The sequence below is a fragment of the Capra hircus genome, chromosome 16 (genome assembly GCF_001704415.2).
Source record: "Capra hircus breed San Clemente chromosome 16, ASM170441v1, whole genome shotgun sequence".
In the NCBI taxonomy this organism is placed as follows: Eukaryota; Metazoa; Chordata; class Mammalia; order Artiodactyla; family Bovidae; genus Capra; species Capra hircus.
In genome coordinates, this window is record NC_030823.1 from 48814455 (window position 1) to 48926104 (window position 111650).

Here is a 111650-nt window from a genome sequence, read left to right on the forward strand (position 1 = left end):
CAGACATCACCACAAGTGAAAGAGATCAGGGATGCTTGGATGGGGCTGGGGCCTGCCTGGAAAGGGGGCGGGGCTAGTGGTGAGGGCTGCCGTGGCAATGTACCTGAGTCTCAGGGTTTCAACAAGAAAAAATCATTTCTCACAGGTCTGGAGGCTGGAGATCTGAGATCAAGGTGTCCAGGGTCGGCCTGAGGCCTCCCTCCTTGGCTCGCAGATGGCTGCCTTCTTGCCACATTCTCACCCACATCCCCCATGTCTCTCTTCTTAGGAGCACACCAGTCCCCTGGGACCAGCGCCCTTCCCTTCTACCCACCTCCTGAGAGCCGTCTCCAGATGCAGCCACGCTGGAGGTCAGCACTTCAACACATGAATCCAGAGTAGACGGGACACAGGGCAAACAGACACAGAGCAGAATGCAATCCCCGAGGGCCACGAACTTTCTCCCTCGATTCAGTGCTGTCTGTGTCCCCAGCACCTGGCACCGAACAGAGACTCAGAACAAACCCGATGGGTAACAGTGAGGCCGAGGATAGCTGCTTGCCCGCCTGGCTGCTCTCCCAGTGAACAGAACAACAGCACAGCACAGCCAATGCCCGCAAAGACACGTCGACCAGGTCTGACTGCAGACGGAACACAATCGCAGTCGGGCCACAGAAGTGACCCTGCTGATGCAGCGACTGCTGCTGCTTCCTGCCTCAGCCTCAGCTCCAGCCTCGCTCCACCCACTCAGCGGGATGAACTGAGATGCTCCATCATCGACTTGCCTTGTCCCTGACAGTGAAACCTATCAGAGCCTCTGGGGCTCCCAGGCACAGAAGCCTTTCTGTGTGCACCATTTCTTGTTTGTAAGGAATAGACTCCAGCCTCTATGACCTTCCCTGAGTTTCAAAGAGCAGATTCAGACAGTTGCTAATCAGGGAAGGAAGGGGACAATGGAGGACAGTAACTGAGGCCCTGCCCGCACCCTGATCCTTATTAGCAATCCCACCCCTGAACCACTGCTGTAAAACTCCTCATCAAATCCCCCTGGGTGGGGACACCGTTTTTCAGGGAAGGCACCCACCATGGGCCCCTTTGCCTGATAAAGCTTCTGGATCTGGGGATGGGGGATGGAGGGATGGGAGTATGGGGGAGGGGGAAGGGCTGACACAGACAACCTCCACTTTCTTCTCTATCCTCTTCTACAGGCTGTGAGTTTGGGGAACTGCATGTTTCACTTTTACAAGAAAAAGGCTGATGAGGACATGGATTAACATTCACTGCTGGTCAAGGCCAGGTGACCAGGACAGCCCTGGGAGCCCCATACTGTCCCCAGAAGGAAGCCTTGTCAGGTATTCCTCGCCTGCTGCACCCCTGACTCCCCACCCTCCACAATGGGCCCCCACTCCTCAGCCCTGGACTGTGGGATTCAGAAATGAATCAGGTCTAGTCCTGCCTCCAGGGGCCTGTCCAGCACTCTGTACACTCACGTGGCACAGCAGAGTTAGTCACCAAAAGGTGGAAAACACTGGGAGTCCAGCAACAGAGGAGTGGCACCCCCATACAAGGGAGAGTTATTCATCCAGAAGAAGGGATAGAGCTCTGGCACCTGCCACAGTGTGGATGAACCTTGAGGACATGATGCTACGTGACAAGCTGACGTCAAGGGACAAGCACTGAATGACTCCAGTCACGTGAGTGTCTAGAGCAGCCAAGTCCACAGAGATAGCAGGTGAAGGGGGGAAGGGGAGTGAGTGCTCAATGGGGACAGAGTTTCTATGGAGATGATGAAAAAGTTCTGGAGACAGATAGTGCTGATGGCTGCACAACCATATTTATATCCTTAAGATAGCAGAATTACACACTTAGAAATGGCTAAGGTGGTAACTTAAAGTATGTATGTATGTTTTATCACAATCTGAAATTAATGATTCAATAACGTTTTGTTTGCAAAGAAAGCAGGGGTGATCCTCGCGGTTTTGGAATGTTCTGCATCTGGACCCAATCAGCACCCCTAATCTGATCCCTGGGGGTTGGTCCTCCCACCCCCAACCGTGCCATGCAGCATGCGAGACCAGGGGTCAAACCCACAACCCCTCACCCCTGCAATGAAAGCATGGATTCTTATCCACTGGCCGGCCAGGGAAGTCCCTCTGCACTATCGTTTTGTGAGGTGTTACTGATGGTGAAGGGTGCATGAGCTCCTTCTGTGTTGTTTCGCACAATTCCCTGTGAATTATCTCCAAACAAAACATCAACTAAAAGAATATGAATAAAAAGGAAGCATGTGAACTAAAGGTCTGCACACTACGTGCAGGAAGAGATGGCCAGTGTCCAGGCTCCTGGGCCATGGACCCTACACCTTTGAGGTGCCACCCCGGGGTGTTGCTCCAGCTTCCTTCCTTGGCCAGAAAAAGGAACCACTGCCTCCAGGAGGTGACGCTGGAGGGTGGGGCCCCGGGGCCTGGGAGCTGGTGTTGTCCACCTTCAAGAGCATGGTTTCCTTTTTAAATGTGAACCATGATCATGTCCTTCCCCCAAACTGTTATCAGGACATTTAAAAGATGCTCACCCCGGCCTGTCTCCTTTGTTTCAATGTGGTCATGGGCTTCATTTCACAAAGAAAACCTGGGACATGAGGGGAATCTTGTGTGGCCACAGCCTGGTGAGAGTCTCCCCACACCCAACTCATGTGTTCCTGCCCTTTTGAACAGCACTTGTGAGGCAGCCCTGAGTCTCCACCACCTGTGACATGGACGTGGTCAACCTATCCCCCACGCTCTGCTGCTGAGATATCTGACACATGACAGATTGGCTCCCTAGATTCGCCAGCCAGCCACAATAACCAACTGCCCAATTGACCCAGAAGCAGAGGACCGTGTCCACGGCCCCAGCCCCGCCCCAGGACCAAGGTCCCCAGATAAGCTGGCGGGGAGGGGGGCCCTCCAGGGCCCAGGGACCAGGCGGTCACCCGCTCCACAGCTGAGGGTCTCTGCCCGCCTCTGATAAGAAAATTGGAGGGCTCTGAGCCAGTGGGCCTTACCCTGAGTCCAGGCTCCTCAGGTCTCCAGGAAGCCAAGCTCTGTGTAACCCACATTTATTAAACACCTACTGGATGCTGGGGAATGGGGCAGAGGGGTGGCCCATTGGTGGCTGCCCCTCCCCCAGAGGAGTAAGGGGAGTAACTGGAGCCTGAGTGTGGAGCAGGGGCTCAGAGGTGGGAACCTGCATTGGAGTGGGAGATGGCGCACAACCCCATCTGGAGCCACTCCAGGCACAGAGGCAGCCACGCCATCCACGAGGCTGCTGCCTGCTGCTGTGGCCACCACCTCTGCCCGCTGACCACCTTCTCTAACTTCCGCTTGCTCTCCACATAGTTTACCCCTTTTCCAGAGCTTGACTGAAGCCCCGCCCAGGCGGGGGCAGCCCCTGGCTCTGTCTGCACCTGGCCTGGGGCGGACTTGGGCCCAGGGATCCTCCACCTCCACTTCTGCTGAGAAGCGAGGGAACTCAGAGTCCCTTCCCTTCTGGGAGCCACCAGGCGGCAGGACCAGGCCAGGAGACGCCAGGGGGCAGCAAACCCCGGATCTATGCCCTGATCTCTCCTGGATGGGCTTTAGACAAGGAGCAGGGGAGGGGCGGATCGGGGGAAGGAGCCTGGGGCCACACTCCCTTTAAGATTGTGACCCCGGTCCCCTCCCATACCAGTTCAGTGAGGGACACGGGCTGGGCCCAGGACCCGTGACTTCTCAGCCTTGCCGCCAAGGGAGGAGGGGGTCTAATCGTGGAGAACAGATGGGGGCAAGATTTAGGGGTCCACGAAGACGTACCTGGGGGAGCCCCAGTCCTTGCTCTACTCAGTAATGTTGGGCGGCCACCACAGGGGCAGAAAGGGAGCGAGAGAGGTTAGGGCCAGCCTCCACTGCTGAGAGGCGCCAGCCCACCCCCACCCAATTCCCGGTGTGTCCTTTGCAGGGTCAGCAGGGTCACACTAGGGACGATCTGCCGTGAACTGGGGACAAGGTCGCTCTGGCTCAGAACCCACATCGAGGGCACCATAGGGAGCTCCCAGAGACAGGAGGCTCCCCCTAGGAGGCCTGGCTCAGGGCGGCCCCAGAAGACAGAGGGTCTTCTTTGTCCTTAGAGGCTGAGGGAGTAGACTGGGCAATGACCACAGTTCCAGGGAAGAGGTCAGCAGGGCAGGGATCCAGCCCAGGACACCCTGGCACAATGCCCCACCCCTGGAGGCCCAGACCCCTCCCCATGCCCTGGGCAGGGACCCCAAATCTCAGGGGTGGTGGTCCACTTGAGGGTGGGGCAGAGACCCAGGTGGAGTCTGCAGACCAGGACCTTTATTCAAGCTCCACGTGATCCAGTTCTGAGACACACATGGTATGAACCCTGCACCTCTGCAATGCATACCCCTGTATCCCACGGGGATGGCATGCGCCCCTTAGCCCACTGATGTCCAGCAGGTGGGCAAGCCCTTCAAGGGCACAGCACGCCACCACCTCACTCCCGCTCTAACATAAAGCATCTAGTCCTCTCCCAGCCTGAAAGAAGGAGAGGTGGAGCTGCAGGGCCCGGCTGGGATGACCAGGCACGCCCGCCCCGACCCCACCCCACTCCCTGCCATGGACAAACTTGATCATTTACCGCCTTTGTAATATACAAAACCCTTGTCCCCAGCACTCCTCTTCAAGGCCTGGGCACAGCCCACAGCGGACAGTGGCAGGCCGGGCTGCTCAGCCTTGGCGGGAAAAGGAGGGGAACCACATTGCCTTCTTCGGGAGGAGCACTGCAGCTGGCCATCACCGCTAAGCCCCGACCTGGGACCCTAGTGGGAGGGGACCCTAGTGGGAGGGGACCCTAGTGGGAGGGGACCCTAGTGGGAGGGGAGCGCGTGCGCCTGCGGCTCTGGGGCGGCGGGGGCAGGGGTTCTTCCTCAAGGCGCTCTGCCGCTCGACCTAGGTCTCCATCCACAGTTGGTGCAGGGAGAAGTCCGGAAGGCTTCTCGGAGGCCGCAGGCCACGCTTTCCCTGGATCCATCCGCAGTGTGAACAGTGTCAGGGAGAGTGAGCCCAGCTGGGGACTGCGTGGGGGGGAGGAGCGAGGGCTGTCTGGGGCCTGACCTCCGGGTTTGGGTGACACCCCTTCGCGACCGTCGCCAGGACGGACTCAAAGCGTACCAGGGATGGTACCACCGCCATCTCCAGCTCGTCCCTTCCCCGGCTCCGACCTGACCGAGCGCCGCGCAAACTGCTCGAACAGGAGGAAGAGCAGAGCGGTAGCGAGGTGTCCGCTGGACCCTGCAGGGACCCCCGGGGACGCCCTGCGCTGCAGTCTCACCAGACTCGGATCAGGATTCACTCTGGGGGTACTCACGGGGTCACGCCAAGGGCTGGGGCGCCTGGTGCAGGAGGGCGGCAGGAAGGCGGTAGTAGCGGTGCTTTTATGGGACCGGACTGGGACTAGGGTAGGGGGCCCAAGGGCAGGCACGCTTCCCCACCTCCCCAGGCTCACTCAGCAGCCAATCGGAGGCCAGAGCTGGATGAAGCTCGGACGCCAGAGGCCGCTGGCTGGGATAAGGAAGTGCCTCCGCCCCCAGCAGGTGGGGGTGTGGGCGGGGCGCTGGGGGACACGTGGGCGCAAGCTGAATATCTCTGCTCCTGATACCAGTCCTCAAAGCCCCATGGCCCGGGCCCCCAGCGGCCAGCAGCCTTGCAGGACTCAGGACCAGAGAAAGTGTCCCTCCCCGGGGTCTTGGCGTACGGATCAGTTCCTTCCCGGACACTGAGGACAGGCGTCCCCACTGGCCACGTTCTGGTCGCTGTCTGTCCACCAGTGACACATTTGGTCCCTCCTATGAACCTCTCCAGTGGCTCACACCTGACCCGGAGCTCTCCTAGACAGGGGACCTTCTGGAAAAGGCCATCCTCACTGGGCGACAATTGGTGCAGGGTCCCCAGAATGTGGAGCCCCATGGAGACACGGCCTGAATCAGAAAAGGGTCCTACCAGCTGGGCTGCATCGAGAGGCCATTGCCTCTGCCCCGGAGAGTTCCCACACTCCCCCCTGCTTTTGAGAAGCCAGCCTCCAGCTGCCACCTCCTCTGGGAAGCTCCCCTGGCCTCCCCAGGCTGGTCCTTGTCTGATGTGCACTGGGTAGTTAATTCCTGAGGCCAGGTACCCTGCCTCCCCTCCTCCCTTACCCCACACCCTGCTTCCTCCAGGACTTGGTATTTTGAAACATCTGAATTTAGGGGGCTCTTACAGCAGCCCAGGGAAGTGGCAGTGCTGTCCCACATCTCAGATGAGGAAGCTGAGGTCAAGATGGAGGCTGTGCCCAGCCTTCTGCCTTCGCCATGTCTCCCTCTTGTCACCTGCATGGTGTGGCAGAATGGGGTTGGGGCAGGTGGGGGTGTCTAAGTAAAAAGGAGGTGAGAGCAGCAAGGCTGTGTGCCAGCGGGTGATGGTGATCTGAGGCCAGTGGGGGAGTGGGAGAGGGCAGGCTGGTGGTGAGGCAGGCATAGCAGCGGGAGTGTGCCGGTCCAAGGGAGAAGGCCAAGGATGAGTGACAGGTCTGAGAACCATGCCAGCTTCCAGCAGAGGGAGGGGAGGGGCGGGTGGCTGGCCTGGGTGGCCCCATAGGGCTCTCCCAAGTGCCCAGCCCCAGGGACCTCCCAGCCCCCAGTGGTCAGTGGGCAGGCGCCGCCTCCATGGTTGTGAGCTCTGCCTGGGGGTGGCCAGGTAGGCTGCACTGCGCCTCTGCTCACCCCACCCGCCACCGGGCCCTGAAAGGCTGGGAGCCTTTTGTGGGAGAGCAGCTGGCGGCCGGCCTTTATGTGGGGCTGTGGGAAAGTCCGCGGCCAGCCTCTCACAGCCTCTCAAAGGCAGGGATTATCTTGGGGCCTGCAGGACACCCTCTCAAGGACATCCCTCCCGGCGGGGGTGGGGGCAGGGCGCCTCTGCAGAGGTCCTGTCCGCCAAGCCCTGGCCCCACAGCCCCTTGGACAGGAAGGATCCCTGAGCGGGGGAAACCCTGACGCCCCGCTCCCTGCCCCCAGCCGTCCAGCTGCCAGGCTCAGAACTGCCTGCCACATGAGGTGGGGTTTTCAGGGAGCCCCCCCACCCTGCCCCTCAGGGCTCTCCCCTCGGATTGTCCAGGTCCCTGGCCCTTCAGGGGCTGGTCAGCAGAAGGGTATGCTTGGGGCTGTGCCCACCCTGGGCTGACTCAGGGCAGGCCCAGGGTGGAGGTCAGGGGGCCTGAATGGGGAGAGTGGGGCACACTTACTTAGCGCCTACGGCATGCAGACTAAGTAGGACATGCGGCCTCTCCCTGGAATTGCTTGGAATCCTGAGAGGGAGGCAGGCCCACCTGTGCTCTACTGGACAGAGGATAGACCAGCCCCGCCACTGCTGAGGTCACATCGTCCTGGGTGCTCCTTGGCCCTGCACCCAGCCTTTTCCTGTTCCATCAGGTGGCTTTTACGCGGCCCACATGTGGGCAGGGATCCCCAACCCAAGAAATGGAACCAAGTGGGGTGGGTAGAAACAAAAGCATTAGTGCCAGCCGCGCCTGCATGGCCACCTGAATACTCTGCCTTTATCCCCTCCCTTCGTCCTCAGCATGGTCTTGCGATGGACTGTTAGCCCCATTTTACAGATGAAGAAACTGAGGTCTACTACTAAGTGGTAGTAGTAGTCACAGTGCCTGGGTTTGAGTCCTGAGCCCACAGCCCTGTCCTGAGGCCATGCTGCCCCCAGAGGCTCTCTGATGGGTGCATCCAAGAGGTAGCAATCCTAAGGGCTGGGGAGGGGAGGCAGGCATCCCCCTTGTCCCCTTGTCATCCTAGCAGTGCCAGGCTGGGGCATGCATGGGACACCCTGGGGGCTGTGAGACAGGAAGGTGATGCCAGGCCAGATGTGTGGCCTTCCAGCTACTGCTGCTTCCTCAACCTTCAAAGGCAGCCCCGGGCCCCGCCCTGCGGGGACGACTGCTCCCCAGATGGCCTCTGGGTCCGCAGCCCCGCACACAAAGCCCGGCGGCCCGTGTGAATGAGTTTGTCGCCGGGCACGCGCCTTTTGTGCCGGATGAATGTCCCCAGCAGGGGGCGGGGTGTGGGAAGCCACCCGGAGCGGGCCTCCCGCCCAAATTCCCGCGGACTGGGGGTGGGCAGGGCTGCGGGGCTGCTGCTCAGAAAAAGCCCCAGAGCCAAGAGCCGGCATCAGCCTTGGGCAGCACAGGCTCCCTGTCCACAGGCCCCCCGGCTTTCTCAAGTAGCATCTGACGAAGGGGGTCCACAGGGCTGGCGAGACCACTGGGGTTCCCCTGTCTTGTTCCACACGCAGGGAAACCAAGGAGCTACTGGGTGAACCCAGGGGGTCGCCTGCTGGACACCTGTGGTTGAGACCAGGAGCCGTCTGAATCCCAGAGGCTAGAAGTGGGACACCGAAGGTGGGGTCACTGCCAGACCTGGGCAAACCAGAGAAGGGAGCCCTAACCTCTACCTTAGTGGAGACCCCATGGCCAGGCTCTGGGCACTCTGCCTGGCATTTAGCCACCACTTTAAGTAGCTGGGGGTGGGCAGGCTTGATCTTGCCCCCTCCCCTAAGCTTTTGGCTGGCTGGGAGCCCAAGACTGGTTTGGCTACACTTGCCTTCACCTGTGAACCAGGCATCATGTCCCCTGCCCCACTGAGTGGGTCCAAGGAGACTCCCCAGCCCAGTGGCTCAGGGAGCACCAAGTGTGCCCTGGGCCACTGCTGAGTCTCACTGAGGGGTCCCCTCAATGGGCTGGAAGCCTAGAGCCCCTGGCATTGGGCTCTGACTGCCAGTTATAACATGGGGTCTGCAGGAGGTGGGAGCCAGCAGGTACCCAGAAGGAATGCTGATGAAGAAGTTTGGCATCAGGGCAGGGATCCTGTGGGGGGATTGGGAAGGAACTGAGGGTCCAGGGATCAGGGAGGAATGACCAAGAAGGATGTGGAGCCTCACATCTGTGATCCCCATATTACCTGAGAGCAGAGGGTCCCAGCTGGGACAGTACCTGCAGAGCTGGATTCTTTTCTCCTTTCAGCCATCATAGGATAGGGGGATGGGGCTGAGTGAGGCAAAGAGAAAGGATTTCGAAACTCAGTGCCCCAGAACTGCAGGTCTCCTTGGCATTCCTCCATAATTGATCCAACAGCAGGCAGGCCCCAGAGGGCCTGCCTAAAGCCCCCTTCCTCTGAGCTGTTGCCCCCTATATTTCCCATCCCTCAAGCCCCCAGTGACCTAAGCACAAGGCAGGGGAGCACCTTACAGATCAGCAAGACCAATCCAACCATCAGTGGGGACACCAAGGCCCAGAGCTGGACTGCTGGTGGGTGGAGGAAGGGGTTGGACAAGGCAGCCTAGGGCCCCCAGTGAGTCCTTGGGGGCAGCCATGTGAGAATTAACTTTAGCCGGGGAAGGCGGGGGTGGGCAGAGCTGGGTGCTTTTAGCACAAAACGGATCTTCTCTGTGGTACACAACAGCACCTGTGCTTGGGCATGGACTCCTCCCAATGAGTGTGAAGGGGAAGATTCCCCCCTCCCCCACCCGGCAGTGGAAGACATGCAAGTGGGGTCTAGGAGCTGAGTGACTGCCGTGGTGCTTTCTGCTGCCCCATCTGCCGTAACCCAGTATCCAGTCGGGTCTCAGCTACAAACTGGGCCTCAGTTTGCTTACCCGTACAATGGGCATGAGGGCTTCCCAGGTGGCACTAGTGGTAAAGAATCCGCCTGCCAATGCAGAAGATTTAAGAGACTGGAATTCGATCCCTGGGGTGATCCCTGAATCAAGAAGATCCCCTGGAGGAGGGCATGGCAACCCATCCTAGTATTCTTGCCTGGAGAATCCCATGGACAGAGGAAGCTGGCACACACAGTGGCCATGAAAACCCTCACCAGCAAGGTGCCCCTCTGAGTGGGGCTCCCACACCAGCCCCAGAAGCAAGAGGGATGCAGTGGGGGGCAAGACCTATTCCTGAGCTGGGGGTGGGAGGTTGGTAAGGATAGCAGTGCAGTTAACACAGCGACGATGTGGTGGGTGCCGTTCCTGACTGCAGGTGACCAAACCTGCCCTACAGTAAATATGTCAGGGTTTAGAGGCCTGCGGTTCACCCACTCTGGTCTGCCTCCATCCAGGAGAACAGCACTCCTTATAGTAATAGCAGAGGGATCGTCTGGCTGTGGTCCAGTAATATTTTATTTCTGGATGCTGAAATTTGAATTCCATCTCATTTTCACGTGTCTCAAAATATTTTTCTTCTTTGGATGTTTCTTTCAAGGATTTAAACATGTAACAGCGCTCTTCTCGGAAGGCATGAAAATGGCGGAGGGCCGCGGCCCGCCCCTATCCAGCACTGCAAAACCTAGTAGGTGGGCGCAGGCATCCTCCCTGCTTTACAGATGAGGAGACCGAGGCACGGTAGGGTTCAGGCTACCCGGTGAGGGCCGCCAGGAGTCCTCCCGCTCCGCCCGGCCCGCGAGCTCTCCACGAACGCGGGCAGTCCCGCGGGAGCTCCGTGCGTGCCCATCAGTGACCCTCCCCGCGGGCGGGCTGTGGGTTCCCACTGCCCGGCGGTTCCCACACTGCGCGGCGGCGGCGGAAGCGTGCCTGCTCCCCCGCCCCCAGCCTCCCGGCGGCATTAGCGCCGGGGTCTGCCCCTGAATGAATGAGGGCGGCCGCGGGGGGCGAGGGGGGGCAACTCCCAAAAGACCATCTGGCTCAGCCTTATAATAGAGCAATAAAGGGCTTGTCTGCCTTTCAGAGGTTGGGAACGAGCTGCTCTCTGACACCGCGGGGTTTTTAACCAGCTGGGGACAGCGACCTGGCCCTGCCCTGGCCTCGAGGGGCGGGGGCGGGGCGCGGCCACGTGGGCCCGCGCGGCCCCTAATCCCGAGGCGCCGTGAGACGCACGGCTCCCGCGCTTTCCCACCGCCCACCTCCGCGCGTCCCTGTGGCCACCCCCCTGCGCCCACCTCCCCACCACCACCTTACACCTGGAAAACTGAAGCCCAGGAAGTAGGGGCTGATGGAGCCCGGGATCTGTGCCCCTGTCTGCCAAGTCTGCCGCGCAGCTCTTTTGGGAACCTGGGGCCTGTTTGGTCCGCAAAATCCGGGGGTGGTCCCCAAGTCTACAGTCCCTGGCTGACCCCCCACCCCCTCATGAAATGCAGGGGTCCCTCAGATCTATGGACACCTTGCTTCAACCCCAGGATTGAGCATAACCTTGATGAGATGAAAGAAAGGGGTAAGGGGTGGGGGAGGCCAGGCAGCCATCCAAAGGCAAATTTTGGGGAGGGTCCAAGCTCCGGGATCCCAGAATATGATCCAGTTATCAGGTTTATGACCTGACCCAGCCCTTTTGGCCACCCTCAGTTAGCTCCAGCAACCTGGAGCCAGTCCCCTGCTTCAGGTGGTCTTGGCAGAGAAAGCCCATCCTACACAGGTAAATCAAGGCACAGAAGGCAAGAGCAGAGCCCAGCCTCGGCCTGGACACACCCTGTGCCCATCCTGCCCAATCCCTCCTCCCCCAAAACCAGCTCCCCCTAGTGTACTACTGAAATGCCAAAGGGAAGGAGACCATCTTCTGGGTGGGGGGGTACACAGGCAGGGGCAGTACAGACCCCAGAAACTGGGAGCTGGCTGCAGAGTTGCACCCCCACAGGATGGGCAACTTGGTCCCACCCAGCACCCGGGGTGAGGGCCGAGAATGGCCTTGTCTGTGCCCCCAGCAGTGCCCCTAGAAACCACCCCACTTTGGATAGGGGTTTCAGTGGGTCTCTGGGCACCCAGCCTGGAGAACTTTGAGCCTGGGGAGAAACTGCAAGGCACTGGCTGAGAGCCTGACCCCCAGAAGCAGGCTTGGGCAGGGGCTCTGTGGCCTTAGGGCGTGGGAGCAAAGGGTGGGTAGAGAGGGGTGCAGAAGACAAAGCCGCCAGCCCCTGCTTCAGCCCCTGGAGCTGCCACCTCCTCTGACCTGCGGGCAGGAGGAGCTGCAGGGCCCCGGCTGTCTGGCTCAGTCTGCGGCCTTGGGCCAGACCCCTCCTCTTTTGAAGCCTCAGTTTCCTCATCTGTGCAATGGACATGATAATAATCATCCTTGGATCCCAGAGTCAGACACCAAGCCTTTCCTCTGGGGCTTGGCGTGGGGTGGGCGCTCAGGAAATGCTGGCTTTACTTTAGTGCCCTGTGAGCTGGAGTGGCCCGGCCTCCAGGTTGACTGGAGGAGGAGGTGTGGAGAGAGTATGGCAGACCACCCCTCTTCCCGGATCACCCCCTGCAGCCTGCTTTCTGTCCTGGAGCAGAAGGGGGTAACCCCTGGAATCCCCACCCAGCAGCACCCGGAATTGGCCAAGAAGCTTTCTGTGGAACCCCAATTGCCCTGAGGAGAGGGCTGGGGACCCCCTTTCTGCAACCTGGCCTCTATTATGGGGGCTCCAGGCTGAGGGACAAGAGGAGGCATCTGTGCGCCCCCTCCACCCTGGGCCTCAGGTTTCCTGCTGTTTGAAAGCATCCCCTCACCGGCCATCCCAGACTTCCAGTCCACCTCCCGGGTCCAGCATAACCCAGGAGCGCTGGTCCTGAGCTCTGAGTGTCGTGCTTGGGGAGAGGCCCCTCTCCAGACACACTGAACCCTCAGCCCCTTCTGAGCTCGGGGGGCTGACTGACCCACCATGTGGCCCGGTACCACGGCCCAGTCCCAGGTAGGATCGTGGTGGACCATGGCACTCTCAACACCTCAGTTTCCCCTGTGAGATCGGGATAATCTTTCCTGCCTCTAAATGTTGCTGGAGGCCTGGCTGAGCTGTGGTGCCGCCCTGGGGAGGGCACTGACTCCCAGACAGTGAGGATGGGGGCTGCTAAGAGACAAGGTCTTCCCACACCCACCCGGGGCCCCGAGTTCACCTACTTCAGGAGGGGGCACCCAGAGTAGCATCCAGCCCAACTCAGGTCCTCCTCCAGTTGGGGCCCCTAATGCCAGGCTGCAGGAGGGAGGAGAGGATGCCTGAGGTGCGTACACATGCTGACCTACCAAGGGAAGCAAGCCAAGCTGAGAGGCTGGGGGCAGTGCCAGGCCCTTTACCTCCAGAGCCCAGGCATGCGTGCACATCCATGGGTGTACATGCCAGGGCACACATGCATGGCACACACATGGGAAAGCCTGCTCCAGCCAGACCTGGAGACTTCCCATCCCTGCCTTGCTCACCCCCAAGTCTGTATCCCCCCAATCTCTTTACCTGGATAAAGCTTCTCAGAATTCCTTACCAGGTACACAGCTAGTCTCCCTTCAAGGACCTCCTTGGGCACTGCCTCCTCCAGGAAGTCCTGCCTTGGTATCCCCACCTTTCTCTTCAGCCCTCTAAATCCAGGGCTCTTCTGAAAAATGTCAGTGTCTCAAGCTTTCCCCAAGACTCCCCATGCTCCCTGGGGCCCTGAGTGAGCCTAAATGTGCCCATTTAGAAATTATACAAGCAGCTGATGCTCCTTCCAGAAAATCTGAAGAAAGCAGACAGAAGAAAAACTAAGTTTCTGGCCCCAAACTGTCAGCATTTGGGAAGTTTCCCCTGCCTCTCTGCTAATGTCAGGTGGACATTCTTTCTTCCCTGTAACTCCACGGTAGGCTAACTACTCCCTCAAAGTGACCTCCTACGTGTAAGGTCTCCCAGCCCCAATTTTAGCCCCACTCCAGCCCCAGCACAGGGGCCAGGCCTCAGTCCCCTCGCAGGCCAGGTGCATCATCCAGGTGTCTCCTCCCAGGGAAGGAAAGGGAAGCATCCACAGTGGGAAGAGGGGAGAAGAGCCCCCTCTCACATCCAGTTCTCTGGTCTGGTTCTGGGAGTGCGGGGAGCTAGGGTGGAAGAGAGCAGACAGTGGAGGAGCGGGTGCTCCCGCGCCCCAGAGCACTCCTCCCCCAGAGCGCCTCCACCGCAGTGCGGCCACGCAGCCAGAGGTTCCCACACTCCGGACCCTCTGCTTTCAAGCCACAAAGGCAGCCCGCGTGCCTCACAGCCTGCCTGGGAGCTGCGCCCGCCCTTTGTCCAGAGTCCTGGCCACCCGCCATCTGGAGTGTGGCTCCAGCCAGGGGATCCAGGGAGCAATCATGTGCCCCTTCGCACACACCCGGGGGTAATGGAGGGGGAAGTATGTTGCCTCTCCCCAGTCCCATCTCCACAGCAGGCTCCACTCACGTCTGTGCCCCAGGCCCCCAGCCTTGACTCTGTACTCCTTCCCCTCCGCAACCCCACCTCCTCAGGTCCAAGTCTCAGCTCCCACCCTCACCCTCCGTGTGGCCTCAGCAACCTCTCGATGTGCCTATGGGCTCTCCCTGCCTTGTACCTAGTAATAAATGCTCAGAAACGTGGACTCACCACTGTCACCATCATGTCAGCTGTCCCTGAGTTCATGGGACCACGGGCAAAATTTAACCTCTAAGACCCCCTGGCTGCTGCCTGTCAAACAGGGAAGGGACAGTCCCCTCCCTGGGCAGTCCTAAGAAGGCAAATTCTTGTTCCTTGTGTGGTGCTTAGTAGATGCTGAAAAACTGAAACTGTTATCCCCATTGAGCACTGCTTGGATCCCCACAGAGAGACCCCAGTGCCCTCCCCACCCCTAGACAGACTCAGCAGCTTGCAGACCCTGGCCATCCACGGCCCCCAGGGGCCTGCCTGGCTGGGGGTGACTCTGAGTGGCAGCCTTGTCCCTTCACACCTGGGGAGATGAGCCAGGCACCTCCCTGCTGTCCTGGGTGCTCTCTCAGGGATCACAGCAGGTGGTCCAGGTGGTGATGGAGGGCTGGCCGGGGACTCGCTGGAAGCCACTAGACAGTAGGAGGCGGCACAGCACTTGCTGTGTTTGGATGGGCCCAGGGCGAGGGCCATGGGACAGAACAACCCCGGTGGCACCCATCTCTGCCCTGTGCACAGCCTGGGGTCCTTGTGGTGGCCCTGGATGTGGGGGCACCACTGTGGATGGTGGAATCCCTGCTTTCCCAGAAGGCCAGCCTTGCTCTTCACCTGCCCCAGCCTGCCCACTCCCCACATGCCAAGGAGGAAACCCTCCAGTACCTGAGACACTGGGGCTTCATACAGCCCTGTGGACGGCACAACCTGTTAGGGAGTCTGGCCCCAGGCAGGGTAGAGGGGCAGTCTGGAGCTGGGCAGACGCCAGTGGGTATGGCAGTGTCCCCTCCAGACCAGTCCTGCCTGCAGGGCACTGGGAGGTCCAGGGCAGAGTCGCCTGGGGCCAAATACAAGGCTGGGCCAGAGTGAATGTGTGGCTCTTCTTCAAGGAGTCGTCCTTGTTCATATATATTTTTAAACTGTGATAAAATACACATAACACTAGAGTACCGTCTCAACCATTTTTAAGTGCACAGCTCAGCAGCATTGAGCACATTCCCGTTGTTGTGCAGCCGTCCCCATGTCTCCAGAAATGGTCTCACCTTCCCAAATCAAAGCTCCATCCTCATCAAACTCTCACTCCCCACACCTTCCCCCACCCCCGGCCCCCACACTCCTACTTTGTGTCTCTGTGTCTTTGACTCCTCCAAGGACCTCAGAGACGTGGAATCACATAGGATGTGTCCTCCTGTGTCTGGTTTATTTCACTCAGCTTCATGTCCTAAGGTCCATCCACACTGGAACAGGTGTCAGGACCTCCTCCCTGTTTAAGGCTGGACCATATTCTGTCATGTAGATGAACTATATTTTGCTTATCCATTCATCCACCGATGGACACAGGTCATTTCTACCTCTTGGTAATTGTGAATATGCTGCTGTGAACGTGTTTCAAAGGGCTTCCTTGAGACCCTGCTTTCTACTATTTTGGGTACAGAGCACGAGCGGAATTGAGGGGTCACGTGGTGATTCTGTGTAACTTTGGAGGAACTGCCACACTATTTTCCACACCACTTGCACCATTTGCCTTCCCAACGAGAAGACCTCCCTTGACACAGGGAGCAAATGCCCCTGGAGCACACCCCCCCCCCACCCCATGGTGCCCTTGGCTTTGCAGTCAGCCTGGGAGGGGTGGACTTGGGGTGTGGGTTACTTAGAAATGGGCTGTAGTCCTAGATTACCGCATTCTAACATAATCATACCCAGCTAGTGTGTTTGGCCTGAGCCCCCACATCCACAGCAAGGTGCCTCAGTGGTTGTTCCAGACATCCCATACCAGACTTAGTGAGCTCTCCAGGATGGCAGCAAGACAAGCTCCCCTCTCTCCTCCTCAGCTGCTGGGGGCCACCGAGGTGAAGGATCTGACCCCCTCCACACCCTGGGCTGCCTCTGCGGTAAGACTGCCAGCCAGGAGCAGCCCTGGGTTCTCCCCCTGCCCCCAAACCCTCCCTCCTCGGCAGCCCCCCCAGGCTTCTGGGCCACTCACCTCGGACGTGTGAGCCGGGAGCCCAGCGACTTTCCCACACTTTGGCCCCATTCACAGTGTTAAGCGGCCCACAAAGGCCAGGCGTGTGCCTCGGAGGCCGCACTGCCATCTGGCCCACACGCGGGGAGGGAGCCAGCAAGCCTTTCATCCGGCCAGGCTGAGATTTAACACCATTCATTTCATATTTCCCACAACTCAAAATTGGATCAAAGCTACTCCTGTCAGGGGGAGGGGGTGGAGGGAGGGAGGAGGCAGCTCCCCCACAGACCACCCGCTACCCTCACCTCCACCCCGGCCCACTGCAGGTGGGCATACAGTCGGGGTGGTGGGGGCTGGACCACTTCTGCTGGCACGTGTCTCCTCTGGGCCAAAAGCTGGCTTGAGGGAGGCAGCCAGGGCAGGGCACACCCCCCCAGACAACTGCCCCTCCGAAGCCAGGAGGCAGGGGACGGGTCCCAGCTTGGGTGCTGCTCTCAGTTCTGGGCAGGACTCTGGGGCGCCACTGCCAGCAGCTGGACAGTCAGGCATACGTGGGCTCAGGTGGGGGCTGCAGCCAGGACCCACCGCTTACTCCTGCGTTCCCTTTTCCTGGCCAAGCTCCTCCTTGGCACAGGGTACTGGGCTGGCAGGGTGTGGGAATGGGGACATGGGAGACTCAGCCACTCTGCTCTCCATCCACAGCCTGGCCCCCAGGGTGTCCATAAGCAGGCCAGCCGCCCAGCACAAGCCCTACTTTGGCTGAGCGTCACCAGGTCCCCCTTGAAGCCTGTGGGAGCTGCCAGATGGGCTGTGGAGCAAAGTACAGAGCACATGTCCTCCACACACCCACCCTCATTTTGCCCAGGTACCCTCTGCCCTTTGGCATCAACCAGATATGGCCAGATATTTGTGGCAGGGGTCCCCCTGCTTAAAGAGGAGCCCAGGCCCAAGGCGGGAACCTCAGGGTCACCTGCCTCCTACAGCTAACCTGGGCCTGTGTCCCCTTAAGGAGAGGTGCTTCACGGGGGAGAAGCAGGTGCCAAAGGGTGAAGTTGGGCTGCCTTCTATCTCGATCCAAAGTCACCTGACATTTCCACCCCCAGAGCCCCTCACCTAATCCATCCGAGGGGTGACCAGGGGCTCTCAGGGCTGTCTTGGGCTGACTCCAAGCCAAGCTTGCCCACTATCTTCCTGCTTCCTGGATAGGCCCCTCTCTGAGTCACCAAAGGCTTCCTGTGCTATGGACTTCTTGAGCAGGTCCACCAAGCAGGCCACTCCAAGCTGCGAGTCCCTGCCAAGACCTTTGTTAGGGCCCTGCGATTCCCAGCCGCACTCAGAGGTGGCTGCTGTCCAGGGAACTGTGCTCCTGGACTTGAACTCCAGCTAATGCGCCCTGATGCCAACTGCTGGCTCCCAGGGCTGAAGCCCTGCTCCCCCTTGGACCTTCCTGAATCCTGCCCTGCCCTTAGAAGGCAGCCCCAGCCCCACTCCCTCGCTCAGTCCCTACAGAATGGGATTCCTGGCTGCAGAGAATCAGAGGACAGTGACTGTTCTGGGTGGAGGGGTGCTCCAAGCAGCCACTCCCCTAGGGACCCAGGGTGGGGCTGGCCCCCAAGTCATCACTGGCCCTCAGCTGGGCTGACCAGAATCAGCGGTTCCGCTAGTGGGGCTGAGCTGGTACAGCATTCGTGTGCGCTCCAGGCAGGGGCCTCATGTCTGCCTCCTGGCACCCCTTCCCCACCACTGGGAGAATGCTTAAGGACAGCAGACCTTACAGGTGCCCATAGGGCTGAAATAGGACAGCATGTGGCTGAGGCTTTCCCCCCTGTCCCATGGGAGCAGTGACCACACACCTGTAAGGAGCATGCCTGGAGCCACTGTGACGGCCAGCCAGATGGGGGTGGGGTGGGGCCATGGCGGCCACCTGTTGGTTCAGAGCACCCCAGATGCTACAGCCTGATAAGCTTTAGCTTCCCAGAGGAGGGGGCGCAGAAGCTCTTGGAAGGCATCTCAGGGACTCTGGCTCCCTGAAGCTACCCAAAGCCCAGCCTAGGAGGCGCAGCAGCCCATTTTCCAGCTCTTGAGTCATATGTCCCAGGTGACAACCTGGGGACTTGCCACATACGCCAGTAGGTCTGATAATGAGAGCCCCTCTTCCACCTGAGCAGAGGGAGGTGGCTGTGTCTGCTTCCTCCGTTCCCCCTCCCCTGAGGGCAGCAAGTCCCTGCTTGGGAGGGTGTCCAGCCCTCTGGAAGCTGCCGCACTTGTACATTCTAGAGCTCTCTCCCTATCCACGCTCCTGTCCTCTGCAAGCCAGCAGCGGAGTCGCTGGGGAGGGGGCAGTAGGGAGAGAAGGAGGCTGTGGAGGCGAGGGGCGGGGAGGGCGCCGCTCCTTCCTGCCCCCCGCCCTCGTCCCTGCGGCCTGGGAAAAGGCAGCATATTGAGGCGCGGGGCTCCCAGCATCAGGCCCCGGGATGCTAATGAGGGCGAGCGCGTTCCCACAGCCCGGACATTGTGCCGCGCGGCCCACCTGCTCCTCGGGGAGCGCCCATTGTGCCCGCGCCAATTCACAGGCAATTTAGCGTGCGCTAATGGGCCGGCGCCTTTGTGCGGCCCGCGCCGTCATTGGCCGCGGAGTGTGGGAACGGCCGCGGCACCCGGGCCCCAGGCGCCAGCCCGCCGCCCGTGCCTATATAGGGGCCGGGGTCCGCGCCAGCCCGGGACGCGCCAGCTCCGCTCCCTGCCGCCTTGCCGCCTCGCCTCTCCCAGCGCCAGGCATGGCTCCCAGCACCGTGGCCGTGGAGCTGCTCAGCCCCAAAGAGAAAAACCGAGTAAGTGCGCGGCCGGTCTGGCGCGCGGTCCCCGCGGCCCCTGCGCCGGCGGGGCCCGAGCCCGGCTGACGCCCCCTCCTCCCGCCTGCAGCTGCGGAAACCGGTGGTGGAGAAGATGCGCCGCGACCGCATCAACAGCAGCATCGAGCAGTTGAAGCTGCTGCTGGAGCAGGAGTTCGCGCGCCACCAGCCCAACTCCAAGCTGGAGAAGGCCGACATCCTGGAGATGGCCGTCAGTTACCTGAAACACAGCAAAGGTGAGCCGCCCTGCGTCCAGGAGTCCGGCCGCGCGACCGGCTCACCGCCGCCCCGCGCCCCCTGACCCTGTTCACCCGCGCCCCGCTCACCGCTGCCCCCTCCCTGCGCCCCTGCCCCGTTGCCCGCTACCCCCGCTCCCCGCGCCCCGGCTCACCGCGGTCCCTGCTCACGGCGGTCCCCGGGCCTCGGCCCCCGCTCACCGCGGTCCCCGCTCCCCGCAGCCTTCGCCGCCGCCGCCGCCGGCCCCAAGAGCTTGCACCAGGACTACAGCGAAGGCTACTCGTGGTGCCTGCAGGAGGCCGTGCAGTTCCTGACGCTGCACGCGGCCAGCGACACGCAGATGAAGCTGCTGTACCATTTCCAGCGACCCCCGGCCGCAACCGCCGCGCCCGCCAAGGAGCCCAAGGCGCCCAGCCCTGCGCCCGCGCCTGCCCCGGCCAAGGCCGCCGCTGTTGCCGTTGCGCGACAGCCCGCCTGTGGCCTCTGGCGGCCTTGGTGACCGGCGAGACCCGCAGGCGGCCGCCCAGCCCCCAGGACAAGAGTGCCGGGGCGTTCCTCTGGCGGGGGAAGAGCCTTCCCATCGGCTGTGCGGCCTCAGGCTTGGATGCACCTTCTCCGGAAGGCTCTCTCTCTCTCCAGGCTGGCCGGCCAGCAGGAGAGTCATTCTCAGAGAATGTGTGCAGAGTCCTTGTCATTTAGGACAATCGGGCCCGTCTTCTGCCAAATGTCTGACCCTATGGGGTTATTCTATGTTTGCATTTCAGCAAGTGACTTCTGGGAAGTCCCCACTGCCGGGGGTTCTATGATATTTGTAGATGGCGGGGCTCGGCCAGCCGGCGCCCAAGCTGTGCGTAGAGGGCTTTCTCAGATCCGGTGCTGCCGGGCCGCATTTGCCTTTTGTGAAGGCGGAACTCAAGGTGTATCCTCATAGGAAGGAGAGCGTCAGCCAGGATGGGTGTGGGGCTGGGCAGAGCCAGGCCAAAAGGCCCTACATCTGCTTGGTTGTCTGGTCGGGGCTCACAGTGGGCTGCGTGGGGCGGGTGGGGGTCTCCGCCATGATCCTTAAAGGATTTCCATGTGGGTGGGTGCACGTGGGCATGACTTTGTACTCAGAATTTGAACTCTTGGTCATGTGGGAATCACAGGACTGCTCTGAAAACTGATAATAAAATCTGACTGTTCAGCCCCCTCGCGATCTGTCTCTGTGCCTCACACATGTCCTTGGCAGCCACCAGGCAGGCGGGTTGGCAGGGATGAAGGGGAGCAGGCACTATTGTGATATATGCAGCCACAGGTGGGCGCTGTCCTTGCTAATGACCCTCTGGACATCTGAAGAAGGGCTGGGCTCCAGCTGAGGAGGAAGGGAGGAGGGGAAGCAGAGGAGAAGCAGGGGTGCTAGGAAGCAGGGTTGACCAGCAGGGAGGGAAGAGAAGCTGGGAATGAGGAGTGAGGGGACAAGTAGGTGGGGCAGGAAGTGACTGAGAGGCAGGGAAGCAAGGGAAAGGCAGGCTGGAGGGGAGAGGGTCTCTGAACACCTTGGGTCCCCTTGTGCAGTAAGGGGGGCGTGGGGGGGGCACCTGGGTTCCTGCCTTAGACCTCTCACTAGTTCCCTGCAGGTGGGGGTGGGAGTGGAGTGCTAAGAGGGACCCCCCAGCCTGCAGCACTCTCGCTGCAAAGGGGTTTAGTTGTGCCAAAAACAAGAGACATTCCCCTCCACGATCCTCCCCGCACACCTGGAGCCCCTTTCCCTGGACCAGCCCCTGGGGCACCTTCCTGGCCAACCCAGAGGTGGCCGGCCTGCCTCCCTGCAGGTTGACCGCTCACCAGGGCTGAGACAGGCAGTGCTGGCAACAGGAGGGCCAGCCCTCACCTCAGAAAGGGCAGCCGTCTATTTTTAGGCAGGCACGGGGTATCGGTTGAGTCTGCAGAGACCCAGAAGCACTGAAGCCAGCCGGCCCTCCTTTCTCCTCAGCACCTCTCTTGGCCCCGCCTTCCAGCCCTTTCTGTCCACTCTGGAGGGGAGGTCCACAGCACCCCTTCCAGACGAGCACAGTGCTGCTCTGCCCTTGGGTCCCTGCTGAGCCCTGGGAGCAGCCCCTCCCACACTCACACATTTATTGTGTGCCAGACACATGGTTGAACCGTCCCCATGGTTGTGCTTCCAGGCCAGCCTGCAAGGCTGCCTCCCTCTCCTGAATCCCTGCCTGAATCACCCTGGAGCTCTGAGTCTGTGCTGCTCACAGGTCTGTGTTCCAATGGGCCTTGCCAGGCAGCCAGTGGTATGCTCAGACAGAGGCTGAGGTCGAAATCCAAAGTAACTGGCCCAGGAGTTTGGCACCTAGGAGGCAGGTGCCAAAGGGACCTGGCACACTGTCTGCTTCCAACACTGGGCTCTTTCGCAAAGCTGCCACTGCCTTTACAGGTACACTTCCCTTAAGAGTCTCCAAGCCTTCCAGAGTTTCCAGAGATGGGCCCTGAAGTCTGTCCCCAACACCATCTGGGAGCTTTCTCAGCTTGTTCCCTGCAAACTCCCACAGACTCCATCTTTCACGAGGAAGATGCTTTCCCCTGCACTCTGAGGATCTCGCCATCAAAACACACTTGCCCAGCTGCAAGGGTATCTCCCACCCCGGTGGGGTGGGGGAGGGGCTCCCAGAGAGCAAGGTACCAAACTCTCCCCGTTTGCATGGGATTTTTGGCAGAGACGGGCCTGTGCTCCTAGGGAACCAGTCTGGTGGGGTCACAAGCGCCTTCGCGTGCAGGAGTTGGTCTCTCTGGTGGTCTGCAAGTCCCAGGTGCCCTCTTTGCACTAGTTCATACCACACGAGGTGAGCAGCCGGCTAGCTCAGTGAAAGAACGAAGACGACGACAGCCCAGAGGTTCTGCGTTCAGTTGCCTCGCTGTCTTCGCTCTTAAGACCCGCGCCCGCCCGCCTGTGTCCTCCCTCCAGCCTTCACTTCGGCGGCAGCGGCGGAAGGGGCGGGGCCGGCGAGGACGCTCATTAGCATAATCTATGCGCGGGTGGCGTTTAGCAGTCAAATATATGCGCATATATCTCCATGGCTGATGAGGCTGGCCGGGCACTTTCAAAATGGCGGAGTGTGGAGCGAGCGGCAGCGGGAGCAGCGGGGACAGCCTGGACAAGAGCATCACGCTCCCCCCCGACGAGATCTTCCGCAACCTGGAGAACGCCAAGCGCTTCGCCATAGACATAGGTCGCCGCGGGCTGGCACAGGGAGCAGGGCGGCGTGGGCAGGCGTGGGCGCGGGCGGCTGGGCCGGCAGGCCGGGGTGGCGGCACGGACGAAGGGCGGGGCGCTGGCCGCTGGTGCCGCACGGCCTGTCGGGCCTTGTGGTCTGCGGCGGCCGGCGCGTACAGCCTATCGGTCCTTGTAGTCTGTGGGCTGCCAGCGCGCGCGCGCTTGCCGCCGCGACCGGACTGCAGCTCCCAGCAGGCGCCGAGTGGCCGGAGCAGGGCATGCCGGGGCTCGCAGTTCTGAGGGAGAAGCAGCCGGGCGGCCGCTCTGGCACTCTGCCTCGGACACGGGGTGGGGTGGGGTTCGGCCGCCTCGCGGGGCGTCTCCCCGCTGGCGGGAGATCTGGGACCCAGTATCTGGGGCCAGGGTTTTGGAGGACCCGCCCCCACGGGGCCCTCTTCCCTCCCCAACTCGCTGACGCCTGCCGACGACCGATTTCTTAGATATGGTCGCTGAGGCGCGGAGACTCGGCTGGTCAGTGGCCAGTCCGAGCTTCAGCCTGAGCGCCCGGGACCCCCACGCGCCTGGCCAGGCATGGCCGCGCTGTAAACGCTGGGACGGACTTTGCGATTCTCCCCGGAGGGGTTCGGTCGCCCCGCCCCCCGTCTTTGGGAGTCCCTGGAATCAGGGGCTTGGGTGGGGGGCGTCCAGGGAAGTGGGGAGCGCCTTGAGTCCCAACCTGCAAAGCGCGAGGCCGGGCGGAGCCTGCCAGAGGGCGGGCATGGGCAGCTCTGTGAGCGGGAGCTCGTCCTCCTTGGGGGAGACTTGCCAGAACGGTGCCCTGCTGGACGTTGGGCTGGAAGACGGTGAGCGGAGGCACAGCCTGGGGGCTCGAGTGAGCCCTACCGCTGTCCTCTGAACCCTTCTCACTCCGGAGGTGACCCCAATCCACTGGCCCTGTGCTCTGAGCTTCTAGACTTGGTGCTGCTGCCCCAGCTCTGGGAGTTCTGCTCCAGCCAGTCTGCACCTAACTGGTTTCTGAAATGCTCCCAAAAAGTTCCTGGCCACAAGTCTTACCTCGATTGTTTGGTGTGGCCCCAGCTTGTCTCTGTGAAGGGAGGAGTGCCTGCCTGTCCTCCCTAATCAAGGTTCCTTGGCAGACCCAAAGGGATGTTTCCAGTGTTTGTATTTATTTCCTCTCTGAAATCCGCCATTCCCGCCCCCCTGCCTCCGGTCCGGGCCCTCTTTGTCTGGAAAGGACATGTTTGTTGCTAGTAAGGACTGACTTTTACTAGTGCAGCTAGCTGGTGAAGGACCACTTGGGCAGTGGTCCTCAACCAGGAATCTGCAAAGCCAGAGTGCTTGTCAGTGTTCGGTTTACAAGCAGGCTCTCCCTTTTGTCTCCCCTCCCCAAGCCTCTCCGTCCAGGAGGGCTCAGCTGCAGGGTCCTCAGAGAGCCCCTTCCTCTCTGGTGGGGCACCCCCATCTGCTGGTGGAGTCCCTGCTTCAAAAGGCTCAGGGAGGCTTTATCAACACATACTTGAAGCTGATTTGAAGCCATGTTTTTGTTTTGTTTTTAGTTTTGGCTGCACTCAGTCTGTGTTGCACGGACTTTCTCTAGTTGCAGGCATGGTGACTTTCCTTGTTCCAGAGCATGGGCTCTGGGGTGCTCAGGCTTCAGTAGTTAGTTGCAGCTCACTGCAGAGGGCCAGCTCAGTCATGGTGGCTCACGGGCTGAGTTGCTCTTTGGCACATGGGGTCTTCCCAGACCAGGGACCGAACCTGTGTCTCCTAGACGTGGATTCTTATCCACTGTGCCACCAGGGAAGCTCTGACTCCAGGTTTCTCCTGGGCAGGGGGAGGGTTCCTTGGGTGAAGTGGAAGGGGCCGCAGGGTGGGAATGTGCACAGCAGTGTCCTGCACCCCTGGATGCCTAGAGAGGAGGGACTGCCGCACGCCAGGCCCCCAGGGATCTGGATGAACAGGTCTTGGCTCAGGTTCCTCTCATCAGTCAGGATGCTATGGGCCCCAAGGGCGGGGGGCGGGAGGCCTGGAGAGCCCACGGTGTCCACCAGAGAGCACAGTGCTGTGTGGGTGTACCTGGTCACTGCCCTTGTCTGGTGTGGCGTGTGGAGCCGGGGGGAGGACAGTTGACGTGCACTCTAACCCCAGGGGACCTGAGAGCAGACAGGATCTGGTCCCCGCAGGCTCCTGCATGCTGCCCTGTCTGGGCTCAGACAGAGCAAAGGCTGCGCCCACACTGCTGACCCCTTCTGCTGCTCAGCGGGGCTGGGTGACAAGTCTGGGCAGGGCCAGGCTTCTCCCACTTGGTGCACATGATGTGCAGTGCACAGAACCCAGCTCACCAAGCCCCAGGGCCCTCCACAAACCATCACAGTCATGGTCGTGATTTGTAGCTGACCTGGAGAACACACCATCTGCAGTTGGATTTCTGTGACCAGAGTGTTTGTTCATAGTAACTTCTGATGAGCTTGTCAAATAGATCTTCATCCCTTTGCGTTTGCTGGTGTGTGTGGGGTTTTTTTGGCCACGCCACACGGCATGTAGTATCTTAGTTCCCCAATCAGGAATCGACTGAACCAGGTTGGAGCAGTCTTAACCACTGGACCTCCAGGGAGGTCCTGTATTGCCTCTTTTTAGGAAAGGATTTGTTCACAGAGGTGAATCCGGCAACAGGCATTTCAGTGAAAGGTGCTGCAGGCCAAGCTGGGATTGGGGGCAGGCAAAAAGGGATAAGGAGGCTTAAAGCCAAGTTCTGTCTTAAGCTCATGGCCTCGGGATGGGAGCAAGCCCAGGACAGTGGATTCAGTAACTGGATGTGGGCCCCTCCGTGCCTGATGAGGCTGGCTCACAGGATGTCTCTGGAGGCCCTGTCCCCGCTGCCATGCGAGCAGCTCGGACCAGGACAGTGTGCTTGGTCTCAGAAATGGGGCTTTGACTTTTATTACCTGGGAGAGCCGTGGCCCTCGGGTACAGAGGCGTTTCCAGATGCGTGTTGTGACTTGAGTGTTTCCTGTATGCTCCCTTGGTGTTGTGTCACAAAACAATGGTTGTTGATGATTTTAACCTTCCTCTCACGATGAGGGCTTCCTCCTCATTTTTGTCGGGGCTTCTGAGAAGCAGTTTGTTCCGGAGTCGCTTTGCAGAGCTGAGCCTTTGCCTCTCTCTACTCTGTGTGTGGTTGGCTGCTCTCACAGCCCTGCATCACCTGGAGCCTCCCTGATGCCTCCTCTCTGACTCTGGAAAGGACCACTCTGGGCATCTCTTTAACGTGCCCAAAGGCCTCATCTGCTTCCTGATGCTGCGTTGTCGGTTACGTGCTGGGGTGTGCGAGCCCTGCTGCCGATCTCCCCAGGAGCCCAGGCCTCCGGCCGTTGTTCCCGGGACCCTTCCTTCCGTGCTCCTGGTGAAAACAGCTCCTCCCCCACCTGGCTACCCTGAGAAATGCTCCTTTTAGCGCCTCCTCCACCGCTTCTCCCTGGACTGTCAAGTGTGCCGAATTTTCCTAAACCACCAGCAGTCACCGAGGTCACCCAGAAGCAGCCCTGTCTCTTTGCTCCTCGAGGAGAGACAGACAGTTTCCACTAAAGCTGGGCTCCGAGGAAGAACAGACCTTTCTTTTCAAGGAAGGCAAAGGATTGGGGTCTCACAGTTCACTCCCTTCCTCTGTTTGGTGCCCTGCAGGCTTTTCAAGTTCAAGTAGCACCAAACACCTCGTGGGCAGGACCCGGGTCTGGCAGAGGAGGGCCTGTGGAGGGGCAGCCTCAGGTCCCTTCCAGCCGCTCCTGAATCTGCCACGTCCGTGTCTCCCCCGCAGGCGGGTCACTGACCAAGCTGGCCTACTACTCCACCGTGCAGCACAAAGTCGCCAAGGTGCGGTCCTTCGACCACTCGGGCAAGGTGAGCTCTGGGAGAGGCCTGGGCAGGCCCTTGCACTGCTGAATGCTGACACCCTTCTGTGCCTCCTAGCTTAGCTCCCCTTCTGCCCCCGCTCATGCCCCTGGCTCCCACCTGCGTTGGCACTGCTGTGGGTGCTTGGGGCTGGGTCTCAGCGTTGCCCCCTCCCCAAGGCAGTGCACACACACGGTCCCCCAACTTCTCCCCAGGACACAGAGCAGGACCACGAGCCACCCTATGAGATCTCCGTCCAAGAGGAGGTAACCGCCAGGCTGCACTTTGTAAAGTTCGAAAACACCTACATAGAAGCCTGCCTGGACTTCATTAAAGACCACCTCGTCAACACTGAGACCAAGGTCATCCAGGCGACTGGGGGTGGGGCATACAAGTTCAAAGACCTCATCGAAGAAAAGCTACAGTTGAAGTAAGTGTGGACCTTGGGATGGGGTGCAATGAGAGCTCAGAGGCTGGTTGGCCTCGGCTCACGGGTTGGGCTCTGAAGTAGTGACCGCAGTGGCCCAGCTGCTATACACCCCCTCCTCCCTGCTCTGGGGATTCCTGAGGCCCCATAACCACAGTGAGATTTTGGGGAGCTACCAGGGGGCCATGGGTCTGAGCTCAGGCTCTGGGCCAGCTGCAGCGGGATTTGGGTGGCCAAACGTCAGGAAGGGAACTGCACGGGGCGGGGCGAGGGCTGAAAGGAAGAGAGGGGAACCCTGAGACCGAGTCTGCCTGCTCCAGTGGTGACATGAGGCTCCCTGGCCCACTGGATGGAGGCTCTGCGGTCCATGGGCACACCAGCTCCAGTGAGCGGGCCCTTCGTTCTCAGGGTTGACAAGGAGGATGTGATGACCTGCCTGATCAAGGGCTGCAACTTTGTGCTGAAGAACATCCCACACGAAGCCTTCGTGTACCAGAAAGACTCCGACCCTGAGTTCCGGTTTCAGACGAACCACCCCAACATCTTCCCATATCTCCTGGTCAACATCGGCTCAGGGGTCTCTATCGTGAAGGTTTGGCCTGGCTTGTGGAAGAGGGTGGGGCTTCCACAGTGGCATGTCGAGCCCTGGCTGTGTGTCAGAGCTGTGCTGGGCACAGGGACACGGGCATACTTGGGCCTGGCTCTGGTATTCATGGGCCACAGGCAGAGTGCTGGACACTGGCTGGCTGTGGGGAGGTGGCAGCTCTGCTTCCACCACGAGCACCTGCCAAGCATCCCTAGAGTTGGCCTCCAAGAGGGCTGTCACCTGGGTAGGGGATACCCTGAGTCGCCACGTCCACTGGCCTCAGGACCTGCTGGCCAGTGGCTGGGGGCCTGCTTGCTGACGCGCCTGCCCTTGTTCTGCACCAGGTGGAGACGGAGGACAGGTTCGAGTGGATTGGCGGCAGCTCCATAGGGGGCGGCACCTTCTGGGGGCTTGGGGCTCTGCTCACCAAGACGAAGGTATTTCGGCTACTGGGGTTGGATGCTTCTGGCTCCAGTTCCCTCCGGAGAGGGCTGAGGCTGTGGGGTTAGGGCCTGTGCTTGGTGAGGGTTGTGTGCAAGTGGCTCTCCCCTTAGTCTCTTCCTGTTACTTAGTCTCAGGAGGATGGGCATCTGAGTGGCCACAGCATCACCCGGCTGGGTGCTCCAAAGAGGATGCCCACCTCCCCCTGCCCTGCCCCCCCAGGGCCATGTCTTGAGATGGCCCCGGTTGGCGGCTGGCATCTTTCATATGCTGTGGGGCTGGCAGGGGAGCTCCCCCAGCTTGCGGTCCCTGACAGCCCCATCTGCTCTGTCCCCCAGAAGTTTGATGAGTTGCTACAGCTGGCCTCCAGAGGCCAGCACACGAATGTGGACATGCTGGTTCAGGACATCTATGGAGGGGCCCACGAGACCCTGGGGCTAAGCGGCAACCTCATCGCCAGCAGCTTCGGGAAGTCTGCCACCGCGGACCAAGGTACTGGCCCCGCGCCTGCTCTCACTCACCGTGGCGCACAGCGCCCGCCCGGCTGCCTGCCCAGCGCGCTGCTTCCGTCCCCCAGAGTTCTCCAAGGAGGACATGGCCAAGAGCCTGCTGCACATGATCAGCAATGACATCGGGCAGCTCGCCTGCCTCTACGCCAGGCTCCACTGCCTGGACCGTGTGTACTTCGGCGGCTTTTTCATCCGCGGTCATCCAGTCACCATGCGCACCATCACCTACAGCATCAACTTCTTCTCCAAGGTAACAGGCTCCGCTGCCTTCCCGGCTCTGCCCACCCTCAGCCCAGCCTCCCCTCTATCGTGTCTAAAACTAGCAGGCCTGAGGGGAGGGGGCAGCGAGGCAGGACTAGAAACTGAGTGCCCCAAACCCTGGCCCCCAGCCCCTTCCCACCCTCTAGCTTTGGGCGTCCTGTGCTTGGGACACCGTGGCTGCCTCAGTTTGGCGTGTTGCTAAGGGTGAGGTCCAGGGACTGCCTCTCACTGAGAGCTCTGGGTGAGCTTTGAGGCTGGGGCACTATGGGGGCACGGCATACCTGGTGAGCACAGGAAACTGGGTGGCTGTCTGTTTTTGTGGAAGATGCTCCACACGCTCTAGGTGGTGGGCTTTTAAATTCCATGTGTGCGTACAGTCCTGGGGGCCAGTGCACTGTGGGTAGCCTTCACCGTGTTGGGAGGGAGGCCTCCTGCCTCAGGTGGATGTATGTTCTTGGGCCAAGTGCTGCATGTGCGAGGCTGGCTTCAGGGGTGTTTCTATGGCAGGGGGAGGTCCAGGCGCTGTTCCTGAGGCACGAAGGCTACCTGGGCGCCATCGGAGCCTTTCTCAAAGGAGCCGAGCAAGACAGTGAGTGCAGCCCAGCTATGGGTCCTGGCCCGTGTCCGGCAATGCCAGAAGGGGAGGTTTTGGGGAGGCTGTAAGTGGGATGTGGGGGCTTCATGGGCCCCTCCCAGTAGTGGCAGGAACCTTTCCTGTGATCGCTGAGGAGCCAGTGGAAACCAACTCACGTGGATGCCATGTAATCAGCCCACAGGGTCCTCGTGCATGGCGGGCTTCATGCAGAGGCTCCACACACCTGACGTTGGCCCTCCTGCACCCTTTGGCCCCTTGCCACCATCTCTCCAGCTGTTGAGATGTGCTTCCGGTCTGTCCTTTTTGAAGGACACGTGAAGGAATCGCAGGTGTGATTCTGTCCCCAGAAGCGCAGGGTAGGCTTCTTTGGGATCAGCGCCAATCAGAGTGGCATGGGCTGACCCTCACTGTGTCCTTGAGTCCAGTTTCTTATGTGAAATAAGATAACCAGGGAGACCTTTCAGAAGCTTGGAAAGGTCTCAGTGATTATCTTGCCAGGTCTCTGAGCCCATGAGAAATAGCACAACAGAACAGCCTGGTGCCAGGGAGACCTTCAGTGGCTGGTCCTCCCAGCTGTGGCCCAGCCACCCCCGGCTTGTAGCTTGCTGAGCTGCTCACCCCCTGATGCTGGGTCTCTTGTCCTGCAGACCCAAACCAGTACAGCTGGGGAGAAAACTACGCCGGCAGCTCTGGGCTCATGAGCTCATCGCCCGAGCTCTGCCCCACCCAGCGGGCAAGGAGCGGCACTGTGAGTACGGAGTCAGGGGCCTTGGGTCCCACATGCACCACCTCTGTGGACTCTCGGTGGTCCCCCAAGAGAGGCCCTGTGTTGCTGCAGCCAGGCTCAATCCTGCCCCTTCCTAGTGCAAGCCGGTCTCAAACCACATACTCTGGGGGTTGAAGAGTGATGTTTGTACCTGTAGCTGACTTTCCTCCTTCCTTCTATAACGTCTCAGCTTTTTCAGACATTTAGCTGGAGCTCCAGAGCCATGCAGTCCATCCCGTGTTTGCAGAGCAAAGATAAAGTTTAGGGAGGCTGGGGATCTCTCCCCAGAGCTCTGGCCCGTTTACAGCACAATCAAGTGAAAACCCAGCGGGGCCCCTTCTCTTAGGTCATATTCTCTGCATGACAGTTCCACGGCAGTCCCGGGTGTGCAGAGCTTGCTGTCCTTGGGAAATACTGCCTGTCGCTCAGTCTTCCCTTGGGCTGAGGCCTATGGAGCTGATGTGGAGTGGGGCTTCCAGGTGGGACTGGGTGGTCCCACATGGCCCACCCGGGCCCAGGGCACTGTTTGAACGCTGTTGCTGGCTTGTTGACAGCACATCCCAAATAGCCCAGGAGCGGTTGTGAGAACCACGTGGGGCAGGAGGACAGGTCAAGCCTGCAGGAGCCGGGTCTGGGCACATGGGTCGGGGCGCCCCCTTCAGGTCAAGCCTGTGGGCTGTTTGGAGGGAAGATTGCTTTTCAGTTGTGGATGCAGTTTCTAAAAAGTTGGCATAAACGTGGTGAGAATGTGCTCATCCACGTCCCTCTCCTGGGGGAACCCCCACACGCGGCAGCCCCGGTTCCCAGGCAAGGCCTGTGCTCCACACTGCGTCCTTCACACCCAGCCCAGCCATGCAGGGTAGCTGGGTCCTTTCTGAGCTCAGGTGCCTTGGGCAGGGGTGGTGAGGCCCAGGCCTGGTCAGAGCTGTGACTGATTTTCAGAGGAAGGCCCAACATCCTCCAGGCCCCGTTTCTGATTCTCGGAGGGCGGGCAGTGCAGATCCCAGCTCTCCAGGTTGCAAAACTAAATGGGCAGGTGGGAAGGCTAGAAACCCTTCAGCCAGCCCTGACATGCACACAGTCACCCTCCAGGACCTGCGCCCATCTGGTGTGCTGGGCTCCCTGCAGCCTTGCGGGTGGGAGTGGGTATCCCCACTGTGTCCTGGAGCCGCTTCTCTGAGTATCCGTAGCCTAGATGAGGTCCAGCTCAGATCTGAGCTCCCACCCATCAGGGAGGTGGGGGTGCCCTTGCAGGCCGGCCCAGCTGGAGGCCACCACCTTTAATCCCCTTGGGAACACAGCAGCTTTTACTCTGCTGGTGTTCAGGGGCATCCTCGAAACCAGTCCTTCCCTCATGGGGTGACTCTTCTCATCCCGACTGTCCCTGGCTCCAAGCGCACCTGCTGCCGCAACCCACTAGTGGGCCGGTCAGAAGCGCTCCTCGGGGGCAGCTCCCTGGAGGGTTGTGGGAGCACCTGGCGGGGGAGCCTGAGCTCTTGTGGCCTCCGAATGGCTGCCCGCCCCAGTTCTCATCTGAGGTCAGGGCCGAGTACATGGAACCCTTTATTCCCATGACACTGGCCTCAGCCTCAAGTGTCCAGGCCCTCTCAGAGCATGGTGGGAGCAGTGGCTTGGCACTGGGGCCTCGGGAGGGGGCAGTGTGTCCTTGCTGGAGAACTGGCTCTAGGCAGGAGCTGCAGGACGGGCCCCCTGGGCAGGGAGTGGGGACGGTGGCAGTGGCACCCCCAGTAGGAGAGGTGAGGACGAGACAGGTGGCTGTGTGCACAGGGTCCTGAACTTAGAGCACAGCACATGGGGTGCAGCAGGAAGACAGAGGGTGTCCAGGAGGTCAGGGTGTCAGGCTCAGGCCCGACAAGTGGAGGGGACACCCACCTGAGAGAGGACATGAGGGGCCCAGAGATGGGGGGAACGGGGCTGTCCACTTACCACGGGACAGCTTCCCTTTGTGCAGAGAAGCCGGTTCTTGAACTTGCAGGAGCGGGGTTTGATTTTTCTGAAAAGACACGGCTGATGGACCTACCTGCTTCTCATCCTTCCAGTTCGACTTGCTGGAAATGGACCGGTTGGAGAGGCCACTGGTCAACCTGCCTCTCCTTCTGGACCCATCCTCCTATGTGCCCGACACGGTCGACCTCACGGACGATGCCCTGGCCCGCAAGTACTGGCTCACCTGCTTCGAGGAGGCCCTGGATGGGGTGAGGACCAGAGCAGGTAGGGTGGGGGTGGGATGAGGGATAGGGACGGAGCTGAACATCCCCCCAGGAGTAAGACATCCAACCATCAGGAAAGGTGACTGTGGGCCTTTGAACATGGCCATCTCTGAATACCTCGGGTTCCCAAGGGGTCACGAGAGGCAAGGTGAAGGACAGAGACTTTTCCAGGAGCCATTTATTTGCGGCATTGTTTATAGTTCAAAAACGTGGCTCTGCGTTGTATCTGGTTGGGACACGGTGTCAGCGAAGTTCATCCTCTTGGGCTCGTCTGGCAGCCCATGTTTCCTGAGAAGGCAGGCAGGTTGCAGAGGCACAGGAGCAGCAAGGGCTGGACCCAGGACCTAGGCTAGTCACATCTCAAGGCCACAGAGCCCCTCTAGGAGCACTTCTTTCTCCATGGAGCCCCTGAGAGAGGCCCATGGGATCTGTCCTCAGAGTGAGGGTCCCACCCTGCCCACACAGACTCTGAAGATGGTCCAGAATTGCCTATCCCCTTGGCCAGATGGGAGCTGGTGGCTGGTGGGCCCCGGGGATCGTATCGGAGGACATGAACATGAGCTTTGGGTCAGGGCAGTGGCAACCCCGTTTCCAAATGGCAGGGGAAGCCCCCAGTGGCTGCCATGGCAGGCCGGTGAGCCTGCCATCCATGGGCTTGGGGCTACCCTAAGCACCACTGGCCACCCTGTCCTTGATAGGTCGTAAAACGTGCTGTGGCAAGCCAACCAGGCTCTGTGGACGCAGCCGAGAGGGCCGAGAAGTTCCGGCAGAAGTACTGGAACAAGCTGCAGACACTGCGGCACCAGCCCTTGTGAGTGGCCCCTGCACCCGCCCAGGCCAGGTTCCGGAAGCTGGGTGCCCTTCCCCCACGCTTGGGGGCCCTAAGCATAGCCCGGTGCCTACTCAGCCTCACCACCCACTGGCTTCCTGGGCTTCTCCTATTGTCATCTGACACCTTGAGGATGTCTCTGAGGGTGGAGGGCATGATGGGCAGGTACTTGGCTGTCCAGCCCACTCAGCCACCTTCCACCTGGCTCTGTCCCCAGTGCTTATGGGACCCTGACTGTGCGCAGCCTCCTGGACACAAGAGAGCACTGTCTGAATGAGTTTAACTTCCCAGACCCCTATTCCAAGGTAAGCACTCCCTTCTCGTGGGTGAGTGGGTACATGCTTGTGGGGAGGTGCGGAGTCCTGGCAACAGGCTGCACCCTAGAGTCGCCCTGGTAAGGCCTCATCCCCTAGAAGCCCTGGGTGGCCTGTCAGCAGCATCAGCTGTGGATTGATCACAGGCAGCATGGTGACCGCCTAAGCAGAGCAGAGTTGTAGGTCTGACAAGCAGCTGGTATGGGTGTGGGCGATGGTGCCTCCTGAGGTCAGTCCGGACGCTCAGAGTTGGTTCCTGAGGATGTCTGTCCTGCTGACAAGCCTCCCAGGGCCTGGCGGGCGACCTGGAGGCCTCCTTGGGCTCTTTGACCAGGAGGCCACATGCCCAGGAGCAGTGGGCGGCCCCAGAGCAGTGGGAGGGGTCAAGGGCCAGCATGACACACCGGCTTCTGCCCCCCACCCCTCCCCAGCGCACGGGTCTGGGACAGGATCTAGGTGCTGAGGGTTTCATGGTCAGATCAGCAGTGCCCATGAGGATCTGGGCCCCCGCCCTGGCTCTTCTCTGCTCTGCCCTGCCCTTGGCCATGGCACGGTCACCCCTGGGCCTCAGCCCTCAGGGTGCAGTTGAAACCTGCACCAACACCAGCGCCCCTGGCTCTTCTCACCCCCATTGTTGTGAGTCAGTGCCATTTTTAAACTAACATGGCCTGGGTTTGTTTGGTCTCCTGTCCTCTAGGGCAGGCCCACGGTTGGTGGTATTCCTGCAGGTCCCAGCAAGGTGCAGGGGGCTGGGAGAGGCTGGCCCGTGTCTTCACGCGCGTCTCCCCGCAGGTGAAGCAGAAGGACAATGGTGTGGCGCTGAAGTGTTTCCAGAGGGTGGTCAGTGCCCTGGACGCATTGGACTGGGAGGAAAGGCAGCTGGCCTTGGTGAAGGGGCTGCTGGCTGGCAACGTCTTTGACTGGGGCGCAAAAGCTGTCTCTGAGTAGGTGCCTCCCCCCCCGGCCTGTCCCGCCCCCTCTTTCCAGCTCAGGCTCAGAGCCGTAGTCCCTCAGCACCATGTGGCCCTGGGTGGCCCCAACCCCTGCCTCAGCTGGCTCAGCTTGGTCCACCAGCAGTGGGTCTCAGCAGATGGGGTACAGCTCAAGCCCTGCTGGACACCTGTGGCCTCAGGAGTGGACGGGACAGGCACGGGGGTCAGCCTTCCCATCCATAGGAGAGCAGGCGTGGGGGTTTTTTCAGTGGGAAACTCCACATTTGCAGTGGCCATGTAGAGTAGGTGGAGGTGGTACGGAGTGTGTGGAGGAAGCACGTCCCTCACCAAGTTCAGCAGCCCTGGGTCACGGGGTGTGCCTCCCAGGACCCCCATCCCCCATTCACTGCCTTCCCTGGGCTCACCTCCATCTCTGCAGAAGTGTCACTGCCATGCAGGGGCCTCACCCGGTCCAACCGTGGGTGCTGCTGGACCCGGGCTCCTTGGAGAGCTGCTGCCTCCCTCCGTGCCCACATCCCTGCCACCCCTTGGGTGACGCTGGTGGCCGGCACTGCTCAGGGCCTGGTCTACGGCCACAGCACGGAGGTTCCTGTACCACCTCCCTCTCCCCAGCAGACGCGGCAGCAGTGATGGTGACCGTGCGCTCATCCAGCTCGGGGCCACGGGCAGCCAGGGCTGAGGTCGGGGCTAAAATCAGGAAGCTGAGGTCGGGGGCCTGACGTCAGGGAGCTGAGGTCTGGGGCCTAAGGTCAGGGAGGCTGAGGTTGGGGGTCTGAGGGCCAGGGCTGAGTTCTGGGTCTAAGATCAGGAAGCTGAGGTCTGGGGCCTAAGGTCAGGAAGCTGAGGTCTGGGCTAAGATCAGGGAGGCTGAGGTCAGGGGCTAAGATCAGGGAGGAGCTGAGGTCAGAGGCTACAGTCAGGGAGCTGAGATTGGGGGCTGAGGTCAGGGCTAAGCTAAGGTCTGGACTTTGGGTGACTGTGTCTTCCTCCCTGTGCAGTGTCCTTGAGTCTGACCCGCAGTTTGGGTTCGAGGAGGCAAAAAAGAAGCTGCAAGGTAGGGGCACCTGGGACTCGCCTCTGGTCCGGGGACTCGGGTGAGAGTAGCGGGGGCCACGCGTCCCAACCAAGCCAGGGGCAGGTGAGAAACGGGCAGTGGGTGACCTCGTCCCTGTTCCCACAGAGCGGCCCTGGCTCGTGGACTCCTATGGCAAATGGCTGCAGAGACTGAAGGTACACGGAGCTGCCACACCTCTGTCCTGTGCCCTCGGGGCCTGGGGGCAGGGGGCTGAGCAGGGTTCACAGGACGGGAGGCAGTGCAGGGGATGGGCATAGAGCTGCCCAGGGTGGGGACCCGGGGTAAGCCAAGGGCTCCCTAGAGTCTCCCCCAACCCCCAAGCTGGGAGTACAAGGTGACTTCCCTGCTCCAAGCCTGACTCCCACAGGACAGACATCAGGTCGCTGGCCTCAGCTCAGAGGTCCTTCAGGCCAGCTGTTCTAGAAGAGGCTGGGGCTGCCCCATGCCCCCGGCGCTGGCAGACCTGGCAGCCCTTGCCCGGCCGTGGGGAGTGGACTGTGGAGGTGTCTGGAACGCTTGGACGCGCCTGTTCCCAACTGAACGTCCTGGTTTTGTCTTACAGGGGCCCCCTCACAAATGTGCCTTAATTTTCGCAGATAACAGTGGAGTAGACGTCATTTTGGGAGTCTTCCCCTTTGTCAGGGAGCTTCTCTCTAGAGGGACGGAGGTGAGTGTAGGGGCCACGCGGCAGGACCCTTGCCCTGCGCGCCTGCGCCCGGTGGGGTTGGCGTTGCCCTGGGCTCCTCCGTGCGCAGGTAGGTGCCAGGGAGGCGGCGGCATGGCGGGAGGAGAGGAAGAGACCCCATGTGTCGGGTTCCAGGGCTTATGTCAGCCTGACCTTGGTCAGCCTGACCTGAGAGCTGTCCAGGCCGTGAGAGGTCACCAGAAGCCATGCTCTTGGCCAGCAGCACCCCCGGGGTGGGGGGTGCGGGACGGGCAGGTGAGCCCAGGCTGGCCCGGCACCATCATGGTTGCTAAAGAGCTGGGCGTCCTGCCACAGGTCATCCTGGCGTGCAACTCGGGACCCGCCTTGAACGACGTGACCTACAGCGAGTCCCTCATTGTGGCTGAGCGCATTGCAGCCATGGACCCCGTCATCCAGTAAGCTGGGTGGGAGGCTGGGCCCGGCACCCCGAGGGGGCAGAGGCAGGGGTGCAGTGGGGCAGCTTCCTGGGGCGTCACCTCACAGTGCCAACCCCTATGCTCGGCAGCTCGGCGCTCAGAGAAGAGAGGCTCCTGCTGGTGCAGACAGGCTCCAGCTCCCCATGCCTGGACCTCAGGTAGGTGGCCCTCCACTCCCAGGCCCCCTGGGCTCGGCAGAAGTCAGCAGGGCCAGCCACAGCCCGGTGGCAGGGGACCTGGGAGGGTGGGCGGAGAGGGCAGGGGCCCTTTGTCCCCCTGTAAGTGGCGGGGCCGTCTCCCCACCGGGGGTAGTCACCCTCGGATAATCAGTTCATGGCTGTAGGGCTCTCCCTCCAGGGCTCCTAGAAGGTGGCACCACCCATGTAAAGGTGACATGTCTGGGCTCTGGGTGTCAGCCTCTCCGTCTCTTCTTGTGACGCCTCTCAAGTGTCGACTTCATCCCTCCCTGGGTGGGGGGAACAATAAAACCCTATGTAAATAGAACAGCATCACGAGGGCCCAGTTTTCAGGACAAGCCACCTTGTAGAAATGAAAGTGCAGCTGCCGCGGGTCCCTGAAGCCTTGATCCCCAGGTCTTGGGAGGGTGGCTGCCTGGCTGGTTGTCTGGGGAGCAGTCTGGACTCAGGGCCCACAAAGTTGGTGGGCTCAGGGTCACTGCCTTTGGCAGGAGGCGGGGTGTGACTCAGTGCAGGGCTCGAGGCCCCTGCCTTCACCTCACTCACTGCCTCCTTCCTCCCCAAAGCCGCCTGGACAAGGGGCTGGCCGTGCTGGTACGGGAGCGTGGTGCCGACCTGGTGGTCATCGAGGGCATGGGCCGTGCTGTCCACACCAACTACCACGCGGCGCTGTGTTGCGAGAGCCTCAAGCTGGCTGTCATCAAGAACTCCTGGCTGGCCGAGCGGCTGGGCGGCCAGCTCTTCAGCGTCATCTTCAAGTATGAGGTCCCAGCTGAGTGAGGCGCAGCCCCTGGGCTGCTCTGCTGGTCACGCGTCAGGAATGTATTTCGACTGCAACAGGGAACCGTGTTCAAATCAAAATATTTATATTGTGCTTCAGTGACTCGGAGCTGGGTGCGCCGGGGTGGGCCCAGTGCACATGGCCTTGGGCTCAGTGTTCCTTTAATGCTGCCGTGTTCGTGGTGGAAGACACAACTTTTGTCCCATGAGACATTCGTATTGGAATCTATTTAACTGTTAAATAATCTTTTATATATATATACATATATATATATAAATATATATACATATCCGCCTCTGACAGGATGCCAAGGTCGGGGCACAGCAAATAGAGTTTCCAGAGTGAGAACGGAGCGCCTCTGCCTTTGCTGTTTCCTGTGACAGGGGCCCATCTACCCTCCTAGGAAGCCTGGCAATGGGGTCTCTCCCTAGGTGGCCTCTAGAGTGTCTGGAGAAGACCTCCCCCCACGCCTGCCCTCCATGGCTCCAGGGACAGACTGGGCTCTGAGCAGCTCTCCTGACTCAAGAGCCTGCTGAGAGGAGGCCCTGGCTTCGAGGACCCTCGAGGGCCCTTGGGCTTGGTGATGGGTCCGTTCTCCTGCTCAGAGCACCTCTGACCACGTGGGCATCCGGGCTCAGAGCCCTGCCCAGCTCTGAGGGGTACTCCTCTCCCTCCGGACCCATCCCTCAGGCTGCGCCAGACATGAGCTGCAGATGGGTCGCTGCAGAAGTGGGTGTGGAGGGGCTGCGAGGCTGCCTGCCTGTGCCAGGGTCTCAGGAGTGAAGAGTTACGTGAGGCCCTGCTGCCAAGGCTCCGGCCTCAGAACAACCCTCTGCACTGGGAAGGACCAACTGCCCAGCACCCAGGGTGGCTGGAGAACCCAGCAACATGAAGACAGGTGGGATGAGGAAGGCCAGGGAGGCTGTCCCTGCAGGGACCAGATCCCGGTCCTCTTTCCCCGAGACCCCCTCACACCTTTGCTGCTGGGCCTGGGGAGCCGGGGCGCTGTGCCCCATTCCAGGAGCCTCAGCTCTGTGGTCTGGGACCTACACCGAACCCCAAGGTGTGTGACGTGTCTTACACCTCAGCAGCCACCCCGGGTGACCTGAGTCTGGCCCTGCCTCTGGGTGCTCCTCAGAGCTCTTAACTGGGTCAGCAGAGAAGGGCCAGCTTTCCTGTGAGTGGCCGCCAGGGGGAGCAGAGCGCCCAGCCAGGCCTGCCCACTGTGTGGTCCCTGAGAGGCCCTTTCCTCCAGGGCTCCCCCACCTCCACCCCAACACTCCCCTCAACCCCTGGCACGGCTCAGCTTCTTGTGGCTACCTTTGTGAGGTCTGCCCTGGCCCCTCTTCTGCCCAGGCCACTCCTTGTCTTCCCCTTCTCCCTGGTGGGAGGGCAGCACTGTCCTAGCTGGTCTGGGGCTCCCTGTGCAGAGGGCACCCAGCCCAGACACCCAGCAGGGCTCCAGGAGTCTGATCAGAGCCCCATTTGGCCCGGGTCATGACCCCTCACAGGTCTTTCCACCTGTCCAGCTGGGCCCCGGAGCATCACTGGACAGGCCAGGGCAGCCTGAGGGGCTGCACAGTGAGGGCTTCAGGGCTCTGAGCACCTGCCCCGCCCATTGCTCCTCCTGCGACCCCCATTCCCTTTCTCAGCTGGAGCAGAAGGCCCTGGGCCTTCGAGAGCCCAGGGCAGCCTCTGGAAGTTAACTGGCCACAGAGGCAGCACCCACTTGGGGCTGAACAAGCCCCACAGATTGCCCAAGCTATGTCCCTCATGTCCACACCACCACTGTTCCAGAGACCCTGGGAGCCCAGATGCCCTGCCTTGGAGCCCCCTGCCTCCCGAGGCTGGGCTCCAGCTCCACAGGCTGAGTCCCTCTGACCAACCAGAGGATGGAGGCAGCCTTGCCAGTTCCCCAGGGGCCTGGTAGGGCCTGGGGGGAGGAAAGTGGAGCCAGTACAGCTGCCCACCCCCAGGCCTTTGCTGAATGTGGGCAAGTGACCAGCACAGGTTCTTGGGGCCTACGGAGGGACATGGCAAGAGAACACCCACCCCAGGTCATCCACACCCACCAGCACCCAGCCTTTCAGACATTGTTCCTGGCACTCATGGCCTCCAGGGCCTCAGCCCAGACCACAGAGCTGGTCCTGGTGCGGGCCCGTGGCCTCCTGAAGCTGAGCCTGGGCGGGGCCGCCCCAGTACCCCAGGAGCACTGTCCCTTGCAGAGGGGCTTAGAGTGGCCCCTAACACCTCAGCTGGCTCCTGTGCCAGCCAGATTCTCAGCAGGAAGAGTGGACAGACGTCCTTAGGACCCTGCTAGCTCCCCAGCTTCTCCAGGGAGGGGCAGTCCTGGAAGCGTGTGCTCAGAACTTCTCTGGGGGCCTCAGTCCGGGGTCCCCGGCAGAGCCAGCGTCTGCCCCCGAGAAGACAAGCAGGGCTTGGGTGGGGGGGCAGGCTACAGGGTAGTTGGGGTTGTGGCCCTGGCCCTGGGCAAAGTCCAGCCAAACCATCCATGGACAGAGGTAAGGGAACAGGAACACTGGGTATGTGGCCAGAGAGGGAGTGAGCCAGGAGCCCACGTGGGCAAGCACGGATGTGTTTATTGGAGCTGTGTTCAGGAGTTTACAAGCGTATACAACGTCCCGTACAGAGCAGGGTTTGTGCAGAGCCAGCCAGCAGTCTGTGGGGACGGCCATGCTCTGGTCACCCTGGGTGCCTGACAAGCACACCAGGCCTGGCACAGCAGGACCCGGCAGACGCGTGCCCGCACACGCCACACGGCTGAGTCTGGGAACAGTGGGGACACGGCACCATTTTCATATTGTAGAAGCTTTTGTCTCTAAAAAATTTAAATATCCCTCTATATGTACGTAAATCTTAAAAGGTCATAGAACCTTTACCTGGTCCTGGGACAGGGGTCCCTTCCTCCCTGGGAGGAGGGGCGGGGGCTAAAGGGCACAGCCACACCAGGGACAGGCGGGCAGCCTCCCATCCTGAGCAAACACTGGCCTGCCAAGGCCCGGACTGCAGTGGGGGGGTGCCGGTGGGCACCCGGGCTGGTCAGAATCGGAGCAGAAGGCCGGTGGCGGCAGCACCTAAGGGCTGGTGGGTGGCGCCCTTGGAAGGGGCCAGCACATCCCCACAACCCTCTTGGCCCACAGAGCAGGCACCCTCAGGGGTGCCCCGCTCCTCCTCCGGGGGCCCCTGTGGACCCCGCAGCCTCTGCTGCCGCTCCTGAGCTTGGCGAGCCCGGCTGGCGATGGCGCGCACACGGCTCTGGCTGCGGGAGGAGGAGCGCCGCAGGAAGGCCGGGGCGCCCGCCACCCCGTCCCCAGTGGGGCCCAGGCTGGTAGGCGACGTGATGTCCCCAGCCTGCTGGAACCCCGTGAGCCAGCGCAGCTGCTCCGTCAGGGCATCCGGCCGCGCCCTCTGCCTGGCCGGCCTCTCTCCAGCCAGGCCCAGGCCACAGCTCAGGCTTTCCACGCGGGGAGCGAAGTCGTCCGCAGTCAGGTCTCCGAGGCTCTTAGACTTGGCAGCCACAGTGCAGTCCGGGAGGCCTGCCAAGTGGAGGCGGTGCCAGGGTGGCCCCAGGGCCAGGGGCAGGGGCTGCAGCCCATCCAGCCCCACAGGCAGCTGGCCAGCAGTCCGCAGGTTGGGGTTGGATTTGCTCTTGGTCACAGCAGGTGGGTCCAGGCAGGCAACTGGGGCCAAGCAGGGCCGCAGGGGCAGACGTCCTGCCAGGGTCCCTGGGAGGTTGTCGCAGCCCAGCCCCAGGCCCAGGCCCGGCAGGGCGAGCTCGATGACCGTGTCACTGGACGACAGGCTGGAGGATGAGGACACGCTGCCGCGGTGGCTGCCTGGCTCCAGCCGCTGCCATAGCCGGTCCCCGCCAGTGGCGTCCAATGACACGGCGGGGCAGGGCCTGGCCAGGGGCCACTGTCCACCCAGAGACTCCAAGGGCACCTGCCCCTCGCTCTTGGCCCTTCTGGGCACGTGGCCCAGAGCCCGGGGGTGGCCCTTGCCTTCTATATGGCCGCTGGGGGCCCCTTTGCAGGCCCCAGCAGGGCCCCCAGTGCTGCATGCCCACTGCCTGCTTCCCGGGGCTGGCTCAGCACTCGCTTGGCTCCCTGTCCGGAGCTGGAAGGGCCTGGGAGCGTCCAGAGCCACCCTTGGGGGGCTCGCCGAGTGGGCGCCGGGCCCTGCAGAGCACTGGGGCCCTCCAGGGGCATGGCTGGGGGGAGTTGCCCCTGGCCGTAGGGGCCCGGGACCCAGGGCTGGCTCCTCGGCAATGGTTTCCAGGCTGCACAGCGAGGAGACCGACCTCTGCATGGAGAAGGGGCGGGGCTCTGTGGGGGAGAGGGAGAGGCCTGTGTTGGGGGTGGCCCGGGGCTGCATGCCCACAGGATGCCCGCACTCAGGCCCCTCCACATGCATACAGCTGCCCCCACGCCCCCCTCCCTCCAGCCCACCCTCTGGTTCTACTGCTGCTGGGGAAGGAACTGGGTTCTATGCCCATAGGCAGGGGCCTCCCAAGGCCAGGGCAGCAGGGCACACTGGGGCCGGGCCCTGTTACCTGGCACTCAGCTGCTCTCAGTTCCTAACTAGGGAGGCAGCGTGGGGACAGAAAGAACAGGGTGGTCAGCAGGTGTGGGGCTGGCCATGGACACAGGAGGGGAGGCTGGGCAAGTGCAGGAGGGAGGCTCAGCTTCTAACACACCCTCCCCAGGTTGGGTCCACTCCCTGTGACCAGGGGCCACAAACAGGTCTGTCATGACCACCCCTGAGGGCAGGGGCAAGGGGAAGGTCCAAAGCAGAGCTGCTCACACATGTGTCCCCGTCCCCAGGGCTGAGGGTCACCTGCAATCTTCTCCCCTCATATTTTGCAAGCTGAAGCCCTGGTGTCAAGGCTCCAAGCCCCTTCCAGGAGCCCAGGCCAGTCTTCCCAGAGGACTGCAGTGCAGGCCAGGGCTGGGGAGAGGCAGGAGAAAGGCCTGGAAACTGCCCCTGGGTCCTGGCAGTCAGGCCAAGGAGGGAGGCTCGGCCTGGCACTGGAGCTAGTCTCCAGAGGCCATGCTTGGGCCTCCAGGTCTCGGCAAGCAGGGCCCAGCTCAGACTCCCCAGTCCCCACCCTGGGGTCACTTCCCAACCTCAGAGGTGTCAGGCCCACAGGGCACATCGTAGGCACACAGGGAGCTGGGGGCAGCGGGGCCCACGGGACCAGCTGATGCAGCACAGAGAGCACACGAAGGCCACAGTTCTGGACATGGAAGCACAGCGGGACGCTGGCCAGGCCATGCGGGACGGGGCGGGGCCAGCACGGGGACGCTGCCAAGGAGCATCCGGTCTTACCGGTGGAGAACACGGGGGATTTACTTCTAATCTCCTCCAGCTTTTGAATGAACAAGGCGTTCATCTCCCTCTGCAGGGCCCCAGCCTGCCTGCGGGCACCCTCGGGACAGCGGGTGGCCCCCTCGGGGCTGCCCGGGCTGCTGGAGTCCGAGGACACGGAGCCGCTGCCGCCCGGCCCAGGCTGCCAGGCCCTGGAGCCCTTGGGGGCCCCTCTGCTTCTCCCAGGGGCAGCGTGGGGAGCCCCCAGTGAGTCCTCCCAGGCACGGGGCTGCTGGCTGATGGCCGAGTGCCCACCCTCTGGCCCCGGGCTGGGCAGCCACCCCCTGCGCAGGCCCTCGGTATCCTCACCGGCACAGGAGCCCACCACACACTTCATGCAGGTGGCAGCCATCCCGGCAGGCCCGGGGCCTGCGGGCACCCGCGGGGGCCGCTCCTGCTCTGGACTCCTCTCTGCCGGCGCCTTACCTCGGGGGCTGCGGCTGCCTGGCTCCTCCCGGGTTGGGGCCTCCGGGGTGGGGCCAGGGCTGGAAGGTGCCACATCGCCAGCCTCCCCCTCAGAGCCCGTGTCCTGCAGGCCCAGGACCAGCTCTGGGAAGGCCTTGCGGCCTGGCTTCTGACTCTTGGTCGGGGCACTGGCTGTGCGCCGCAGGAGCCGCTGGCTAACGGAGGGCCGGGGCAGGGGCCGCCCAGCAGCATGACTGTCCAGGGAGCCGGGCTTTGGGCCTCGGAGGAACAGGCCTTTTAGGCCCAGAGCCTGCTTGACCTGCAAGAGAAGGAGACACATAGGGGAGAGCCAGACACTGGGGGCTGGAGACTGCCCAGCCCCGTCCAGCTGAGCTCCACAGGGTGCAGCCCGAGGAACCAGCTCGTTTTGGGGCACCACTCGGGGCCGAGCCTAAGGAGGAGGATCTCAAGGGCGTCTCTACCAGGGTCAGCGGCGGCTGCATCTGTGGCCTCAACCCAGCCTGCACAGGGTGGAGTGAGTGGAAGCTGGCGGAGGGGCTGCAGGTCTCAGGGCAAGTGTCCCAGGAAGGGCTGGAGGGTCTCCTAAGCAGAGACCTGGGCTCCAGCCTTGTGCCCACTGCACATTGCACCCCTCCAGCCCTTGGCCCCCAGCTCTGAGGGCAGGCTGGCACAGGGCTGGTGCAGAGAGTGCAGCGGAGTGAGAACCCAATGGAGCAGCCCCGGTCCCATTCACCCACCCCAAGCATTGTGGCCGAGGCAGCAAGCACAGCCAGGTGCAGCCCCGTGCTCTCGCCCAGTCCCCTGCCCAGCCCACTGCCTGGAGGTGCTGCCTCTTCCAGAAGGCCTTTCCGGGATCCTACCAGGCCATGCTTCCAGCCTTAGCCTGCTCTCTGGTCACGGGGCCTCAGGAGCAGGGCCCACACTCGTTTGGTGCCCCATGAACCAATGCTGGCCCAGGGCCCTCTCGGGTAGCCGAGCCCAGGAAGTCCCTGCAAGGCCTCTCCCCGTAGCTCCCTGCCTGGAGAGGGCAGCCAGGGTCCCCAGGACCAGCTGGCAAGTGTCTCAGTCAACACCAGAGAGGCCGACTGGGTCCTCGCATGCAGAGACCCTGCAAACAGTCACGGTGCCCACGACACAGGGCACTTCAGGGTGGACGTGTTAGTGGCCAGCACTTGAATCAGCTGCCTGATTCAAGATCCCAAATCCAGAGCAATTTGGTCAGAGTTGGCGAGAAAGTCATTTAGAGGAAGGTCCAGAATTCAAGCTCAGAGCTCCTGGTCCCTGGGGCCTCTCCCCTCCTCCCTGCCCCCAGCACGGGGCATCGAGGCACAGAGAGATCACAGGGGCACACAGGCAGTGGGGGGGGGGGGGGCGGCGGGGGGAGGGCGGTGCACACAGAAGGAGGGGGAGGGAAGAGCACAGGCGCCAGGAGGGCCAGCAGCTAGAGGACCTAGGGAGGGGCAGGAAGAGATGGGCCGGACCTTGGGGCAGACACACGGGAGGCCTGGCTGAAGTCCTGGACCTACCTCGTAAATGCTGCTCTGTGCCTGAGGATGGCCCAGGGGACCCAGAACCACATCCCAACCCACATCACATGAGCTGACAGTCTGCAAAATGCTATCAGGAATCACAGATGCTAACGGGGTGGCCTGAACATGCAGGTGGGGGCGGGCAGGCCACGCCGCCCCCGCGCTGGGGTACCTTCGAGCTCCTAACAGAGCTGTGCTTCTAAAAGTAGACTTTGGACACACAGAAGCCCACTGCAAGACCAAAGAGACAGAGTGAGGCCGTGAGACACCAACAGCAGGCGTGCAGCGAGGAGACGGAGACACAGGACAGACAGGGCGACCATGGGTGCACGATGGAGCTGCGAGGCCTGCGGGGCCCCCGCCAGCACCCGGGGCCGAGGAGCGAGGCAGGAGAGAGATGGTTAGTGCTGGGAGACGCGCGGACCCCCATGTGTGCCTGACAGACCACCTCCTACAGCCCCGCTGGGCCCTGGACACAGAACCGAGGACCCCTGGGCTCTGCACATTGGGGAAGTGGGAGCAGACCCTCTCCTGGGGTAAATGTGCTGGGGTGAGGGGAAGACAGGGGGCAAAGCCAGGCAGACGCCTTCAAGGACGGACAGAGAACCAGGGGCCCCAAGCAGTAGAGGAGGACTCAGGGAAGATGGGAGGGACCAAGGGTGCCTGGGAAGGACCACGTGTGTCTCGGAGGTAGGGCTGGCGGAGGTGCATCAGGAGCCCCGCCAACCCCTTCCTGGATGGAGGCACAGGCCCATCAAGATATCCACCAGGGACAGGGATGGAGGGGGTAGGGTGGGGCTGGTATGCCCCTTACGACAAGTGACCTTGTAGGTGGCACTCACCTTACCACTGATGTCACTGACGGCCACATGGACAAAGATAGAGGCCTCTTCCATCCCCTCCAGGTACACGTGCCGATAGCCTGAAACAGCAGGGGGCATGCTCACCCCAGCCTCACACTCTACTTAAAGGTCCCGAGGCCCTGATTACAACCCACAAGCCGGGTCCTGGGGACTCTGCTTCTTTCAGGAAGCCTCCCAGGACTGCCTCAGCTGCAAGGATCTTTTCCTCCTCTGGGAGCTGAGGTTAGAGCTCCCCTCCCCCATCCAGCCACACAGTGCTGTGGCCTTGAACTCTCCTCCTCAGTGCTCTCGGTGTCCCCAGGCCCAGGCTAGGCAGGAGCCAACTCGCCCCCTCCTAGAGGCCTCTGCTGGCCCTCAGGGGACTCACAATAGGGGCACTGGCCCCAGGCTCTGCCCTCCCCCACCCTCACTGGCCCCCTGCGCACCTGGCATCATGCTGCTGAAGGCCAGCGTCCTTTGGCCGATGAAATCACGCCCAATGGGGTCGTGGTCCCAGACGAGGAATCGCACTAGCGCTATCTCGGGCATGTGCACCGTGAACACCAGGGTCTCCTCCCACATGGGGTTGAATCCTGGAGGCCACCAGGAGGAGGTGTCTGTCACCTCTGTCCCAACCCCACCTCTCAGGCAGGCCATCCCCAACACAGCTCCAACCCAGAGGCCACCTGGACCCACACCCTCCCCCAGCAGCTTCTCCTGGGCTGGCTGCTGGCACAGAGAAGCAACGCTGGAAGGCCAGGTGGCTGTCACTGGGCTCCCCATCGAGAGGGCAGCCTGGGCAGTTATGTGAGTTACAGGCTGCAGCCCTTGACCTTCCTTACCTGGTCAGACCAGCATCACCAGCACAGGAGCTGTGATGGGCCTAGGGGCACAGACTGGCCTCCGGGTGCCCACGCCCCTCCTGCACCCCCACCCCACCCACATGCTCACCGTTGTCATCCACCACTCGGGTCTGCTCCTTGTTACAGTCCACCGGGAGCCCGATGACCTCCACCTCCACGAAGGGGTCGATGATCTGGACACAGGGCAGAGTAGCACCGCGGGCCAGGCCAACAGCCAGGCCCTCCCACCTGCCCAGGCCCTCCTGCCTACCTCCCCTCTGTCCCCCAGCATCGAGTCCCGTGGCTTGGGCAGCTGCTGACCACTGATGATCCGCAGCACCAGCTGCTTCTTGAGCTGCCCAGGCAGGGGATCCTCAGAGTTAGGGTTGAAGATGCCTGTGGGGGGCCAGGGTAAGAGGATGAGCAGGCAGGGTGAGCTCTCCACCGGCTCTCTGGGGCAGCCCCAAGGCACCCACCCCCACCTCTCCCCAGCCGACCGGACGGAGTCCCAGGTGCAGGAGGGGGAGGGGAGGCAGCACTCCAGTGCAGGGGTGCCAAGGGGCCGGTCACCTCTGTGACCACCCCGTGATGGACGCCCAGCTCGTTTCCTCCATGGGTGAACCACAGGGGCTCAGTGTGGATGCGAGGCCACACTGCCTCTGGATGGGTGACTGGGTGCCCGGTGATAGGGTCCAGGGTGACAGCAGGAAAAGATCCACAGGTTGCTTTCAGCACACACAGGAGAAGCCGAAGGTCTGAGAAGGAGCAGCAAGTGCCCAGCCAACCTCGCTCCAGGGCGCCTCACCCGGGGACCCTCATGTAGGGGCAAGCTGGGGAGGGGCTCCAGATCCCAGCAGGGTGGGGGTTCCGGGGCTGTGTCCTCACCCTGGCACATGCACTGAGGCTTGAGCACGTAGCCACAGCTGCCGTTGGCGCTGAACTTGGCCCGGTTCAGCTGCAGCATCCGCCCCTCCGACTGGTAGTTCAGGGCGACTGCCAGGAAGGACGCAGGGTCAGGGCGGGGTGCATGCATCCCACCTCTGCACTGCCAGTGAGCCCAAGTCTGCTAGGGTCACACTGGGCACAACCAGGGCCCTGCGATCCGGCAGCACTTTCCTAGAGCCTGCACAGCGGCCCCTGCACAGGGGCAGAGCTTGGCCAGACTGGGTCTTTTGCCACCTTACCCTGGGGTCCTAAGGCCCCCACCCCCGCGGCCCCCACCAGTGCCATCCTAGTGAGTGTGACTGGATACCTCCAAGATTCTCCCAGGTCAGGGGCAAGAGAGCTAAGCGGAGCAGCTGTGGAGTACCCGGCCACATCTCCCTCGCTGCCCAGCCTCCTCTGCCGCCCCAGGGCCCAGGCACCCACCCATCTGGCAGCCGGCGTTCCAGAAGGGCTGCGGGTTGTAGTTGCTGGAGTCCACGCGGTAGGAGGAGGGGTAGATACGTGAGAGCTGGTGCTGGTTGAAGCGTAAGTACTGCGCCGGCTTCTGCTGCAAGATCTGCTGAGCCTTGGTCTCGCTGAAGGAGGACACCTGCCAGCTGGACGCCACTGTGGGCCGAACAGGTACCTTCAGGGCACCGGGTCTGGGAGCACCCCCACTGGACTCCTTCCCAGTGACCCTGCCCCTCCGTGGCACCGCCCACCTCCAGGCCCCCGCCCCTCCCGGGCCCCTCAATGACCCCACCCCCTCCACGGCCCCGCCCCAATAGCCGCGTCCCCGAGGGACCCCAGGGCCTTGCCCTCATCCCAATGGCCCCCGCCCCTCCCAGAGCCCCACTTGTAGCGATCCCTCACCCTCCATCTCCACGTCATGGGTGCCCACAGACTTGGTGTACTTGACCAGGTCTGAGAGGGCCCGAGACAGCTTCATAGTCTTCTTCTGCCTAGCGGCCCTGCAGGAGGGGGTTGTTGGGGTCAGGACCTGGGTCGCACTCCTCCCCTTGAAGCTCTGGCGAGCGTCCATTAGGCGCCCACCGTGCCTGTGTATTCCAGGGCTCGGGTCACACATGGATGCACTGAGAGGTGACGCTGGGGGCGGGGGCAGGTGCTGAACCCCTGCAAGAGCACCGACCCTGACCAATCCTAAGGAAAGGAGCACAGGGAGCTGCCGGCCCTGCACCCTGGGGTCGCTGCCTTGGGCCTCCATGCTGCCTCTGAGCCCGCGCATCTGATGCCTGCATTTGCCAGAACAACGGCCTCAGCACATTTGTCGCAGCCATCTCTTCAAGGGCCAAGGATGGAGGTGGGCACTGACCCCCGGCTCTGGCTGCCATGGGAGTCCAGGTTCTCGTCCCCCTCCTCCACACTGGCCGCCTTCTTCAGCTTGCTGCTCTTTTTCTGTGCGGAAGGAGGGCAGAGTCAAGATGGGTGGAGCCTCAGGCTTGGGGAAGGAAGGACCTGCTGACCTGGGGTCCTGGCGCCCACGCTGCAGCTGGGCCTGCCCCTCCTCTGCAGTGCCCTGCTCAACCTAGGCCCTGGAGGACCTGAGCTCTGGGTATTGGCCACTGTTGACCAAGGGAGAGCCATCAAGACACCTGCTCCATCCAGCCCTGACCAAGACTCCACACCTGGCACCTGTAGCCCAAGAAGGCAGCCAGGAATCCCCGGGACCCTCAGGGCTGGAGAAGCCCCCGCCCCACCTCTGGCTGGGGGACATAGGGGCAGGCTCCCTGCCTGGGAGCCGGGCAGACCTTGCGCTTGGAGAAGCTGCCCACGAGGAGTCGGCTGTTCCGACGGCTGGTTCCGGCCTCCTCCCCAATCTCCACGTCCTCCTCGAACTGGAAGCAGAGACAGACAGGGGGCCGAGTGAGCCCAGCCTCAGACCAGGCCGAGGGGCATGAGCAGGCAGCTCCTCCCAGTGGCTCCTTTCTGGAACAGGGGAAGCTGAGAGGGGCCTGGGGGAAGGGGGTAGCTGGGCCTTGGGCTGGCTGCTGCCCCAGGCCCTCAGGAGGCACAGGTCCCCACCCACATAGGGTACACAGAGGCGGTTGCCAGAAGCAGGGGCCTGGATGAATCAGCTCCCCACAATGTCCCACTCCAAACTCACTAAGTGCCCAGTTCTTCTCCATGGATGGTGATTGCATAATGAATACCGTCAGTGTGTCTGGAATATTCCGTGGAGTGCCTGCTTATGTAATCCTCGTTCGAGGATCCCAAGCTCAGGAGCCCTGACCTGCTTCTCACAGCTGCAGAGGTGTTACCTCTTTAGACAGTCCCCAGGGCTGTGGCCGTCCACTTCTTGCACTTGGGGCTGCAGCGAGTCTCCTGAAGCCACAGGACCAAGCCTCCTCAGCACCATTTACAGAACACATATGAGCAGCTCCCCTCCCGGTCCCTGCCCCCTTCACCGGGGGGGCCCAGTCCTGGCAACACTGTGGCCTGTCCACCTCTGTCCTCTGTCATTGAAGCCCAAAGCTGTCATCCATGAAAGTGAAAGGCATTCTGTCATGTCTGACTCTTTGCAACAATATGGACTATACAGTCCATGGAATTCTCCAGGCCAGAAGACCAGAGTGGGTAGCCATTCCCTTCTCCAGGGGATCTTCCCAACCGAGGGATCAAACCCAGGTCTCCTGCATTGCGGGTGGATTCTTTACCTGCTGAGACATCTACGGAAGCCCACGCTGAAGCTCAGTTACACTCCTGGAGTGGCTGGAAGCTTGCGCCTGCGTCCCTGAGGCCACTCACTGCAGCCACCACCAGCTGCCCCCCAGCCCCTTCCACAGATGCCCCCACAACTCTCCCAGCTTTGTTCAGGGTGTGCCTACTACACCATGGCAGGAGCTGGTTTTGCAGCGACATTCCCTGTCAGGGAGGGGTTTCAGCAAGACATACACACTCTGCGTATGAGCTTGTACACACACCCCTGGGGGAGCCCCTGCACATGCTCCCCCCTCAGTCCGCTGGCCTCACCAAGCAGATGAGTGGAGCCCTTCAGGTCTGGATTCTGGTCACCAGGCAGGGAGCCTGGAGCTAGAGCAAGGGATAGGAGGCCCTCAAGCCCAGCAAAAAGGGGCACAGACAGCCACAGGCCCATCCCCCTGGATGCCTTCTCTGCTCACGTGCTAGAGAGGGGGCACCTGGCAGCTCCCGGAAGTCACCCCCCAACCAACTCCGCTGCTCTCTTGACCCCAGTCCCCTCCTCCACCCTCCAGCGAGTCCTGTCTCCCACCGGTTGGTAGGCTACATGGAGGGGCACTGGTGCAAAGCCCAAGCCACAGACCCTGGGTAACGGAGGCTCTCAGGAAACCCATGAACTGGCAGAGGCATGGGAATCTGTGTTCACGGTGTTTTCAGCCTGCAAGGGTGACACACTTCTTGGCTCGTTAACCCTCGCCTGAAACCCCATGGTCACCCAGCACAGCAGTCCCCCTGAATCTAGGTACAGAGCAGAGAGGTGCATGCTGGCCCAGCATCCTGAAGAAGTGCTGCAGCCAGGGCCGGAATCCCCTGTCACCACCCCCTCCCCTGGCACCCCAGCTTGGCAGGGAGACAGCACCCCTCTCCATCCTTGGTGGTGGGGGGGTGGGCAGCAGGGCCACATCAGCCCCTCCCACCAGCACACAGAGCCAGATGTGTCTTGTCTTGCAAAATGGGGTCTGCAGGACCACCTAGCACCCTCCTAGCCCTAGGCCAGCCACCCTACACATCACAGCCCCCACGGAGATCCCCCCAGGCCACTCTGCTGATGTGACCCTCCTCCAGTGTCGGCCAGTCCCTCCAGACGGCCCCACAGCCGCTGGTCCTGGCCAGCCCAGCCTGGCCCCCAGGCTTTACGTCTGCCCTGACAGACCCCACACTGTTCTCCCTGTGAAGGTACTTCCCAGAGCTCAGCCACGCTTCCCTTTGAGGCTGGGGGCCTCCAGGCAGAGGGCAGCTGGACAGCTGCTAGGACTCACCGGGCTCTGAGCTCCTCCCAATCACCACCAGATCCCTGAGGCCACGCCCAAGTCCTCTTCTAGGAGGGGCTGGAAGTGCCTAGGGGGCTGCCATCCACTCCTGCCCACAGGTGGGGAGGGTGGGGGCTAGAGGACCTGCCCACAGACCTCTGCGGACAAACCGTCATCCATACCAATGGGGTGGCCTCACTGTGGCCATCCGCCTTGTGACACTGACGGCTGCAGGTCTCTAGAGGTGAGACTTGGAAGAGCCAGGTGTGAGCTCCTGGAGGAGCCAGGGTGGATATATGCCCCAGGTGCAGTGTGTGTGCGCATGGGTGTGTGTGTGCAGGTATGAGTGTGCAGGTGGATGTAGGTGTGTGTGGGGGTGTGCAGAGACCTGACGTGCCAGCTGCAGGCAACCCCCCTCATGGCCTCAGGGCTCTCACCTTTTTGGCCTCTGACTTGTGCCCAAGTTTGCCAGATGGGGGCAGCGTGGACACGGTGAAGTCACTGGGGTCCTCACAGTCCCGAATCTTGGACTCCTTCATTAGGGAATCCAGTTTCCTCTTGGCAATGTTTTCCACACGTTTGCGGTTGGTGGAGGCCTGCGAGAGGCAGCCAATCACTGGCCTCCGTCCCCCGCCTCCGGCGGCAGTGTGGACAGCATGCGGGGTCTCGGCAGGGCCAGCGCCACCCCCCCCTCCTCTCACACTTAGCACTGACCACAGGCTCACTCCTGCATCACAGTGCTGGTCCTCACCCCTCCTGCTCCCCCCGGGGTGCACAGTAGGTGTGCAGTTTGTCCTGGGGCCCCAGACGGTGCCAGCAGGCCCAGGCCCGTCTGATTCCAACGCCCGCCTCCTTCAGCTGTACCACGCTGCCGTGGGACCCGCAGACGAGTCACGGGCGCCTAGCTGCCACTATGTGCTCAGGGCAGCTCAAGATCGGGAACCGACCACCAGCCACCTTGTGTCTGGAGGATATGAATGGGGGTGGGGAGCAGCCCCAGTGTGGCAGGGTATCTGGGCACCCCGACACCCAGGGTACAGTGGGTGCAAGGGGGCCAGTGCAGATGTAGGGTTTACCGTTGCCTCAGGCCAGGCAGGGAAATGCACAGGCCCACCCAGAGCGGGAAGAATCCACTGCCTCGGGGCTTTCTAAAACAATTAGCCAGAAGGGCCAAGAGCTTTGCACAATTGCTTTCTCATCCGATGGCCCCTCAGGGAGAAATAATACCTCAGCAGCGCCCAGAAAAGGGAGGATGCTAATTAGAGGACCCCTCACCTCCCCTTGGCCACCTCCCCATGGCCCACTCCTCTGCTGCTTGAGGCTGGTGCTGACTCCTCAGCCTCTCAGCACTGCCCCTGTCTCACGATGCTGGGAAAAGAGGTGACAGTCGCTCACTGGGAACTCAGGGTTTGTATCCTATGGGGGGGTGGCTGGGCAGGGGGGACCCCTGTGGCCCAGGCAGACTGCATGCCCAGCAACCTGGCAGCTGTGCAACTTACCCTGAAGCTGCCCCATGCCCCTCTGTCCCTGCTGCCTCCATCCCACAACCAGGCCATGAGCTGGCCCTTCAGGGCTGTAGCTCCCCCATCTGGGAAGAAGGTCCCCCCTCCTCACTCACATCCCCGTTGAGGAGCTTGCAGTCCTCATCGATCTCATCTGCGCTGTCCTCATCAGACACCTCGCCCTCCTCAGCATCCTCGCTGATGTTGGCTGGGAGCTTCTTGCCCTGGGGGAGCAGGTAGGCCATGAGAGGGGCCCTGCGGGAAGTGCTAGGAGGCCAGTTCCCACAGGAGCAGCAGGTAAGGCGGGGCACCTTTCCCAAGCTTGCTTGCGGCTCTCAGGCCAGGAGCAGGGCCAGCCCTGCAGCAGCATCACCGGAAGGACATGCCCTGGTGTGCATGCTGAGGGCCCCAGGTTGATGGACTTCCCTGGGGAGATGGAGGCCAGGGCAGGGGCAGGTCTTGTCCTGACCCCTCAAATCTATCACAGATGGTGTGGAACGCCAGCTAGTCTGAAGCAGGGCCCTGTCCTGCCCTGACCCTAGGTCAGAGGTCGGAGGTCAGAGGCTCAGCAGGATGCAGGTGCTGGGAAGGGCAGGCAGGGTCTCACCTTCACCAGGATCTTGCCCTTGAGCACCTGGGGAGAGGGCAGCATGGTGGCATCTTCGCTGCTCACTGATGACAGGTCCAGCTTGTCCCCAAGAATGTCGGTCAGATACTGGGCCATCTTCTTCTGCTGGACGACACTGCAGTGGTTCTCGATGGACAGGATCACTGGGTACCTGTGGCCCCAAGATGGAAGGAGCAGGATGAGGCTGGAGGAAGGCCAGGTCCCACCACATAGGACCGCAGGTCACCTGCAACATTGCATGAGGAGGGGGGCTCTTCACAGGAGCCCAGGAGAGATGTGTCTGCCAGCCACTCTAGGAGGGTGAGGACTTTTCCCTGTGGCTCAGCGGTTAAAAATCCACCTGCCAATGCAGAGGATATGGGTTCAATCTCTGGTCTGGGAAGATTCCACACGCCTTGGGGCAACCAAGCCCACAAGCCACAACTACTGAAGCCTGAGTGCCCTGGAGCCTGTCCACTGCAATAAGAGAATCCACTCAGTACAATCAAAAACAAATAAATAAAAAAATTTTTTTAAAGCAACTGATTGTGGAGGAAGGAACCAGGAGACCTTGAGGGTGGGTAAAGGAGGCATGTACTTCTCCCCATAAGAAAAAAAATCAAAGGCAATTAGAAACTCCAGGGAAAACAAAAGGAAACATTCAAGCAAGTCATAAAATGGGATCAAAAAATGATGTAGACTGAACTGAGATGCAATGTGGAGCAATGGGCAGACTGTGAGAAAGATTCCCAACCACCGAGATCCTGGAGACACTGTCCAGTGTGTGGCCCTGGGGCCCAGGGTTGGCCCAGTAAGGAGGGAGATACAGCCTGGCACAGCTATGACCTGTGTGGTACAGGTAAGGAGAGCAGTGTGGACATTTTTGTAATAGGCTCTTCAGCTGCTTGATTTATTCTTTTCAGTCATGTGCACAGTTACTTGGATTTTTGTCAAAAGGCAACATAATCCTTTTAGAAAATGTAAGTGACCCCAACCTAGAAGTCACAAACTAGAACAAGAGATGGGTGAATCCTGTGATGCAGGGAGGCAGTACCTGGGACAATGGTGCTTCTTGCCTCAGTTCTCAGGCGAGAACCAAGTGCCTGTAAACATGATGCTGGCATGGGAGGTGTGAGCCCCATCCTGAGACCCCAGCAGGCCCCTGGCTCTTTGGCAGATTCAGGAGACCTGTGTGTCCCAGTCCCACTGCCCAGGATGCCCCCGCACCTGCAGTTCCAGAGGCCAGGCTGTCCTGCAGAGGGCCCCCATGCCCACCCCCTTCCGAGACAGAGCCTGGGCCAGGTCTTCCCAGAGGAACCCCTCTGTTTCTAGTTCTTAAGTCAGTCTCCTTCTCCTCGTCATTCAATTAGCTCTTCCCTCGCCTGCGAACTTCACTGATTTGGGGTAACTAACAGTGTGGGGAGGCAGTCTTCTATTTTCAGAAACTAAACTGGATTTTGTTCAATAGTGTCTATAGCCACAGCTGAGTGACAGCAAAGTGAGTCTGGATGCAGAGTAGCTTCTTAAGGACAGTCAGTACCAGAGCCACTGTTGGAGGCGTCTGACACCTGGTGTCGCCACCGAGTGTGTGGGGGTGGGGTTGCTGACACACACGCCCCTCCCAGTCCGTGCTGCTATTGCACCCACCGCCTCTCCCCTCCTCCACCCCTTCCCTGCCTCTCATCCTCAACAAGAAAGCCTGAAACCAGCCTCTCGGCCACGACAACCTCTGCTCCCCAGAAAGCATGTGGGGGAGGGGCAGGAAGAACCCCTTGATTCCTTTCCCCACCTACCCCGCCGGGGCCAGCCCTTCAGTCCCAGTCACTCACTCATTCTTGATGAAGGCGTACTTGTTGATGGTTTCAATGACGTCTTTGAAGAGGATCTTAGAGGTCAGCGTGTAGCCATGGTGCACGATGGGCTCCCCATCAGGCCCGTCCCAGCAGTCCACTGCAGGCAGGCAGACCTCAGTGGGTTCCAGGAACTGGACCACCAGGCCCAGGGACCCACAGCCCATGGGCTCTAACTGGAGGCAGTCTTCTTGCTCCACAGTTAACACTAAGAGAGACCTATGCCAGCCCCTGCCAGACACAGGGCTCCTTGGAGAGGGCCCCAGGGCCGAGCGGGGGTGCAGGGCCCAGGAGCCCAGTGCTCACCCTCCACACAGCGGCAGCCGGCCTGCAGGACCCGGGCATACATGTCCGCCCTCGACTGGGACGTGAGCTGGTCGCCCGCGAGGTAGGTGTTGTGAGACGAGGTGATGAAGTAATGGCTCAGAGGCTGGGTCATATCCTGGTGCACGCGGCGGTGCTCCGGGTTGAAGATGTCACCGGCAGGGCTCCGTGTGTAGTTGGTGAAGCCTGTGGGGAGCAGCATGGGTGGAGGGGCAGCGAGGGGTTCAGCCCCCGTGTGCCAGTCCCGCACTGGGCTCAGCTCGAGACAACCCACCCTCATGGCATGTGGCCCCCTTGGCACCCCACTGGCAGCACAGCTGGGCCAGGGTGGCACCCACTCACCGTCAATGCCCATTGCCCCTTTACTCTTGTTCTCTGGGCAAGGTTCAAACTGCTCGATGATGTCGCGACAGCTCTCAAGGGTCACGCCCGTCATCTAGGCCAGAGCAGGGGCTTGAGACCAAGCTGGCCTCAGGCAGCCCCTCATCCTCCTCCACCACAGCCAACCTTCCCACCCCACCTCTGACCGCTGCATCGCCCAGGGGCCAACGTGGCGCGGCTGAGATTCTGCTCCTCGTAGTGTGCTCCCCCCACTGGGGGGCTCACTGGCCACCCCTAGTGTCACAAGACTTGGGACTCAATGGCCAGCAGAAGATAGAGGGTCCCCTGGCTTTGGAAGAGCTGGCACTGGCTAAGGATCCCTGCCAGGGGGAGGGTCTTTGGCCTCATCAGCTGGGCCATCCCCCACTGACACCATGCTGGGGATCTCAGGGTGGGCTAGCAGGAGTGAGGCCTGGTATGAGAAGGTGCAGGAGGGCCAGGACATTGTCCCATCTTGGAGGAGCGGAGGGGGCTCACCTGGCCCCTCCTGCCATCTGCCCAAGTCCCTCTCAAGAAAGTTGCACACAACAGCCAAGCCCAGGTGGCCCCATGTTAGAGGCTGAGCGATTCTTAGGGCCCCACAGTGCAGCCCCGAGGAACCCCCAGCTCTTGGAGACAGGCCCACCAGTAGGGCTTCCTGGATACCCCCAGGAATCTGGGGCAGGTATGGATAGTGGAGTAGACAGATGGGATCAGAGCTTGGAGCAGCTGCAGACCCAGGAGGCCAAACCACCCAGCTGATTTGGGTGAGTTGTGGAAAGCTTAGGGCAAAGGTCAGGGAGCAAGGGGTCACTGCTGCCCTTCCCACACTGGGCCCCATTCCCTTCCTCCACCCCCAGGTATGCCAGCTGTTGGGACAGTTGCCCCTCAGTTTCATGCCAAAACTGCCCACAGCCAGCCTGGTACCCACCTCTCCTGCCTAGGCGAACCCCAATGTCCCCATCAGCAAGGCAGGAGGGAGGCCTCAGCAAACCGTGTGATGGCAGTTGGGGGGAGGGGACCCAGGAGCACAATGCAGGGGCAGCTCCCCGGGTCAGGGCACTGGCAAGAGGTCCAAGGTGAACACCACCCAAACCCAGGATGAGTCCACAGCCACTCCTGGTTCCCAATACCCAGCCCCCAGCCCTTCCCAGTGGTGGTCACCCCCAGCCCATCACCATGAGCTGACACTGCACGTGAGGCAGGTGGAATGAGGGCCCTGAGAAGTCCTGGGGCCAGGGAGTCTGACCCCAGAAGGGCAAGGCAGCTGGTGCCTGAAGGTTACCCCAAAAGTGGCTCGGCAAGAGTCCCAGGAAGTCACAGGCCTGGATCTTGATCCCCATGGCTTTCTCCCACCAGCCTGGGGGCAGTGCTTATGCGGTCTGTGTCTGAGCACCCCTATTCCCCACTCACTTGGTGAGTGCTGTCTCCTCAGAGGATGCTGACCTTCCCCTCCCCTTCCACGGACTTCCAGCCTCTGTCCACCAGAGCGGGGAGCACCTGGCCTCCACCCAGACCCCTGAGTTTCTGGACCCTGAGCTTTAGTTAGGCAATGCCTCTTGGAGGGATGGAGCTGCCTGGGGTCTAGGACAGTGGGCAGGCATACTCGGCTGGCCCCCACAGGCACCCACATGTCTGCTGGACAAATGTTTGAGTGAGTTGGCAATGGGCGCAGAACCCTGGGGGTGTGAGCCCAGGTGGGAAGGCTGGGCCATGGAACCTAGGCCAGGAAATGCTCGACGCTAAAATTGGGGCTGTGGTCAAGCTCTGGGCTGGGGCACGGTCAGAGCTGAGCTGTCCTCCTTCCCCACCTGCTTGGCGGCAGGGTGGCCGATGAGAGCCTGGGCCAGTCCAGTATATGGCCTCAAATGCCAGGCTGGTGCCCACTCCTCTCCCACACTGTGGACAGTCTCAAATGCCCAGGGAGGCTGAGGGGAGGCCACCTCGACCAGGAGCCTGGCTCCTGCTGGGGGGCCCTCACCTTCTGCTCCACCTCCAGGAAGCGCAGCAGGTCAGTGGCGTCCAGGTGGTCCTTGTGGTTGCTGTAGGTGAGCATGAGCAGGTAGAGGTCCCGGCGTGTGGACATCATCTTGTAGAAGGCACAGAACTCCTCAAAGCCTAGTGTCCCCTGGTGGTCATCCGTGTCAGCCTCCTGTAACGCAATGTCTCTGCATCCCCTCATGTCCCATCCTGGGCCTCGACCAAGAGGGGGCCTTCAAGCCCCCCACTCCTCAGGCAACCCTGAGTCAAGAATCACCTTTCCCCCTCCCAACGTCACTGCCTGTATCACAGGCTCATGGAGGGCTCATCATGCTCCCCAAGCCCTACAGCAGCATCCTTACTCTGCCTCTCCCCCCAAGAAGCCACCACGTGATCCATTAACACAGATCTCACCCTACTTGCTCCTCTCCTAGCCTTCCAAAGTCAACCTGCACCTGAACCCGACAATGTCCCCCCACCTTCAGCCAACAGCATCCACCCAGTGCCCATACTGGGCTGTGATCTGTAATCACAGTTGGTCGTCCATCGATCAGAAAGGCACAGGGCCACCAGGCATGCATAAATCCCCAACTTCAGCCTCTATCAGCATCTCTTCAGCAGAGATGACAGGCCCCTGATCTCAGCCACTGTCCTCACTTTTCTCAGCGAACAGCTCACACAATACCCACAGGAACCCCAGCCCCAGGCAAGCCCACTGGGCTGCTAATGAGACCACAGGCTTCTTCATGAATCCAATAGCTCAGGAAGCATGCACTGAGATGTCAGATTCTGGGGACACCAAGAGTGCAGGCCAGGGGCAGACTCAGAGGACAAGGCACTCAGTAACGAAGTCTAGGCTGCCCAGAGGATGCCAGAGGTGCTACGGGGGCAGTCAGGCCCTGAGTGCTGAGGTCAGGTCCTTGGCCTGTCAGCTGGGGTGGGGGTGGGAGGGGGGATGGGGTGGGGGTGGTGACTGCCTGGCAAAAAACAGACACCAGGTTCAGCACCATGGACAGCAGTGCTCGCCAGCCCTGCGCACAGTCTGCGCGTCTTTCCTCCTGTGGCCACACCATCTGGGACAGCTGCAAAAAGGCACCTCTGAATCAGGAGAATCACCCACAAGCCAGGGGGCCACAGCCACACCCAAGTCCCCGAGCCCAGAGAGAGTGGGGCTCTCGGGAAGTCTGGCCCTGCCTCTCCTGACCCTGTGGCCTGACACCAAGGTGGGCGCCCAGCTATCCTGTTTCCCTCCAGAACCAGTCACCCAGGTGGGGTGCCCATGCCATGGCCGGAACAGGACCCAGCCCAGAGTCACCTGTGCTGAGGCAAGCAGATGCCAGTGAGGACCCCGTGTTTGCCGTTTGAGGGCGGCCCTGCATCTCAGAGCTGGCGGGACACGCCCTGCAAGTCAAAGGGCCTCTTGGGGACAGAGCTGGGCTGGGAGCCCTTCCTGGGGCCGAGGCTGGAGCTGGCAGAGATGCCCATATGCTGAGTGTCCACCCACAGGGTCATCTGGCCTCCCTGTGGGCTCTGAGCTGGACAGCATGCCCAAGGCATGACTGAAAACTCTTTGGGATGATGAGGCCCTCTGGACCCAAAGGGATAGCCCCGACCCCTCGGCCTAAGGAATTGCTTCCAACGTGGTCCCACAGCCACTCTCCTCTCCACGAAAGGAAACCACCGTGACTGAAAGCACACACTGGCCGGAGCCACGCTGCTGAGCCAGGCCTGAGCCACCCAGGGTGCTCATCATGCAGGAGGCCCAGGGGCCACACCAGCCTCACCCACATTCCACTGTTATTTTAGACTTAACGAAATTATGCTCAGACCTCTCTTTACCCACCACACAGATCTATCCTTTGATTAGGGCAGTTCCAGGCAACAGAAACAATATTGAGCTTTCTCGCAATAAAATTGATGTTAATTATCAGAGTGGCTCTGCCTGGCTGGAGGTCAGCCCTCTTTCCCTGGGTCCCTGAGTGCCCATGTAGAGCCCCACACAGATGGGCCAGGAGGCCCAGGTGCTCAGGGGACACCGGGGACAACAGCCACTGGGGGCAGAGCTGCCCAGGGTCTGAGGTCAGCATTCCTGGTGACAACTCTCTCAAGATCCTCGCCAGTCCTTTTTTCTTGCTGGTCCATCTCCAGGTCCTTCTCGAAATGGTCTAGACAGTGCCCAGACACCACCTGGCCTGGGGCTGCTCAGGGAGCTCTGCGTGCGACCCTCTTGCGCCCAGAGGGGCCAGGGGTGTGGGCTCCCTGGGGCTCCCAGCAGGGGCGTTTTCAAGCCAGGACGTGACCTTAAGGTGCCAGAAGCCTGTGCCCACTCCATGAGGTGCACTCATCTTTCGTCCTGTCTCCGAGGCCGATCTGAGCCCTGTTGCCTGGCCCCTGGCACAGCCTCATGTTCTGGAAGGGACTGCTGATCCCCGAGCTGCTCCCAGAGGCAGAGCAGGCAGAGAATGGGATGGGAGTACGGCTCTGCAAGCCTGAGCCACCTGCCAGTTCCTCACTGCCCAGGCAGGCTCTGTCCCCACTGGGCCTTCAGGATGGGCCATGTGAGATCCCCAGTCCTCAGCCAGCATCTGAGATCATCCAGCTCACCATGCCCCCCTCCCACCCCTGCTATTTACACAGACCCACACACTCTGAGCTGGCCAGCTCCCCTCACTCCAGCCGAGCATGACCTCCTGTCCATCACAGGAGCCCAGGAGGGAGCTGCCAGGGCTTGCGCCTGGAGGGGCAGCTGGCTGTGTGCGTGCATGTGTGTTTGTGCGTGCACATGTGTCTCTCTGTGTGCGTGTGTACATGCATGTGTACGCACATGTGTGTGTCTCTCTCTGTATGTTTGTGTGTGTGTGCGTATGTATGTCTGCATGTGTGCTGGGGCATGGCGCCTCATTCAAGCTCATAGAACCCTTTCCCCAGCAGCAGTGAGACAGCAAGTCCTGAATGAGGGCAGGCTTTGCTGGCCCAGCCCTACCCAGAACGAGGACCCGCTGACACCACCTGCCTTCCTCCCCAATCCCAGCAGGGGTTCCGGAAAGAAAGAAACTCATACAGACAATAAAGGCAGCTGCTCAGCTGAGGATGCATTTTCATAACTGCTAACATCAGTGGCAGCGGACCACAGGGGAGGCAGTGGGTGACCAGTGCTGCTGCCTGCAAGGCAGGGCTTCTGCCCCCCATCGGGGCTGGGGAGTCGTGGGGTAGGGTGGGATGAGGGTACAGGCCCTGTGAGTGGTTTCCTTTTCCGGCCAGGCACCTGCCACGTGCCCAGTCCATCGGCCAGGGGAGGCCCTGGGAGCTGCTGCAGGGAACCGGCACAGCCAGAGGCAACTTGGGGTATCTGACTGACCGCCCCCGCAAAGGTCTAGACCAGCTGCTGCCTTGCTATTTGCTTCAGCTCAGACGGCACTGCCCAGGACCCTCTGCAGCTCGGACAGGGTGGGGCTGCTCCCGACACACACCTGGGTCTGGGCTTACCTTGAACATCTGCTTCACCCTCTGCCGGGGCAGGTTCACGTTCAGCTTGTGCAGCAGCTGCAGAACCTCGCCAATGCTCAGGCTGCCATCGCCATTCTTGTCAGCTTCGTCAAATGTCTGCTTCAGCCACTTTGGGGCCAAGTTAGGGACCAACGTGGGTCCAGCAGGGCCAGCCATACCTCCCCTCCCCTTCCATTCCCGGGCAGGAAGGTGTGAAGGACCCCATCCCAGTGCCCCTTTCCCCAAATACATGAGCCAGCTGGGGTGGGGAGCCCACCGAGGTGGACAGCGAGGGTGCATCCTGGGGCCCTCCCGCCCGCCACACACAAGGATATTGGTCCCGGGTGCGCTGGCGGCGGGCCAGGCTGTCCTCGTCGCTGATGCCGGCCATGAGGTAGCGCAGGCCCGTGACCCAAGTGCGCGCCTCGTCGCCACTGGGTGAGACCAGGTCCAGCGACTCCCGGTGGCTGCCATGGTAGATGCTGAAGCAGCAGTTGGGGTCGAAGCTGCTGTCAGGGTAGCGCTGGAAGATCTCAGACTGCCGCCCCTCGCTTACCTCCTGGATGGAGTCGATGGAGACTGCAGAGGCAGAGGGGTACAGCACGGTCACAGCCCTCCCCAGGATTTCCCTCCTGTCTGAGGCTAGGGGAGAGGGCATTTCAAAGGGCCCTTGGGGTGTTGCTGTTCTGTCGCTTGGTCGTGTCTGATTCTTTGCAACCCCATGAACTGCAGCACCCCAGGCTTCCTTGTCCTTCACTATCTTCTGGAGTTTGCTCTAACTCATGTCCACTGAGTCAGTGATATCATCCAGCCATCTCATCCTCTGCTGCCCTCTTCTCCTGCCCTCAATCTTTTCCAGCACCAGGGAAATCTTTCCCACCCCTGGGGAGAAGGAAATATCACAGATATGCTGGGGCTGGTGAGCTCGCCTCTTCCCTCTCCGCTCTGACCCTGGGGTCTGCCCACCTTCCCTCTGGCCATGAAAGAGGTCCATCCTCCCCAAGAGAAGGGCCGCCTTCTCCTGGCCAGCCACCCTGGGTCTGTCCTCTGTGTCTGGAATGAGGAGAACCAGACAAGCCAATTCCATTTGTCAAGCTCCGGCCAGTTGCCTCTCATCCTGGGAAGGCAATTGCTGGCCAGCACGGCCGAGAGCCTGTGGCGATCTCTGTGGTAAACTCTAGCGCCAGCAGGTGGGAGCCAGGGACGGTGGGGTCCCGCTTGGCATGTGCCAGATCAGGCTGAAGGAAGAATTTCATTACTGGCCACAGTGCCTGGAGCTCCGTGGAGCCTGTGTTCAGAGACTGAATCCTCAGGAAGAGATGAGCTCAGAGGTCATCCTTAGGGTCTGTTCCTGTGCACCCAGCAGGGTCCTTTCACAGATAACGGGGCACAGGTAGCAGCCCCTCTGGGAGCAGGTGCCCTGAAATTGGCACAGCCAGGGACCCTTAGCATCACACGCTCTGCCTGGCCCCTGTTGCCTCTACACCCAGCGCCCGGTGCCTGCTCCCAGAGGCGGGGTCAGCACCACTCTGGGCATTACCCTGTCTGGTGCAGTAATGGTGGGCCTCCCCAACTTACACTGTGAAGGGTGGCCTCACTCCTCTGTCCTCTGCCCTCACTGCCCCCTCCCCAGGGGCTCCTGTTTCCCCTGCACCCCCTGCCTGGAGGGGGCCTGTCCTGCCTGCTTCTCCATCCAGCTCCCTGTGGCTCACATGTCTTTGGCAAGGAGGCAAGGGTTCAGGGCCCCCAGATTAGGGGATGCTGACAGTCAGGAAATAGCTGCCTCTCGCCCCATTCCTCTCTCCCAAGGACCCCTCCAAGGCCAGAGTCAGCTGGTCTCCCCCATCCTAAGCCTGCTGGCCTCAACCTACCACCCCCTCCCCAGAGGGGTCACCATGACCCTATCCACCTCTCCCCTCTATTTGCCATCTGGTGTCCTTCTTATCACTCAGCATGACATGAAGTTATCCTACCATCAGGTGGTGTCACGACCTCACACCCAAAGACCAGAGTCACGTGGGCTAAATTCCCACGGCAAGCCCAGCGCCGAAACAGCGCCTCCCGATGGAGCGTCGGGGCTGCCGCCTGCACGGCTCACGGTGACTCCACCTCCCCAGGGCCCAGAGTAGTCCCAGCCCCTTCCTCCAAGACACCCTGCTAGGGGGCTCCACAGTGTGTCTCTCCTGGGCCCTGTGGTGGCAGCAGCTCCCGTAGCAACCACTGGGCTCAGGCCCTGCCCTGGCACATCTGCATGTCTCCAGCTGCCAGAGCCAGAGGAGGGGCGGCAAAGTCCCCTCTGTCACCTGCAAGGGCTCACGTGTCCCTCCCTGACTACCAGGACCCCCAGCAAGGTCCCTGCACAAATCCTCACAGCTCATTACCCTCCTGACCCATCCAGGCAGCCCTGCAGCCTCCATGCCCCTGCCGGCTGCTCAAGCCCCAAGCTGCCTGGGCCAGCACTGGGCACCGGGTCCTGTCCTCAGAGTGCCCAGGGGGCCAGACTAAAGGTCTTTTTGCCTCTTAGCCCTTCCCAGCACCCGGCGCAGGGCTGGGCATGGGTGCCACCCAGTCTCCATGGAGCCCCAGGGGATCTGCTGGGTGGACAGCAGGCTGGGGCCCTCCCTCCCTGACTGCATCCAGAGGCCACTGCAGCTCTCCAAGGCCAGCTGAGCCCATGTTTCAGGCCTGGGGACTTTCAGGGTTCAGGGTCTTGCTGCCCCTCCCACTGCCCGGTGGCTGCTCTGGGAGGGTCTCCTGCCCCAGGACTGTCCCACTCATTCTTGGCCTTCTCATTCTTGCATGAGGAGGGTCTCCTGCCACCCCCCCCCCCGCCCCGGGACCAGCCAACTCACTCTTGGCCTTCTCATTCTTGCGTGAGGGCCGCCAGCGGATGCAGGAGCGATGCTCGTCCAGGAAGTAGAAGCGGACCAGGCCCTTGGAGCTGCCCCGGAGCTTCACCATCTGCGTCCCCGCCTGCATGGCACTCATACATCGTTCCACTGGAGGCCCACCGAGCCGCCACACAGATAGACAGACACAGACAGACAGACGGAGCACCGGTGAGTGCTGCAGCAGCCCCCTGATCACTGCAGCCTCAGGTGCACCCCCAAGTGCTCACGGGGTGCAGAGGCCACCCCCAACCCATCAGGGCACCAAACTCAGACCCCTTCAGGGCTGCCTGTGACCCCAGCTGCTGGCCCAGGTCACAGATTCAATCTGGGACCCTGCCCAGTAGCCAGAGTCCACACAGAGTTCGGACCAGCTCTGCCCAGCCAGGTCCATGAGGCCGAGGGTGCACCCAAGAGCACAGGTCCCAGAAGGTACTGAGCCCTCACCTTCTTCACAGGACCTAACTGCCTCCCCCCCAACCCTCCTTCCTCCATCCATTCAGCCTCTGTCTGCAGCCCAAACATCTCCCATGTCCCAGGGGAGGGGATACTGGCCAGGACAGTGGCCCCAGGGCTGGAGAGGTACCAGGCTCCTGAAGTCCTGGGGACAGGACCATCCCAGCCCTCCTTGGGCCCTTCACAGCTGCTTACAGAAGGCCCAGAACCAGGAGGTGCCCTCTGGGGAAGCACCAAGTCATTAACCCACAAGGTCCCCTGATGAGGGACCCTCAGGTGGTGTGGAGACCTGTGGCAGTGCCAGCCCCAAGGACCAGGCAGTGGGAACTTCTCAGAGGAAGCCAACCTCTGTTCTTGAGCTGCAGGCATGGTGGACTGCGGGGGAGGGGGTGAGGGGGGGGAAGCAGGGGCACCCAGTGGGGACGGGTGCAGAAGGCAGTGGGCTCCGCTGAGACACCAGGAGGTGAGGGGATGGTGTGGCCACGGGGACATAGTAGCAGGTGAAGGGAGGAGGCTGGGGGTGAGGACAGGGACGGTCCAGGGGCCTAAACAACTGGGCCAGGCCCCACTCCCCCAGCTGGACAGAGACCTGGTGGAACGGACCAACCTGGATTGGGCTCTCCACAGGCCAGCCCCACTGGGACAAACTCTACTGTCCCATCCCCCCGCCCTGAGTCTCACCACAATCAAGGGTACCCACTCTGTCGGCCTCTTAGGGCCGACGTGTCTGAACAGCATGCTGGCCTCGCCCCACTGGGGCTGAAGGTGCCACTGACCCCAAAGTACCAGGGACCCCCTTAGAGAGTGTCCAGCCAGCACATCCACCAGGACCATGCCCTCAGCCCCTCCTTGCCCCTGACTCCCCCACCCCTTCCTTCCCCACTGCCTACCTGGGGTTCAGCCTCCAGACCCCAAGGTGGGGGGCTCAGAGAGGCAGACCGGGGGATGCTGTCAGAGCCCCAAGACCCTCAGAGGGAAACCGAGGGGTTGGGAGGTTACAGGTTTGGATGGGGGGTGGTGGGAGCTCCCAAGCTTTTCACACTCCGAGGAGCGGCCCCACCCTCCTAACTCCAGTGACCCTGGTGCTGGGCAGGGCTCTGGCAGGGAGGAGCAGACCAGTTCCCACCCCAGACGACCAACCAGACAGGCCAGCCCCCTTACCTAGTGGGCCAAGCTGCCACTGCGGGGACACAGCCACGCTCCCGCCGACCCAGAGGAGGGCCTCCGCCAGGCAGGCCACGGTTCCCTTGGTCCGGCTGGGGGTAAGCGGCCAGGGGACGGACATGCCCCGATGATAGCCGGAGCCCCCTACCCTACCTAGGCAGTGGGTCAGGTGGTGGTGGGCAGCCCCGGGGCTCCACGCGGCCCCCTTCTCTCCTCGGCTCCCTCTTTCCCTCTTCACTGGCCTCCAGCTCCCCCGCAGGGCTGCTCCCAGATGCCTCTGGCATTGGCCTGACTGTCACCCGCTGTCTCTGATGGCCCCTGTGCCAGTCCGCCCCCCTTCCAGGGCCACAGAGGGGTCCTGGGAGAAGCCACGACCCAGGGTCTGGAGGTGGAAGAGCCGCAGCGCCGCTGCCCGCCCCGCCCACTCTCTGCCCAATCCCCTGCACTAATCCAAGCCTGGATCTGGCCCAGCTGGCCAGAGGATTTAGGCCAAGGGAACTCCCAGCTGGGGACCGGCAGGGACTGGCAGTGTCATCTGAGGCCCCAAGTCACCAGCCCCTACAACCGGCTGAGTAGAGACAGGCAGGACAGATGAGTGGTCTCACTGGGGACCCAGAGAACACAGCTGGGAGGCCTGGGGTGATGATCCTCACAGGGACCACCCACTGGAGCACACTCTCAGGCCCCCCAGAGGTGGTGTACCCCACCCTTCCCATGCGGGAGGCCTTGCCCCGGAGGCTGGGGTGGCCAGGGTCAGCTGCCTGGCTCACGACCGACCTGTCCTGAGGGAGGAGGGCTGGGCCCAGGAAGGACCATCCTCTGCCTGCTGACCGGACACAAGGCCTAGTCAAGGCCACCCAGCTCAGGCCCAGACAAGGGCGTCTGGGGGCAACCAAGCCCAGAAGAAGCCGACTGCTCTGTGGGCAGTTCTGGGGCAGCAGGAGAGGTGAAGCAGGAGGCACATCCTCCTCTCACGGGCCAGGGACCACTGGGTATCGGGCTCCTGGGGCAGGCCATTTTGGCAGACAATGGGGCACAGGCCAGAGGGCAGAACCCCACTGAGTCACTGCAGCTGACCTCGGAGAGGACCTCACGTTCCTCCTGTCTCTGGCCCATTAGCCCCAGCCACCCTGTGCCCCTACCTAGGCCCGCAGGGACAGCGACAGTGCTGGGCCGGCACCCTTGAGTCCTCATTGCCATAAAACCCATGGCTCCCAGGCAGTGTGTCAGCCTTCCCTCCCCAGCACAGACAGTCAGGGCCAGGCCTGGGCCACAGAGACTGGGACAGAGGGCACCGGAAACCAGGCAGCCTGGGACACTTGCTGGGGTCCTCATTGGCTCAATGGGGAGCCTCACTGGCTGCAGTCTGGGGTGCCCTCGTATTCCACCCCCTCCAAGGCTCCCCGCTCAGCTCATGCCCTTGGCCTCTCAGCTGATCAAGGGTTTCCTACCACAACCTGGGGGCCCATCTTCGTGGTCAAGGCCCCTGGGAAAGGGTACAACTCCTGCATCCCAGACTCCCTGCATCTTCATGGTTGCCCCAGGCCATAATCCTGCACTGACCAGGCATATGAGGTCAGGCTAATCCAGCCTCACTCTGGGCTCTGCAGCCAGGGCTCCTCTACTGCCCAGGGCACCCACACCACCCCTGATGCTCCATGAGACAGGTGGGCACAGGACTGCAGCCACTGTGTAAAGCCAGGAAGGCCCCAAGACTGCAGGACAGGCTCCTGAGGGGGGCCTCCCCCGGGGCTGCTGCCTCACCCCATGTGCACCTGAGCACACTAGGTGTGAAAGCTACGCCCCAGTTAATTGCCAAGCTGGGCTCGAACCCACAACAGGCCCCAAGCCCAAGTGGTTCAGTCCCCCAAACCAGGAGGCCTGGGTTCCCTGCTTCTCCACCCCCCACCCCCGGCAAGGGCACCAGGCTGGCAACACCATCTGGGACCCCATGCCCACACAGTCACCTGAGCCAGTCCCACCCTTCACTCCCTCAGAGTCACACTTGGGGCCCAGGACCCGAGAAACCCCCTCCACTGTTTGGAGTCCTCTGTCCTGTGACCCCAGGGACTCTTTCAAGGCTCCTCATCCACCTTGCAGCTACTGACAGGACCGTGTGTATTCACTTCTGCAATCCCCACCTCCTGGGCAAGGAAGTCTGGGCCTGTCCTGCTCTGCCCCTGCACTGGCTGGGACTTGGCACTCAAGTGTGGGTGGGCACAGGGCCCAGGCCACCAAGCCAGCTCCAGGAGGTGACAAGGAGTCAGCATCTGGCTTGGCTGTCCAACCTTCTAAGGCTCAGCCTCCTGAGGCAGCACCAACACCTCCAGCTGCAGCCCTGAGGGACCTTGGCCAGAGGACACAGCAGACAGGGGGCAGGGCACCTCCTGAGGCCAGGAGAGAGGACAGTGCCCTCAATCCCACAACAACCCCCGGAGGAGAGGCCCCGGGGGCCCGCCCCGCCTCAGCCGCTGCCCCACAGCAGGACTGCTGGCCGGGACACCTGGCCTCGGCACCCGCCAGGAAGTGGAGGCCTCAGGCACCTCACCTTGTCCCCCGCCTCTGTTCCCCCCGCTGTCAGAAGGTGGCCCCCAGCCCTTCACTCCTACCTTCCCCAAGCCCTGAGGAGGACAGCGGCCATGGGACATGGGCGGCCACTGCTCTGAGGAGGGAGTGCCCTCGAGGTCCGGTCAGAAGCTGGGCGGCTCTGGCTTAATTCTGTTTTTATGGCCAAGATCGATCTTGTCCTAACACGGCAGCCAGCACCTCCACCTCCCCCTTGGGAAGACTGGAAAATCAATTTAATCTTTCAACAAAACCCACAAATTACACCCACAGTCTTCCTGGCGCGAGCACACACACACACACGCACGCATGCACACGGACCCTTGTGGCACCCAGGCTCTCCAAGCGGGGCACCTGCCTTATCCACTCGCCTTTCAGGGGGCAAACCTGTATCCCTCCTGCTTGCCTGCCTCCATCCCCTCCCTCCTCTGAGGCTTCTGCACTTTCTTGAAGAACCTTTGAACAGCCCACTCCTGCGTCCACTCTGCTCAGAGTAGTCAGCAACAGCGGGACACACAGGCCCAAGGCTGCTCTGGCCCTGCCCCCCCTGCAGGCCCCCACTGGGTCCTCAGCCCTCCACCCTCTCCCCACACTGCATGGCGGGCCCAGATCAGCATGCAGTGGGTGCTCAGACAGTGCTCGGCTGGAGAAGGGGAAGGCGGACAGGGCCAGTGTGCCGGGCTCCAGCGCCCACGGGGCCTCAGCCCCTGGCCGGCGCCTCCAGGAGGGAGGGACGGGCCCACTCACATATGGCGGAGATTATTTAAACGTCTAGAAGCAGCGCATCCCCCCGCACGTCTGGGAGCCTCCTCCCCAACTATTTTTATTTTACCAGGCAGTGTGAGCTGGCGCCTTCAAGTCCACCCTCCCAGGCGAGACCTCGGGGAAGCTGTGCCCAGGGCCTGGGGGCACAGAGCCCAGGCTAGCCTGAGGGATCCACACCAGGCAGTGGAGTTGAAAGGTCACTTCGCTAGGTCAGCAAGGCCTGGGCCTGGCCCCCGACAGTCCTGGGATAGGGCTGAGGGCTGGTAGTGGGGGCAGCTGCCGGGGAGGGAGACACTGTCACCAGGCTGTGCCCTTTTCCTCCCGCAGGACCCCTCCCACAGGCAGGCAGCTTGGTCCTGCAGCAGAAAGAGGAGCCTTTGGTGGGCGGGGGCCTGGCCCTGGTGTCTCACCCAGTTGGGCAGTGAGGAGGGTCAGAGTGGGCGGGGGATGAGTGGCCAGGCTCTGCTCTGCCATCTTGGGCTGTTTCTGACTACCTGCCCTCTGCTGGCCTGTGCACTGGATCTCAGGAAGCTGGGGATCAAGAGTGTTCTAGAGGATGGGGACAGACTGACGGCCAGTCTTGCTCCATCCAGCAGGCCAGTCGGACTGAGCTTGTCCCTTCCACCTGCCCAGAGGCCCTTGGCGCTTCTGTTCTGGGCAGGGACAGCAGCAGCCTCCCCACCACCCTGCTCCCTCTGCAGTTGGTGGCCCAAGTTCCTGCCAGGATCAGTCCCAGGAGGGCCCGTGGGAACCTTCTGTCCACCAACCAACAAAGAGATGGAGCTGAAGCACTCACGGGGGTCAAAGCTGTCCACAGCTGTCCCACAGCCTCCTGTGGCAGTGGACAGGGTGGACAGGACACTTTCTGGGGCAGGGGGTGTCCAGTGCCCTGCACCTACCCCCTGGAGAAGCCCCTTCCCACACAGTGTGCCCCCACATTGTCCTGGAGCCATCTGAGCACCACAGGAGCTGGGGGTTTCCAACATTCAGCCTTCCTCTGCCCATGCAGCAGAGCCAGGGTCGCCTCGCACCAGCCAGGGACAGTGCCAGCCCCGGGTCCCCTGCCCGGCTATAGTGGCACTCATCCCATTCCACAGATTTCGGGAGAGGACTCTGCTAGCAGTGTTCATGACCTCCAGCCCTCAAAGGCGCCCCAGTGCCCGTGTTCTGGGTGCTCCCAAGTCCCCTCGTGGCATCACTGGGCAAGGCCGGGTGCCAGGTGGACCAGCGCATATCAGGATGGGCCCCGGGGAGCCAACGGGAGCAGCTGGAGGGGGAGAGAGCAGCTCACAGCGGCACTGGAGGGGGGGCACTTTCCTGAAAAGTCACCAGATGGAACCTGGTCTGCCTGGGGGGAGGAGAGGAAACTCCTGCCGGGCTGGGGGGGCAGCTCCAAGGGAGGGGTCCTTGTGTACTGATGAGCCATTCCTGCCCCCACCCCATACCCACCCAGGCCCCGTGGGGAGGCCGCGCAGCAGCTGGTGGGGCTGGATGGCCACCGGGCAGAGTGGGCACAGAGCCATGAAGGAGCAGAGAAACAAGATGCCCGGGCCCGCCCCCCAGCCCAGCCACGCTTCCCAGCCAGGGCAGCGGCCACCTCCAGGCAGCTTCCTCGAGAGCCCTGGGGCCTAGGCACCAAGAAGATGTTCCAGGATTGGGTGGGCCCCCAGAGTCTGACTTCCTGAAGCTGCCCACCCTCCCCACAGGGGGCTGGCCCCACAGCCCACTTCTGCCTCCTACCCTGGGGGCCCAGTGGACCCCACACTCATGCCACTCACTGACCGAGGAGGACGCTGAACCTGGCCCTCTGGCAGGTCCACCACAGGGCCCCAACCTCCAGGAAGAGTTTCTGAAGGAAATAGAGCTTGGCTGAGGCAGGCCGAGGGCTGGGTCCTGTTCAATGTGAAATAGAGACCACCCTGAGTCACCTTGAAGCGTGTCTGTGGGTCCCTGGATCTAAGCAGGCTGAGGAAACCCCCCAGGACTTGATGGGGGTGACTTCCTCATGGCTCGGAGACTTCCTGGGCCACTATGCCTGTGTTCCCCACCCTTGGGACACAGAGCTAGAGGGGGTCCAGGGGCCCTGGTGCAATGGGAGCAGGTGGACTCAGAGCAGCTCACCTCCCCTCTTGGCTGACTGGCTGGTGCACAAGGCCCCACCTTGGGCCCCTCCACACAGGCTGCCTGGTGGGGGTGGAAACCCTGGCCCACTTCCTCTCCCCACACTTCCCAGGAGTGGGGAAGCAGCCTGTCCTGGGGAGAGAGCCCGCTGTCCCACCTGGAGGCCCACACCCACCGACCTGCCCCACACAGAAAGGCCGTCCAACCGGTGGGAGCCCACGCAGCGGAGCAGAAAGTGAAGTCCCGGGTAGAAACAGACGTTTCCGATTACTCATCCCCCTCCTCAACGCCCCTCCCACCACACCCCTCAGTGATGTGGAGCCGGCCTGGGCTCGGCACAGGAGGGGCCTCGAGTCCCTCAACCGCCCGCCCCTACCCCAGGAGACGAGCACTTCCCAGAGGGGGCCAAGCCACTGACTTTCCAGGAGCCCCAAACCACCGCCATCCACTCATTAGCTGTGCAGATGGAAGCTGGACCCAAGACTCCAGCCATCTGCTCTGTCCTCGGCTGCACGTTTGAGACTGTTCTCTCCCTGGGAGGGAGAGGAGGGCAGAGAAGGGCCACGCTGTGTGCCCCCTACTTGAGCTGGCCGAGCCCTCTGCCCAGAGGATGGGGCACGGAGGGTGGGCTCTCAGTAGGTCCTGCTGCTGACAGCCCACTCCTCTCCCAGGACCAGGCTCTTCCCTCGCTGGTGGCAGACCCTGGCCGTGTTGGGGCTGCCTCGACCTTGAGGTCCTGGGGCCACATGGCAGCAGCCACATCCACACAGTCTGTAGGTGGGCACCGTGCACCCAGAGGCTCTGATGGAGGCTGGGCCAGGCCAGAGCTCCCCGCAGGTCAGACTGGTGGGAACATGCTAGGTCAAGACCTCCCCAGGGACCACCCAGCCATGGAAGCCCTGCCCTGCCCTGGGGGCTGCAGTCAGAGAGTGGGTGCTCCCAGGGTGGCATGAGCAGGCAGCCAGGCTGGGAACTGTACTACCATTCCATCTGTACCACCAGCCACACTGTCCTCCATTCATAAAAGGTAACTCAGCTGTGGGGGGAGGGGCAGGAGAGGGGACAGGCAATCCTGGAGTAGCCACACAGGCCAGGCACACTCTTCTCAAGGCCACCCTATGAGGGCAATCCCATGCTGTCCTTCTCTTCCACAAGAGGCTCAGAGAGGGCCAGTGCCTTGCTTGAGGTCACACAGCTCATCAGAGGCACCACCAGGGACCCACACTCAGTCTGCTGGCAATAAAGCCCCTGCCTTCTACACAGGCTCTCCAAGGCTCCCCCCACCCCCAGCCTTCCCTCATGCCCATGCCAATCAGAGGGCAGAACAAACTGGGTCTAGAACAACCGGATCCAGACAAGTTACCAGAAGGCTGCTCCTGCTGTCCTTGGAATCCCAGCCCTTAACTTAGAACCCCACTTCTTGTGTTGTCTGGCCAGAGTCACTCCTGCTGCAGCCATGGGGCTGGCCCCCGTCCCTCCCTGCCTCTCCTACCCCTGGTCCAGACCAAGTGCTGCACTGGGGACACACAGAGACCCTCTTTCGAGAAGTTCTTTCCATCCCATCCGTGCAGGATAGACGCCGACACCCAGCACTTGGCCCCTCTACACTCAAGCTCCCTGTGCCAGGCAGGTCCGGACAGCCTCAGAGGACTCCTGCCACCCCTGCTGACCTGTGCTGTCTGCCCGGGGCAGTGCCCAGGCCCCCAGGTCAACACAGCGTGACATATTTGAGCAGGAAATCGCCCATATAGGTGCCAGAGTTTAGTAACCATGGGCAGGTCCCTCAGGCAGAGGCTACCGTTGCCCTGTCCATGGTGCTGACAGAGGCTTGGGGCTGCCCCCACCACCCTGGATGGGGGCAGGGGTGAACAGGCTCAGCCCCAGGGTCCTTCAGGTCAGGACACCCCAGACTTGCTCCCCTACCAAGGCTTCTGCCCACTGGGGGCAGGCCGGTGGCTGGGGACTGTGTTGGCTCTGCCAGGCACCTTTTCCCACTGCCCATGGGAGTGGAATGCCAGCACAAGTAGGGACGACGTGGGTCAAGGGGCAAGCAGAGGGAGGGATATGCGGGTGCTGATGCGAATGGGGTCATCCCAGAGATCTTCGATCGGAGTAGGGGGTGGATGGGAGTCAAACATTGCCCACGTGGGGTGAGAGGGTCCCCAATGGGCATCTCAGCACCCGGTCCTAGACTCCCCGAGGAGCTGACCACAGCCTTCCTCCAGCCCCTGCTGACCCCTTACCTTGGTCCAGGCTGAGCCCGCCGGGGTCCCCAGGTGCTTCCATGGCCCGCAGGCGCCACCCCCACCGCTACCAGAACAGCTTGAGGGGTCCCCAGGCAGCGTGCTGGCCCCGTGAGTCCGTCAGAACCGGGCGCCCCTCGCGCGCCCATGCCCGATCAACGAGCTGAGTGCTGCCAGAGCTGCCGCTGCTGCCGGGACCGCCCCTCCCGCGGGAGCCCCGCCCGCCTTAACCCTTCACTGCCACTGCCACGGCCAGGCTGGGAACCACAGAGGGTGGGACAGAGCACCCCGGGCAGGGATGGGGGGTGGGGTGGGCGTGAGGGAGGCACTTCTCCAGCAGAGGCTCGGGCACCACCCCTGGCTGTCCCTGACCTCACTCCCATCCTCCAGGCCAGCCCTCCTACCAGAAGGGACAGCTGCATGCAATTCCCCCAGGAGCCAAATGTGGTCCCAGCTGGCATCCCCCACATCACTGCACAGCCCCCTCCCAGGCAGGTGGGCCAGATCCAGGACAAGTCACCCCACCCCACAAGGGGCCCCCATGAAGGTTCAGCACTTCAGGGGTGACATTTCACTGGTTGTCCTGGTGGGGGTTGTGCAGGATGACAACAGTGGGGGTCCAGGAGCCCCTGGTGACAGCCCAGTCTCTTAGCATCCAAATCCCTCCTGCCCCCTCCCCTGCCTACCGAAGTCTGTGCGGTCTGGGAGGTGGTGGGGCTGCAGGGTACCAGAGAATAGCCCTCTAGCATGCTGGCTGGGGCAGGCCCTGCCAGGAGCCAAGCAGGGGCACAGTCAGAAGGACAAGTATGGAGCAGCGCCCCCACCTCAGCCCCGACCCCCAGCAAAGCCTGCCTCTCCGGCAGCGCTCCAGTTCGACCTGCTGCAGCACCATCGCAGGGAAACATTTCCCAGATCAACACAAGTGGTTTCTCTCCCTAGGGTGCTGCTTTGAAAGCTGCTGCTTCTGCCCAAAGCCCCGTCTGGCAAGGCTGACCCACAGCCTAGGGGCATCCTGGGGAGGTTTACAGGGATGAGGGAGCCCGGCCTGGGGCCAGGCAGGCATAGGGCCTGAGCAGAGGACTGGGGGCTCCTCGGGGCTCTCTGAGCCACTGCCTCCCCAGGGGCTGATGGCTTCCTGCCAGGCGAGGCCCTTAAGTATGGATGGGGGATGAAGCCACCTGGGCTGTCACCACCACCCCCTGGACCCTACCCAGGGAGAGCCCAGGGTCACCCGCCCAACCCCCTGAGAGGGCAGGGAGCAAAGCGAGGAGGGACAGTCCAGCAGCCACACCTGGGCTTGGTAAGTCCAGTCCCCACTGGGGATGGGCCAGCAGCCCCAAACTCTCAGAAGGGGAGAAACCGGGGCAGGAAGTGGGGAACAGGGAGAGGAGATGACAGGCTAAACCAAAGGCGGACCTGAGATGGAGAACGCGCCGGGTGGGGGACGAGGGGGCAGGGGTGTCAGCGAACCACGGGGCCCTGGGGCAGGGGCTCGGAAAGCCCAGCGCGCCTCCCTGGAGTGGACCAAAGGCCCTTTAGCCCTCCCCTGTGGAGCAGCGGATGAAACTCAAGTTCAGGTTCTAATGAATAATCCATTGGTGTCGCCAGCCCCGCCCACTGAGCTCAGCCCAGCGAGATGATTTCCGTTACTGGGGCCTGCGATTAAAGGCGGTGATTAAAAGCTGCCTGCTGCACATGTTAATTTGCTTAAGATTCTGATCTCCTAAATCTCCTTTCTGGGCATTTAAGCAAAATTCTGCCTTTGGGAGCATGTGATGTGGCCTGGCTAGTGTGGGTGGGGCTGCACGTGGAGGAAGGGCCACCAGTCCCCAGTTCAGGAGTTTGATTTCCTTCTTGTTTGAAGAAGCAAACAGGAGGACAGTCAGGTGATGGGGAGTGGGCACAGGGCCCCTGCCTGAGCCCCCTCTCTGGGGTGGGTGTCTTGTGCCTGTGAGCCTCAATTCTGTCCTCCAGGCTGGCCACACTGCCCTCACCCCTGCCCCCCTCCAATGTGTGACACTCCTGCTTTAGGATCAGGCCCGGCTGCCTCAACCTGCTTTGGGTTGACTGGGGGACCAAGGGCCTTGCTCAGGCCTGGGGTTACAAGGAAAAAGGGGCTTCCCAAGCCCTGGGGACGGAGCCCAGACCTGGACACCCAGAGCTGGGCGGTGCATTTGGCCCCACAGGTCAGAACAGTTGAGGAGGACCAAGCCCAGCACTGTGACCTCTCTACCCCACTCTCTGGGGCGGAGCCGCGTCCCAGCTCTAAAACGCTGTGTCCGGCAGGGGCCAGTCTGAGGCTGGATCTGGCCGTGAGCTCCAGCTGGGTCCAAACTTCGGTTCCCATGCACTGCTGGGAGGAGCCAGGAGACTGTGCCCTAAGACATGGGCGCCAGCCTGCGCCTTGGACCCAGAGCCCTTGGTTTCCAGGCAGGCCTGCAAGTTGGGCAGACCTCATGTGTCACCGTGGTTTCCATACCTGAACTGGAAACACTGCACGTGTGTCCCTAGGACCAGGCTCTGGACGGGGGCAGCCACTCACTATCAGCTCCTGATAGCCAGGGCCACCTCAGGACCCTGCCAAGCCCATCCTCCCCGCCTCAGGCTCCCTGACCAGACCTGAGCCGGCCCTGATCCCCCTGCGACACACACCAGGGGTCGCCTCCTGCTGACGCCATGCTCGGCGTCGTGTGTGTGTACTGCCGTCACCCCTGACACTAGAGTGTCTCCACCTAGCTCTGTCTCTGCTGGGGGTGGGGGGCTCTAAAGACTGGACAGAGACTCGGAGAGGGGTGGGGCCACGCAGGGTCTCAGAGGGCAGAACCTGGTCCCCAACTCCCATGGCCCACCAGTGCCCTTCCACAGCCTGAAACCCACCTCCCACTTAAGAGTTTCACGGTTTACTTAAAGGGGATGGCACAGCCTCTGTCCTGGGGTCCTGCCAGAAGAGGCCCTACACCTCTGATCCCCAAAAATGCATCAGGCAGCCCTGTCCCTGAGCAAGGCTGGAGACCAGGGCCATGACCAGGACAGGGTCTCTATGGGCTTGGGGGACCCCCAAGGGCCTATGTGAATGCACGTGTGTGTGCCCTGAGGATGGTGGGTGCCCCCAAGCACAGCCTGTGGCAGCCTGTACCTGACCCTCCAGCCTCAGCTTCCCCATCAGTAACTGAGGAAGTTCCAGCAGTTCTGAGGGGGTGGCCAGCCTGGAGCCCCAGCTGAGGCCACGGATGAAGGTCTGGAGGGCAGGTAGGAGCAGTGGGCATCAGGTGGTGTCGCAGCTGCAACCAGGCCATCTTGTGCCACAGATCCAAGTGCAACACCCCTCTTGGTGGCCACCATGGGAGGAGCCCAGCCCTGAGCAGTGCCTGGGCCGCAGGACAGCTGGGCAGCCTGGGCCGCAGCGGCCACAGAGCTGGTTGGCCCTCAAGAGCAGACAGCCTTGAGGAATTGCCTTCCCACTGGTGGAGTAAGAAACCCTCAGAAACCTTCATGGGGCACCTCAAGGTTCCGGCTTCTAACTCCTACATGAACCTCCAGGGAGATGTGCCCCAGGACCCTCTGCAGGACACCAGCGTGCGGCCACAGCCCGGTTGCCTGTGAGGCTCTGCCGAGGGCCCACGGGCACCAGGGGCCCGGCGCATAGCAGAGATGCCCTGGTGGGTCCCTGATTCTGCTTCTCCAAGGCTGCTTCGGAATGTCCCAGTTAGCAGGGCCCTCAAGGCACCAGGTCCAACCTCTCTTCTTTTCCACAAGGAAAACCAAGCAGAGGGGTCTCGCCCAGGGTTCACGGCCAGGCAGAAGCAGAGCAGAGACCAGGACCCAGGCCCTGACCCCAGGCAGCACCCGTTCCAGATGGGTCACCCCAACAGCCATACTGGTCCCTGCTGCCACCTCCAGTGTGGGCCCCGCGGCCCAGCGCGCACACGCATGTTTTAATCACCTCTGCGAGGAGTCGAGCGCCTGTTTAAAGATGGAAAGGCGGCCCCTCGGGTAACAAGTCAGCACTGACAGCCCCGCCGCTGGGAGTGACACATAGCCCAGCAGCGGCACCGGGGAAGTTTTATTAATTATTCAACAATGAAGCCAATTTAGCATCACTTTCTTGGTGGGTTTGAGAGTTCTGTAAACGTTACGGCTTATGTTAAGGGACTGAGAAGCCCAGGAGGCCTTAATGGGTGACCTGATGCACCTCACCATCTTAGATTCGCAATCAACACACCAGTACAGGCTGAGCAACATCCTGCCTTGAGAAGTAGCTGGGGAGGCAGAGGCAAGTGGCACAGGGAGGCCAGGCAGGGGTCAGCCCCTCTGTCTGGGCTCCAAGATGCCCCCCAAGAAGATTTCCTGCTCCCTCAGGCCCTGATCCCCTCGTGGGATCACCCCTGTGATGAGCTGAGCCCAGGGCTTGGGCCTGAAGTCGCGGTCACAGAGGAGCACTTGGCCTGGCTGGGGAGGACTAAGGGCAACCAGCCTGACCAAGCTGCCCGGAGTGACCAAGCTGCCCGGAGTGACCACAGGCCATAGGAGGAGATGGAGGCAGGGTGTGAGGTAGCAGTGAGGTGTGCGGCCAGCTCAGGCCAAGCTCCAGAGAGCATCTGGGAAGACGACTGAGAAAGTGGGATCCAAGGAACCAAGAACTGGACAGAATCGTGGAGTACAGGGTGAAGAGCCTAGGAGACCCTGATGCAGACGTCCTGGGTGGGAAGGGTGCTGCTCTGGGCCTGGCATCCCCACCACCCCTCACAACCCCACACCAGCCCCCTACAAGGGCATGAACCTGCCTTTTGGGGCCCCAAGCCTGGCAGAGCCAGGCGACCCTTCGAAAAAAACATCGTCCGTCGCTCAGTCCCCAGGCAGGAGAGGGACAAAGAGAGTCACACACAGCAAGGAGGAGCTGGGTTTGAGGTTGGTGGATTCAGGGGGCAGCAGAGCCAGTGGAGTCCCACTGACCAGAGAGGTTCTCGTTGCCACAGCCTCCTCAAGGGTCACTGGGCAGGATGAGGGCCAAGGCTCAATGTGGCCAGATCCCTAGGACTTCAGGGGAGGAGGCAGGAAAAATAGGCTGGCAGAGAGAGGAGGAAACAGACAGTGGGGAGGAAGGAGGAGTTCCCAGAAGGTTCTGCCTGAATGGCCAAGGCCACACCCTCACGTGCAGGCCCCCAGCTGCCCAGGGACCCAGTCCCCACTCAGGCAGCTATGACACACATCCACTCACCTCCCCCCACCCCTTCCCCTGGACAGCCTTGTGCCCAGATCACCAGAGGGGCCTGGCCAGGTCACTGGGCCAGGGCCCAGCCCCAGGCTGCTGCGGCCCCCCAGACATAGCCTGCGGGAACAGCACTGCCCTCATCGCCCGGCACTGCCGCCCTGCACCAACCTGACCTAGATTCTGCGCCCTCATGCAGAGCTGGGCAGAGCCATGGCTGCCAGGCACCAAGACAGTGGGCTAGTTTCCAGGCTAAATGTGGCTGCAGAGCCGCTGGCCCAGCCCACCCAAGGCAACCCCCAACACCCCAGAAGCGGCCTACCATTGACCCTGTAGCAAGCTGAGCCAGCCCCCAGGACCTGGGCATCCCCTTCAGCCTCGCCAGGCTGTGCACCATCTTGGCACCAGTGTGCCCCTGGGCACGGGGACGGAAAGCCACTTGGCCACTTGCATCGACTAAAACTACACACATCTTTGAAATTAGAAGCACATGCATGCCAAGCCCAGCCTTTGGCCACCAGGCCCACAAGCCTTGGACATCCTCCTGGGCCAGAGGGGCACAGGTGGCACGCATCCCCATGCTCCGGCCACATTCGGCCACCCGTGTCCCTGGGCTGTCCTTCCTCGCCCGTCCCCCAACCTGTTCCACTGTCACACACCGACCCCCACCCCAGCCAACAGCCAATGTTTATTAAGCACCTGCTGTGTGCCAGGCACTGCGCTTGGGGCTGGGGAGGGAGTGATGCGTGAAGTGGAAGCAGCCCACACCCTCAGGGAGCTTGCGGTTCAGGGAAGGTGGAGGAGTGGCCAGCAGTCCCAGGTCCTTTGCAGGAGCCCTGGGTTGGGTATGCAGAGCAGGGGACCCCTGCAGCCGTCAGCTTTTGCAAACCCTGGGAGAGGACAGGTCACTGCACTGCGTGGGGGAGCGCCTCTGACAGAGGTGGGGAGCCGCTCTTCAGGCTGGGCCCAGACAGGCAGAGAGGGGTCTGAGGGCACAAGGAGGCCAAAACAGAAGCAGAGATTTCAGCTGGACCACATTCACCACAGTGAGATGAGTTCTGGGCCCAGGACTCAGCTCAGGGCACAGAGGAGCCAGAGGGGGGTGAGTGGGAAGGGTTACTGGACCCCTCCTTGGCCATCAGCTTCCGCCCTGCTCCCGCCAAGGACGAACAGATAGTGCTGTCACTGGTGCTGGCCTGAAACCGTCCTTTAAGCGCTGCCTGCCCCAGTCTCCCCGGAGGTGCAATTTCATGTACAAATTATTTCTAATTTTACTCCATTGCTATATCCAGACCGCCACTTGCTGGGTGTTCATTGGTAGAATGGAAGCCATTTAAAAATCCTGGGCATTAGCACATGCGTCTCCAACCACAAAGCTGAATAAGCAAATTAGAAAGGATTTACGATGAGGGTAGAGTCTGTCCTGATGACTTGTAGGGGGATGATGAGGCCACTGGGATAGGGCCAGGAGGGAAGGGCTCACGGTTTAGCCCCAGGGGCTCCAGGCATGTGGAGAGCACCCTGCAAGCTTGAGACACAGACCAGATTCCCAGTTTTCCCACAACACATGCTGAACTCGGTCTGGACACAGACCACAAGGGGCCTTCAGGACTGACCCTTTACAAAGAGAAGCCAGGTCCTACGAAGCCATGGTCGGCATGCGGGCAAGGACACCCTGGGTGTCACCAAATCCTGACCAGTGGCCAAGGGCCAACCCAGTCACTGGGAGAGGGGGCCGCAGAGCAAGGAGGTAGCCACTAGCACCATGACACTGCCAACAGTCAGCTTTCCACCAATGGGACGATGCTTGCATCCACACAAGTGTTCAAACCCAGCAAGACTCCAGGGACCAAGAGGCAGACACAGGGAATGAAACCGGGACTGTCCCATAAAGACAGGTCTATGGCAGGGGTACCAGTTTTTGAGAGCACAAGTCTGCGGAGGCCTCAGCCAGTGCCAGACCCACTGTCCCTCCACACCCCTGCCCCACACTGGAGTTAGTGAGGCCCTAATCATTACACTCCTCCTTCAGAGAGGTGGGCAATGCCCTCAGCAAGACGTGTGCAGGGTGTCTAGGAGCAAGTGTGACCACAGCTGGGAGAGTGAACACAGTTCAGGAAGGGGGTGTGAACACAGCTCAAGAGATGAGTGGGGGTGTGAAAACACAGCTGGGAGGAGGTGTGAACACACAGCTGGGGGGAGGTGGGGACACATAGCTGGGGAAGGTGTGAACACAGCTGGGGGAGGTGTGAACACACAGCTGGGGGAGGTGTGAACACACAGGTCTGGGGAGGTATGAACACATAGCTGGGCAGAGGTGAGGCCACACAGCTGGAGGAGGTATGAACACACAGGCCAGGTAAAGTGTGAACACACAGCTGTGGGAGGTGTGAACACACAGCTGTGGGAGGTGTGAACACACAGCTGGTAAAGGTGTGAACACCCAGCCGGGGGAGGTATGAACACACAAGTCAGGACCAGGGCACCTGGAAATCATACTTTCCCCCACGTTCAGACAGAGACACCAAGATCCAAATGGACCAGGGGTCCCACCAGGCAGCCAAGGGTTCAGGGCCTGGTGGGATGTGGAGGGGTCCCTCTCACTACTCTGTGCAGAGGACGATGCCCACAGAACAGGCAGTCTGGGCCCCTGTGTCCATTAGCTTCCTGATCAGCTTCCCTGAGCCTCGACCCTGGGTAGTCGCCTCTCCTTTGCTTTCAGGCTCCCGGGGACGACAACCTGGGGTGGTGACAGGTCACCCCCCTGCCACGTGATGATCGCCACCCAGGTTCCCTCCACATGCATTTCCACCCACAGCCCAGGGCATCAAGCCCTGGACAGACATAGCACTGGGAGCCCAGGCGCCATGACCTTGGCCTCCTGCTGCCCCCCTGCCCTGTGCAGGACTCCTGCAATTGTGTGGGCCCCCGCAGCCATCAAGTGCTACACATGCAAATGTTTGTTTTCTCTTAAGGCACAAAAAAAGAAAAGCAAGAGGGTTGGCCTATCCGGCAAGTGAGTCACTGAGGGTGTTCAAGCAGAGGCAGGGAGCAGCCCCCAGCACCTCTCAGTGGATATGGGAACGGCCCCACCCTCCCACCCCTGCAGGTGCCACCTTGACACAGAAGGAACGCTGGTCAGCCTCTGGCTAGTCGCTCCAAGGAAAGCTGCCTCCTCCAGGGAGTCCTCACTGACCACCTGCAATCTCTTGGTGCCCCTCAGGGATGGGAAGTCACCCAGTAGACTCAAGAAGGGAGCATCCCCCACTTCAGCAGACCATGGTTCCCCAGGGAGCAGCTGAGCCTCATACTTCTGAGTGACCCACTGTTGGCAGCTGGAAATGAGGGCAGAGGGGTCAGGAACCCCATATCACAGCCCTCAGAGCTGCCGAGGCACAAGGCCCCCCAAACCTCAGGTCCCTCACAGCCCCCACCCCGTGGCTGCACCTGCCCCCGACCGCCGAGTGGGCAATCGGCTGACTGACTGCAGGCTGGCTGACCCAGAACAGCCCCTCAGGGCCAGACCGCACTTCTGTTTGCCTAGGATGGAGCCACCAGTCCGTCGGTCCAGGACGGCTTCAGAGGGTGGCCCCACCTGGCCCGTCCTGAGAGATCTGTGAGTGTCCTATCCCCAGACCACCTGGGTAAGGACTGACCACTGTGATAACCATCCGGGCAGGACCAAAAGCCACTGCAATAGCCTGGAGATGGCTCCTTAGGAAAGGGGACGGCAGCCAGGGACCCAGGCTGGACAAAGGACCTGACCACCCTGTGGTGCCCCAGTCACAGGGCAAACCCCACAGTCTTTTCCCACCTGGGAGCTGATATGGCCCTGGGACCCATTCTCCGCCCACCGAGCACAGCCCTTCCCAAGCCCAGGAAAGGATGGGACGGGTTGTCCTCTGAGGACTAGGTGGGCTACAAGCCAGGGCCCTCCTCCCACCCAGACCCCTGGACAAGCCCAGATGAGGGGAAGGCGCCAGAGGTGGTGGCGGCTTCCAGCCCGATCCTCCACATGGACCAGCGCCCTGACCTTCCATCTTCCCTCCCGCCCTGCAGGGCCAAGGGACACTCACAAATGCAGCCTGGGCTCCACGGGAGGCCAACTGCTGGGGGGCTGCCTGGGCCCCCACCTGACGAGCCTGCAGGTTTCAGATGGGCCAAGCAGCTCCAGTGACCTCGTGTGTCACCAGGAGTGGGGCCCAGTGGTGACGGCTGAGTCACCTCCCAGGGCTTTTTCAGGCTCAGCTGAGTGCAAGGGGGCAATTTAGGTCTTTTTGAGGAGACAGGAGAGCACATGATAGAGAACACGAGGTCAGGACTGAGCACACAGCCATGTGTCCCCCTGCAACGGGACACCCCCAGCTCCTGTGGGCAGGGGCCACAGATGCAGCATGGGGCCATGATGGGGTGGGAGCAGGGACCCCAGAGGTGGGGTGTGTGATGGGCTTGCTGGGCTGGTGGGGCTGGGTGGGCCTTGATGCTTGACTAGGGGGGTTGTGTCCTAGAAACCAGCTGTGGCTCTTTGAGTGTCTTTCTAGGAGGGGCAGCCAAGCACCCCCCACCCACCTCCTGTTCTGTCCTGGGCAGCAGGTGGAGGAGGTCAAAGGCTAATAGGGGTCTGGCGCTGTGATGTGATGTATCATCTGGTCAGGTGGCTGGCTGACCCTGACTGTGGCTACAGACCCGAGGGGTATGGGTTGGTGGCCTCCCTGTGCCTAATGTCCCCCTCTGGCCATACTGACCCTCCCTGGTCCTCTGTCGTTCCCTATCCATCTGCCTGCTCTGAGAAAAGTCCCCCAGAACCGGGCACCAGCCAGAGCCTGTTCTGTCTGGCTCCTCGGCTGTCCAGCTCAAGCCGGCAGGTCTCTGCAGAGCAGCCCCTGGGAGGGGAACCAGGGAAGGACTCGCCGGGCAGGGCCATCAGAACCCATGGGCCAGAGGTAGTGGGCAGCCCCAGGGAGACACCTGCCCTGCCCCTATTATAGCCCCCGAGGGCCCCATCTCACTCTGGGCTCCACTTCCTAAGACGCATCAAGTACCCCCCAACTCAGCCTGTGTTGATGCTGTTTCCTTACAGACACAGAATATAACTCCCAATAATGCCAAGCCCAAAATAACCCCACAATGCGCCACGTGCCAAGCACCCACCGGAGAATGTAGCCGAGCTGAGCACAGCTGCAGAGTCGCTTTAAAAATACTCTAAACACGCACATGCAAACACACACAAACCTGCTTCGAGGATGCCTGCCCTGCCCGTGACAGGTAAGGGGTGAAGATGGGGGCACAGGCAGGAGGGGGACCCTGTCCTCCCCCCAGGGGCTGACAGGAGCCCCCGGGCAGCAGCACGGGCAGAGGGGTGGACAGAGCACCCAAACGTCTCCTGATCGTGGCTCTGACCCCCAGCCTTTCCCAACCCTGCCCCTGAGACCTCGTGGGATGATGCTACCTACCCCAGCAGGGAGGCCAGTGAGGGGGGCAGCACCCTGGGCGAGCTCGCCTCTGCTGGAAGGCGTGGCTGCCTGGACCTCCACCTTCCCTGACCCAGCCCAGCCCCACCTTGGGCCCTCAGCCCCTGCCTGCTCTCCTTTGCCACCACCCCCGCCATCCCAAGGGGCAGCTGATGCCCACCACAGCTGAGGGAGGTACAGGTGGGCCTTTCAGGGGGCTCTCCTTGACTCTGCTGGGGGGCAGTGGGCCTCTCCCAGGCCGGGTGCATGTCTGCCTGAGGCAGGTGGAGGAGATGCCAACTCGGCCTCTGGTGCCCAATCCCAGATGCCCACTGGCCTCGACTTCCACACTGGAAGGTCCTGGGCCTGGCCGGCTCCCTGCACCCCCAGTCCCAGGGCTGCACCTGAGAAACCCAGTCTAGCAGCTCTTCAGCTACTGAGAGGCCAGCAGGGCCCAGACACTGCAGAAGCCAACCCAGAGCCCCCCGTCCTGCATGTCAGGAGAAGCTCAGCTCAGTTCAGTCGCTCAGTCGTGTGCGACTCTTTGCGACCCCATGAATCGCAGCACTCCAGGCCTCCCTGTCCATCACCAACTCCCGGAGTTCACTCAGACTCATGGCCATCGAGTCAGTGATGCCATCCAGCCATCTCATCCTCTGTCGTCCCCTTCTTCTCCTGCCCCTAATCCCTCCCACCTCACTGGTGCCCAAATCCTCCCCTCCCCACACTCGGGGCCTCATCCGTGAGGGGCGGTCCAAGGGCCCTCACGGTCCCCACATCCCAGGATCACAACCACAAGATTTCCAGAAAGGTTAGGTCAGCCATCAAGCCACCTGCTCCCAGTAAAGGGGCCAGGCCCACCCAAGGCATTGCCAATCCAGCTCCAGCAGAATGAGGGGCCGGGACTTGGACACTCGGTGCCTCCATGGAATGACCCCTCATTGAGCCATCCTGGGGGAGGGGGGGCAGCCACGCAGGCCACAGCCCATGCAGGCTGGAAGGGTGATGGCAATAGGGATAGGTCACGGTGACGTCCATTTGCTCAGTCCCTCGGGACACAGCTTTGCCCAGAACGGCACAGGCTGGCTTTGCTCTGGGGAAGCAGAGCCCCTTCCCACCCCCCACCCCCAAGCCCATCTAGGTAAGCAGAGGTTCGCTGGAGCCCAGCCCCTGCTGCTGCCCGAGGGCCAGGAGGATGGCCACCTGCTGCTCTGGAATTCGCTGCGCCAATCCGGCTGCAGCTGAGAAGTGGGCCACGGCCTGGCCTGGAAAGCGGTTGCTCAGAAACGCTCCGTGATCACGGGGTCTGCTCTGCAGCAGACAGCCTGCGGGAGCCGCGTGCTGCTGAGGTGCCCGGACCTGGGGTGGGCTCCCAACCATCCCCTCCTGCACCCCTGGGGGAGCGGAACCCAGCAGCCCAGATCCCATGCTCACTGCCTCCCCCACCCCCAGCAAGGCTCAGGTGGTGCTGGCTGCAGAGGACTCCAAGCCTTGGGCTCACCGGGGGCTGGGGGCTCCCTTTGCTACCCCTCCCCACCTGAGGAATGCAGAAAGGGCTTTCCCGCCACCCCTGGCCCAGTGTGGGCCACAGTCCTGGGGACGCTGGCAGCTGCAGCAGCCCACCCCAGCTGGGAGAGTGGGGCACGCACACCTAGGCAGGGCCCACTGCGGGGTCGGCAGGAATGGGATGCCAGCCCCCCAGGGGGCAGGGTGCACAGGAATGAGAACCCCAGCAGGGCAGCAGGACTGGATCCTGGGGCACAGCTCTCCTCCTGGTGGGGGGAAAGCCAGAGGGCAGCACCGAAGGTGGAGGGTCCTGTTTGTGCCAGGAGCAGTGGTCCCAACGCCCGCACCACAGCCAGCATGACTGGGCCCTGCGACCCCTTCCATGAAAGGAAGAGGAACCAGCACCCAGTGAGTCCCTACTGTGGGCACAGACTGTCCTAATCAACCAGCTGCCAGGGTCTCACCTACGCCTCCACCTGCTGCCCCGGAACTCTGGCAGGTCACCCCACCCAGCCTCCCTGTCCTCAACTTTTAAATGGGGCAATAACAAGACCAAGGTCTCTAGGCCTGGAAAAAATACACATAAGGGGGTTTCCCAAGACCTAGAAGGAGGGTCAAGGCCCCTGGACCTGACTGGACAGCCCTGGCCAAGCCTCCCCACACAGGAATTATTTAGGTGCCTCTCCAGGCAGGAGGGGAGGGCAAGGTGGGGGGAGGCGACATGAGGCGGGGGCAGCCTCACATCCCACTCGGGCCAGCCCTCTCCCCAGGGATCACTCCAGTTCCAGTGCTGTCTCTAAACTGAGATTACATCCTCCCACCAGGCTGTTCTCCTGTATGCAGGGTGGGTCCCAGGGACCCCAGCCCAGCACTGCTCTGGGAAGCTCCCGTTTGCTCCCTGAAGGCTCCATCCAGCATCCAGGCCCAGCTGTCCCCTGGGCTCACCTCTCCTTTTGCAAACCCAGTGGACATGGTGCCTGGGGGTGAGACAGTGACTGACATAGCCCCACGGGGCCCCCTGGGGTGCCCCCTCCCAGAGGGGCCCCGCTCAGCCTGCCCTCCAGGCTGCGGGGAACACAGCCCCCACTGCCCAGGTTTGGCATTTCTGGAGGGTGACAAGATCCCAGGCTCGGAACATGTTTTCTGCATGAACAGACACTGGCACAGGGAGTGCTGGATGCCAGCGCCTCCCCCAGCTCAGCCTGAATCATCCCCTCCAGCAGCCCCGGCGGGGGGCAGGGGCCAGGCTGGGGGCCCAGAGCCCAGGGACACAGGAGGCAGAGGCCATCCACTGATGGCTCAATCAACAGTTACAGGGGAGCTCTCTGCTCCGAGTGCAGGGGACCCTCTCCAGGCGGCCCTTGCACTGGGTAAGGGTCCCACACCACCAACCTACAGGGCTGCCCATGGCCCTTCTCCTGAGGAACGGTGAGGGTTACGGCTCCAGGGGTGAGCTTTGGCCCACAGAGCCAGTTCCTGGGGCTGAAAAGAAGCTATCAGGCAGGGGGCAGGGGGCTTCCGGGGACCAGGAGTATATGGCCAGCACTGCCCCCAAAGCCATCTTCATAAGCCATATTCTTGGTGACAGTTTCTGGCCTGTTGCAGAAGGCTGCAACCCATGGACATCCCCTCAAATAACTGGGGTGGGGGGTGGCCCCTCTGAGCACACACAGCTCTGGCCTCCAGACCCCCAGAGGAGCTGAGGCAGGCCCACCACTCCGTCTCCATCCAGAGATGGTGGGACCTGGGGGGTCGGGAGCCCGTGGCCCCTTGGCGATGTGGAGGCCAACAGAGGCCTCCATCCTGGACCACCAGGCCCTGTCTGCCAACCGCTGCCTGGCACCCTGGGTCCTGCTTCCAGGGGCCGAGTGACAGGAACCCATGTCCCCTGGGGAGAGCAAGGAAGTCCCAGCTCAAGTGGAGCAATCACCACCTTCTGGCAGGCTCCTCACCTTGGCTACAGGTTAACTCACTCACCCTGCCATCACCCATATCCCTTGTGACAAGTGAGGATGCTGAGCTTGGGGAACCAGCATCCAGCCCAGGAACCCACAGCCCGGGGAGCTGCAGGTCCAGGAATGCTAGGAGATGGTGGGGCTCAGGACCAGGCTGTAGATTCACCTCTTTCCGTTTTCTGAAGGCTGCACCAGGCCTCCCGGGAGGCCCTTGTCCTCACTGCTCGGGAAGACGATTGGGAGCTCCCAGAAAAGTGGGCCATTTGGTGACTGGCCCAGAGCAACACCCTATGCTGAAAGGCCACCCAGGAAGGAAGGGAGCCTGGAGGACACGGAAGGTCTCCTGGGAGGCGGGAGGGGCAGAAGGCCCCGGCTTCACTCCAGATGGAGAGCCAGGCCCTCAGCTCCGGCACGGGAAGGGGACAAGCCCCTCCGACCAGCCTCAGGATGCTGGTCACTGCTGGGAAGCTGTTGTATACTCCCTTAGGGGCCCTGGTGGAGGCTGGGCTCTGCTGAGCTCTGGGTACAGAGAAGTGGCCACGCTCACCCAAGTTCCAAGACCTGCAGGCTACCAGCAGCCATCGCTCAGCCCTAGGCGCTCGGAAGCAGCAGAGGCCGAGGGGGGCAGTTCTTCAGGCAAGAGCCGAATGGGAGGCGGTGGCAAGGGGGTCCCAGCTCGGGTGGGGCAGAGAGCTACACACACAAACAGCCTCTCCTTTACTGCACTGCAGGCTATTACTTCCCCATTTCACAGGTGAAGACACTGAGGTTGAGTCCCTGCCCCAGGCCACAGAAGGGCTGGAGAACTGTAGCTGACTCAGGCCTTCCCACTCTGGGGTGGGGCCCTCCCACCCCTCATGCCAGCCATCCTGGGAGGGCAAGCCCAGAGCAGACGATGCTCCCAGGAAGCAGAGCTACCTGGAGACCTGATCTCCACCCATCCCTGACCTGGTATTCTGTTTACAACACGTATGTAGCAGCCCATACCTCTCTTGAGTCTGTTTTCCATCCTCTCAGCTAACACCTAAGGCCTGCTACACACAGTTCTGGGGCTGCAAGGGGCCACACCAGGGCCAGAAGGTCCTGGTCAGAGCAGCTGACTGAAGCACTAGAGCCCCCAAACCGCTGGCTGCAGGGGTTAGGCTCTGATGCGGGGGCATTTGGGAGATTCCCCGCAGGTAGTGTTGTGACCAGTGGCTGGTAGGATCTGGGAGCAGCCATTCACTAAGAGGATAAAGCCCCTGCCCAGGACCCACCCAGTCTCCAAACCCCCAGGAGGCCAGGACCTCCAGGGCCCCCTCCACACCTCCCCCAGGAGCCTCTGGAGTCAGTCTCAGCCAAGGAGAGATGGGGCGGGGGGAGGGGGGTGTCAGAAACCAGGAGGCAGCCAGGCAGGGCTCCACAGCTGGGCAGCCCTGCTTATATGTCAGAGAACCCCACACCAGCCCCGTCCTCAGCCTGGGAGGCCCAGAGAGGTGAGATCCAGGCCCTGGCTCACAGGTGTCCACCAGTGGGTGCAGTAGACAGACAACACGACCAATGTGGGGTGCTGAATGGTGGCCCCCAAAAGAGGTATCTATATCTCAGATCTTATTTGGAAAAAGTCTTTGCAGATGTAATCAAATTAAGGATCTTGAGACAAGGCCATCCTGGATTACCCAAGGGAGCCTAAATCCAACAAGTGCCCTTATAAGAAGAAGGAGAACAGGACACACAGAGGACTGGGCCGAGTGAGGACAGAGGCTGAGGCTGAGGATGCAGGCTTCAGAGGGAGCGAGCTCCTGCTGACGCCTTGACCTCAGACTTCCCACCTCCAGGATGTGTGAGAATAGCACCAGTAATTTGAAGCCCCCCCAGTCTGTGGTCATTTGTTCCAGAAGCCCCAGGGCACTCATGCTACCCTCTGGGCTCATGGGTTCAGGAAATAAGACACCTTCTTGAGGCCTCTGCCGGGGTCTGACTGTCTGGGAGCCACCAGGACAAGGACCACAGCAGCCTTAGGTCCAGGAGCCTCCCACCCTGGCAGGGAGCCCCTTTAAAGAATGACTCAAAGGACAGAGGCAGCTTGGGGACCAGGGGAGGCCAGGCAGGAGAACCGGTGCCTCGCTCAAGTCAGAGTTTCCCCCAGGCTCTCCCTCCCTGCGTGAGAGGGCAGGGACATTTCAGAGACTGCCCCTACCACTGCCCTCCCTGCCCTCCTGGGGTTGAGGTCTCATTCATAAATGAAGCCCGGGGTCATAGTCATAGCCCACCCCTCGCCCCACCCACAGGTGGTCCCCGCCTTCTTCCATCACAGCTTTCCTGTCTGGCTCACTTGTCTCTGTGCTCCCCACACCCATTCAGCTGCTTGGTCCCATTTACTGGTGGGACAGACCCGTGGTGGGTTCCCCCAATGTGCCGGCCATTCACCCTTTTCCCCGGGATCTGGGAGCGAAACCCTGTACAAGAGCCAGGGTCCATGCACATCTCCGCAGGCCCCACAGGGATGGAGGCAGTGAAGTGGTTGCTGACCCCACAGGATGAAGGCTAGGGGAGCCTTTCAGGGCCTTCCCCACACATTTTCAGGGCCACCTGGATGGGCTTGTTTGCCATTCAGCCAGAGCCTCCTGGAGCCCCGGGCTGAACCCGTCTGATGCGGAGTAAGAGCTGCGAAAAGAGGCGTGAAGTCTGCTCTGATCTGCGGGGGTGGAGACCCTGCGATCAACCCCAGAGGCTGCTGGGAGCACAGAGCGGGGAAGAAGCAGGAAGAAGAGCCTTGAGGGGCAGACTGGGAGCAGAGTGGACCCCCAGACCACTCTGCCGCAGAGGGATACACACACATACACACACAGCTGCAGGGGCTGGAAGCTACCATAGCCCCAGGCCAGATGAGCCCCAGGGAGCACATGCCCTCGGGCCGGGGCCCTTTCCCCGGGTCAGGCTGAGTTGGGTAGCCAGGCGCCCTCCTTTGTCCCTTTGTGCTGGGCTGCGAAGGGACAAACTGGCTGGCTGGCGGCTGCGCTGGAGACATCTCCCAGGAGCCCTCCCTCCCTGTTCCGTGGATGCGGGCCTGTTACACAACAGACCTAAGAATAATCCGGAGGGCGGGCAGTGCAGGGAGAAGGCCGTCCTGCCTCCCGAGACCCCTAGAGCTGCAGCAGGGGGTGGAGTCGATGGCGTGTAGGTCCTGCTGCCGCCCAGGGCCAGGGTCTGTCTGGAGGCTCAGGGATAGGCCAGGGCGTGCCCACCCCCAGCACCTGGGAGACTGGGCAGTGGAGTCCTGACTCCCACCCCAACCTTGGCTCCCAGGACGGGTCTGGCAGTTGGCAGGGGCAGGCAGAGCCCTAGAAGGCCCAGGATCCTGTCTGTCCAGTGGCCCTTGGGGTCAAAAGTCCTGCTGGGCCGCAAGAAATCTGCAGGTTCAGTGGGTATGTGCCCCGAGCCCCTGAGGGCTGTCCTTTCCCAGCAGCTCCCAGAGTGCGGGGCCTGGGGGCTACAGTGGACATGGGTGCAGGACAGAGTAGGGGACAGTCGACCCAGCAGTGACAGGAGGAGAGCAGGTGGTAGGCCACCCATGGGTCCCAGGCCCAGACTCCCTTCCTTCAAGGGAGTAGCTGGCAGGGCAGGCAGGATAGTTACCAGCTAATGAAGTAGTCCAAATAAGTGCAAGGTAGCAGAATATATACAAATTGGCCCACAGCTCATCTACTGCAGACATTAAAAATTAAAATCCAATTACAACTCGTATTGTCAAACCTGGCTGTTGCCGCTTACGGCAACCTGTGTGCAGGGTGGGGGATTATGTAAGCTGAGCTCTCAGCTGCACGGAGTGAGGGCCTCAAGGAACCTCCTAGAGGGTCTGCAGGCATCTCTCCTACCCACTGGCCCCTCTGGCACCTAAGGGATCCCACAGACCTACCCCAAGTGCCAGCTGAGGGAGTCCCTGCCTGGCCACCCCCAGGAGGGGTCGCTGCCAGCCTGCTGGTCGTCCTCCCAGTGCCCCCAGCAGCTCCCTGACAGCAGCCGCATCAGCTCTGCCGGTGGCTGGGTGACAGGCTCAACCCCGGGGACCCCAGACCAGCCTTGGGCTCACTGCACTCCCTGGACTCACCTCATACAAGAGGTCAAGGCCAGCAGACCCCTCACCTCCAGCCAGGGCACCCCAGGCACAGCACACACTGCCTGGGCTGAGAAAGGATGAGCCCTCTGCCACCACGGGCACAGGGTCACAGCCTCTGGGCAGGCACAGGCCAGGGCAGGGGCACCGAGCTGTTGGGCCTTGGGAAAGGGGGCCATGGGGACCCTTCAGACACTGTCCAAGGGCACACACTCCACCTGCCTCCCCACACTTTCTGGAACCCCTGATCCTCCCCGCAGGGCCACACGGAGGATGCGGCTAGGGGTTACATGCAGAGGGAATATGATGGGAACGGGGGACTGCTTACCGCAGAATCCTAGGGGAGACAGGCCAGGTGGCTCCTGTTCTCACCACCCAGGAGAGGAAATGATGACCTCTGACCTCTGTGAACCCCCTCTGGGGCTGCAGCTCTCTGACTGGGCTAGGGGCTCAGAGGACCCTGGCTGATCACAAATGCTGCCGTGAGTGCAACGTTCGGGCCCCAGGTGCCCCGGTGTCACCTCTCGGGGGCCAGGCACAAAGGAACAGAGAGGACACAGAGCTGGCACATTTCCAGGGGTGGAGAAGGCCATGGGGAAAGGCCAGCCTGGGCAGGAGGTCTGCAGTCACTCTGTGCAGCTCAAGGTCCCTGAGCAGGACAGGGTGGAAGAGAGGGGTGGGGAGGCCTTCTGCTTCCTGGGCTTCCTCCCTCTGCCAGCCACAGACGTGTCCACATCCCCAAAATGACACTGGCCCCCTAGCTCCACTCGAAGGCCCTGGGCCCCAGGAAGGCCTGCTTCTCCCACCCCTATCAGCAGACCACCTAAGCAGAGCTTTCCCTGAGCCTGGCTGGTCCTGCCAGCCACAGCAGTGCCCACCACACACACCCCTGCCTACCAGCACTGGGAGAGGCTGGCCTGAGGCCAGAAGCGGCACCTGCATCCCCAGGAGACATGCCAGCCCCCTCTCTGCGCAATGTCCACCCAGCACCCAAAAGGCAGGGCCCCTGTTGTGCCGTCCACACCCAGCTAGAAAACGTGGCCTCTGGACCAGGGCTCTGGGGGCACAGTCTCAGCTCAGACATCCATCCCCAACCAGGGCAGGAAAGTTTGCAGGGGGCGGCCCCCGGATCCCTCAGCCCGCATCTGCAGCCTCAAAGAGAGCCCAGGACCTCTCCCGTACCGTCCTACACCCATACCCCGGCCCGACCCCTCCAAGACCAGGGCCGAGGTCTGGACCTCAGAAGCAGCTCGACCCACCAGGCGGCGGCGGAGGCCAGCAGGAGGGGAGCTGCTCGCGCCCCCTCCCCGCTAGGGCCCGGACCCGCCGCCCAGGGCAGCGGCGCCCCCGCGCGTTCACAGAGCCCCGGGCGCAGCAACAGGAGCGGCGCGGCACCTACTGTGCTTCCGCGGGGCGGCTCCCGCGTCCATTGTCTCCGAAGCGGCGGCGGCGGCGGGGGACCGCGGCAGTCCGGGCTGGGGCGCTGTTAGCGGCCGGCCCGGGGCTCGGGCTAGGGCTGGGACTCAGGCTCGGGCGGCATCGCCCCGCCGACTCGGAAGCCCGCGGCGGGCTGCGCGCGCGGCGGGCTCGGCGCGCTGACACTGCGCCCCGTGGAGGCGCCGCGCGCGGAGAGCGCTGTCACTCGTGCTTCCCGCACCACACCCCCTGCCCGCCCCGCGCGGGGAGGGGGCCAGGGGTTCGGGCTCGCGGCCAGCGCAGAGCTGCGGGAGCGGGCCGTGGAGCCGGAGCGCAGAGCGCGGGGCGCCGGGCGCATAGTGTGGCCAACCGGCCGGCCCCGCGCTGGCCCGGCCAAAGTATAATACATTGCAAGGATGCGCCGGCAGCCTCCCCGCCCCACCCCCACGCCCCGGCTCCGGGCCTCGGGTAGGCCCGGGCCGTGGGACCGGGAAGGAGGCGGGGCCGAGAACCGCTTCTCCATCCCGAGGCAGCACACTTGTGGAGCCAGCCGGCGGCCGTGAGACGGGTGTGTGCCAGGCGTTGCCCTCCCACCACACTCCCATCCACCGCCACCCTGGTGCTTGAAGCAGGGACCTGTGCCACCCCTCACCCAAGGCGTAAGGTGGCACGTACAGAAACCTGCAGGAGTGCCTGGAGCTGGTGGGGGAGGGGTGGTGGCCCAGCCCCAGAGAGGTTCCTGGGCAGGACACCAGGCACCCCCCAACCCTCAGCTCACATCAGGGGGCCGAGGGCCCTGAGTCAGAGGAGGGGCGCTTAGCTGCCGCTGTCTTGGAAACTGGGACACTCCCCTCTTCCCCCCCCCAACAGTCGAGAGAGAGCCTGGACACCAGGGGCAGCAGTGGGAACTGCCCACTGCCTGCCCGCCACAAAGGACAACACTCCCTAGCAGCTGCCCCAGCACACTCCTTGTTCCAGGTCCTTGGGGGCCCCCTAAGCAGTGACACACAGGCTCTGGACCCTGGTCTCTCCTTCGTGGGACCTCTCAGCCAGATCAGGCTTCTTGAGAGCCCCCCACTGCCCCTTTCTACTGCAGTGGAGGAAGCAGGGACAGGCCAGTCAGAGAACAGGTCCATTCAGGCACCTGTGTCCAGAGAGGCCGGGATCCCGCCTGCCGGCTCTGGTCTAGTAATGACAGGATCAAGATGCACACTCGGGTCCCAGCTCCCCACAGACCCGTGCAGATGTAACCTCAGCTCAACGCCTCCCCTCTCTGGGCCTCAGTTTCCCTGAGTATAAGACCTGTTGGTCTCTAAGGTTCTTTTTAGACTGCTGCAGCCTGGAGAGGCCCAACTTTCCCCAGACTGCATGGTAGGTGCCATGATGTGCCACAGACCATGGGGTGGGCCTCAAGATCCCTCCCAGGCAGGGCCTTGCTGACTCCCAAGAAATAGCATGCTGGCACCAGCCAGGGCCAGCCTATCTCCCGAGGGTTTCTGCTTTCCCGGTGCACTGGACAAGGGCTGAACTCCTGCTCCTGCCTCCCCCTGCACGCCTGCACTAGGAGCTGAAACCAGGCAAGTGCTTGGGGATGCTTGTCTAGCCAAGGCTGTCCTAGCTCTGGCAGCCTCTGCTCAGGCTTTCCCAGGCCTCAGGCTCTCCCACTGGGCTGCAAACTGGAGACAAAGACCCCCGCCACCCCAACACTGCCGCAACTGTCAGAGAGATGCATCCAGAGCTACAGAGGCAGCAGTCAGGGCATGCCCCCACCCCCCATAGGGATGCACCCTCCGTGCCCAGGGGACACAACTGAGAGCCCAGGGCCCAGGGATAGAGAGACATGGAGACACTCAGACGCCCAGACATGCAGAAACCAAGGGTAACGATGAGACAGGGAAACTAGGCTTGCTCCCACAGGAAGCCAAAACTTAAATGTAAATTGGAAGCCTTGAAAGAAGTTTCCATCCTGAGCCAGAGAATCCAAGAATCCCCAAAGAGGACCACAGAAGCTCTGGGACTCAGGGCCTCCAAACAAGGAGGCTGCACAAAGCATGGGCTGTGTGTGGATGCAGGGCCGCACACAGTGCGCGGGGTCTGTGCGGACACTCCTACTGCACTCGGCATGTGCTGTCTGTGTGGACATGCCCTCCAGATCCTCTGGGGGCAGCCTCAGCAGCCAGGATGGACAGCCTGCTCCCTGCTCACCCACCTGTGCCCCCACTGAGACCCCCCGGCCACCCTTCCTTACCCATGTGTCCCTGGCTGGCTGCTACGCAGGCCTCCCCATCAACCCCTCTGGCCTCAGGGCCTCCCTCCAAGGCACCCTACCCCTGCTTCTCCTACACAGGCCTGAGCGGCCTGCTTTGGCTCCAAGCCCTCCTGTCACTCAACACAGACCGCTCAGCCTGGTGCCCAGGGGGCCCACCCACTGGCCTCCACCCCTCTCACCTGGCGCCCAAGGACTGGAGTGAGACCCCTCCTGCAGGAAGCCTTCCCTGGTTCCCTCATCCTCCAGGCTCACTCCCTCTGGGACTGCCACACAGAACTTCCCTTGAGATGTCACAGGGGCTTTGCCCTTGTTTCCAGTCTGTCTCCAGCAAGATGATGAGGGCCCTGCAGGTGGGGCACCCTGTGCCCACTGCTTCCCCAAACATACCAGCCTCTCTGGCTGCAGGTGGCCTCAGGCACATCTCCTCTCCAGACTGACCCACTGCTCCAGGCACCTGGAAACCATCCCCATGGACAGCATTGCCTGGCTCTGGGAGCAGCAGGTGGTCCAGGCGAGAGCCCAAGGTCACTCCTGAGGGCAGAGGCCCAAAGACACACACGTAGAGGCAGTGAGAGGCACAGCACACGCCATGGGCGCTCACCAGATCAATAAGCGTAATTGGGTAAATGTGCAATTCTCACCCGCTAAATTTAGAAAGTGTTTCAGTTTTCACCAGCATCTGGTCTTAAGACGTCTCGTTCTCCATCAGAACTCAAGACAGCGTGCAGGATCAGAGCCAGCTCACCCATCTCCCGCCTCTACACACAGTGCAGGGGGCAGCCCTGGCCTGGCCAGCACTGGCCTGGGTGGTAACCAGCCATCTCCATGGGCACCAGAAGGGGAGTGGGTGAGCTGCCCCCAGACCCGCCAGGAACTTTGCTGCCCCAAGATGGTGCTGACTGGAGGGATCTCTGATGGACTGGAGGTCTCTATAGGCTCTGCCAGCCCTTAGGAACCATCAATTCTTGACCCCGCTTTTCCTTGGAGAGGGAGCTGAGGTGCAGGAAGAGGAAGGCACCTGCCCCAGGCCTCCCCCACCAGAGACCAGGTATTTGGCCCCCAAAGTGCTTTTTTCATTGGCAAGGGTGGGCACTTCCATCTGGGCCTGGCAGGACAGGGAGGGCGCCTGAGCTGGGTCAGGACTCGGGGAGCCTGGTCCAAGCCATGTATAATGTGGCCATCCACAAGGCCAGGCCAGCCTGAACCCCTGGGTCGGGCAGCACAGTCCACATCTGGATGAAGGAGGTAGAGCACATGAGCAACCCCCACACCGGGGGGCCTGCAAGGGAGCTGCCTGTGGACAGGAAGGGTGGGAGGCTGTGGGCAGGCAGGGGTGGGGCAGAGGGCTGCTTCCAGAGCAGGAGCTGGGGTCAGCTGGGGAGAATACAGTCGGCGGCGGCAGCTCACGGCAGCATGGACGTGAAGGTCCGCAGGCCAGGGAGGAGGTATGGATGGGGCTGGGCTGGGATGGGGAGGGGAGGGCAGAGTCCTTGACCTGCCCAAGCCAGGGGTGGCTGGAGGTGCCCTCTCCTGGCCCCGGGTGGGGAACAGGACAGGGTGGAGAAGCACAGCACCCTCCCCATCTTCCCTGAAGGCACCCCAACCTACCCTCAGTGCCCACCACTGCCTTCTCACCTAGCTGCCTTCTCACTGGCTCAGGAGCGGCAGGGAAGGACCTGGGTGACAAGGAGGGAGATGGGTGGGGGAGGGGAGTGTGCCTTAGACAGTGGGGAGGGACAGAGAGAAAGGGTGGCCAGAGCACAGGAGGGTGGTCCTAGCAGAGAGACCCTCCCCAGGGCCACCCCAGGGGGGTCTCTGGACCAGGAGACACTGGGGCCTGCCCCTCTTCTTACCCCAGGCCCAAGCCCCTGGCCTATTCCACCCACCACTCTTATGAACCAAATATGGCTCCCATGCAGCGGCCAGCCCATTCATTCATTCCCTCACTTGTTTGTTCCTTCCGTCCTGTAACCACTGACAGACACTCTTTGTGAGTCCCCAGGGTACCCATTGGGATGACTGGGGATTCAATGGGCCCCCATCCCAAGACCCCTGCCCTGGAGTCCTCTGCCCACTGACCAGTGTGAGCTAACCAACTCGCCTTGCATCCTGGTTAATGAAAACTGTCACAGCTGACACTAGGCAGCTTCCTGGAGGGACCACAGCAGGAGGGATCCTTAGAGGGGAGGGGCTGAGCAGAGGGAGAAGGGCTGGGGGGTGCGAGATAGGAAAGGGATGCAGGGGCCAGATCACAGAGGGTCTTAGAGACAAAAGTGAGGAGGTGTTCTCAGGTCAGGTCCAGAAGATAAGTAAGACAGGTGGTTAGTGGGGAGGGGCCAGGAGAGGGGAGATGGGAGGCTGTGCAACAGGAGGTCTGGCTGCAGGCCTTGTTAGGCAGATGTGGACACCCAGGTGGCTCAGATGGGCAAGGCCATGGGCATGGAGAAAAGTGTGGGGACTCGAGACGTTGAGGAGCAAGACTTGGGCTCCTGGACCATGGGGGGCAGTGCTGTCCTCTCAAACTGAGCTGACATCAAATTCTCACGCTGAGAAGTCTGAGATTCAGGCAGAGCCATCTGACTGGCCTTGGGATGTCCATGGTGCACCCGGCCAGGAGGAGGTCCTGGGCATCTTGAGTGGGGTGACTCCTGGTGGGAGTGGAGAGTGGACCTCAAGTCTCTGGGGTGGGCAACCATGCTCAGAGAGCAGGGGGTCTGAACTAGGCAGAGTGGCACCCTGCTGCTGCCCAGGTGCCCCCTTCATGGCCAGCTGGATGGAAAGGAGACCCCGAAGCTGTCATCCAGGGGCCAGGTCTGGACTACATTCTCCCTCTCCCACCAGCTCGGGTCTGGAGTCCTGTGCCCGCACACGCTGACAGCTAGCTGTCCCCTGCCCACAAGGCTGCCCAGCCCTGTGGGAGGACAGAGGCACTGGGCACTGGGCTCTGGAGTAGGTCCTGGGAGGGGCCAAGCAGGACTTCATGCCCCTCACCCCCACACCCACCTGAAGGGTGTCCTTCCTGCCCCACCCCTCCTCATCTAACCAGACTCTAGAGAGATTGGACCAGCCCCCTCACCAGTCCCTGCAGAGAGCTCCCAACCTGCCACCCCTAATACCCCTCACCTCAAAATACATTCATACACCCTCTGGCCTCAGCGAAACCCAAACAACTTCTGCTGAGCTTGCTACTGGCCTGGCTGGCTTCCTCTGGCCAGGATGGTTGGGCACAGTGCTTGGAGAGTGAGCCACCAGCACTGGTCAACTCAGAGGTGTCCTGTGTCCTGTGTTCAGGGCATGAGGCCCCCTGCTCCCCTGACCTCACTCTGGAAACCCCTAAGACCAGGTTTCCTCCCACAGGAAGCAGCTCCCAGGGTCCTAGCTGCAGCCCCCGACTGTGCACTGGCCCCACACTGGACCAGCCGCTCCATCCCCTGCTTCTACCTGCCACAGCCCCTTCCCTTCTCCTGATCAGAGTTCAGTGGTCCGGCCCCCTTTCCAGGCTGCCCTGGGGTGCCCACCCCTCTGTAGACCCGGCAGGATAGTCTGGGGCTGTCTGCCTCCCCACCCGCCATCACAGCCAGGTCTCTGCCCCAGGGCCTGGCCCAGCTCTGACGTGTGCTAGGTTTCTGGTGCATGGGTAGTTGGGAGCTGCAGGGAAGAAATCTCCCCTGTGCAGAAGCTCTGAGCATGGGGGACCCCCATGCCACCCCAGTTGTGGAGGCTGGGGTATCCCTCTACACCCAGGACCTGGGTGGATGCCCAGGACCAAAACAACTCATGGCTTCATCCACACAACCAGCCCAGGATTCATGAAGACAAGAAGCATCAGTGCACATGGCACCAGGAAGAGGGGCCTGCAGGATCAGAGGACATGATCAGAAAGGTTCTGTCCCCCATCCACCTGGCTAGGAAACCCTGCAGTCAAGACTGGGGAGTCCAGTTGGCCTGCTCACCCTCTGGGCCACCTGTTAGAAGCTGTGTGTAAACCAAGAGTTAATAGGCCACAAATGAGCACCTGAGGGAAGCAGATGAGCTCATAGTACTTGGACTTTATAATGTCTACTTTGTCTACTCACAGGCAGGGTTTGGCTTTGCTTCTCTAAACCAGGCTGCATTCTGGATTCCTGAGGATAAGGACTCTTCATGAGGGGAGCATGCCCCTGCCCAGAGGGCCCCAGGGTGTCCAGAGAATGAAGGAGCCCAAAGCTGCTATTGTCCAGGGAGTCACAGTCACTTTGCCCACATGCAGATCATCCTGAAGGTGAGTCCATAAGTCCTGCCTCCTCCAAAAGAGCCCATGGCCCCACACCAACCAAGGAAAGGTGGCCGGGGAGGCTAGAGCAAGTGCACCAGACGCCCAGGCTGCCCAGGAAGCTGAAGGCAGGAGCTTCAAGAGCTTGGATGCCAAGCACACAGCGCCTCCAAGGAAACAAGGAGAGGTGCAGACAGATGCCGGCATAACTGCCAGCGATCACAGGCTAGCTAGGCACTTGGTGATGGCCAAGGCACCGCGTCCACCAGAGGGAGGCAGCCAGGAAAAGTTATGCTCTGGAAGAAGATGCAAAGGTTAGAAGGGAGCCGCAGGTCTAGGCTCCCAGGGCGGGGCTCGACAGGAGGGAGCAGGAGAGTGAGGGACAGAGAGGCACAGGCCGTGACCTGCAGCAGCTGGAGCTGCACGCAGAGGGTCAGGGAGGGTGTTCTCTGTGTGTCCAGACCATCTCCAGCAGGCCCCGCCCTCATCAGGAAAGAGACGCAGCAAGGCCAGCACAGGGGGACCAACTCCCAGGTAAGCAGCAGTCTGAACACACTTGGAAGCCCCAGGAGTTCACACTCCTGCCCTGTAGACTCACTCCAGTCCCCACCCCCAGCCTCACGGCCCAGAGGCTACAGCCGCCACAGACCCTCCGGCCCCAGGCCAGCAAGGAGTCACTCCACTGCCCCAGCACTGCAAGCCCCTTGGTGGTGGGAAGCCAGACCCACGCCTCAAGCCCCTCCCACAGCACCCCCAGATCCATAACCTCAGGGCAGCTCATTTGCACTCTCCCGCCTGTTGCATGGGATTCAGTTCAGTTCAGTCGCTCAGTCATGTCCGACTCTTTGTGACCCCATGAATCGCAGCACGCCAGGCCTCCCTGTGCATGGGATTAAGTAACTCTAAATGCAGGAGAACCTGGGTAGGAGAACACGCTGTGGGGGTGGGGCCTGGCCCCACCCTGTCCACCCGCCCAGGCCCAGCAGGAGCTGGTATGTGTGGTCTGCTCTGGGCCAAGAGCCCTAGGCCGAGATGAGAGCCACAGAACGTGAGCCACACCAGCCACATGCACTGCCCGGGCTGGAGCCCCCACTATGGACACCATGGACACAAATCCAGCGTGGGTGGCACCGAGTGTGCTCCAGGTGGGTCACTGGCCCCACAGCCCGAGCGACCAGGACTCCAGAGCAGCCCCCAAGCCCCCACTTCTGGGGTGCCTCTGTTTCGCCCACTCCACTGGTTCCCATTTGGGGACAGAACTCAGCCACTGTGGCCCACAGGAGCCCAGACGTGCTTCAGTCCAGGGCAAGAAGGAGCCTCCTGACCGTCCCAGACAGCCTCCAGGACACACTGGCCTGCTTCGCCAGTTCTGAGCCTATCACCCAGCCCACGGGCCTCCTACTGTCCCGTGCTCACCAGGGTTGCCTCAGGACCTTCTGGAAGGACTTCCAGGCCAGATCAGGCCCCTGCCCAACCCTGCCAGCCCTGCCCTCAGCCCCACACCCGGCACAGGATCTAACCTGACATCAGCATCAGCGAGCCAGGCGTGGGGGAGACAGGAGAGCATGGAGTTGGGGGCTGGGAGCAGGGGGAGGGGCATCAGTCTGAGGGTGGGGTCCCCTTTCCTCAACATCACAGCCGCTCCCAACAGCCAGAATTGCCAGGGGCCCAGAGGCCTCCCCTCCCCTCCGCTCCCCTGTCCAAGCACCCCTTCCTTGGGTGTCCATCCCAGACTGAGGTGAAAGGCAGGCCCTGAGCCCAGGCAGGGGACCGCGTGCCTCCAAGCAGACACCCCCTCAGGCGGAGAAGGCTTGTCTCGGCGCATCCAGGGAATGTGGAGGAATGAGGTGGGCGGCTCCCTCGGGGCCCAGAAGTGGGGGACAGGGAGTGTAACGCCCACAGGTGTGCACACACTCTCAGTTTCATGCGCTCTGCTGGGGGCATGGCCCCCCAAGAGGAGCAGGCCCTCATCTGCAGAAGCACACACACGCACACCCACACACATGCAGGCATGCCCCACTAAGACACAAATCCGTCATCATGCCCACAGCCCGGTGCTAGCCAGGCACCATGCAGACCCCCACCCAGGACATCCCAGGAGAGTCAGGGTCCCCTGAACTGCTGTGTCTGCCAAGGAAGTGCCAGGAAGAGCCCCCCGCCCCCCAACAACAGGCAGAGACAGACATGCTGCACAGCAGAGGGCCCAGCCAACCAGCCAGAAATCTGCACCCCAAGGTCTCTCCCTCTGGGTGGGTGAGAGACCGCCCCTGGGCACCAGGCCAACCACATACCTGAGAAGGAAACACTGCCGAGGTGCAGTGTGCCAAGCCCCCGAATACTGCTCCCGTGGCCCACCCACACCCCTCCCCAGTGGGCTCAGCATCCCCGCATCCTGCAGCTCCTGGCTCGGGGCTGGCAGGCCCAGAGCAGGGAGGGGCACACACACTGTGGCAACCTCAACTCAGCCCAGCATGCTGGACCTCGGGGCAGACAGCAGCCAACCGCCCTGGGCAGGGAGGGGACAAGCCCCCCACCTCCCTATAAGTCTGGCACACGGAGCACTGCAGACACGGTCTGTCTGGCGGGATGTGGAGCCTGGGCGGTCCAGGGAGGAGCAGGGCACCGCTGGCGCCCACCCTCCCCTCAGGCAAGGACTCACACCTGGCCAGGTCTACCCACACACCTGCGTGGCTCCGACAGTTGGAAGTCGAGACGCAACAGACAGATGCTGGGTGATGGACGTGAGAAGACTGGAGAGCCAGAGTGTGGGGGCAGCTGGAGCCCGCAGTTCCCGCTGCATGACCGCGCCCAGCTACACCCATGGGGTCTGTGTACTTTCCAGTCTGGACACTAAACTCCCGTGGTTTTTAAAATCGAGAAGACAGTGGGCTCTTCAACCCACACAACCCACTTCCAAGGCCACAAGTGTCCCAGCCAACAGGCCACAGGATGCAGGCCACAGGAAATGCATACCAAGGGCCAGAACTAGAGGCACGGCACGTGGTCATAGGAGGCCCAAACCAGCTGAGGACCCCCCAAGCCAGCGCAGGGCTCGCAGGGGTCCGACCGAGCCGGACGGAGCCGGAGAGAGAGCTGGCAGCCCCCAAGCTGGCTTCCTAAGCAGTCGGCTTGTGCTGCTTCCCCTGCCCAGAAGAGGTCCCACTCCTGGCAGCCCACAGCACCCCCCACCATTCCAGCGGAGGAGGCCTGACCCTTTCCTCGGGTGGGACCAGGACATCACACCTGCCAGGTGAGCCCAGAACCACGCCACTGTCTGGTTGGAGACTGCACTCACCCACAGGCACGATGTTGGTGCTCAGGAAAGACCGTCTGCTCTCCAGATCAGGGCCCGGGTCCTCGGGCGAGGGCGCCATCGCAGAAAGACCTTGGCTCTCGGAGGTGGGGCAGCAGGTGAGAGGCGGGGCTGGCCTGGCTTACTAGCTGAGGCCCGCCACCTGCAGGAGGCAGGGAGGGGCTGCACTGAGGTCCCTCTGCCCGAGGGCCCCGCCCCTTCCCCTGCCCAGATGGAGTCTGAACAGCAGTCCAGCCCCACTCCCTCTCCAGGGCAGGGTGCAGGGCAGCCTGGTGGGAGTCAGGCAGGAGGGCGACCCCGCAACCCCCGCCCCTGCCCCACCGGAGTATCAAGGCTTTGGGAGAGGAGCCGGCACAGCCAAGGGCTTCCCAGGGGGCACAGTGGTAAAGAATCCACCTGCCAGTGCAGGAGATGCAGGAGACGTGGGTTTGATCCCTGGGTGGGGAAGATCCCCTGAAGAAGGAAATAGCAACTCACTCCAGGATTCTTGCCTGGAAAATCCCAGGGACAGAGGAGCCTGGCAGGCTACAGTCCACGGGGCCGCACAGAGCCGGACACGACTGAGCGCGTACGTACACGCACAGGCGCAGCCAGCGACCGGGACCATATCAGTGGCCTCATCACCCGAGTGTGGCTGCATCTCTCTGCTGGGACTTGTCCCGCAGCTCGATAAATTTCAAAGGCAAAACAGGGGATGTTTTTACAGAAACCAGCCAGCCTCTTCTGTAGATAGTGCTGGATGCCCTGGCCACGCAGGGGCCCACAGACCACAGGGGGAGCCCACGGCCCAGCCAGGCCCCTCTGCCCTTGCTCCAGCCCTCAGGGCCCACTGCGCTGTCGCCCCAGGTCTGCGGTCTCGGGCCCTCCCAGCCACCACTCAGTCTGGGCAGTGGCTCGAGGCCATGCTGGCCTCTCAGGCTGCCCCCTGCCCCTGGGCTGGCTGGGCCCAGGCCCCGCCCAGCCTCCTTGCAGCCTCCACAGAGGCTCTGTCGCACCTGGGCCTCTGTTCAGGCCCCTCTGCTGCTCCCCCCACCTCCCCCGCATCTACCCAGCTCCTCACTCGCCCGCCCGTGTCCTTCCATAGGCTTCCTCAGTGCCCACTCCCTCCTCGGAGCCTCCTCCCTGGGGGCACAGAGAGACCACAGAGGCCGGGATGGGGGCCTTGGCCACTGGGCTCTGGAGCCCTCCTGATGTGCACAGGACAGAGCTTCTGAGGCCCGGCCCTGGGAGGGCCATCAGGACACCTAGGCTCTCAGACCCTGGGAGCCACGCTCTGCCCAAGGAGGAAAAAAACAGCTGGGGGTGGGGGCAGCACCCCCCAAGGGCCCCTCAGAGCAGCCCTACTTTGTGTCCCTTCTCCGGCCCCCCCAGAAGAAGGGCCCCTCCTCCACTCCAGCAGGTTTCACCCCACCCAGGCTCTCCTCTTGCCTCACCCCCATGTCAAATCAGCAGCAGCAACCCCTCCCCCCAGAATAGGCTGCCACTCCCCAGACTCAACCACCAGGGTCCCCCACCCTAGCCTTGCTCATCCCCTCCCCGCTCCCCCAGGAGTTCCCTGGGTTCCTGCTCATCCCACAAGCACAGGGGCAATGCCATGCAGCCCTCCATCCAGCCCAGAGGCCTCGTCCACCCCAGCCGGGCTGGGCCCACCCTTGCCCTCCACAGGCCTACCTCCCATCCTGGGCCCCCCTTGACACGGCCCGGGCCCCCAGCTCACCTGCAGGTAGCTTCTCCGGGGCAACTGGACCCCCACAGCCCCTTGGCCACACAGCCCGAGAGGTAGGCACTGCTCCGGCTGCTGTGCCGGCTGCTGCCGGGGATCCAAGCAGGCCTGCGCTTCCTGCCGCAGCAGGAGCCCAGGAGCCATGCCTGGACACGTCTGCCGGAACGGGGCCGGGCGTGGGGCTCGGGCTGGCACAGCAGAACCTAATTAGGCAGCAGCACCCACTGCGCGCCAAGGCGAGGCCGCGGAGGACTGTGAGGTCAGCACCGGCGCCTTGAGCCTTCGCTGACGGCCCTGTTCCCGAGCCATGCCGGGGCCCTGGTGGTGCCTCTCATTCCAGCCACCCCAGCCCCCTATGGGGAGGGTCCCCAGCTCGGCCCTTCCTCCCCTCACAGGCTGACCCCCAGCTAAGGAGTGGGCACCTCCCAACTCAGGCCTCCAGCCTCTGCCCAGACCCCAGCTCAGTTGCCAGCATCAGGCTGGGAACTGGCCGCTGCCCACGGGTGTGCAGTCAGCATGACGTCATTAAGAATCAGGCTGAGTGGCTGGGGACAGGGCCACAAGGCCCACTGGACCCCTGCCCCTCAGAGGCCAGCCAGGACAGGGAGGGAGGGTGGGCGCCACTGTCAATGCACCAGGAACGGCTACTTGGCAGCCGCTTCAGCCCAGCCTCAAGGCTTGGCACTGGCCACTGTAGGTAGGGGAGTCTGCTGGTCTGGGTGTGGCATTGCCATCTGTACACGTGGGCTTTGCTGGCCACCCTCTAGCCTATCTGGGCCTGTGCCCTGACCCCCAGGCTACGCAGGAGTGACCAGGTGACATACCCACATGTCTGGGTCCAGGGGCTTCATGGAGCAGGACCCACGCCCGGGGACAGGAGGGAAGGGCTTCAGTTGAGGGCAAGTCCTGGGTACAAGCAGGGATCACTCAGCCAGGGCCCACGTGTGTAGCCTGGGACCCAGCCACTCTGCCACAGAGAAAACCCCTCCTGGCCCCAGGGAACTGGGGCAGGGGTACTGGAGGTCACACACTTGGAACAACACATCAGAAGGAAAAAGATAGACCTCTCATGGGAGAGACAGGCATGGTGAGTGAGCACAGAGGCAAACGAAGGAGCAGAGATCAGAGGGGCAGCCAACCAAGGCCATGCCCCTGAGCACTGCTTCCCAAAGTGCGGCCCACGGAATCCCAAGGTGCCCAGAACCTTTCAGGGGCCCTCAAGGTCAGAACTGTTCTCATGATTCCTTCTCCTTCCCCACGCAGATGTGTGCACCAATGAGGGCGGGGAGTAGCGCTCGCTCTGCATGGATCAAGGCTGAGGGGCCACGTCCTCATGCCCTGCATCACCAGGTGCTCAAGATTGAACAAAGCAAAGGCTGTTTCCCTGAGCACGTCCTAAACAGCAGTAAGAAGGACACATCCTGTGAAACCTCAGCTCTGGGTTCGCATCTTTCTAGTTTTCTGTTCGAGACAACAACAAAGGGCTCCCAAGTGCACACAAAGCTGCCGCCCCTGAAAAGGCCACGGGTGCAGCCCACAGACACCGTGTTTTACCTGGAAGAACAGCTGGCCCTGCCCTATGGGTGTGCAGACATCTACCAGCTGCTGTCAAAAACAAACGGAGTGAGTCCGCCACTTCAGAGGAAAAGAAATGAAATGACAAGAGCTGCCGCCAACGCTAAAAGTCAGAGCTTAAGTGAACATCAGCTTTTGGGGAGAACTCGTACCCACCACTGTGGATCTGACAGCTTCCCATCAGTGACAGCTTTTTCTCATGAGATTGGTGGTGTTAATATGATCTAATGAAACATGTTAACACTTGGAAAATTCAGCAAATGAGTATTTCCCAAATGACCAAAACAGGATAGTCCAAAACCACGATGAAGATCCCTTGCAAGCGAAAACCAGACCAGTGGGTGCTGGTGGAACAGAACCCCCCCCCCGCGATGGCCCCTAACACAGCTGCAACTTTTTAAAATATATTTATCTGTTTGGCTGCTCAGGTCTTGGCTGTGGCACGAGGGATCCTGTGTTGTGGCTTAGTTGCCCTGCCACACGTGGGATCTTAGTTCTCTGACCAGAGATCAAACCCATGTCCCCTGCATTGGCAGGCGGCTTCTTAAACACTGGACAACCAGAGAAGTTCCTCTTGGTTGCAGCTTTCACATCTCAACTTCTTCAAGAAGCTCTCATTGGTTCCGTTTTGGCAACTCATTGAAGAATACCCACTGTTACCTGGGCTTCCCAGGCAGGACAGTTGGTAAAGAATCTGCCTGCCAACGCAGGAGACATGGGTTCAATCCCTGGGTCGGGAAGATCCCTTGGAGCGGGAAACGGCTACTCACTCTAGTATTCCTGTCTGGGGAAATCCCATGGACAGAGGAGCCTGGCGGGCTACAGTCCTTGGGGCCCCAAAGAGTTGGACGTGGCTGAGCAACTGAACTGAACTGAACTAGCACACACACACCTGAATCAGAAGATTTCTTCGAATTCTTTACCACCAGTAGAGCAGATGGAGCTGTCTTCTCTTCTCTACCCAAACATCACGGAGATTTGCAACAATGTAAAAAATGTCACTCTTCTTGCTGAAATTTTTTGTTTGGAAAAACATAGTTATTTTCATAAAATGTTATTTATATTAACATGCAATGTGTTGATTGTTATTTTTAGTAAGACTCCATCCATAACTTCTTCTTTTTTTTTTTTTTAGCTGTGCTGGGTCTTCCATGCAGTGTGTAGGGGCTTCTCCAATCACAGTGCACAGGCTTAGCTGCCCCCACAGCATGAGGGATCCTAGTTCCCCGACCAGGGATTGAATCTACATCCCTGTGCATTGCAAGGCAGATTCTTAACCACTGGACCACCCGGGAAGTCCCCCATAGCTATTGTTTTAAACAATCACTTTTACTGTCTTTGTGGAAACTGTCAGGAGCGCATAACCTGGGGTGTGCAGGTCAAGCCTGACCACCAACTCTCTAGGGAGGAAAGCCCTGCGGGTCATGCTCGCTGATGTCTGCGCTCTAGGTGCACCCGCCTTGACCAATTTCAACCATGAGATTCAGGAGCAAGGAGTCGGGAAGAAACGGGCACATTCCATCCCCTGGGATTGCCAGTCCTTAGATGGAACAGGCACAGATCCTATCTATAGTAAGAAGTGAATAATTAGGAAGTGCTAAATTTTGAGTGTTGATTGCTTGTGTTTTTATATAACTTATATGGTTTACATAATTTGATTTTTTTTTCATTTTTAACATTTTATTTTGTATTGGAGTATAGCCAGTTAACAACATTGTGAAAATTTCAGGTGGACAGTGAAGGGACTGAGGCATACATATTGTTGTGGTTGTTCAGTCGCTAAGTTGTGTCCTACTCTTTGTGACCCCATGAACTGCAGCATGCCAGGCTTCCCTGTCCTTCACCATCTCCTAGGGTTTGCTCAAACTCCTGTCCATTGAGTCAGTGATGTCATCCAACCATCTCGTCCTCTGTCATCCCTGTCTCCTCCTGCCTTCAGTCTTTCCCAGCATCAGGGTCTTTTCCAGTGAGTTAGATCTTCAGATCAGGTGGCCAAAGAATTAGAGCTTCAGCTTCAACATCAGTCCTCCCAGTGAATATTCAGGGTTAATTTCCTTTAGGATTGACTGGGTTGATCTCCTTGCTGTCCAAAGGACTCTCAAGAGACTTCTCCAGCACCACAATTCAAAAGCATCAGTTCTTCAGCACTCAGCCTTCCTTACGGTCCAACTCTCACATCCGTACATGACTACTGGAAAAACCATAGCTCTGACTATAAAGTTTCAGGTGGACAGCAAAGGGACTCAGCCATACAAACACATTCTCCCCCAGGATCCATTCTCCCCCCAGACTCCCCTCCCATCCATGCTGCCACAAAACACTGAGCAGAGTTCCCTGTGATGTACATTAGGATCTTGTTGGTTATTCATTTTCATAATTTGATTTTAATAATGGCTATGTTTACCAACCAGCTCACAGAATTACTGAAGATCTCACAACCAGCTCTCGCCAGCTCTGCCTCTTTGGGGTCCCCAACAATTGTTCAGAGTGAAAAGGGATACAGAGACCAAAAACCTCTGCGCCCCTAATATAGATATCAAAAGTAATCACAGGGGGTGGGAGGGACACTCAAGAGAGGATACATGTAAACTTAAAGCTGATTCATGTTGTTGTACAACAGAGACCAATAAAACATTGTAAAGCAATTATTTATTAAAAATAAATTTTAAAAGTAATTACAGCACAAAAAGTGGAAGCAATCTGTGTCCACATGTCCATCAACAGATGAATGGATAAAGAAGATGTGGAGCATATAGGGGCTTCCTTGGTGGCTCAGCGGTAAAGAGTCTGCTTGCCGTGCAGGAGATGCAGGAGACATGAGTGAGACTCCTGGGTCAGGAAGATCCCCTGGAGGAGGGCATGGCTACCCACTCCAGTATTCTTGCCTGGAGAATCCCATGGACAGGGGAGCCTGGCAGGCTACAGTCCATAGGATTGCAAAGTGTCAGACACGACTAAAGCGACTGAGCATGCATGCCTACATGTTACATATATACAATGGAGTATTACTCAGCCATAAAAGGAATGAAATAATGCCATTTGCAGCAACATGGGTGGACGTGGAGATTATACTAACCATATAGAGAACAAACTCGTGGTTTCCAGTGGGGAGGAGGGATCATATGGGGACAGAGGACTGGGAGGTACAAGTTATTCAGTGTAAGACAGTCTACAAGGATATACTGTACAACGTGGAATACAGCCAATATTTTATAATAATTGTAAATGGAGTATAATCTTTAAAATTGTGTTTAAAAAGCTTTTAAGGTGATTGCAACAACACACACTATGCATTCTGAAAAATAACTAAAACCAAAGATGGGCACTGAACCCACCAGAGAGCACCCTGGGGATACCAGGTAGGATGAACATGACTGGTCAGCTGTGCGCCAGTCAGTCAAGAGGGCACTGGGTGGTCCTGGGCAGTGAGGACGCGGCCACAGCTCACAAATGCAAGGGAAGACTTGCACAGGGGCAGAACACTAGAGACGCCTCGTGGGCTTCCCCTCAGCCTGGTCTCGGGGACGGGTCTTGGCAGGTTCCACTGTAAACTGTCATTTTACAGCCCCCAGACAGGCCACATCAGGGAGCCTGTGGATGCACAGGGCACCCAGAGCCTCCTGCAAGGGACTCAGCTCCTGAACCCTGGCCTTCAACAGATGGGAGCCACTCTGTCCACACAATGCCTCACCGGGTGCTCACAAGAGAAGCCACGGGACCACACTCCTATGTTCCTGCCTAGGGAGCCCCTGCAGCTCGCTTGCAGTCCCCAGGCCCTGGTCGCTTCCCGACCCTCACATCCCAGGTGAGGAGGCTGCGGGCCTTCAGTAGCCTCAGGTCTTCTACTTCAAGTAAACATCCCTCCTTGGGGGTGCTCAGCACAGCCTCGAGGCTGCAGAGGGGCCGTGAAAAGAGCTGGTCATTGGCAGCTACTAGCCACTGTGAGTCAGGACAGCCCATGCCCCAAACCTAAATTCAGAACCAAGTGGACCTGGAGGTCCAAACCAGCGCGGTTCCCTCCAGAGCTCCGGCCAGCAGGGGAAAGTGGCCATGGCCTCACTTTCCGACGAGCACGAGCTGGGGACCGTGCCCACTGCGCATCCAGCTGCATCCACTCGCCCTGGCCTCGCTGCCTGGTCCACACAGACCCCCCAAGCACTGCTGCCCACCAGGAACCCACTGGGAACAGACAAGGGAGCCAGACACGAGACATCCTCTGGACTTGCCCTCTCAGCACCATCACTGGAGTCACAGACAAAGCATTTCTGCTTCTGAGAAGCCTACAAACCCTGAGTGGCCCACCACCTGATGGCCCACCTCCCTGCAAACCCTGAGCCACTCAGCCCCAGGCCGCTCACAAGGGGAACCACAGTGAGCCTCGACTCTCGGGCTGCCCCATGCTGCCCGCACTATACACACGTGGAGCCTGGGGGCTCCCAGGGCCAGTGGGTAAGACTTCCTATCCCCCATTTAGCAGGTGAGGATCCTGAGGCCGAGGCTGGTGAGGACCTGCTGAGCTCACATCTACAGCACAAAGGTGGCAGCCCCAGTGTCTGCCCCGTTAGGAGGACACTGTGATGGAGACAGTGACATGGGGTTAGGGGGACTTCTCCAGGGAGCCTCTAGCAGATGAGCTCCCAGGACAGGACTGACCTCCCTGAGCCTGTCCACATGCGGCACCCCTAGTGGATGCCACTCTCTGGGCTGGAGTCACAGGAGTGTGTGTGGCTGACCTGTGCCCAGCCAGGGGCCTTTCTCAGGCCACCCTCTTTAGGCCTCCCTGGCCTTGCCTGGTGCCCACGGATCTTCCATCTTGTGAAGGGTACCCTGCCTTGCAGGGTCCTGGCTTGTCTTACCTCCCTTTTCCCCCTGGGAGGCTGGAAAAATGGCCTCTGGTCTGGGTGGAGCCCCTCTCTCACATGCCAGTACAAAACCTTCTCCTCCAGGAAGTCCTCCAAGATCACCTTTCCTTGGGCCCTCAGTGTCCAGGCCCTAGTTATCA

At 61.3% G+C, this 111650-nt stretch overlaps 3 protein-coding genes across 7 annotated transcripts; 2 read left to right on the plus strand and 1 right to left on the minus strand.

Annotated features, from left to right (window-relative positions):
- HES5 (hes family bHLH transcription factor 5) lies at positions 16373-20652 on the plus strand. Its single transcript, XM_018060478.1, has 3 exons — positions 16373-19201; positions 19293-19458; positions 19681-20652. The coding sequence occupies exons 1-3, from the start codon at positions 18962-18964 to the stop codon at positions 19956-19958; spliced, it is 684 nt and encodes a 227-aa protein (XP_017915967.1). The 5' UTR covers positions 16373-18961; the 3' UTR covers positions 19959-20652.
- PANK4 (pantothenate kinase 4) lies at positions 22503-38002 on the plus strand. 5 transcript variants are annotated; one of them, XM_018060476.1, is made up of 19 exons: positions 22503-22674; positions 26494-26576; positions 26783-26997; positions 27403-27586; positions 27925-28017; positions 28360-28513; positions 28599-28780; positions 29299-29380; positions 30034-30134; positions 32213-32368; positions 33082-33194; positions 33430-33517; positions 34319-34470; positions 35478-35533; positions 35660-35709; positions 36117-36221; positions 36555-36655; positions 36766-36834; positions 37440-38002. In XM_018060476.1, exons 1-19 carry the CDS (start codon positions 22551-22553, stop codon positions 37651-37653), a joined length of 2322 nt encoding a protein of 773 aa, XP_017915965.1. In that variant the 5' UTR covers positions 22503-22550; the 3' UTR covers positions 37654-38002. The 5 variants fall into 5 exon arrangements, 4 of the variants coding, with proteins under 4 accessions (XP_017915965.1, XP_017915963.1, XP_017915964.1 ...); XR_001919300.1 differs by having other exon boundaries at positions 22559-23521; positions 36151-36221; positions 37440-37734; XM_018060474.1 differs by having other exon boundaries at positions 22559-23521.
- Positions 40235-105198, minus strand: PLCH2 (phospholipase C eta 2). The gene is made up of 23 exons (XM_018060479.1): positions 105068-105198; positions 103333-103492; positions 64535-64681; positions 62018-62261; positions 61683-61812; positions 58198-58368; positions 56199-56292; positions 55839-56042; positions 55512-55632; positions 53683-53854; positions 53192-53299; positions 52011-52169; positions 49375-49461; positions 48939-49021; positions 48479-48576; positions 48050-48232; positions 47567-47674; positions 46953-47077; positions 46791-46875; positions 46286-46432; positions 45840-45919; positions 43469-43766; positions 40235-42000 (listed from the first exon to the last, which is right to left on the minus strand). Exons 2-23 carry the CDS (start codon positions 103409-103411, stop codon positions 40715-40717), a joined length of 4209 nt encoding a protein of 1402 aa, XP_017915968.1. The 5' UTR covers positions 103412-103492; positions 105068-105198; the 3' UTR covers positions 40235-40714.

Excerpts from the sequence above, each read along its gene's own strand:
- HES5 (XM_018060478.1), top strand. The coding sequence starts at position 18,962 with ATGGGCCGGCGCCTTTGTGCGGCCCGCGCCGTCATTGGCCGCGGAGTG. Across the intron at positions 19,202-19,292 it reads GCCCCAAAGAGAAAAACCGA|CTGCGGAAACCGGTGGTGGA; the intron begins GTAAGTGCGCGG and ends TCCCGCCTGCAG. Across the intron at positions 19,459-19,680 it reads TTACCTGAAACACAGCAAAG|CCTTCGCCGCCGCCGCCGCC; the intron begins GTGAGCCGCCCT and ends CGCTCCCCGCAG.
- PANK4 (XM_018060474.1), top strand. The coding sequence starts at position 23,161 with ATGGTCGCTGAGGCGCGGAGACTCGGCTGGTCAGTGGCCAGTCCGAGC. Across the intron at positions 26,998-27,402 it reads GAAGAAAAGCTACAGTTGAA|GGTTGACAAGGAGGATGTGA; the intron begins GTAAGTGTGGAC and ends CTTCGTTCTCAG. Across the intron at positions 32,369-33,081 it reads TCGAGGAGGCCCTGGATGGG|GTCGTAAAACGTGCTGTGGC; the intron begins GTGAGGACCAGA and ends TGTCCTTGATAG.
- PLCH2 (XM_018060479.1), bottom strand. The coding sequence starts at position 103,411 with ATGGCGCCCTCGCCCGAGGACCCGGGCCCTGATCTGGAGAGCAGACGG. Across the intron at positions 64,682-103,332 it reads CACCAACATCGTGCCTGTGG|TGGAACGATGTATGAGTGCC; the intron begins GTGAGTGCAGTC and ends GTGGGCCTCCAG. Across the intron at positions 49,462-52,010 it reads ACAAGTCAGAGGCCAAAAAG|TTCGAGGAGGACGTGGAGAT; the intron begins GTGAGAGCCCTG and ends CTCTGCTTCCAG.